General features: G+C 39.5%; 2 protein-coding genes across 6 annotated transcripts; one reads left to right on the top strand and one right to left on the bottom strand.

Annotated features, from left to right (window-relative positions):
* Positions 1–35,157: 35,157 nt before the first annotated feature.
* Positions 35,158–53,139, bottom strand: HACD1 (3-hydroxyacyl-CoA dehydratase 1). 2 transcript variants are annotated; one of them, XM_075048219.1, is made up of 7 exons: positions 52,882–53,139; positions 48,809–48,926; positions 47,551–47,569; positions 47,381–47,469; positions 44,502–44,623; positions 42,023–42,201; positions 35,158–40,536 (listed from the first exon to the last, which is right to left on the bottom strand). In XM_075048219.1, the coding sequence occupies exons 1-7, from the start codon at positions 53,007–53,009 to the stop codon at positions 40,454–40,456; spliced, it is 738 nt and encodes a 245-aa protein (XP_074904320.1). In that variant the 5' UTR covers positions 53,010–53,139; the 3' UTR covers positions 35,158–40,453. The 2 variants fall into 2 exon arrangements, with proteins under 2 accessions (XP_074904320.1, XP_074904330.1); XM_075048229.1 differs by having other exon boundaries at positions 47,381–47,463.
* A 9,996-nt stretch (positions 53,140–63,135) lies between these two features.
* Positions 63,136–103,347, top strand: STAM (signal transducing adaptor molecule). Of its 4 annotated transcripts, none has more exons than XM_075048206.1 (14): positions 63,136–63,154; positions 75,278–75,362; positions 82,909–82,984; positions 83,072–83,167; positions 83,721–83,867; positions 84,139–84,229; positions 87,269–87,461; positions 87,773–87,867; positions 89,145–89,233; positions 90,979–91,066; positions 93,701–93,755; positions 94,096–94,249; positions 96,820–96,995; positions 98,157–103,347. In XM_075048206.1, the coding sequence occupies exons 2-14, from the start codon at positions 75,295–75,297 to the stop codon at positions 98,404–98,406; spliced, it is 1,578 nt and encodes a 525-aa protein (XP_074904307.1). In that variant the 5' UTR covers positions 63,136–63,154; positions 75,278–75,294; the 3' UTR covers positions 98,407–103,347. The 4 variants fall into 4 exon arrangements, with proteins under 4 accessions (XP_074904307.1, XP_074904280.1, XP_074904298.1 ...); XM_075048179.1 differs by lacking the exon at positions 63,136–63,154 and adding an exon at positions 63,173–63,305; XM_075048197.1 differs by lacking the exon at positions 63,136–63,154 and adding an exon at positions 63,981–63,999.
* The last annotated feature ends 6,473 nt before the right edge of the window (positions 103,348–109,820 follow it).

Here is a 109,820-nt window from a genome sequence, read left to right as displayed (position 1 = left end):
CCGGCGAGGAGGTGGCGAGGAGGTGGCGGGGGAGGCCCGGACAGCCAGCCCTGCCCCGTGGCTGGTGCAGTGAGGTCGCTTTAATAGCTCTTTATCTTATTTATAAATAACATTCAGTGGGGTGTGTGCTTTGTTTTGTTTCTATAAAATGTATTTGCACTGGTTTTGGAACAGAAGCGCTTCTGTGGTAAGTTTGCATCTTTTTACCTAATTGTGCCCTCGGTGGTGTTTTCACAAGGCCAGGCATTGCTATGAGAAACCTAGTGAGGTGACAAGGTGCCATTAGTTAGGCCCCCTTTCTTAAGAGAGTGCGTAGTAGAGATGCTGTTACCTTACAGCAGTCTTTCGGTCATGAGCCAGCTGACACCTCGCTCTTGCAGATTCTTCCCTGTCCTTCTTGTTTTCTGTATCTGCAAGCGTTCCCGTAAACCTCGGAGCTGCCTTTCTTATGTTCTCAAACAATGGCTGGAAAGCCTCAGAATAAGAGCTCTGCTGCAGCTATATAAATAAAGTAACAAGGGACTTGATAGTGTGACTGGTAGATTTGACAATGAGAAGCAGCATGCCTATGGTCCAGCAGAGGAACAGTACAGCACCAGCTGTGATGGGGTGTGCCAGGAAATATCTAATTATTTTTTTTAGGGCATTTGTTAGCTCACTGGCAAGCAGTGCTGTGGGTGCTGGTGAGAGGGAGCTAGAAGCAGTTGCAGGCTGCTGTCACTGAGGGGTAGCAGGTATCGGACTGGCTCAGTGCACAGTCCCCCATGAGCACAGCTCAGTTGTCCTCTTGGCTTTGAAGTACTTAGTCATAATAGAGAAACAAAGCCAGCGTTAAGACTTCTGAAGTCCTGAAGAAGTTTCCTGGTTTGAGGTTGTCATGAGTCATAAATGTCTTGAACATGAAGGTGTTTCATCACCATTTCTAAAAAGAAATTGCTTCAGCTTCAGGCCTATCCTATAAATCCAGTTGACATTGTGTATGAACATGTAGGGGCCAACAGTCACATTTTTCAAGGTACATATATGTTCACTGGTTAGCAGATACTAGAAATTTCAATCCCACTGTTACCTCTGTAAAACCTGAAGGCTCCTTCTGATGTTAGTGGATATTATCAACTATTTCATAATGTCCATTAAATATTCTATGTAAAACAATAAATCTTTCATTTTAGAAAGTCTAGTGGTATTCTGTTTCAGCTCTGAATGAAAGATGACTAAGAATTACAGTCCAGGAAACTATGTGGTTTTTCCCTCGCTGCTATTTGCCTCTGCAATACAGTTTTCCCATGAGTCCTGAAGTATCACTGTCGGCTAATCCATGGGAAATTTAGTGATGTCAGTGGGGACATCGTATTTCAAGTTAGAGGTCTGCTGCCAACACCAGTCTATAATATCAGTAGAGATTTTTTCCCAGATCAGAAGGTTAATCTTTGTGTCATATTAAAGTTCTTGCAAAGAAAATGGGAGGATTATAAAGCATATCTGTTTAAATTAGATTTGGCACTTGGTGCCTGTTGTTTACCAACAACTTTACAAACACTTATTGATTGATTGTCACAATATCTCTAGGTGTTACTAGCCTTAATTTCCTGGCAGAGCAGCTTAGTAGAGAGTTTAAGTGACCTAACTAAAGGGTGAGATGAGAATCAATGGTAAATCAGGATTCAAATTTAGGAATGCTGGATTCAAAGATCAAGTTTCTCTTGCATCATGTTGCCATGTCAGAAGTGAAGGTGTCAGGTAACATAATGTAGAGGGTCAAAATGATAAATGCACAGGTACCAAAGATGCCACACAGGAAAAGACAAAGATTGAACAGTGTACACCGAGACTGTATCCCATCCTGTCCTCCTCCTGACAGCTGGAAGCTGCTGCATCTTGGCAGCATCCCCCAGCCTCTGATTCCCATTAGCTTCTGAAGTCAGTGGGAACTGATAATTGCTGGCTTGCACAGAAGGAAGAGATTGCTAATCAGCCAGGTGGTGTCATGATGACTTTGTTGCTGAGTTTCTACAACCCTACTTAGCTGCTAATTTGGAAAAGTAAAACGTAGCCTTGGGTATCATCCGTGAATGGCTGCTGCCCCCCAGGTCGACAGGATTGCATCTCAAAAGGAGTCGGGTAGTGGTGCCTGTAGGGCTGCTGGTCACATGCAGCTAGCTTAGCCTTCTTATTTCCAGCAGCTAAATCATATTAAGAAGCAATTAATGTTCATTATGTACTTTCCTAATGCTGCCTTCTCATCTAAGCAATGGCTGTCATAGGGATATTAGTTATTGCAAATAGGAGAGGAGATGACTGGTACAGTTAGGAAGAAGAGAAAGGTACTAAAGATATTTAGTGGAATGGGAGTCCCATGTTGTGGCAAAGCGTGAGAGTCCCCAGAGTGAGCTGTTGGTGCGAGACTACTATTTTGGTATTTTTAGTGTAGGCATCAATGTGAGTGCTTTTAGCAAAAAAAATCCAACAAACCCACAGAAAGGAAATACGTGTTTCAAACTGGGAGAAAGCCATTGGTTCATTGAGTTTCACAACTTTTTCATTTATTTCCACCCACAGTTTTGGGCAACGTGGTTTACATCATGATAAACAGCAAGAAGGGAGGTGCTGTCTGCCAGACTCCAGGACATCGAATTGTCCAGATCATTTCACAAAAGAAAAATGGCAAAAACCAGTGGATTCCTTTACCCCATTGAAAAAAAAAAAAAAGTCAAATCCACCCCCAGTAATCACCTTGTGTGGCTGTTGCTGCTAGGCTTTTTCAGTTTTGCCTTAATGTTTTTCACTGTTTTTTCAGGACAGGATTTTGTGTCCTATAACTTACAAATTAAGCTTTATTAAAATGATAATGTAATGACTAAATTCAGCCAGCAAACAGTCTGTTGGGGTCTACATAAAACTAGCTGAAGCATTAGGTATTTAAAAGCAGTTAAGTCAGGACATACGGAGAAGTCTTCAAGATGCTGAGCATCTCATAAGATGTCACACTTACAGTGGACTTGCCTCTTGTGCACAAACGATTTTTCACTGTTGTAAACTGGCTATGATTTTTATTTGTCAGAGTAATGTATTGTGTGTGCTTCACCAGATTCCTCTCTTTAGTTCAACCAAGTAACCAGCTTTTCCTCTTTAGCAATCATGATCCTGCCCCATGGCAGATAAACGTTCGTTGCCAAAAATGCATCTTGTAGCATAAGCAAACTTGAGGCTAGTAACTACTGAAAATCAGTGCTCTACTGCCAGCCACCATGCAAGGCTTCATCCAATTAAGGGCACCAGGGGAATTGAAATGCCCAGGATTGTAATGCAGTCCAGTGTTTATGCTCTTCCTAAAGAGGCTGATGGGGGGAAGAGGATCTGAATTCTAGTTAGATACAAAGGAGGATTTCCATGCAGAAACACCAAAAACTTGCAAGTTGTTAACCTGAAAGAAGAGATTATTTTTTTCCCCTGTTCTCTCTTCTTCCTAAATGCTCTCAGCATGAATTCTTAACATGATACTATAAGAAAGGCCATACTGGGTCAGACTAGAACAGTGTGTTCTTCAGGCAGTGCCCAGTAGCAGACTCCTAGGGAACTGTGCAGTGATCCATCCCTAGGATCCTTTCTCAGCTTCCAGCAATCAACGGCTCAGAGAATTTCTGAACCTGAGCTTATCTGTGTGTTTAGTCACCTCTCCGGGATTTTTGTTTCATAATTGTGTCTAATTGCTTTTTGAAACCATGTAAACTTTTGGCATCAACAGCAGCTTGTGTCAGTGATTTCCATCCAAGCTGAAATCCTTCCCAATTACAGTTAGCCCAGGAAGAATTTGCGAAGAAAAGTCTCTGTTGTTGTTTGGAAACTCTGATCTCTTATGCTAAAGGACATGAAGCGGTAGGTATTCTTTTGCAGAGAATTTTACTACACATTGGAAAAATCAGCGCTGCTGTTAATACAAATTCACAGCATCCATTGCTAGAATTCAGAGTGAGTTATTACAGATCATACTGTGACTGCAAATTAAAAATAATGCATGATACTCGACCAAATCCTAATGGACCAATGGCACAATGTCAAATACATCAGGAGCAAAGACTTTTAATACTATTATTAAAACCCCAAGCAAACAAACAAAGCAAGTAAATCAGCACTGACAAAAATTGTTCGAGCAATGTTTACTCGTCATAGATCAGCATGCAGACTGACGGTACAGCTCCCAGCGGTTCTTAAAATGCCTGCACGGCTGAAGGGGGAATATGCCTCCAGGGATGTCACATAATGGAAGGGTTCTCATCAGGCACTATGGTTGATGGTTGAGGTAATTACGTCAAGCTAAACATTTCTTTCCATCAGTGAGCGTGGCACACTGTGTCCAGCTGCTTATCTGTAGAAAAATCCGATTTGGGATCACATGTTTGTTGAAGCGTGCGTATAAAATACTCAGCAATAGAAATGAAGGGCCATAGTGGAGTTCAGAGTCATCCTTAATGATACGTGTGATGGGCTGCGGTGGTCAGTCAGCAGCATTTATGCTTATGGGAAATCAGAGCCATAATTTAGGAAAATAAATAAATGCATGATGTAAGCAAATAGCAGGGATTACTTGGAAGAGGGAGGAAAAAAAAGGGAGGGCTGTATGAGGGCCTAATCTTGGGATGGGAAGATTATCTATTGAGTTTGATCCAGGATGGTGGCCTGACAGCCCAGCTCCAAAATGGTTTCTTGGGATCACAGTGCACTGAAAAAAGCTAGAGCTCAGGGTTTTTTTGGAGTTCTTATGTTTCTTTTGAAATTCACATAAAGTACGGTAAATTAAAAAAAATAAGGAAACATCATATGCTGATGCTTGGGGATAGACTACTTTGTTGGTACCAAAAAATACAACAGAAGTGATGCAGAGCACCATAAACTCATAGATTTGAGGGGCTTGGAGGAAGGAAGACAGGACCTCTGTTTTTAAACCGAGAAAAAGCCATTTACCCCATTAAACAGAGTTAAAAATATGACTGCCCAGACTGTAGCCTAAACCTATTCTCAGGTAAGACTGATTCTCCTGGTTTCTTCTGCAGTAAGAACTGTTGAATACTCCATAGAAACGTTATCTGCTGCGAATCCCTCATTTTCCATGTTCCATCATCAGGTACTTCTTAAGCTGTTTGCAGCATTGCGGAGTTAATGCTGATAAGGCTGTGGCGCAGGTGAGGTAAGGGGGGTGCCAAATGGGTGCACGGGGTGTGCCGAGTGCCCCTGGGTGCAGCGGCTGTGCCCAAAGGGAGGGACCTGGGGGTCTGCGGTGGGGGCAGCCAGATGGGGCTTGTGACTGGGGGATGCCCTGCTGAGAAGAGGGGATCGCCTGGAGGAGAACCCGTTTCCCAAAGGTCATGGGGCAGTGTAGGAAATTAATCATGAGGGTGCTTGAAAGCCAGGGAGCCAGCTCAGCAAGGTCTTCTCGCTCAGCCACAGCTTTAAGCCCATGAATGTTTCTGTTAAACTGGGGCCAGTCTTGTGCCTCTGGCGAAGCACCTGCCAGAGTCCTCTGGAAGCTCAATGTGTCTCTGCAATGAAACATCAGTGTTCACGCAGGGCGGGAGGCATATCCGTGCAGTGACGGGGAAAAGCAAGACAGTCACTGAACCTTCAGCACACCCTGGGAAGAGAAATGATGTAGGAAAATAAGCCATGGGAAAAAAAATACCTCTTAGCATCAGGGTAGCCTTCCTGTTTCAGGATCCCTGGTGAAACCGAGGGAAAAAGAACTCTAGACAATTCTTTATTTCTGTTTGTCTAGTAACGTGTCGAGCCATTTATAAACTGTCATTGAAAACCTTTACCTCTAAAGAGAAACAGGTTCGGCCTACTTCAAGAGCCAGCAAGGTACACCGGCGTTTGGGAAGGCTTATTGTAAACTGGCGTTGTCTCAAATGCCTTTTCCTCCTCCACTCTGAAGTAATTTTCTGTCTGGATGAGACCAGCTGCAGAATGGAGTCCAAAATGGGCCAAAACACGGTGAGATTCATGCCGACATTTGAGAGAGCCACCTCAGCTGGCGCACGAGCATTGCTGTCCTGCCAGTGTGGGAAGGGCGGTGGGGGCAGCGGGACTGGGGTCGGCCCCGGCAGCCGTGGAGCAGCACAGCCCCTCTCTGGCATGGGGAGCAAGTGGGAAGCCTCGGACAGCCTGTGCCGTGGCCGGGGGGTGCGAAAAGTGGTGGGCAGAAGCCAAGGGAGGGAGCTAGGACTTTCTCCCTCTCCCAGCAGATCATCACTTGGTCTCAGCTCTCTGTCTCTCTGTCCTCTAAACATGTAGTGCTAGGTACAAGGCTCCATCCCTACAGTGAAATCCTTTGGTATATAAATATAATCTACCCTGTGATTCACGCATTAATTTAAAATAACAATTCTTTTAAATGTTGCCTTCTCCATTTCAGTAAATATGCTGATGTCCCGTGCCTCAGTGACAGGCCTTGCTGATTGTATTGCACTCCTGGCTCACTTTCATTAGGCTCTGCAAATATGCTGCCATTCTCACAAAATCTGTGTGCCGGGTGAGCCAGAATCTCTCTTATGGTCCTCAGATAGCCACTTATGTATTTGTCTCCCTCTCAATTACTGTACTTCCAGAGAAAGCACATTTTGGTTTATTATTATCCAGTGCTTTCAATGGCCTGGCAGGAGCAAATTAAGGTCTAGCAGAGGGGAAAACCAAATGTAGCCTAGGAAAAGTGAGTGCTGTCTGAACAGAAGGGATCAATAAATATTCTTATATTTAGCATTATTTTCAGAACAGGCGTTCAGTACCTAGCTCCCAGGTGAGACTTCTGCAGCACATGCTCATTTTCTTCTTACAGATTGATCAACCTTATTTTTAAGCTTGAGAGCTTAACACCGATAGTACTTACTTAGAGACCCACTGTGTAAGGAGCTGTTAGAAATGGCCCCAAAGTTAACAAGTCCAGCTAAGCAGACTGAGCTCATAAATGTATGGTTTACATACAGCATTTCTGAGTCTTCTTTATTCAAGAGTCTTGGCATCACCATCAGATCTGAAGGAATCTAAAAACGTATTAGTGTTTGGGAGGAGGACCCAAAGGGGAGAGCAGGAGCAAGCGGGGGAAGACAGAGGCCCCGGGGGGCGAGGGGGTGTGTGGGGAGGGGGCTCGGTGTGGGGGACAGCTTACTGGCATGCAAGGGTGCGTGGAGTCCTAAGGGCAGAGGGGGGGGAGGTTGAAGGCATTTTCAGTGAAGGGGAATGCTGATGCTTACCGTACCATTATCATATGCTGGAGATATGTGCATTTTAAATACCAACATTTAAAATCCTTCGTCTTTAATGTCGTGTTTGCATATTGCATGAGTATGCGTTTGACCAAATCGCTGAGCATGTGTAAAAGGCGATTCTAAAGCAAGGAATCATCACTTGAAACCTGCAGCTGGAGAAAATTTATTCAGGCTTTCCAGATGTACTGAGGCTCAGCTTGGCTGTGCTTAAGAGCAAACTGAGAATTTAACAAGGAAGCAATATGTGATTTTATTGATAACTGTTGGGTATGGTCATGAAAAACTGAATGAACCCTGCTGACAGCTGACCAGAGGGTAACGGACAGCAGCAAGGTGACAGAGCAGCACCTCTCTGAACTGCCCCAAACCATGCTGCCTGGATCTTCCTCGGGGATAGATGCTGCTTCAGCCTCTGCACCGCTTTTTCCTTCTTGTGTGACTCACTCTTCAGTAACGAGTATGGTGCAATAATTTGGGGGGGGGGGGGGGGGGGGAGGAAAAAAACCAACAAAACCCATCTTTTCAGCAGGGATGAAATTGAGACCACAAATTCAGTCCACATTGGAGGAGTTGGAACTAGCTCCCTTTCTCAACCTCGGTGAACAAGATTATCAGCACTCAATTGCATGTTTTCAGTTCTGTAGCACGTTAATGTCTAGCTAAGGATGAATAACGCGTAGTGGCAGGTATCTGGAAGAGCTGCTGTATGGGTTATTTGCATGTAGCGGACTGAGCCCTGTAAGACAGGAACCAATGGTCGTCATGGGGCCTGTTTTGTGTCTGACCCAGTGATGTACGTCAAGATCTGAAGCAAGATGATCTCTGGAAATTAAAAGGTGGTGAGTAATTCAAAATTGTGACATATTGATTTCTTTGTTCAGACACCGTATCGTTTGTAAAGCTGTAACACAGCACTATAACTCAATGTTTTGCTCTTTAATGACTGGTCAGTAGCCCAGTTATAAATACTGTTTTACCATTTACTGACATTTTGTATTTATTGAGCATATATTTTATCTAGACTTGTAAGGAGAGTGCAGGATGTTTTTAATAAACACAAAAATATTTCAGGCTAAACAAAAGCAAGAACGCATGACTACAGGAGTACACTCCCAATGCGTGATGAGAAGGTGCTGCCAGCTGTCCTGCAGGAAATTGGGGAAGGAGGCCGGAGCCAGGGAGCTGTGAGTGGAGCACGGAGAATTGCACTGGTAGGGCTCCAGTGCGAATCCGTGCCCTGGATGCCCACTGGCTGAGGTCCTGAGCCTCGTGTGAAAGAAGTGGCGGTGCTTTGAGCTGCCCAGTCCTTTCTCCCACAGAAGGCATCACCCTAACCACATCCCGCAGCAGCTGTTGGAGGGGACAGCAAGGAACAGAACTGTGTTTTACCCAGGCTCTGGGTGAAGAAGCACTGAATGAGCTGTGGGGTGGGCACATGGGGATCAGGTCACTCTTGTTTTTTTCTGGTTATAGTGAACAGGCATATTTTTTTTTCAGACTATAGCATCTGCACTCCCAGGTCAAGGTAATGTAACAAAAAAGTGACAGAACTCCCCCTTTGACTATACTGATCTATTCTGTAATCATAAGGTTAAGATTGTATTATTGGGAGCTTGTGTTAGATTCCTGATTCCATATTTAGTCGCTTCTCTTATATTTAAGTACAGAGAACATTTTGGAAAATTAAGTAAGTTATTAAATACAAACTTAGCTTCCTGTTCACATTTTGTTTTTAAATAGCCTATAGATACTTTGTTTTCCTAGGCAGGATGTGAAATGAATAAATGATGTACAAACAAGCTGGGTTTGCCATTTATAGGTACAAAAACCTTGTGAGGGCTTCAGGGTTTAAAAGGAAGCTGAAATTATATATTTTTCATGGAAAACATCAACCTCATTAGATCTATTTATTTAAAAGATCTTTAACAAAGACAGACACAAAAGTCTACTTTTATGGGATGCAGCTGGGACACCATGGCTGGGTTTCATATGATCAGATGCAGTCACATGAAATATATACATCCACATCTGAACCATTCACCCTGACTCCATTTATACTTAATGGAAAGATACTCACTTGTGGGGAGAAATTTCTCTCATCCAAAACTGAACATATTTAAGCTGAAATCTCTTACCATGCGTATAAAATGATACCAGAGAAACTGGTTCAGGTACAGGTGAGATAAAGCCCTCCTCCCTGACAATGAGAGGTATTTAGGGGAATTAAAAGCATTCCTGTCCTCATCTGAAAGCACAGATTGTTTCCTTTATTCAAATGTATTGTGCTATGAGGTGGCGGCAAGCTTTTAAATGAATATTTCTTACCTAGCCTGGTACACAAATTCTACTGAAGACACAGGGTTGAATCAAGTCACATTTTAACATGGACTAGGCTCGATAACTCTAGGTTTTAATTGCACTTGCATAGGAAAAATAATTTAGAGACTTGGTACAGTGCATGCACTCATGTCCTTATTGACATGAGTTATCCTATTGATGGACATCCTGCTACATTCACGCTGCCTACTTCAATTTCCCCTGAAATTGGAGCCAAAATTTGCCTTTATGTTCCCTTTCCTTTTCATGTAGAAAATGGCTGCCACACTCTTTCCCACATCACCCTCCACCTTATAGCAGGGTGGGATTTTCCAAGCACTTATCACTGAAATCAAAGTGAGTTTTGCTGTTAAATTCCCCAGAGAGCAGAATTAGTTGGTAGGAACTACCCAGAAAAATCCTGCCCCCACCAGAGTAACTCATCCATCATGTGTGAAGGGCTCTGGTACCCTGAATCTGGATGGCACCGGCGTGCAGAGCACCACCAGGCTTGTTGCTCACCGTGTTTCTATTAAGAAGGTCACACAGCGTGTGCTTGCTTTGGCAATTCAATTACCAAAAGCCCATTCTTCTCAAAGTTGTTATTAACCCAGTTATCAGAGACTTGGAAAGAATATTGGGTTAAATTTTTATTTACATTCATGAGAAAAAAAAAATATTTAATGAAAGGCTAGGTGCCGTAATGTTACAGAAAGCTGAAAGAGGAGCAAATCAGTGAACTTGTATTCTATCACGCTGAGCATGCTTCTTCAAGAAAACAAGCTGCCAGAGGTTTTGTAGTACTAAGCCATAAATGTGCAAGGTGATTATAGCAGATAAAGCCCCCGAACAGAGCTCACGGGCCTGGGCACAAAGAGTGCCGAGATCTGCAAAGCGTGGTGAGTACAGATGCAGCCCGGCCACGCAGGAGGCCTTCCCGGGCGGTGTTACAGCTGGAATGTCTTACTGAACAAAGAGGAACTAAACTCCTCAAAAAAAGGGTTGGCAACAGTATAAAAAAAACCCCTTAAGCTGCAAAAAAAATAATTAAAGACTTGCTCTGCAATTCCTGAGAAATTACAGTCAAATTAAAGCAGGGCAAGAAAGCTGTTTCTAAACCCCTTCTTAGAACCTGTTTCAAGAACTTTTCTTTCTTGCATTTGAGTCATTATACTGAGTTACAGAAGTGGAAGTGTTAAAAGAACTTCCATCATGCAAATCATTCAGAGCTATTTTAATTTCCTAAATTCCTCCTTAACAAGTAACTGTTACAGGGAAAGGGAACTAGTAATTAATGGAGATGGTGCTGTCTCAGGAAACATAGTGAGCTTGGCTGCACAAGAGCTTGTTTCATGATTCTCCAGCTATTACCTTTTCTCAAAACATATTTATTGAGGAGCCCTATTAATTTGAAATAATAGTTTTCATAGGATTTCTTCAATACACATGCTGTTCTTAATTTGAACAAAACAGACATTCTTTGAGTAGCTGTCCAATGCTTTAGTCTATGCTTTACGTAAATAAATTTTGTATTTTTACACGAGCTGGGATCAGTAATTTGCCCACGATATAGCAATGGGTTACACTGCCATGGAACAAAAAAGCAAACAGTTTGGTCATGAGTTTTAGCTTCATTGCAAGCCCTAAATTAAATTAGATTAGATTAGGGGTGATTGCCTTTCCCTGGCCAGGATTAAAATGTTAGCTGCTTTGGAGATCAGGAAAATATTCCCAGGACAAAATCTCAAGAAACTCAAGGATGCCTGTGATTTAATTATGCATCTTGTGATATTTAGTGTTTTTCCCACTGCTCACTCACCAGAGTCATGAGATTCTGAGAAGCTGAGCTTTTTCTTTAAAAACTAGATTATCAGTCCTTAAAATTGCTGAAGGGGGAAAAAAAAAAAAAAAGGAAGCTCCTCAGTGTTAAAGAAATCAGAGAGAAAAAAGATGAAATATTTTGGAAAAATTGATGTTGTCCTATGCAGGTTTTGAAAAGCTGTGTTTGATAATATCAGCCATTTCTTCTTTCTTTAGCAGTGGCGAGCAACTAATACTGACAAGAGACCGTATAGTTCCCGGGGATCATTTTTAAACAATTTCGCACTGCCTGGTCCTTAGAGGAAAGCCCCAAACAAATCAAGACCAGGCAGAAGAGCCCCAGGTCACCTGGAGCAGCGCCCTGAGCCTCCTCCATCCCCGCCACCGCAGAGCCGTGCCAGGCAGGAGGGATCTGGCACAGCTGGAGCTGGTGCCTCCTGGAAATGACTACTATTTGTAGTACTAACAAATAACTCGATGGCAACTACCCTCCGTCAAGAAGCGGTATTAATGTTTTTCTACAGATTTCACAGCCATGCTCGTATTCTGGGACCAGATGTTTACACCAGGCCGTCCTGACGGCGAGAGCAGACGTGGGGAAGGGGTCCCCCGGGGCTGACAGACATACACACCGCCCCGACGACGGACGAGTGCCGGGTCTGTGCCTCCAGAATGAAACCTGGGCAACAACTATGAGACCTTTAAGATCGTAACAACCACCGTGTGGGCGTAGGGTAGCCTCAATACCTCTCTCCAACCATGTCCAAGAGGAAAAGCATAAGAAGAAGGGGATACAGTCAGTAGGCTTTCCCTTAGTGTAACCCTTCAGAACTGTGAAATTTCTGAGTTACTGGTGTTCTCTGGAGTGTCTTGTTAAAAAACGTAAGGGGTTCCTCTTCCAGGAATTTGTCTAAACTCCTCTCAAACTCACTTGCCGCATGGAATTGAATTCCACACTTTGGTTGGGCATTGTGTGAAAAAAAAATAATACTCTGTAATTTCATTTGCATTAAATATCTGATAATTTCACCATGTGATCCTTACGGTGTGCAAATAGTGACTAATACTTTCTCATTTATCGTCCTCACACCAGTCACTGATTTAAATATCCTTGTCTTAATGCTTCTCAGCTGATTAGCTCTTTTCTATTTAATTTTTTTATATCTAGAAGCGATTCTCAAGAATTTTGAAAAAAAATTTAGAAACACAGCCTATGAAAAATCCCAATTTTTCCAGGATCTGTCTCTAGGACAATTTTGCATTGTCCTTGGTAATTAATTTGCCAATACTACATGCCACATTTCTAACAAGCTCTTTTTTGCACCAATTCAAAATACAATAACAGGGAGCTGACTGTCTTTCACCTGTGGCTGAATAAAAGCGTTGAAAAATAGCCCAAATCAGAACAACAAAATTAATGTTTTATAAAGGAAAAAATGTTATATGAGATTGTATCTTTTACCAGCAGTAGGAAAAAAAGCAAAGAAATACCATTTCAAGGTTTTGTAGAAGAGTCTCATTTGAAGGAACTATTTATAGGTGCTGCATATTATGTTAATTTGGCTTCCCATGACATACAAAGGCTTCCTTTGAGAGCTTTTATAGTAAAAGAAGGAAGAAAGCAAGGGGCTCTCACAAATAGAGTTATGATAAAAGCTGCTGTCATTATAGCAGATCATCAGAAAGAGAGAAGGAAATGGTGAGATGCCATTCATCACTTTGAGAAATGCTTACAAACAGCTCCTGGTTAGGTAGGACTAGCTACAATATTTATGAAGAGGGATATGTTATCAGAATAATGCAATTTTTCCTCTTTGCAGGCTGTTTACAAACTCATCCTGATTTCTGCCCCTGTATTTGTTATTTGCAAGAATTCATTCAAATACCTCACTCAAAACAGCAAGAAAGAATGCATTTCTATGTGAGAATAAATTTCATTTCCCTGAAATGTTGTTGGGGTTTTTTTTTGCATAAATGGAATGTGAAGTTTTCAGCTTGTAGACTGTATGCAAACAGGTCATTTTAAGTGGGTTGTTTTCATTGTATTGAGGTCATTGATCACACTACTTTTAATACTGCATGGCTGTATGCATGAAAAACAAGCTTTTTGACGTGGGAAAACAGACCGGAACAGATGAACTATTGACACTGAATTTAAATAACAGGTAGCAAACAGAAAGGATCTGTGCATCATAGAATTTCAGGTTATTTTTTTATTTTTGACAGTTTAAAGGGGACAGTGGTACCCTGGCCACCTTCACTGATTGTTTTACTCATAAAACCACAATTTGAGGGGGAAGAGGAGAAGAAAATCTTTACAAATGAATGTTTGCAAACAGCAAACACAATATGGACAGAGAATAAATGTCATGTCAGAAATTATGTGTTCATGGATGCTGCTTTGTGGCCAAGTTCTTTTCACTCGCATTGCAGACAGCTGTCAGAGTTAACCCTTTGCCCAGTGAAACAGTCCCCTCATAACGTAGAAATCCCCTAGAAATGTGGTGTCGGCGTAGATTTATTTAAAAATATCAACAAAACACTAGAAAAAAAAATCACCCGGAGCTTATTATGACTCCTTATTTGCGTCAAGATGTTCTTCCATTAGTCCGTACTAGCGGCGTTAACCAGATGCTCCAAATACCAGTTGCTTTGGAAGTGCTCGAAGAGCAGCTCACACCCCAGGTGTACGGCGCAGCAGCGTGAGCCACCGGAGAGCTGCTCTGGCTGGCGTTTGCGGGGAAGGGGAGGGAGGCAGGAGGTGGCGGGCCGGCTGCTCGCCCACCCGTGAAGTCCCTCCACCAGCTGCTGGGGTGGCCGGGGAGCACCACGGAGGGTTTGCCTGCTGTGAGCAGGCACGCAGCGCTGCCCCGGGCAGCGGCACGAACCACGGGGGGACCGACAAGGTTTTAAAAATTAATTGTCTGCACACCGGCTTCGTCAAGCATATCACGTTTTGTGTATTGCCCACGTAACGTGGACAGAGCTGAGGCTCGGAAGAGCTGCCCCCTGTGCAGGTGCTGCTGGCCACAGTGGCTCTGCCAGCTTGCACGGGGATTTGGCTGTGGTATGCGCTACCTGGTGTTGACTTAACGTCATCCCAGATGTTAGCTGAATGAACTCACGCCATCAGATCGCATTTTGGGCCAGGAAATCTCCTGCATTTAGACCAGATGTAAGGATGTATGTAAAGCCATCTCACCATGCCTTTTAATTGTTTCTCCTAGCACTAGTCTGCAGTCAGGCTGGAGACATGTAAAATCAGGGGCCTCATTGTTTTTCAGATCAGGGGTAGAAAGTAATAAGTAGCTGCCAATTCAACTATATGCCTTGAAACATCACCATTACACTCATCTCCTTTGAGCTGGCAGCTGATACCAAGACTGCAGAGTCAAAATTAATTCTTCTGGACATATGGTTAAGTCAGCATAATTTCTTATCACCCCCGTTCCTCAAAGGTAGAGGCAGGGAGCATCCTGATGTCCTGCATCCAGTTACTTCCATAACTCCCAAGGACAGAAATAATCTTCTACTTCATAAGTCATCATAAGGTGCCCAACCAGTGTCACCCACACTTGGACAAGAGGAGGAGACAGCAAAATAGCCACTGCTCCTCTGATGAAACATCCTTGTATACACAGACGCTGCTCCTCAGCTTTGTCCCATGCATACATGTTCGTAAGTAACTCTGCCAGATTCTTCCTGTGACAGTCTCCCTCTCCCACACTAACATCAGAGGAAAGATGGATTTTCTGTTTCATTAAGTTTAGGAGAGTTTCTACCCATCAATCTCCATCATGTGCCTTGGAAGCCAGCTCTTAATGCCTAATAAAACATTTCTATGTCTAGGTATGATTGCAGCTTTCATGTTATATGCAATGACTTTTCCTCATCAAGACTTTAATTTAACTCACATTACAGATTTGCATTATCTAATTCATAATAGAATACTATCTAAAGAATATCTCAGTATAATTTGAAATTAATATAAAAAGGCTGCAGGCTTTAATCCTGAGAGCCCAAGGAAGTGGCTCAGACACCAACTTCAGTAGGAATTTTGGAACTGGAGATCACAAGTCTTAATACATCCTCTCCCATTAAAACAACTTCTCAAGGTTTAAAAAGTTACTCAAGCCTGGATTACTTGCTGAAAAGTAACCCAGATTTAAAAAGGGACACTCTCCTCCTGCAAAAGGACCTGCCTTTAATTTTTATTCTAGCATTGTTCAGGGTGGGGAGTGGTGCTATTTAAACAAGCTTAATTCTGCTAGGATAATGAATTCATTGATAATCTTCTACACAACTATCTTTACCCCACTTTGTCACTGAGCCACTCTGAATTTTCAGTTGATGCAACCAGATAGAATTGAATTGGAAAAAGCTGACATTTCCAAACGTGTCCAAGTAGGAAATGATTCAGTGGTTCCAAGGAGCAGAGCCAACTGTGAAAGACCATTTGCAACATGATATACCTGGAAGCCTAAGCCACCCTTTTGTTTTATGAGCTTCTAATCTTCCTATTTTAACGTGTGGTGCTTTCCTTTTCCATAGGAAGATTTTGATCACATGCTGGTTTCTTTTGCATCTGATGGGAAGAATTTGCATTATAACTTTCTAGGGAACTCATCACAAGGGCAGCCAGTGGTGCCTGCCCCCTGCAAACCCCACTGGATCCCAGCCAGCCCAGGACAAGCTAGCAACGTATGGTGAGGCATACACCTAAAGAAGCTAGTCAGTGACTAAGCTGTCGTCATTTCGATGATTAGACTTTGACCTTGGATTCAAAATATTAATTTGCATTTGTCACAGGAGTAGTCATTGAGGTATGCGAGTCGTGGAGGCTCATTTTAAAACAGCCTATTTTGCAGCATATTGAGGTATTGTATGCCCTGGGAGAACAATCAAAGGCTTGTTTTACCTAATAAGGAAACTGCTGAGGCACATGAATAACCACACTGTTTTCCAATACATTTCACACTGATTAATTTTCCAGTTTTATGAAACAAGCTGCGGTTATCTTTGAGTCAGGTTCAGTGAACCAGTGCTTGACTTTAAATAGAAAACTACTGATGTCGCCAGGCAGATGTGCGCAGGCACTCCAAAGACCAGGGCTCCCATCAACACCGAATGACTGTATCCTCTTCAGTCTCCCTCTTGTCCACCTTGCTTGCTTCTGGCTACAGAAATACCGACTTCCCTTGTAACTAAATGATATTTTCATTTGATACTTAGGACATTTTCATTTAAGAATTTAGGTATCTGCCCTGCAGAGGTTCAAGTCTCATAAAAGAAAAAATGAAGTTCAATTTCACTTTTCTAATTCCTTTTCTATGCAGATTACAGGTTTCTCTGAATCGGGTGCTTTGTCGTATGGAAGTTGAAGATGTGTTTGGCAGGCTGGCTGAAGGAACACCTGAGCTGTTTGCTCCTCGGATGGTTTTGTGTTGTGACTCTGTCCATGAAGAGTGTTCCATAAACTACCAATATGAATATTAAATACTTAGTCTTCTCTCTGACATCTGCACATCACTGCTGGCTTCCCTATTGTCATTAAATAATCCCAATCTTCAGTCTGTCATCTAAAAATTGCTAGTGGCTTTTTCTTCTTTAAACTGCCACTGAACTGCCCAAAAAACCGTATCGCTCTCCTTTTGCAGCATACTGGTAATTTAGAGTGACACTGAGGTATTAATTAATGGCCTGTGACTGAAGTATAGAGCTCAGACCTTTTATTTCAATCATATACAAGCACTTCTGCTTTTGAACTGTACTTTACACTTAAATATTCAAATCTCCCTCTTTGATTCAGAGCTTTCCTTGCCAGCAGCCATGGCATCAGTCCTGGCTGTTGTGATGGGTTGACCCTGGCTAAACGCCAGGTGCCCACCAGAGCCGTTCTATCACTCCCCCATCCTCAGCTGGACAGGGGAGAGAAAAATATAACAAAAACTTGCGGGTCGAGATAAGGACAGGAGAGATCATTCACTAATTACCGTCACGGGCAAAACAGACTCAGCTTAGGGAAAATTAGCTCAATTTATTACAAATCAGCCAGAGTAAGGTAATGAGAAATAAAACGAAATCTCAGAACACCTTCCCACCACCCCTCCCTTCTTCCCGGGCACAACTTCACTCCCGGATTTCTCCACCAAACCCCCCCAGCGGCACAAGGGGGACAGGGATGGGGTTTACGGTCATCACACGTTATTTTCTGCCGCTTCACCTCCTCAGGGTGAGGGCTGATCACACTCTTCCCCCGCTCCAGCGTGGGGTCCCACCCACGGGGTCAGTCCTCCACGAACTTCTCCAACGTGGGCCATTCCCACGGGCTGCAGCTCTTCACGAACTGCTCCAGCATGGGTCCTTTCCACGGTGTGCAGTCCTTCAGGAGCACACTGCTCCAGCGCGGGTCCCCCACGGGGTCACAAGTCCTGCCAGAAAACCTGCTCCACGGGCTCCTCTCTCCGCAGATCCGCAGGTCCTGCCAGGAACCTGCTCCAGCGCGGGGTTCCCACGGGGTCACAGCCTCCTTCGGGAACCCACCTGCTCTGGCGTGGGGTCCTCCACGGGCTGCAGGTGGAGATCTGCTCCACCGTGGACCTCCCTGGGCTGCAGGGGGACAGCCTGCCTCACCAGGGTCTTCACCACGGGCTGCAGGGGAATCTCCGCTCCGGCGCCTGGAGCATCTCCTCCCCCTCCTTCTTCACTGACCTTGGTGTCCGCAGGCTTGTTTCTCTTACATGTTCTCACTCCTCTCTCCCGCGGCTGTTTCTCACTCTCCCAACTTTTTTTCCTTCTTAAAAATGTTATCACAGAGGCGTTACCACTATCACTGATTGGCTCGGCCTTGGCCGGCGGTGGGTCCGTCTCAGAGCCGGCTGGTATGGGCTCGCTCTCTCTCGAACACAGGGGAAGCTTCCAGCAGCTTCTTACAGAAGCCACCCCTGTAACCCCCCTCGCTACCAAAACCTTGCCACATAAAACCAATACAGCTGTTTGCACAAAGAGGTAGGAAAAGTGACATTTATGCTTACTAAGAATCATGTTTCTTTTTGACATAATGGAGCAGTCTGTAGGCTCTTGTAAAGCCTGTTCTTTTGCCCCCTGAAGTCCCTTTTCGTAATTACAGCATTAGCGACACTCAATCAGTACATGATCAGACTGACAAATTCAGGAAGGACCTTGGCACTCACATTCTACTTTATTTCTGATTTGATCTAAAATGCCATCTTTATTTTTCAGGAACTTTGCAGTGCTACAGTAACAATTTCTATAACGTCATCATATCATGTCTTACTGAGCTGGGACTAGTTAGTAGCTGGGTGAGAAAAATCACAAATAAATTCAGCAATGGCTACAGGTGATTCTGAAAATTGAGCTGGGAACATTTTTCCACCCAGCTCCTGTGTATAATCAGGATGTACATTAGTGAGGAATGTAAATGATAAATAAAGCAAAGGTCCTTTTGGACAACACAGATAGATAAGTGAATATCCCAAAGGCGTTACTAGAAAATAATAGAGACTATAATATATAATATAAATAATAGACTCAGTGTCATTGACTCCCATTGAGCAACACCTCTTTCCTTTGTCTGACTATTTCTAGTGTTGCTGTGCTTGGTTAGATGCATGTTAGTGGTGCTAGGCACCACATTCCTGAGAAAGTCATTCATGCTTCTAAGATGCACAGTCAAGTCTTGCTTACGTTAAGCCACTAGGAAGAGCATAAACATAAAGCTCATGTCACTTACCTTTTCATACTCAAATGCCGGCGAGCCCGCAGTCCCCAAGGGAGGACTGGCGCGCACGTTGCTGTTCGGAGGGGTGAGGACAGGCGCCTGTGACGTGGCTGCAGGACCCTCACCCAGGGACTTGCACAGTCCCTGCCATTGCTGTTCCCCACGACACGGCATATGAGCACCATAACTCTCTACCTAATACTTATGTATGCCTGCCAGGCCAGATAGCCACACACAGAGATCCTTTTCAAAGCAATAGTAAAGGGAGTTGAAGCCTCACACTGAGACCTGCTGGTCTGTGCGGGTAGAAAGGCTCCGGCATCATATTGACAGCACAGCCAGCAGCCAGGGCAGGATTCCACACGTAGGTTTAAATGTTCTTAGCATGAAAGGTGCCGTGTAAGTGTCAGTCATCGCGTTCGCTGTTGACAGAGGGTTAGGTGACTTATTTTATTACCAAGGCTATTCCTAGAAAAAGAAAATGTAAGTAAGTGCCTTAGAAAGGGAGAAGGGCTCCAAGCACAAGAAATCTTATAGTCTTTATAAGGGTGCATTAGGTATCTCAATTAAGTACCGATGAAACCCCGAGTGATTAATGATCAGAGGAAATAGCAACGGGTTTATGTTACTGGTTGTGCAGTATCACCCCCGGACCCAGCAGGGGGATCAGAGACCTGCGGTGCCAGAGACCAGAGGCGCAGGCACAGGCTGTCGACGTTTTCCGGAGTTGTGGGTCTGGGGTATTTTACACATTGTTAAATGCTGCGTGAGAAAGTCTTCAACATCCTAAATAGAGAACCCTGCAACAAATACTGCTTTGTTTCCCATGAGTCCTAATTCACCTGTTACCAAACTTTCCTGCCCAGAGGAATGATTTCCACTCGGCTGTATTGTTATGTATTGTTATATATTGTTAGAGAAGTTGAGAGAGGGCCTGTCTGCGCTAGTATTTTGCACTCAAGAGAGTATGTTTTTAAAGTCAGCCACCCTATCAACCCTATTTTTGTTTGCTTTGTGGAGTGGACTGAGGACGCACAAGGTAGATTGCTTTCAGATTAAATTAAACCAGGAGACGTGCTTCTGGACCGTACCTAATGTGCTCCAACCACTAACGGCATTAGTAACCTCTTCCATCCCCCTCCACCCCCCCGCCCCGAATAGTGTGGACATTGGATCCTCAGTGCCAACTGTTTCACTCCACAGATCTACTCCTATTGCATGGCCCTACTTGCCAGTGTGGGTGGGTATCCATTCAGACACTCCAGCCAGACTCACGCTGATTTATGCCTCTGCTGATCTGGTCAGCAATATGGGGTCTCTGCTGCTTCCGATTCAGTTGGAGCATGTCAGCTGACACATCTTCAGCCTTGCAGGTTGTAATCTTCAAAATCTGTAGGCTGAACTCACAGATTGTGTGTCAGGGTGTCCACACATTCCTCCTCATATACCCCCCCACAACCTCCAGCTCCTTCCTTCATGATTACCCATAACCTTTCCTTACCGCTTCTTTATACTGGATGCACTCAGCCCTATTCCTTCCTGAGTTATAATTTGAAGTCATGCAATGTAGCAAAGCACAAAGAAGTTAAAATCCATTGAGTTAGCAGACTTGAGAGAGGCATTATTACGCCAGAAAGCATTCTGGATATTGCTCAACAATTATTTCACCTATTTCAGTTACTCTGCATACTGCAGATGTGTTTCTATCTTCTCCTCTGCATTTTCATTTTCCCCAGAATGAACAGATTCAGGAGTAGATGGCTGCCTGAAATCTGAGGACTGGCCAAAAGCCCATATTCAAAAATTGCTCTATTTCAGACAGAAAAAAATCCATCAAGGTAATATATGGACTTGAAAACTCAGCTATAAGCACCTGTTCATCTCTTCATAGATGAAGTTCAGTTGAGTGCATCTTGCTTCTAAAATTGACACTACTAGGAATGTTGGCTCGGAGTAAAGGAAATGAGCAAACCCAGCAGCTGTGCCAAACTCAGTGCTATGAATGCTGAATGTATTGGAAGCAGAGGGAAGACTTCATATTCACCTCACGGCCACTGGCAAATTTGACTGTCATATTTCATTTTCCATTCAGACAGAGGAGGGACATATCAGAAAGAGTATTCATGTCTTAACCTGGGTCTGCACAGAGAGGGGCTATCAGTGATAGGAGGTCTTAATGAAGGGCTTTATATTTTTCATGAATGAGGACAAGGTTTTCAGGTGTGAGCAAATTGTGGTCACTACAATTAGAAGGGAGTTTTGCTGTCAGGTCAGATCTCCATGCTGCTGCCAACATCTTTGCTGCTGCTGCTGCCCCTCAAAATAGTTTCCAGTTAAGGACGTGCTAAAAAGACAATAATACGAAGACAAAAATAAGTAATTCACTAAACAGGAAACATTTTAGGAGTGTGCTCATTGAGTCAGAACAAAAATCCCTGACCCACAGTACTTTGACCCAACCTTCTTCTGAGATTTCCAGTGGTAGAAAACAAGGCAAGAACCCATCCTTGACTAAGCAAACTGTTTGTTAGGTGCTTTACAAGGCACTTAACACATTCTTATTTCCCTTGGCAAAACCCAGTTTTAAAAGACAACCAACTAAACAAGTAGGACAATACAGTTGTGAGGCTGTTTATCCAAGGAGAGAGAGGACTATTTGCCTGAAGCCTGTGACCCAAACTCAGGTCTGTTTGCAAAGTCTGTAAATTCAGGCATCACCAAAAGTTGTTGCCAACTCCACAGAACTGTGGTGCCCAGCTTTCACTGAACTCTCGGCTTGATGAAAACGTTTTAGTTCCTCATACTCAAAACCTAAACATTTTTTCCATGACAAAGTTTGCTTCTGAAGTGAGCAGCTAGAGACTCTCCAATGGAAATCGGTGCAGCTTCGTCAATGTCAAGGGAAGATCTAACCCTCTGCTTCAGTAGCCTGGAGGATGGGACATGAGAAGATTCCTGATTGAAAAATTGTGGCTTCACTAGAAGGCTGGTAAACAAAACCTGTTTGTTCAGGTTTTATTATAGAACTGCACAGCCACATGAAAGATGCAACGCATCTTTGCTTTGTGCATTGATCTATCAGTTGAGAAAGTGTTCAGATGTGGCCAGGAGGAAGAGCACGGTTGTGTTTTCTTTCAAAGTGCACTCTTGCTTTTGTTGTCCTGATTCATTATTCTTGGAGACACTCGGGGCCCAGAGCCTTTTCAAGTCACTTTTCTTATTTACTTTCATTTGCTGATCATCCCAGCTCCCCCACTCTCATTCACTCTCAGGTACCTCCTGCTGCTGCTATTGTTGTCAGCTATTGGAAAGAGAAAAAAAAAAAAAGCAAAGCACCCCTCCTCCCAGACGCATTACCCACCATATTTCACCTATAGAGGCTGCCTTTCACATCATTAAATTGCTTCATCTCCTGCTGTCAGTTACACCTGCAGAGCTTTTGGTAGGTCCCTGTCTCTCCTGCTCAACGTGGCACATCTTTCAAAACGGCTGTGATTCTTAACTGGGACAATAACCGTTTGTCTCTTTCATCTCTATTGTCTCAAGGCTTTCAATAACAACCTTTCCAATAGCTATTTATTGCTGCTAACAACACACTAGTCACTAGTCGGGTTCAGCCTGCAAATGCAGAAGAGCACATTTTGGGAGCAGCTATTAGGGTAGCAGTGCAATTTTTCTTGAGTTAATGTGAGTTGTGGGGCTTAACTCTGTCTTGCACACATGTATCCACCCCCCACTGGAATTTAAGAATCGTCAATCTCCAGAAGCACAGATCCTCTTCACAGGCACCTTACAGCTCAATTTTACTGCTTTTTTTTTTTTCTTCCAGCTAGTATTTTTACAAACAACTGAATATCACCTTCTGAGAAAGGTTTCATATTTTTCAACTATCATATTACTTCTTCTGTCAATAGCTGAAATAATTATCTCCACCTTTTCTAGTACAGAGGGCTATATTACTGTTCTTCAGTGTCCAGAATATTTCTTTAAAATGTTTCTGACTTACCTGATCAAGTGAGTGTTTTTCCTAGAGTGCAGGTGATTGTAGACTGTGTGTGCTATGCACATGAGGACAAGGGGCCATGACAGGGACTGAAACAGGCCAGCTTGGAGCAATCCCGTCAGAGTTAGCTGTCTGCAGGCAGGCTGAGAGTGGGCTACATGGATTCCTCTCCCTCCCTCGTGTACTATTTCTTCACATTGTCTTTATTTTTACCTTTTGTTGTAATAATGACTCACTGTGCTTAAAAGCTGCAACTCTGAATTCTCCAAAAGCTCCCAAACCAAAGAAGACTCCTGCATAGTCACATCAAGGAGTGAGAGAATAAACAAAAGTAGATTCAAAAATAGAAAGAACATTTTAGAAAAAGAAAGAAGTACTGAATAGTGTTTCATGGAGAGGCAGTTAAAACTGCCAGAAAGGTGACATTTTCCAGAAATGTATCAGCAAGGGGAAAAAGCTCAAGTGACCATTACCTTTTCTGGGAAGGCAATAGGAAAGAAAGATGGCCCTGAGGTGGCTATTTTTTAAAATATTGCTAGGAGACGGGCACTAGATTTTCATCTATTCAGATTTGCATACAGAAGTGTTGAAGTCTGAACCAGTGATCAGGCAGCACGAAACATACTAAAGGGGTGTATCACATCTAGGAGAAAGAAAGTACTCTTGAAAGGTATCAGCTTTAAAAAAGAAACCAATCACAGGGGAAAAACTTCTGAGCCACGTATAGCAGGTCTGTAACGAAACTCAAAATACACCATATACTGTTATTATAATCACTGTGTCAGGACAAATTGTAATGGGGACCAGATATCAAAATCAAGGGGAAAAAAAAAAAAAATCTAATCAACAGTCCTGATTTAACCTGCGAAAAAGCAGAGATTATTTACCATTAGCAAAACAGAACCAGATCTGATTGCACGAGTTAGAAGGAACAGAAGACGGTATTACAGTACAGAGGATAACTAAACCCTAAGTCACTGAAGGACAGAGGAAAATTAAGGAATTCCAGAATTTCTACAGGCCAGACTGAAAATCACAGTTGGAGTCAATGTGCACCTGCAGCAATCTAAAAGGTCATGCGAGGTGTGTGTGTTTTAAGCATCCAGACTGTGGCCAGAACTGTTATATTTGTAGGGAAAAACATTTTGTAAAAGCTTGCAGAGCAGGATTTAATGTACCTATAAAGGAACAACGACACATTCACAGTCTATACAGTGAAAAAGAATTTTTCAAAAGGGAATGATGTGAGCAGAACATCAACCTGAATACTGGAACCCCTGTTAAGTAAAGGTTTGTATCAGCTTGATTCTGGCTTTTGAGCTAATCTGAGATGTCAAAGAGAAAACCTCATACTGCTGAGCACAGACATAGTGGGCACAGAGAGAATGGCTGCCAGGGTGGGTGTTCAAGAGCTCCACGCAAAAAGGCAATAACATCTTGAAAATTCATTTTTATGGAATGGAATTCTGCATCTGTTCTAAGGTAGAAAACAGGTCAAATACCCAGGCTCATTAAAAAGCAAAAGGAAAGAGTCCATGAAGACAGAAAGCAAATGCACAGATAAAAAGAATGACAGACACAAAAAAGGTCTAGAAATGGCAAACAAAAAGTTTAAATCTGAGCAAGCAGACAAAGAACAGAAATAAAATAATAAAAAATATTGTTACCATTAAACATGTAAAGAAAAGAGTCTCGTGTTTTAGGCATAGTGTTCAATATAGCATGAAATTAACTTATTTATGCTAACTATATATATACCGCATCTGGATTATTATTCCCATTACTTAGAAATAGCACTGTGACAACTCAAGACACGTAATCTCATACTTATCTATTGGCCTCCACATACCAGCTATGCTAATGATAAATAATACACTACCACATGATTATGATCATTTCAGATGCTTTTCAAAATAGTGTAAACTACAGTCTACAGCCTTCCCGTAAAACAGTCCTGAAATTGCCAAAAGGACACTTGAAAAGACTGGTGGGTAAAGCCCTACCAGATCGCAGAGCAGTACTTGTGGGACTGGGACTGTGGCTTCTTGTTTAACAGACAGACAGTACCTCCTTACCCAACAACTGGTCTTAAAAGCAGGGCACTAAGAACCCTTAAAATACATTGAGAAAACAACAGATCAAACAGAAAATGCACATCACAAAAGCCTTTGTAGTCATGGGAAGATGAATTTATATACAGGTGTAACAGCGAGCAAGGTCTTGAGAAGCTCTTTCTTACCGCAGCATAGTGATTTCTGAATAACAAAAGACACACAGCTAGAAAAGGAAACCGGATTAGTTCCTTTCAGAGATACAGGAGGAACAAGAGGTATGCCCAGTTCACAGAGACTCAAGCAGAAGGGCTGAGAAGTCAGTCAATAGAACAGGCCAGGGAGGAAGGACTGAGCAGAGCTGCGCAGGGAACGAAGGGAGCATGTCAGGGACTAATGCCCGTGAGATGCTCTGAATACCCATCCAAGACTAACTCAAAGACTGAGTAGGTTTAAGTTACTAGCCACAATATTGACAGGCACATGTTGATTTTAAGCAGTTGTTCAGGTTGGTTATAAGCAGCCCGACAAGCGGGGGGACACAGTTCTCCCTTTCCCATGGATTTTTCAGCCTGGATGCTGATCCCCTTCCACACTGCATTTGTGTTGTGCATCTCATAGAATTTCCACTATTGACCTTTCTCTGTTCCCTGGGATAAATTGCTTGGAAGAACAGCCTTTCTATACCTTTTCCTTTCGTTAAGATGTTTAAGTAGGCTTATTAAGTATAGCATTTGGACAATACCCAGGCAACAGAGATGACCTCTTTTCTGTTAGCTAAACAGAAGTGCAGACAGAGTGCAATTATCTTTAGACTTGTAAGTGTTTCAGGGGAATGCTAAGAGGATTTCACAGTAGGAAATTGGGAGTTGCAGAAAAGGATGCTGCAGGTGAAGGCAAGTCAATTGTTTGCTCTAGTTTCTGAACCATGTGCCTATCTTACTCTCTCAAATTCTCCTGGTCCTTCTTCAACTTTTAGAAGTTAATGGTATTTACATTATGAGTGGTTAGGAATGACATGTACAGAACAGCCAGTCTTAGCTTCGATTCCTATGGATTTTTATCCACCCACCATTTCACCACAGACCCAGCTATTCCCTATTGCCTTTCTGCCTCAGCAGCTCCAATTTCTGCTCTCACATTCCTGAAATCCCTGCTTCCTTTCGCATCCCCTAGGTGCCAGCTAGAGGCAGCAGGGTGCAGTGGCTTGTCCAGGGCGCGCTGGTGCTGGCAGGGCAGCCAGCGTGTGCACCGCAGCGTGGGTCAGCCAGTGGCGAGTCAAACAGAGCAGCTACCTGCCCCGCTGCTGCTGCTGCCTTTCTTTTATGGTGACGCTCACTTGGGTCTTCCTTCTCTATTCAAGCACCAATTTTCTAAAAAACTTTGGGGAATACAATGTCTTTGAGACATTACTGCCTCTTTTTAATGTGGCTGAAATTCACAGCTGGGTTGAAAAGTCACCGGAAAGAGGGCAGAAACGAGCATGAACTGAAAGTACAGTCACATATGCATCACTCTTTAGGAAGCCTCTAAGAGATGCAGGACTTTTAACTTTCTCATAGACAAAACCTTCAAAAATATGGTATTGATTTCCTCCTTTAGATATCATCTGCAATGTTTTCCTCTATTTGCTCCAAGTGGGGCTTATAAGTCCTGCCAAGTGATCTGTTTTCAGTTTCTAAAGTCAAAGATATTATGCAGCAGGGATACCACCAGTCTTCTCCTGAAGGGGCAGCCTACGAACAGTGCAGATGCAGGAGGCCTTTATCAGTGTACCTGCAGGAATACTGTTTGCAGAGCCAGGCACAGTATGCTGTCTTTACAGCCAAAGAGGCTAGAGTGGGATTCACCTCAACTCATATCAGACATCTACAAAAGGTTAAATGAACTGAGCTCTGCAAGTGCCCATTTATCTCCCCTGACTCTAAAGGGAAACTTGGGTATCTACCCTGGCTGCAAACGTCTGCAGCATAAAAATCTAAAGTTAGGTGAAAGGAATCTCATCTTAGACTCCAGCCAGTAACTTCCCTTTCATTTTACTTCCAACTAGCAATATTTTCAAACGGAACAATACAGGTAAACTTCAAGCAATATGGCAAGACATTATTAAAGCACAATCTTGCTATAAAATACATGGGCACCAAATAAATCTGTCCTTTCAGTGACAAAGTTGTCAGTGTTATCTTGACAGGTCGCTATCATTCAGCTTGTGAATGCTGAAGTTCCAGTGGAGTAAGAGAACTGCACTTCATTAAAATCCATTTCTCAGTACCACTACTGCCAACACCATGAGCTGTCTCTGCAATTAAGAAAATGTAAAATGATCCCCTGCAGAGAAGAGTACAGTAGCAATGAAGGGAACAGAGTCAACTCCAACCCTAAGCCAGCAAATAATTTTCTTTTTACAGCTTCCCAGAAAGGACTTGGCAGGGGACACGAGCAGACAACGGAGCACAGTAAATTGGTGAAGACTTTATCATGAAACTACTTCTCTGTCACGCTGAAATGCATTTCACTGAACTGTACTCCACAAAAATAGATTTTATATTTATATATGGATGTATGTACATATATACGAATATGACTATATATGAATGCACGTATTTCCTTCAGAAATGAGTATTTTGTAAGTAGCTGGAAGCTTGCAGCTGTCACTGCTGTCAAGAGTGACCACTTCTGCCTCTTTGCCTCATAGAATGAGCATTACTAGCTAGTCACTGACACCACTTACCCTGGCAAACTCTGAAGTTCAGTTCCACGATGTGTTTTTCTGCTAGATTCTCATTATCACACATTCTGATCTGCCTGAGGCAGCTATTAAACCTTGTCAAATCACAGCTTACATCTTGACTGTGAATCATATCTTCTTTTAGCCCAAATTACCTCTGCATTTCAATATTCTGAAATAGATACTGTGCAATTAAAGCATTTTAAAAGCATTGACACTTACAGCAGTAACTCATTTTCTTGTTTTCTGTCACAAAAGCTATTTGTCTGCAGATACTGTATTATTATCATGGTTTTTAGTGCCCCCTTTAGTTTTACGTCCAATAAACAGCATCAATCCTTTGTGAAGACAATATAATGTTCTCAGTGTCAGAAGGGACTCACACATAACAGAGAGGAAAAATTGTCTTCGCCATAGCCTTAAACCAAGTAAGGCCTAGTAAAATGAAATGAGAGAGTGGCTGAATTTCTTTCAGCTTTCCAAAGAATGGTCTAGAAAGATGTAGTTTAGAAAACTTAAAGCAATATAGAAAAGAGAAATACATATGATGTGGTTTATAAACATAAAGGGCCATGTAACAGCTGGTGTAAACCAGCAGCTTAACTTTCATGGCACTACACTAATTCCCACCAAATGACCATCTGGTCCACTTCCAGTGTCAGAAAAATCTGGGAAACATGGAAACCTTCTCAGTTTACCTCAGATATGCAAGATCAGCATTTATACTTTGGAAGTAGCTTGGTTTTACTGTGTACTGTTGTTAAATCCCAGGTTCCTACTCTCTAAACAGTTCTTGCTGTCACTTCATCCTTTGTTTTCTCAGCCAATTTCTTGTCTGTCACAACATTAAGCCTCTTTCTAAGCTTTTGAGAACAAAATACAGTTCTTTTGGCCAGCCACACTTCCCAGAGGGCATAGTGGTAAAAAATGAGATGGGTGAACTGCTAGAACAGGGATTATTTTAACTCCATCTACACTCCCACACTGAAGCGATGAACCACTGCAAGAGTCGAGATTCACAGCAGTGGCTGGGTTTTCTTTGAAGATCCGGCCCCTGTATCAGAAGGGGGTTGGAGGCTACTCAGGTCTGAAGCCAAATCCTCTTGGCTCCTCTATCCTGCAGAAGAGATCACCTCAGCAGAGGTGGGTCTCAAATTGCTGGATTGCTAGCAAAACTCTGACTACTTCAGGGATTTCCAAAGGCTTCAGGGAAGTGGCTGTGCAGGTGTTTCAGATGGACCCTAGAGAATTTTCTAGCTTCAGAGCTGAGCCGAATCAGGGTTAACCTCCTGATGCACAGAACAAACCAAGTACTCCTTTGGAGGTATGCAGTACAAACGCAGGCACAGCTGCCCACAGGAGGAGGAGTTAGCTGGTTCCTGGTTCAAGTTCCTTCCACTGTTCTCCAAATTCGAAGTCAAAGGCACCAGGAGAGAAAATAGGTGCCATGACATGTCAGAAGATGTTTCCATCCCATTGCTTAAATTGGGAAGAAACAGACTAATTCAGGATAAAAGATTACATGGTGTAAGTGACAGAGTGGGGTAAATTTAATACAGTGGAATCTCATTGAATGCAACTGTATTTTTCTCAAGTCTGGGATGAATTAATCCTTTATCCCCTTCTCCTCCAGAAACATTACCTCCTTTTTCTGCAGGGCAGAAGACCCAGAAGATCTTTCCTCTAGATTTAGCGACCGTGTGTTAAGCAACTGAGGACTGTTCCTTTCTGTCCCTTGCTGCCTGTGGCCACTCCCTGCTTCCCCAGCTTGGCAGGCTTCACTCTGTATTGCTCCTTCCACAGCTTCTTTCAGCTGGTCTCTCTAAAGCCTGTCCCTGGCAGCCGGCTTGCTCTCCACCTACTGACCCCATTCTGCCGGGGCTGCAGTCCTGTACAGCAGCTGTCTCAGCGTGGAAGCCTCCGCCACCCACCCGCTCACAGCTGGGGGAGGTAACACAGCTTTTCATTCACCTTCTTCCACCCTGCTCTCTATACCCACAGCCTCAGTCTAAGGACTTGGAGACTGAGCTAGCCAGGAATTTCCTACCAAAAGAATGCATTTTTGACAGAAAATTGCATTTTCACAATATCAAACCTGAAAGGTTTAACCTAGAACTGGTTCAGAACAAAATCCCTCACTGTTTCCATCTTTGTTTTTCTACAGTTCTTGTTCTGAAAGAAATGCTGGTATTTCTAGCATTTGTCCAAATTAAAAAAGAAAAATATCACCATTTCCCATGGACTACATATTCAAATTTTGAACTATTCTTCTTAGAAAATCTCTTAGAAGGAGTCAAGTCTTCAAATCTGTCAAGTCAGCATAATGCCACTGAGGCACAGCAGTAGAGGATCTGGTCCCATGATCTGTATCTCCAAACCTACTGTGAACTGCAAACCTACCCAGCTGTGCCGCTTTAAACCTGATCTCTTAAAGGCTTTTCTAAATTGTTACATCCTTCCCATGCTCCATCTCAGAATGTGTTATTTGCAGATGAAACCTCTTAGTAAAGAGTATACCTAAGGAATAACAGCTATTTAGAGCTCAGTGTACTTACACAGTAATTATTTCTCAGTTTCCCACAGAAGGGGAGTTGCAATGGGAAACGACACTGGTTAGCCTGGGTAGTGCTCTGAGAGCATCTGCTACCATCATGAGACTAGTAACTCTCTTCCTGCGGTTTCTGAGAGAGAAATCCTGAAATAATAGCTTGACTGCAGCTGACTTTAAAGCATGCCTAATTATCTCACTCGATATGCACCTGTTACAGGTCTCAGAGTTTCTAGTAAATATTAAAGTAATTTATCCCCTTTCTCCAATTTGAGGTTTCCAGGTTTCATTGTAGATCTCACAGCTTTGAAACTACACATTCCTTGATCAAAAAAACCCCATGTTTACCATTACCAAAACAAAGGTAATATCCTGTCTCAGCCAGAGGAAATACGAGGTAATATTACTTGGGGTCTGAACATTTTTGAGTACAACAGTCACAGCTTCACAGGGAATTATGAAATAGACACTGAAGAAAGATCATCACCGGAGGGATGCTATGGGCCTATAATGGGAATATAAATGAATAACATAAAGGTTAAAGTCCCTTGAAAGGTAGAAATCTTAGTATTAGCACAAGGAACCTTGAAGGTTTAAGCATCACCTCTGAAGTGAAGCAGATGCAGTCATCTTAAAGCAAAAAGACCACCCCAACATGCCCTGGGAAAAAGAGCTTGTGACTGGCTTCTCAGCAAGCACTTATTAAAAAAACATCCCTGAGCAGATTCCCCTCAAACTGTTTCACAGTCAGGAAACTCTAAGACCACTGCTAGTGACCAACAGTTTTGCTATTCCTCAGAATTGTTGGTCTAACATTCCTCCCGCAATTGCCATGAAAGACTGCAGTAAGGAAGGATAGGTCCCATATTTTAAGCATGCTGGCCCACCTGCATAGCTTGTATTTCTCTTTCATACATACTTTATTTTGTGTAATGAGATTTCATAGTGCAGAATGAATTAGAAGATACAGGCTATGCTGGAAAAGACAACATCAGAAAGATGGGAGACAGGACTAAATTAGCTGCCAGAACTACTTACGGAGGGCACCCAAAACCCTGAATAGATTTACTTCTGCTGCTTGAAACATTCATGCTCTCAGGATGGAATCAGATCAGCACTATTTCTTCCAAGAAGTTCATGACATCTCAGAATTAAACTACATTAAAACACTGGAGGAAGGTGTTAATTCTTTTAACATGTAGAAAGCAGCATCTGCAAACTGTGCAATTGCAGGCACATAGTGTGCCCAGAGATGAAAAACAAGAGCAGATATATAAATGGTACCACTCATCAGGGAAGCATGTCTCATGTGTCTTCTCAATACCAAGGGCTAAATAGCAAACTGTTCCAGTCACAAGCACAGCAGCCATCCAGGAGTGACTGACTCAGAAACACACTGTCTCCTTTTCAGTTCCCTAAACATATATGCTACATACTACCCTCAGCTCATGGCTAAAGCCACCCACTCTTCATCTAACACAAAACGTTAGCTCCGTTGTTCTCTGCTGGCTTTCTGTCTTCTGCACCCTCTGCTCCCTAATACTTTACAGATCATAGGAAGGTGATTGAGTTATCTTCAACTTAGTGCTGTTTAACAGCTCAAGGATTGTAGCAGTCGCAGAAGTGAAACAAGAGAACTAACAAAAACTTGACATTATTTGCAAGAGATCTTGTGATTGTTCCCTCTCTGTCAGTAGCCTGCACAGATTGGAAGGAAGGAAGACAAAAAGGGAATCATGCTTAAATAACTGAATGCATTGAGAAAGACATCCTGAACTATAATGCTTACTTCAGACAGATGGTGAAATCACTGTATATTTCCCATACACATTTACAGCTAAGAGTTAAAGCTAATGATCAGGGAAGCGGACTATAAACCTGCCATAAACTCAAGGAACTCACATATATGCCAGCCACAAAAGCCCACCGACTTCATATTCAGTAGGTAATGGTATAATTAGTTTGTAAGTAATACACAGGCAGAAACAAACAAACAATCAAAACCCCAAAACCTGTTCACACATAACAGACATTATTCAGGAGGCTATCACATTCATACAAACTATTAGTCTTTAACATTTTATCTTCATCCTGCAGTTATGGGGACAATTAAGTTATTTCTAAAGAATCTTGCCTTTGCACCAATTTAGGAATATCACAATGCAATGTTCTTCCAACTGTAGACTACTGCTGACCTGGAAAAGAACAGGGGTCTGAGACAACTGAGAAAATCATCTAGACCATATACTCATTCCCACACAGCAAAAAATATTGTGGGAAAATAATAATCTAAAAAGTAGCTTAATTTTGGTTTCATGGCAAATAAAAAATATCATGGCAACACTGCCTAATATGGCTCTTAAGGTAAGACAATCTTTCTATTTAAGAGGGTTGAGAAATGGAGAAACCGTGCCTTCTTTTTTTCTGACCCAGGTTTCACCTGACAGTAACACATTTCTATCAGTAACTACTTATGTCTATTGATCTTTTTTTTTAAAAAAAGGTCTATATCAAGTATGAATGCAGTGACATTTGTAACATAATAGAAAACAGCAGACACTGCCTACGGATCAAACAAAGCTGAACAGGCAGACCCAAGATTTGAGCTACTCTTTCCATCTGAGAAAAGTTAGTTTGTGTTTCTGCTTTCTTCCTGTTAACCCTAAGATATTACCATCTTTTTAAAGATTCAGTACCAGCATTTAGTATCTGGGCATTGTTCTCTAGATTTCCAACTTCTTTTCAAGCACTGTATTGTAGTAAGCACAGATAACAAAATAAATAAATAAATCCTCATATGATTTAAATTATTATTTCTCCTTAAGAGTATGAAAATGTATTTATATCTCATGAACTCTTAAATAGATTTTCTATTTAGGAACCTCTAGACGAATTTTTTCCAGGGTCTTTTTTTCTTGAGTGACAGAACCTTTTGTTAAGAGTTTGCTGCATATGATGTGAAGATTGGAAATTTAAAACAGTCAATGCCCAGACAGAGATGATCACTGTAAAAGACTGCTGACAAGAATTCCAGATTGTTATTCTCAGCAACATCACCTCACTTTGAATGAAAACAGGAGTAATGTTAAATACTTGGCTTTCAGTTGGCTGCAAGTGTTGGCTGCAAGATACGCAACTGTCACCAGGTGAATTCCAGTTTTCATAGTCTTCCCAGACTTAATCTACACAATAAATTGTAATCTGCTGCCTTCAGTGCTCAAATTTGTTTCTTTCCTTCATGAGTTCAAGGTCTATTGTATTTTACAATGCAACTTCATACATGATAAATTAAGAGGCACAAACATTTGACTGCACATCCAGGATTCTCTTCAGAGCACAGGAGAGTGCTTGGAATGTGAAGCAGTACACTCATCTGAATCTTTTCTTGCTCGTCATTTGCAAGTTGTTCTACTGAATCTGGAACAGCTGCTTAAGGGCAGGCAAAGTGCCATTTTATGAACATGGTATCAGCACAGACCGCCCAGCGACTACGTATGGAAATCAAAGTTGCTCAGTGACAGCAGCATTCCGAGCTAGCAATGTCCAAGCAGCTGGGAAGGCTGATCTACCCTGCCTATTTTTAATGGGATGTGTCACTGGACCTAGATTAATTTCAGAAATAAAAGATACTTCTGCAGATATGTGAAGGGATTTTCTATGACTCTGCTGAATTCAGATTAGTATACTGCAATAGTAGCATAAGGCTGGAGATTTCCTGGTCTTTTGGTGCGTTCCACAGGAAGCAGTGCTGGGTGCAGTTGCACTGTAAAGCTGGGAGGCAGGCGAGCCACCATGCAACAGCTAATGCACAACAAGCACATGCTCTCTCCCAGACAGTGCTAAGAGAGGCTACAGTTTACTCTTTTCCTGGTAGATCCAGATTTACACACAACAGAATATGTGAATGTCTATGTCCCATCATACTCCTGTTGAGATCAGTGGATATTCTTCCATCAGCTTCTACAGAAATCTGACTGGTTTAACATTGGTAGAGGGCCAGGACAAGTAGATCCTGTCCTGTAAATTTAGATCAGAAGACCACTTCTGCAACTTTCAGATTAGATCTACGTCTCCATTATAATACATCTGACTAACAGGATTTAGCCTTTGTATGCAGTTAAGCTCCTTGGGGTTACAATCACTTGATTCCTAATTCAAAAGAAGTAGGTGTGAATGCTCACATATTGCTTTATCGCACTGTCATAGCAACAAAATCCTCATAGCTGCAATGTCATTGTTAAGTCATGTAGCAAAGGACAGCCAGAGGATGTTCACTGCCTCCACCCCCCTCAAAGGTTAATAGCACAAAAAAGTCCTGTTTCAAACACCGAAATATCCACTATTATAATACCTATTTCAGGACCACTGTAACGCAATTGTCTTCATACATGTTGACAGATGTTATACATTCTCTTTAATGCCCTGTATTTTTCCCTCTTGTTTGATAAACTAGTATTACTAGTCAAACCTGCTTCTTTTTTAATGGAATATATTTTAAGAAATATAAAAAGGAAGGCTGGCTAATAATAAATATATTACAGGGGACCTCAAGATTAATTTGCGAAGTAGTTCCAGATAAAAAAGTGCAGTATTTGTAAACACATACCAGTCTGGTGTAATATGCTGAACGTTTGTATGAACTGACTTCTACATGCCACAAAAAAAAAAAATCAAATAGAACATAGTTTAGAACATGTCTTTTAATTGATGATGAATTTCTACAGTACTACAGTATTAACAATCTCTAAAACAAATACCTGAATCTATAGCTCAATAAAACTTATAATCTTTGCAAATAAATAAAGTTATTAAAAGTATCATATCGTGTTATTTTCCTGTCTCTGTAAACTGCTAATGATAATGCATTTCAGAAAAAATAACAATAATGAGCAGCTGTGGTGCAGTTACATTATTAAGAATCTTTAAGTACAATTCTATACACGATATGCTTAGATAAGTATTTCTGTACTTACACTTTTACAAAGCCATCAACTGAAAGGACATAAAATACATTCAAGACTGAACAGAGAAGCAAGGGAGCTGTGAATAAAAAGACAACATGTTTCAGTTGATACAACATGACACAGAAAGTATTATACATTTTGGAACTCAAAAGCCACTACCAGTTGCCCGTCAGAACTTGACAGCAAGTTCCTATGAGAGGGCTAGAGTTACCCAACGTCCAGGTTCTCCCAGTTTGTCTTGGTACAGCCTTAAGTTCTCTTGTCAGACTTACTCACTTTTGTGACCCAAGAGTTCACAAGACAGGTCTTCTTAGTCTGGTAATTCATAAGGATGAATCACTTACTGACATCCATAAAGCCTTCAGTCCTACTGAAGGCAATCAAGACCCCTAGAACGGCATCAGTGGCACACAGTACCAGGCACTGAACCAAGAGTACCACTCGCTGTTAAGGTGTGCCGTCATGAAAGCAAGTTTAAGGAGCTATCCTTGGCAAATATTAACCTGCCATTTTAACAGCCCTGCAAAGCTTAGTAGGCACTAACAATACTGCAACTCACTTGAGCAAGAGAACACAGAGCTTTGCAGAAACATCAGGTGTTTGTTTCTTAAACAGTCATTGTAACAAACAGAATAAAACATTTTAATGGGCTACAGTTAATCATCCACAAAAAGCATATGTTCAGCATGAATTTAAATTGTAAACTGGTAATAAATAATACAGTATCTCTGAGCACATTTAAAATACACATAATGAAATAAAATTGAATTTTCAGAAAAGCTTTCAACCTTTTTGTTCAGACACATTTAATGAACCCTTCATAAACAACTGCAGCCAGTTTGCCTGCCTGAAAATTTTGATTTATGAAGTCCTCCTGCCTAGTGCAGAACACTTATTTGTATTAACTTTCCTTCCTTTTTTTTTTCCTAAGGCAGATTAAGTAAGAGCTGATTTCACAAAACCTGTTAATGTAGCAAACTACCTTAAATTATAATTTATTGTAATGGTTGTAATCTGTTTTCATTCTAGTTTAGTAATTATATAAATACCCAAATATCCACTAAATTAAGCTACTGTGAAGACTGTCAGCACAACAGCCAGAGCAGTAGCTAGACTTAGATTTAAAATACACTTATTTCTTTCTGGATAAGAAAACGTAGGTTCCTTCTGGTCACAGAAAAGGCCTCCACGCACCTCCCTGTTAAGTAGTCATTGCAATCCGTCCATTAACATGAGCCTGGCTACATGTTACTTTCAATGGGAATTAGAAGAAGCACACCGCATCATTTCTCCAAGGCTGTTTATTTTGAACTAAACTATTGAGAGCAGTGTGGCATAGCTATCTTGGCATACCACCATTTCAAGAAATACAGGCTTTTAGATAGTAATAAAATAGCTGAGTGGAGCAGAAAAGCCCTTTCTGTAACACACCCTTTGTGCACAGAGGTGCTCACAGCTGATCTCCTGAGTTCCCTGTGCAGAAGGTATGACAGCACATTGAGCCGCTTCTCCTCTCACATCCTCCACAGTGAGAGGTGAGAGAAATGATGCCTATCAACTACTGTTCACAATGGCAGAGCTGTGAAACTAGGTGATTCACCCAATCTGTCCCAAACAGCCTTTCCCGGTGGGAAGAGTGTGTGAGTGTTGGGGAGAACCTCAAGAAATCCAACTGCTTTCAGCCGGAGTTTATAAAAAGGACAGTGTGTTAATGTGACTACCAATAGTAGGAAATGTCACCTGATGAAAAGGAATCTCTTTCCAAATGCCTATTCCTATGTATTGTCATTAAAAAAGCTTCATATGGTCATACTCCATATTAATCCATTCCAGAAGGCATATATAGCACAAATAAGAAAATACCTTTATATGAACAATGTTAGAGACTACATCAAAACACTAAAGACGCTGATGTTTGAATACATTCCTAATCTTTCATAAACAGGAGGATTTCAATGCTTTAGAAAACTAGGAATATTGCAGAGAGGAAGACAAAAAAGACAGGTGTCAAAAAGAAGTTGGAAAGAGAGCACCATATGAAAATCATACTTAATCTTTTATGTCCATTTAACAAGCTAATTAAATGTTTCACGATGTTATATTGAAGTCTAAGTAAGCTACCTAGGATAAAATCCTGGCCCATCTGAAGTCAATGGTGAGAGGATTTTACCTGCAATTCTCACTATCTTTGAGAAGATATTAAAACAAAAGGTATACATTGAGGCTTCAGTGAAAGGCTTTAATACAAAAAAAGAATTGGAAGAAAAGAATGTGTTGCTTGTTTTTTTTAAAGTACATGCCATGTAAACTCATCTACATGGCAGTCTCTCTGGCCTGTGAAACATTGAATGCAATACTCTAAGTAAATTTTAGCTTTATTTTTATTCATTTATCAATTAGCAAGACTCTTCTGTAGCTGTGAATGACTTAAAATTTTATTGTTACTTTGTACACTGTTGCTTTATGAAAGTGCAAACCCAAGATTTTAGCAAACAGTGCTGTATTTTGTTCATGTCACATGTACAAAAGGATATAAAAATAACTCCTTGATTGACATATGATAATATCCTTAAGGGACAATGAAAACAAATATAATACAGTATTATAGTGCAGGTATTCCTTTTATTACAGGAATAGTATCTGTAGGATACACTCATCTGCTTGAGGATTTCAAAATCACATCCATAAAGTACCCAATGCATTTTCAATGAATTGATAGCTATGGTCTTCAGTGAGCTGCCCTGACAGTAAAAAAAGAGACACAGAACTTAATCTAATCTTAGTTACTCATATTTCATCACACTCTCCTGCTTGCTAACTGAAAAATATTTCTAAAAACTGCCATGATGTTCCTCATGGATCAAAAAGCAAGTGAAGTTTATAAAACAGTACTCTAAGAACTTTGGACAAATACAACTGCTAGTCTGAACATGTGTAACAACTATTTTGTGATTCAGTGTTGTAAATGTAGTTTATATTTTAAACTTTTAATAATTTTAGCTGCATATAAAACAGAGAAGTAAAAAGTTAAATTATAGCACCTTGCATGAAATTTCTTCTAAAAAATATGAAGATTATACCTTTTAAAATTGTAAGAAATACAACTATTCTATCTCAAGTTCACTATGCACCTGTCATTTAAAAGGAAACTAATTTACATGTAATGAAGACATGCATAATTATCACAAATTTAAGGCACAAAATGGAATTTGAAAGTTAGGGATGTAGGAAATCCTTGCTTTTTCATCAAATTACCAGAAAAAGGTGTATCTACCATTTTCAAAAAAGCTGTATTATCATAGAATCATTGAAGCTAAAAATGGAAACTGCCTATTCAAGTATGTCGTTCAAACTCTTGCCAGAGGAAGATTATTTTCCACTACTGCATTACATCTAACTTAAAACCTTCCAAGAAATTGTATGTGTTGATAAACACTACTGTGTCATTCCATAACCCAACTGATCTCATTGCTAAGATCTTTCTCCTGATATTCATTGGATATTTACCTTTTTACAAATTTATGTAACCTGTTCTAGTTACACCTTCATACTTAGAAAGCCTCTTTAAATGTATTTGTCACATAGCAAAAAATTATACATACTTAACGACTCAATCTTTCCGACTTCTTTCTCACTTCAACTAATTTTGTTACTGTTCTCTGACTTTTCAGAAGATTGACTCAATTTCTCACGCCAAGGTACCCAAAATATAAGACCATACTCCAAAAATTAACTCAGCAATCACAGGGAGTATTCTGACTTCCAGCTGCCTGATGCAGCTCTTCTGCACATACACTCTTCTCTTGACATTAGTGATGCCAGAAGCAACTTTGTTGCCTACATTATCAAGCTTCTTACTACATTATTACATTTCAATCTTCTCTCTCTCCCACTAAGTGTCCAAGTTTCCTCAAATGCATTACCTTTTCTCTGACTCTTTTAGGCTACATCTAATTCGTTGGACCTCTCCCACTCAGGTATCATATAGTGCAATGTCATCTGTAACTTTTATTAATATAATGTAGATCCCTCTTGCAGATTATTGAAGACATTAAATAGAATTAGGTCAACACAGTATAAACAATTAATGGGGAGGGAGTAATTAAAATTGCACAATGGGATGATTCAAAGCACAATTTGTATTTTAAGTTCAAATATATTCAAATATATATTATCCCACTTAGCTATTTATAGGAAGTTAAATGTCTCACCATAGCTACAGTTTTTAAATGCAATACTATTAATTTTTCTGCATACATAATTAAATGTAGAATAGGAAACATGCAGACAATCAGTCTTCCTCTGCAAATGAGTCCCATTCCAGCCACTGATCAGAGAAAGGTAGGCACATCAAGTCTACTCCTCAGCACAAATTTTTAACCAGCTGATATTGTATCTATTATTCTATATATCTTTAAAACTACAAATGAAAATACAGAGAGATCTAAATTTGCACTGACAATCAAGAATTCAGCTCCTTTCATAAGTCCTTCTGGAATTCTACTGTGTGATCCTGTAATTCAAAGAATGTTGAACAACATGCTAACAGTTCTTATAACTGGAAAGGTATTATTTAATATAAAGCTTAAATAACATTTAAGCCATCCAGTCTATAAAAAACATCATTAGTTAATTTATGCTCTATTTTCCAGAAGACTCACTTTTAGTACAACTTATCAACTCTCCTTCTGTTCTTGATGACGACTACAGGTCATAACAGAACTTTCAGAACAGAAAGCACAGTAGCCAACTACTCCAATTCTTAAAGCTATTTGTCAACCTACTGAAAATAAGAAAATAATTTGTCTGAAGAAATGAACAATTAAAAATCCAAGTCAAACCAAGGATGAAAAGGTAAGTCTGAAGATATATTAATTGTAAAAATAATACAGTCCATGCTATTTTATGCACAGTTGTTTATTCTTGTTCCATGTTTTAAAACTTGGACTCAGAAAAATCACAGGAAGTTTTGCTTTTTTACCCTCTTTTTCCAGTAAAAGCACCATAGTTACACGGCTTGATTCAATCGTCCTTTTCTACAATCACTTCTCCATGAAGCACCCTTCTTCTCTGCCGGAGCATGTGGAAGTAGAGTTGTGGAAATACTTGATCAAAGCATAAAAGAAAGCAAATTAGATGAAAAAATTAAACAGATCACATAACAGAAAAATACAATTTTGCAGAATGATGAACTGAGGAAAAATTATGGCACATAGCACCACAGTTGGTTAAGGTAAATAACAGCAAGTCATGAACATTGCAGTGAATTGCAAAGTAATTACCCAAAAGTCAGACAAGGCCCCTTGAATGTATACCCCCTGTTCAAGGAACTTCCCTCCAACACTTTCTTTGTATAAACAGGAATTAATCACTTTCTGGCAGTGCCTGAAGTCTTCAAATCTATGCTAAGGTCAGCATGTTTGAATTAAGACTTTGAGGAGGATACAAATTTACCCTACTTGTTCAAGTCTGAAGTGAGGAGCTCCCTCTCTCCTGGCACTCTGTAATCTATTATATTGCTGTCCTGCTGATACATTTGATCCTTATATTTAATGGATAGAAAATCAGATTTATTCCTGAAGCATTAAGTTATATAAACAATTGTAAAACTGTTAGTAAGTTATGATAGCTTAGGACATTTTTTACTCACAATGATCTCTCTCGTTGGCCTTCATGATTTCTTGTGACAAAAAAATTCACAGTGAATGTGCATACTGTGGAAATCCATGTTTAAGGTCAACTTCTTAAACAAATACCTTTTATGGATGCAGATCACAGACCCTTTTAACTTCAATTTTCCTGCTTCTCCATGCCTCTTCCTAATCTCTTGCCTTGTTTTTAGCCTCATTGTCCAGATTATCTAAAATACTCTATTTGCCTAGTTTGGTCTAGCTCCATTCATGGTGCTATATCTGAATCAGGTTGCTTTCTCCTTGTCTACACTGCTCAGGTACCAGTGGAAATAACACTCGAAGTGAAAGACAGGTAGTCTCTCTAATCTTAGCTCCTGTTAGCCAATTGTTCTGTGGCTTCTGGTATCCAGAAGTACAAGGATGATCTGATTAAACCAGGGACTGAAGTATGTTCAGAAAGGTTTGAGGGGTAGATTTCTATGAAAACGAAATCTCAGCGAATATTGCTTTACGTTTTTCCCAAGCATGCTCAAATAGTGACTTTCAGATGCAACACGTAAATGGGTATTAATAGCAATAAAAACAAGGCAAATCTCTGGCACAACTTGCAGGACAATTTTTAAGCCATTGCTTCAAAGCGGCAGAGGTACTAGAAATTCTCAGCGACACAGTTACAGGCATTTCTATGCGTAAGCAAAAAGTTTTTTTACTTTGTCCAAGTCTTAGATATGTTTTTAGCATTTTCACTTAAATTTTTTAAGACAGCTTATGTTCTGAGGCAGATAACAGGATGGAAAATCTCAGTCTAACCAACTAAAGCACAGCAAAGCTTGGAACAACAGAAAGTAGGCTTTTATAGTAGAAAGTGTTCAGCAAATTTAACTAGAGGCAGTGTTTCCAGCATTGCTGATAATTGATTATTATGTTGTTTGCATTACTACAGATAAGTAATACTTACATGGCACATAGGAGAACATGACAATAATAAGGAAGTAATAGTAGTCAAAGGAGACATTATATTTGTTGGGAAGTCTCAGTGAAAACATTCCTGTTTTCTTCACATAAGGTAAAGCAGCATATATGGTTAGCAGTTCACCTGCAACTCCAGCAGGATACAAAATGATAAAAAAGTTGTATCTGCATTAAAAAAAAAACCCTTGTGAGAAACACCCCATGAATTTAAAATTTCCTCTTGCTATTATTAGTGGCACAGCAATGTATTCCAGTAGTTCCTGCACCAAAATCGAGGACCACATCCTGACTTGGCACAGAATACCAGTTTCAGTGACTTTGGATAGCGTTGCTTAGGTTTACAGAGAATGCATTCCTCAGTCCTTTTATTTAAAAACAGTGAAGTATCAGAATGTTTGTATGACTTTCTAACACTAAAGAGTAATAAAATCTGCAAATTTGTAGTCTCCAATTATGACTTTTTTTTAAATTTACTGGTCTTGCTCCTGTTGTCACCAACAGGATTCAGACTAGGACTGGATCCCAAATTCAGATGATCCTACGTATCTTTGTAACAGTGCACGCACACTGGGTCAACTCTATGTATTATAATCTCTTTGAAGGTAATGAAAACATTGAGAAACATCAGAAGCCTGTTTTACCCACTGCCACGTGGGAAATCCAAATAACACTACATTTATCACTAATGGAAATAAAAAAATAAAAGAAAATGAGAGTGCCAGAAACTTATCAGATCCATTTTAAAATGGAAAGAAGATGCTCAAATAAAAGGTGAAGGCATTCAGTTTAAAGAAAATGTTGTTTGAATGCCGTAGGCCACATAGGTGGTGATAAAATGAAAAATGTCATCAATAGGGTTTGTGCTGCCCTTACGCATAGTGCCCCTTGGAGATGCAATTTTTCCTAAGGAACAGCTCTTGAGTTCATGCAGGGAACAGCAATGAGAGCTGTTGCACAGAGAGAAAGGGGCAATGTGCACTCCATGACAAAAAGAGATGAGATCCAAAACAGCAGCAACCAAACAAGAAGGGTTTCTTCCTAGGAACAAATGGGCTTAGAGGACTCACAGGTCAGAGAACAGGTTAGGGGAGGTACAAGAAGGAACCAATGCCATGACCTACACACAGTTTGTCTCTATGCAGTGAAAAAAGGACCCCAAAGTAAAAACTCTGAACTAAAATTTAGAACATACCTATTCCATTAACAACAGACAGACAAATCTTTTACAATTATAAGCTGAAGATGAGAAATTTCCAGCTCCCTTGGGGTACTGAATTTATGCCCAGTTGTGCTGTTTGATTATCCATAAATCTTGATGGGATATTTTTGACTCTATGTAAAGATAATACATCTTCAAATGTTTTGTTTATAGTATATTTCACCATATGTCTCTGCTGTGAGAATTTCAGTTTTCCCTATTGTCTATTATAAGGAAACAAAAATTCTGTTATTCAAGATACGCTGACTTGGTGGCAAAAAGTGTATCTGTCAATGCAGTACTTTCTGAATGCATTTCTCTTTCGGAAGCCTGCGTAAAAAATTATTAATGAAACCAGACCTGATTACTTTTAAGTTTGCTGTTTAGTGCTTAAACATAACCAAGCCTACCACCTTAGGTATTAGCAAAAATATAACGTATTATAAGAATGGACATAAACATCAGACATATCAAAAAAGTGCATTAGAAGCATCAGAGCTGCATTATCTATAAAACAAAAATAAAGGAAAATAAACACACTCTTTTAAATAAGTCATCTGCAGTGAATGTACGTTAGATATTTTCCTTCTAACAGTGTAAGTCTGTCTCTTACATTTATTTTTCAAATTATGGCTACAGAGACTATTACTCTTCCAGTTAAGTCTCCTGATAAACATACAGTCTCTGTAATATATGTGACCTAGTGGCCAACCTTAAGTATGCTTCAAAATCAAAGCAGTTTTGATATGGAACACACTTTTCATGTGCACTAAACTAAGTCAGTATTTAGCTTCACTACATGGATATAACCTTACAAAAGCTCTGATAAAGCAGAACTTCTCATAAAGTAATGATATGCATACAGATTGAGTGACAACAACTCCCACGTTTTCAAAGACCTGAAATCCACGAAGATGAGCACAGGTGCTTAATTTTGGACATTGTATTCAAAAGCATCTTAAGGAGTCACACTGTAAGTTAAAAGATGACTCCAAAGATAAAGGGAAAAAAAATTAAAGTAAATGAAAGCAGAGTTCAAACCGTGAGAGACAGAAAGCAAAGAACGAATCACACCCCAAAATCTCAGCTAAAATATTTTTAACATTTTAAACCAAGTAACAATGATCCCAAGTACAGAAAGCAACCGACTTGCACTCTGCTGACACATAACCAAAGCTCAAACATCTGCTCTCCTGTGTGTTAGCTCAGCATGCGTGAAACTAACATGCACAGAACCATGAGAAACTGAAGTGCAAGACATCTCCACCTGGCCCATTTAATGAAGTATGGCAAATGGTTGAGCAGGTTGAATGTGTAGAAGGAATATCGAGTAATCTCTGTCACAGTCCATACGACCAGAAAAAGAATAACGCTCTCCTCATTCTGGATCTGCAGAAGTATAAAGAACCAAAACTTTCTTCATCTTTAAGCTTCTTTTCTGTGCAAATTGCAATAGACTTCTGTTTAAGATATATGGAACAGAACTAATATCTTGTAAAGAAAGAAAATTTTGGCATAAAAGTGATATGCTGAAACCATTACCGCGTACAGTTCTTTATCATATGTATTTACTAACATAGACATTTTGCAAACTCAGCAATCTTTATCCATTATGCAAATATAAAAATATAAACCCCTGTAATTAAGCTTATTCCTCCTTTTTATTCTCTACCTGCATTTTCACTATGCTATCTAACTGTCTCCCTCCTTTTATTTGTGGTTGATTTACTTGTTTATTTTCTTACTTCTCAAAACAGCAAGGAGAAAACAACGCTACAGAAGATATGTTCCTTTCATAAACAGTTTTTACCCATTCTGCTTTCACTACTCTGTCTCAAAACAGCAAGGAGAAAACAACGCTACAGAAGATATGTTCCTTTCATAAACAGTTTTTACCCATTCTGCTTTCACTACTCTTGTCTCCTAGACTTTCTCCTACTTTTTATCTTGCTTCTTCCTCACCATATAATGCACATCTTCATGAAACTTTAGTCAAAAGGAATTGCTTAGTATAATCTACTAACTGGAACTTGGCTGCAGAAGATCAAATTTGGCAGGCTTCAGGGAGCTGTAAGATAGTTAAGGAGCTGGAACACAGATGGATCACTAAATTAAGAGTATTTGGTAGAGCAGGAGCTTTGGGTAAACTCACTCAATCCCATTTAAGTTTTAAGTTCTGAGTCATTAAACTGCCTCATCGGTAGGTAGCACATCTCTCTGCTGTTTCAAAACATCGGTTCTTTTTTACTCTAAGTGAACAAATAAACAAAAGTCCCCAAATACAAAGAAGGCACGTGGGGATCTATTACAAACACTACCTTCTGAGAAGAATTACACCCAAGTAATTTTCTTTTCTTTAAAAGGGGAGGAATTTTGTAATACACTTCCATGCCTGAAGGCTGAAAAGCTCCAGGGATGTCTGTGAAATAAAATAAAGTAACACAAGTTTTGTTAAAATTACAAAAAAAGGAAACAATTTTTTAAAATAAAATGCAACATGGTGATAAAGCTTAATACATCTCAAAGATGCTGAAAATCCACAGCTCTGTCAAAAGTCAAGAAGAATTATAAGTGCTCGTCATCTCATAAAATTGCACCCTCAATGTGTCAAAGAAGGTGCACTTTTAGTGAAAGGATCTCACCAACATCACAGAAGAAAAGGAGATATAAAAATACTGCCAAACTCACAAATAGCAACAACTGAATTGCAAAGACATCCAAACAAAAAAGCAAAGGTAAAGACAGAATTAGGCTGTTCTTCGCCTCATGCAATAAGAGACAAACATTGATAACCCAAACTTGGATTCATGTCACAGTGCTAAATCCAAGCAGAAGAGCTTTAAGTAAGTATGCAGAGAATTCCTATCTGTTGCCTTGCAAATCTCCAGTCAAGTAGAGATCTGGGTCTGGCTATTATCACTAACATGCCTTTCAGTACCTAAAGTGACCCTGAACATTCATGCCTGCTAAGCAATAACAGCGTGAAATACAATCAGACATACATTCAGATGTATTTTTTCTTGGACACAGCTTGACCTACTGTACTGAAGATAGAGGAAACAAAAGAAATGACCAGATATGCTAAAGATTTAATCCACTGCAGATAATAACAAAATGGCAACATGCAGTGCTATTTTCCAGCATTCATGTAAATATTCAAAATAAAAAACTTGTTAATCTTTGACACATTTTCCCTTAAGGAAAAAATTAAAACATTTAGCTTACAAGAAAAAAAAAAAGCTATGAAAAGCCTATTCCACGCTAAGAAAAGCGACAGTCAAGGAAAAGATGAAGCGTAGAACACGATTCCTCTGTGAACCGAAACAAAGGGATTTGACAACTGAGGCAGGTACTATGATACCCCATCAGCAGAAGGGCATATGCCATCTGCTGGTGAGACAGTTTAATGGCTCAGCTTTTTATGTTTAAAGAAATTCAGGAGCACAGACTCAAAATCCATCACTTAATTCTTACATGCCCTTCACAGAAAGCAGAGCTCAGAAACTGAACTGAATGTCCTGTCTACAAGCTGTAAGCAGTCTGCTTGTTTCATTCTTCTAACAAATCACTAGACAACCACCTACAGCCAGGCAAATAAACTATTGTCATTTATACAGGACCTTAAGTGTCACTGTGGCATGCTGGATGACTTGATATTATTTTTAATGAAAAAAATGCTGTATGCATGCCATCAAATGTCAATATTACCATAACATTAAAATCTTGAGAAGGTTCCTAAAATAAATTGCAGAATCACAACCATATTTATCTAGGTAAAATCAATTTAAGACATATTTTCATTTAGATTAATTCAGTAAGTGCTAATTTAAGTTTTTGAAAGGGAACTGGTAACACTGTGGTAGATTTGCCCATAAATAATAGCAGTAGTCATTGATCTCACTTAGGCAGACCACAGCTGGCACGATGCTGAAGACAGTGCTGATTCACAGCTAAGACCTAGACTCAGTCTCCTGGGTAGAAGCACATAAATTCCATCCCGTAACCCCAAATTCCAAGATCACACTCAAGTATGTAAGTATCCTCTGCAGGAATGTCATTAATTTTTAAATTGGCCTTCCTTTTGAAATGAGAACTGTATTAATAGCTTCTCCTTAAAAACAAAACACAACTTGCTCACGTACATACCTGTTTTATACTATGTGCAATGAACCACACCATGAAGATTCTTGAACTCACTTGGACCCCAGTCACAAGCACAGATGTGCGAACTATTCCTTAAAAAGAGAAACATGTTATCTCTGTTCCACAATTCATGTTTTAATTAGTTACAGGAGAAACTAAAACAAAGAACTCACCAACTGCACAGTGGACTACCTGTAAATAAAAATAAGTTGAAGGTTACTGATGTACAGTAAGGTACTATCTACACTATAAACATGGCCTTTTGATAATAATATAAACCTAGGCTTAATTCTGAAGGAGAACTGGTTTTTTGTCTCCAACAGTATTTAAAAGAAGTACACGTCAGAGCCCTGGCAAACAATGCTGTGATGGCTCAGTATCTGATCTGTGCCAACACATGAAAGAGATTTATTTTCCTAACTAATTGCATATATTACATGTTTAGATACTTACAAAGCATTTATTTTTGCAACTAGTAAGCTTCCCTTCCATTATCTTATTCAAAGAAAAATTTTACAGGACAGTGTGGAGAGAGTCATATAAGGGATGCTAAACGCATAACAAGTTTAAAATGTTCTGTATTCATTATGGATTAACAACTTTATTATAATTTTGCCAATGACAGCTATGAAGCTTCAGATTTATTGTATTTTCTGGTCAGTAATGTTTAGCAAATATAGTGCTTTTCATTATTTTGACAGATTTGAATAGAATTACTTATTGTGAAAGTTTAATAGCATAAAAGCCTATACACAGCTGGCCACATGATTTTAATAGTTGCTTGAACTGTTGTAGATGTTGTAGGCAGATTGAGAAAAAAGTTAAAATGTATATAGGCATTCTTTGTTGTGCCTGGGAAAGAACTGTAAGGGCTGAATACACTGAACAGTTTCATGCCATAGATGTACCCTAAACTGAGACCACTAGTGCATAGTTGGCAAAAGTCATATTATTTAAAGAATATTTTGCACAACTTGCACAGACCCTGTTGTAACAGATTATATGGGGCATGTGAATGCAGTCTGGAAATAAGCAGAAAGAGGAAAGGCACAGAAGGATAATGAGCCCAGTATAAGGAATAAGAGGGAAGCTATCATCTTCGGAGATGGAGACGAGGTATCTACTATGCTAGAGGGTTGATCTGCTGGCTGGAATGCCTTCAGAGATTTTGCCTTTTGAGTTAAAGACTCTCAACTCAAAGCAGTTCCCAGGCAGTATTTGATTTAAAGAAATTTTAGAATTAAGTTTGAAAAAATGTGCCTTTTTTTTTTTTTCAACTAATCACCTTGCCCCCTCAAAAAACCTTCATTAAATAATAAAGTTAAGAGGACTTTACTAATATAATATTTTTTGGTATTAAATTCAGGTTAATAATGTGTTTTGCCTATGATATGCAGTGTCCAGTAAAGCAAACTAATGTTTAAAATTTACCTCAAGCAAAGCAAATGTCTGGAAAAATTTAAGCGTCTTTTGAACGCTTCTGAATAAGCCTCTATGTGTTCCTTTCTGTATATAAAACCGCACCATGGCAATACCTAATACCAGCCACCTACAAAAGAAAGAGAATGGATACATTTCAAATTAGAATTCTAAAAATATCCATCCACCGTAAATAATTTAGTAGAATATTTTCTTCACAGAATATCTTTGCTTCTTCACATGTCAGTGTCCTTAGGAGATTATTAAAAATATCTTTAGACATCAATATTATATAATGTTATGTAAACATTACACTCTTTTATCTCTTTACTTGGAAAAGGATAATGACTTGTTTATCTTCTGAGCATTGACTTGAATTGAGGGGACCCCCCCCAACCACAGGTCCATCAGACTTTTCACTAGCAGTGACTACATATTTTTACTATTAAATCCTCATGCATCTTTACTGTGAATTACTGTTATTTGAGAACACATGATGAACTTGGCACTGAAGCCACCATTTCGGGTTGCAGGTTTATATAAATAAAGGACCGGAACCTACGCACATCATTTTTATATTTGTCATGGCCCCTCAACTCATAATTTTCAGAACTGACTAATGATCTGAATACTTCTGTTTGTAATTGTCCAACTGAAGTTACCATTACGATTCAGTTTTCAAAAGTGTTGAGAAGTGATCTTTGAAAATCAGATTCCAAAGTGCTGACAGATGGGCGCTCTATGCTCCTGACTTCCAGAGACAGGTATATTTAACTAGCACATTTGATGTTGTTGGCTAATTTTTTCATATTTTTTAAGGAAACTGAACAATGATACCAACTGATAAACCTTCCAATGTAAAAGAAAGTAACAGTATCTTTTAATCAAACTGGGATTTTATATAAAACTTAAATTGGGATCTCAAATGGAAATTGAGACTAAAAAAAATAAACTTCTAAACTGTGCGTTGATCCCCACCACCCGGCCCAGACCCAGTACAATAACTCAAGGCATGCGCAATTCCTTCCACATAATTAATCCATGTTTATATAACTAAGATTTTCGCAATAGTGTACTATATGTTCCATCCTTAATGCAGAGCTATACCACATTCTTACAAATATCATGCTATCGAGATGTCTTGAAACTTCAGGTTTCAGTCCACAAAGACTAAGAAAGTATAAAAATTCTTTAATATAGGCTTATAGGCGTAATCAGAGCTATGGATGGCTATTTTGAGACTTAAAAATAAAAATACAAAAATTACAGTAACTTTAGCTTAATTTCTTGCCTGATGATATTGGGAACAATTACTCAGGCCTTTCATTTTACATAAAGCCATAGCAAGCATGCTGTACAGCGACATGAGCTCTGGCTAAGGAAGGGCCCAAGTGACAAAACAGAGGGGTCTGAGAAATACTCGGAGGCAGATTCAGAGAGCATATAAAAATTTGGAGAAATATTTATATAAATTTGGAGAAATATTTATATAAATTTGGAGAAATATTTAACACATCTCCTCTTCTTACACTCTTCCCTAAGCATAAGGTATTGGCTAACATTGGAAACAGGGTATCAGGAAATACTGATCTTTGGTCAGACCCGTTCTGCTGTAATGCCATGAGAGTCGCATGGATCATGACAACCCTCTGCTCACCTCGGATGGCATGTACTTCAGTATCAGTCCCTTAACAACTCTTACACAGGGTGGCTACTGCTACGCAGTCACTTGGCGTGGCCCATTCCAGCACTTCATGACAGCATTTCAAACTCACATAGTCAGGCTTCCCCACATGGGAGGAATGATTCCCCTCCTTGATCGCTTCTACCTTAAGCCCATGAATCCGATCTGCCAGAGCTCCAAAATTTGCCCCCATGAGTGTTACTTAGATTTTATAATGGATTTTAAGTCTGAGTGCATTAATTTCAGGTTGTCTCCCACCACTGTGGAAACGAGGAATTACTGGAATATCACTGGTAGTCCTTCACAGCAAAGCTGTCCTGTTTTATAGTGAAGTGTTTGACAAGAGGAAGGTGACAGTGAGATTACATCCAGCTGGCAGCACGAATGGTGACAGCAACAGGTCTGTCCAAGCCCTAGCCTGAGAAGTCATGATACATCTAATCTAACAAGGCATTTTCTGCACCTCATTCTGTAACAAAAAGGTTGCAGAGAGAAGTGATCTTGGACTACACTCAGAAGCAAAGACTGCAAATATGTTTTTCTTAAATAAATTTTTATTTGGACATCAATTTCTGTAGGTCGATTTATTTAGTTGTCAGTGGCTTTGATTTTGGATCTCAAGAAAGCCCTTGTACTGAATATTGCAAATCACCAGGAAATTGAAAACACTTTCCGTAATAAAGGTAGCATTTCCAGTTGGAACCTTCAGTAAGATTGGGTACTGACCTGCCATTTTAGTCCCTTAAACCTTTGTTAGAAAGAAAGATAAGCCGCAATTTTTATTAGAATGGTTGTTAACATGCAATTATGTATTAGTTTGTTAAAACTCCAGAAACACTTTGCTATATTGCACCGTCTGGACAAATACACTGTTCTTGTTACTTATTTGTCCTGGGTAGTACCCCTGTTAAGTATTGTTCTATTTCAAATGTTTATTTTTTTCTTAAATTGTATCCATAGAAGATTATAAGAATTTGTTCCTATCTCTTATTTCTCTGTTTCCACACAAAATATGCAGTTTTGCACATCTTAATCCCTTTTGGTATTAATGGAAGATGGGAGAGAAGGAAGTTGGAGATACTGAATCAGCACCTAAGGTCAAAACTAACATGGTTCGATAATCTTCTACGGACATATAAAAGTTAGTGGCAAGAGTCAGCGTTCATTAGCAAATTCACACATGGAGCACAAGGCTGGGAATTCTATGAGGTAACATTAACCTGCTAGCCAGAAAAAAATTACAACGAGTAAGAGCACTTTTCAAAAGGTGCTGCTGCAATATACGAACAGACTTGATTATGTGTTCAAGATCCACAGATGCTAGTGAGAAGAAAGCCGTTAGGATCGTATTCCTGGCTTTCCGCATCAGTGCTTGAACTCTTGCTTCAGCTACAGCGTATCAGTTTTGCTCTACGGGATTCAAATGGCAGAGTTCACCCACTGGTAACCAAGGTAAAATTCTTCTCATAATGAACGTCAGCCTAGAAGTTATAAAATTGTTCGTTCTCAGGGTTTTTTTTAAGCACGTGGAAATTAATAGATATCCCCCCCCCCCCCCAAGAGTTAGTGAACAGGACGAGTTTTCGAGAAGTGAAAATATGTGCTTCAAGCACTAACAACATAAGCCAGAGTGCTCTTATGATCTGTTATTCAAAATAAATACCCGCTTTCCTCAAAGCAAAGCGTCGCAGTACGGAGCACTAGCTCCGTCGAGCCCCTTGGGTTACTACAGCTCTCCCCACCCCCTGCTCATCACTAAATGCCCGCTGGCTTCGGAAATGTCTACCTCGCAGGGAGCCGGGGCGAGCTCTGCTCGCTTAGATCCAGGGCTCACGGACCTGAACGAGCCACCCCACACGGTAACGCGGGGCGTGAGCTCTCAGCGACAGCCGCAGGCGGGAGCCGCCGCCCGGGACGGGACGGCCCGGCCGAAGCCCCTCGGCGCCCGAGGCCGCCGCCCCGGCACGGCCGGCGGCACCTAGGGGCGCTTTCGCCTCCCCGCGGCCGGCCGGCAGCCCCCTCCCGGCGAGGCGCGGGGGCCGGCCCGGAGGCGGGCGGCGGCGGAGGGGCGGCGGCGGCGGCTGTGCCGAGGGACGCGGCCCGCGCGGCACCCCCGCCCGGCATTCCTCTGCCGGCTATACTTAACCTCTGCGGCGGGCTCGGGGTGACGCGCCGGCGGCTGGCAGCGCTGCACCGTATTAGGCAATGCCCGGCAGGCAAGGGCTAGCCCCGCTCCCGGCGGCTCCCCGGCTCTCGCCCCCAGCTCTCGCCCCCGGCTGCGCCGGCCTGCCGGGTCCCCGGGACCCCGCCTCGGCCGCGCTGCCCCCCGCTGCCGCCGCTCCGCCCCGCGCCCCGCTGAGGCGCCGCGCTGCCGGCCCACGGCACGCCCGCGCCCGCTTACCCCGCGGTCATGGCGACGTTGTAGAAGATGAGCCAGGCCGTGGCCAGGGCGCCCAGCCTCCTCTTCCTGCCGTTCTCCTTCTCCTCCACCGCGCCGTTGCCGCCCCCGTCCTCCTCGCTGGACGCCATGGTTCCCCCCGGCCAGGGAGCGAGAGGCGCACACCCGCGGGGAGGAGGGGCTCCCTCCGCGGCGGGGCTGAGGCCGCGCTGACAGCCGGACCTCGCGCTGTCTCTCACCCCATCTGTCTTCCTCGAGGGCCGCTGCCCGCCGCCAGCTGCTCACATGGCGCTGCGCGCTCCTCCCACCTCGCAGGGGCTCGCCGGACCCTCCGGGGGCGGGCAGGGCCGCGGCCCCCGGGCGGGGCGGGGCGGGCGAGGCCTGGCGGCGGCCCTCAGGGGGGTCCCCGGGCGGGCAGGGCCCCAGCCCTCGCCGGCGGCCCCCGGGCGTCACGCCGCCGTCCCCTCCCGCGCGAGGAAGCCCCCGGTGGGTCGGCACGGCGCCTCCAGCCCCGCTGGCGACCCTCAGGCGAAAGCCCGAGCGTAGCCGGCCCCAAACACCACCGTTCTGGAAAACACAGAAATGGACGTCCGGGGTTGAACAGCTGGGAGTCTGGTCAGAGACCCGGGGGTGGGAACATGCCCAGACCCCCGCCTCAGAGGCCCGACAGCCACCTGCCGGGGTGACCTCGGGAGAGAACACCCGCCAGCCCGGCAGGCCTCCATGAACACCACCCTCAATACACGGGGAAGACTAAGGCCCGCACCTGAGAAGCGGGGAAACTTCTTCCTAGGGCCTGCGGAGAGCCCAGCTGGCAGACAGAAGGACGACGTTTGAATATGCGTGTTGTCGTGTAAGTCTGCTCCCTGCGCACACGCGGGGGGAAGCAAAGCCAGCGCGGGGAGTGTTGCTGGGACTAGCTCTGGAAGGGGAGGCAGCCTCAGCCTGAGCTATATTGGTGTGACGTGGCCCTTCAAAGGTGCAGGCTGCACCCGCCATCCTGACACCCGGCTCAGTCTATGCTAGCCTGCGGATGCTGTTCACTACTTTGGGCAGTGTCCGTGTAGCCTCAAGCTCCTCGTTTGCACAGCTAAACATGGTGACCATGGCCATTCGGCCCAAACACCTCCAACACAGGCATATACAGACAGAAGAATTCCAAAAGTGGGTCAGGATGTGTCTTTGAAAGGCTACTTTTTCAGTCCAAAAAGATTTCAAGAGTCCAAGTCTACCTCCTTTAGGATGGGGTAGGTCATCTCCATGTTGAAAACACCTAGATGGTCTCAGTTCACAGGCCTTCAGGTAAAAGGTAAGTAGACGTGCCACGCAAGAACTCGGTCTCTCTCCCTCTCCTCGCCAAAGCACACAAGCAGGTGTTCAGCTTTCAGCCTCAAAATACACACCTACTGGCAACGGCAAATGTATAACATACGCATGCAAAATGAGTAGTTGGCAAAACGGCACCATGTGTATGCTCGTAAGATTCTAGTAACTAATGATATTATATATACACAGATGCTTTTCATGTTCAAGTAGTCATAAATATAACCCACTTTGGGAATCAAATAGTTAAAATATCTAGACAAGAGAATTTACACACAGGATTGAATGACCTAATTCAGAAGTTTTTGCCAACCTTGGGCTTCAGAGGAAAGTGCAAGAAACTATGCAGTGGACAAATATGGGATAATCTGAACCTAAATTTCATCTCAGTGTAACAGTTATAAGGTGGTTTAAATTCTGTAGCTTTCCGAAATATTTTCTGTGTTTACTATTTTAATTTTGGGTATTCCTGCTATCTTTCTTACACCTTTTTTTCTGCTCAAATTTCACTTCTCTCTTCAAACCTTTCTAGCTTCTTGGCTTTGTCAATGCAGTGTTGAAATAGGTATCACAAATTAAGCACATAGTATGTGTAAAGTGTTTTTTGGTCTCATTTGAATTTGCCAACTTATGACTTCATTAACTGATGAAGACTTTCTAATTTTAATTTATGATACATGGAGGAAGGCATGACCTGATCCCAATTCATAATATTGGTGGTGATTTTTAATCTACCTGTCCTTTGCCATTTCTGTCTTGAGATTTTTCCAGAGCAGATTTAATGGAACAAATCCTGTTTGCTTTCTGAAGTAAACATTTTCCATTTTTAAATCCCTCCTTGGATGTTTTCCATGCTTTTTGCACAGATTTTTTTTGAAATTTGATATACAATCTTTGATATATTCTCATTAGAATTCTGTATTACTTCCCACTATTTATTTGCTCAAACTTACTGATTTTGGATGCACATATTAGCTGTAATGATGACCAGGTTTGTCTTCAGTTGATTTAGTCAATTAAGAACTTATTAGTGAGGGTAAGTAGCTGTTGTGGTTTAACCCCAGCCAGCAACTAAGCACCACGCAGCTGCTCACTTACTTCCCCCCCACCCAGTGGGATGGGGGAGAGAATCAGAAGAAAAAAGGTAAAACTTGTGGGTTGAGATAAGAACAGTTTAATAGGACAGAAAGGAAGAAAATAATAATGATAATAATAACAATAATAAAATGACAATAATAATAATAAAAGGATTGGAATATACAAAACAAGTGATGCACAATGCAATTGCTCACCACTCACCAACCAATGCCCAGTCAGTTCCTGAGCAGCAATCCCCCGGCCCCCCCCCCCCCCCCCCCCCCCCCCCAGTTTATATGCTGGGCATGACATCCCATGGTATGGAATACCCCTTTGGCCAGTTTGGGTCAGGTGCCCTGGCTGTGTCCCCTCCCAACTTCTTGTGCCCCTCCAGCCTTCTCGCTGGCTGGGCATGAGAAGCTGAAAAATCCTTGACTTAGTCTAAACACTACTTAGCAACAACTGAAAACATCAGTGTGTTATAAACGTTCTTCTCATTCTGAACTCAAACCATAACACTATACCAGCTACTAAGAAGAAAATTAACTCTATCCTAGCCCAAACCAGGACAGTAGCTCAATGTTTTTTGCTCTAATACTGTGGGGTTTATTTATGAGCATACAATTCCTCTGGCTATCACACTGCCCATTCACTCAATTGAAGAGAAATTTCTGAATATCCTTGTAATACTTTTTGGATTTGAATAAACTAAACATTTTGTGTCATTTGCAAGTTTTGCCATTCCACACTTGTCTGTATTTCCTGACCATTTATGAATGTATTAAGCACAAAACTTATTACAGAACTTTCATAAACACCCCACTGATTTCTTTTTGCCATACTAAAGAAAACTTGCTCTTTGTTTCTCTTTCCCATGTTTTGATCCATGGAGATATTTTGTTCCTTAATCTGTAACTACTTCATACCCTTGATAGTTCCTGTGTGACAATTTTTCAGCAGCATTTTCAAAATGTGTTTGTTTTGTTAATTTTTTTAATCTGTTTTTGTAATTACATGTTCCAGGAATTGCAATAAATTAGTTGAAATGTAATTTCCTTTTCATAAGTTTTCTATTGTTATTCTTTTAATCATGATTTCTGTCAATTTACCATGTGTATATTTACTAGTTGGTATTTGCTGAATCGCTATAAGATCCTTTACTTAAATTTGATAAAATGTCAGCTATTTTCAAAGCATTAAGTACAGTATCTGTGCTTAATTAGAAATACTGTACTTTTAGAGTGGCAAAATTATTTCATCTAATATTTCAACTTTGGCTAGCACCTTTTGACCCCCCAAATCCCAAAATTATTCATAAGAGATTTTTTCTACATACAGAAGTGTAGTCAATGGAACTGAATTATACATTTTACATTATTAATTAATTATACATTAATTGCATTATCTAAATCAGCTTTTTAAATCAGTTATGACTGGCTTATCAATTTAGCTCAACTTTGCTGTTGTTCAAGTACAGTCTGAAATCAACCTTCCCAATAAATTTTAAGATAGTCAGATCAAGGTCTTTTGTATTGTAGGTGAGCACATCATTATGTTTCATATTCATTCTCAAGCTTCACAGGCGGTTCTCCTTTATTCACTCTAGTTCCAAACCATCACCAGTGGTATACTGTTACTACAAAAATGAGTGGTTTTCCTGGCCTTCTTCATGATTGATATCATCTATGTGTATTTATTTTCTAGGTTCCTATGGCACAAGTAGATATTCAGTACCTTATAAACCTGAATGGGTTTTATTTCCTATTTCCAGAAATACAAGGTGAGGCTTTTACAAGAATTATTTTTCTCATGCAGTGCTCTATAATGATTTTTTTTGTTACAAAATTAAGCTATCCAATGTGGGAACATTTCTATGATATGAAAAGTTGTAGTGCTCTGAAAATAATATAATGACTTATCAGCTCCACTATCACAGGGGAAGGTCATCTACTATGAAATGCTGCAAGAATTACTTATTATGAGCCTTGCAGAATCATGAGATCAGCTTTATACTTCAGAATAGTTAAATGCCAGATGATAAGTTAAAATCCTAAGGAAGGAGAATCTGTTAAAAAAATTAAGAACCTAAATTGTGCTTGTCCTTCTGCCCTGTCTTCACTTAATGCTCCCAACACACTTTGCAAGAGCAAAGTGTTTAGACAACAGACTTATATAAAGTACTTGCACACTATTTTAGGTTTATGGCATGTAGTAATCAGTGATGTATTCAAGGATAAATGGAAGTAAACAGAATTTAGCTATGTCTAAATTGAACAACACAGTGTCTATGCACTTTTTGTGCTTTCATCTGGGCGTGTATATCTATTATTATATTTACTACTCTAGGAATAGGACAGAAGATGCTTTCAAAAGACATGGTGTAGAATGGATTGCGTAAGTCTTGTGGAAAGAATTAGAAGATGTCTATTTGGCACATCTGAAGCAGTTGGAGTTTTGCACTGCTACTGCAAAATAAATGATTCATATTAAGCCTCTGACTGTACAGTTCAGTATTCAGCGAAGGAAAACAGGTGTCATGAACACAGGCTGAAGCGGAAGTTTATATTTCTGTTATAAAAATATGAAAATTCTGTTGTGAATATTTAGAAGTCTTTGTATGAAAACTTGATTCTATATTTCTGAAAAGCACTGGTATATATATTTTGTGTTCTGAAAAGGACCAGTTTGAGATGACCTTGTGTATTGTTCCATTTAATCCTCTGCAGAAGCAAAACTATAACCCAAACTGCAGTGTTGAAGGACACAGACACATCTTAAAGGGAGATGACTACCCTGCTTATCTGAGTTTAGTTTACCCAAACTCAGTGTACTTTTTGCTATAACAGACTAGTTGGACTCTGTACAATAATTATTTTCTTTATGGGATATTGTGGACTGTACCACTGTTTAACTATCCTGACATTTTGTTGCATTGCTAGGCTAGGATAGATTTATGTATAGACCAGTCCCACAGACTGTTAATCTGTGCAGTTGGCACCTTTGCACACTACGCAGACTGGCTGTGTCAGGAAGCCAAATCCACTCTAATGTTCTAATTATATAGATATACATATAAAATGCTCAGTAAAAAATCAGTACCTTTAACTTCAATGGTACTGTTCACATGAGCAAAGTAAAGTACATGTTGAAAATTAACGGCTAGCATAAGTAAGATATTCTTAAATTCCCTCCCCTATACCATGGGATAATATAAATGTAATATTTTTCTTAAATAAAGAAGCTTTGCTACCTTGCCAACAGATATCGGGCAGATTTTTCACAGGGTTTCACAAAACACACTTCAATAATATTAAAAATACCTTCTGATTTTCAGTATATTTCAATGGTAGCTTGCTTGCCTAAGCACTGCAATCTCTATAGAGGAGACTGCTTCCATTATTAGTTTCAGAGCACACACAATCTTTGCTTGTTACTTAGTTTTATTTCAAGGACTTGAGTTAAAAAGGGCTCTTTATCAAGGGATTAGTGTTCCAATCTAACTCCTGTTATGGTCAGTGGAAGTATTTCTATTTTCCTTCTTAGGAGAGTGGTGGAGAACGAAAAGATTAATTTTAACCTCATCACTGGTTGAAAACTGGTCTGAGTTATCAGCAAGAAAAAGTGACCATATTGGGTGTAGTCAGTTTGGCCACACTGAGAACAGGTGTTCGTGCCAAAAAAAGCACTAGAACAAGTGGTTCCCTGCGGCAGTGTCAGGAAGCTGGCACAGAGTGATGCTCCTGCCAGCATCCCTGGGGAAGCCCAGGCACCCAGAGGTCCCAGCAGCCAGCAGCTTCCAGATTATCTGCTTCTTACAGGTACATCACAATACATCACTAGAAGCTTACTAAAGCAAATAGTATAAACACATTTTTGTGTTTCACTTTGGTGAACTTGTTATCCAAAACCATTTAACAAAACTGCAGTGTAAACATATGAAATACTACTTTATGTGAATTAGTTTGCAAGTACTGCTTTGAATACAGAAAGATTGAGGAGGATATAAGCCCTTGTTTCTGGCATCTCTATGTGCATATATTAACTAGAATGTGGCACATTATAATTTTTAATGTGGTCAGGGCAAAATGAATTGTTCTATAAAGTTCATTATTTGAATACTTGCCTAGTTCTAATATTACATAGATTTAAGGGAACTCCAGGTATATGCTTCACATAATCCTACTTGCATACTTCATAATATTAAGGCCAAAAAGACAATGAAATAATTTTAGCATGACTCCTTGTGTAACAGAGGACACCAGACTTACTGTATTGGTATGTTTCATATATTCTCTTTACATAAGGAAATAGATAAGAATAACATAAGTAAGCCATGCAACTTGGACACTTGCAAAATATTAGGACATGTACAATAAGATTATAGATGGGAAGTAAATCGCTGTAGTCCAGTACTTAGAACATTTACATGTGGCCTGTGAGTGGGATAAATTTTGTCTTAGTCATATCATTGTATTGTTATGCATTACAGCGTCTTTGTATGCCATCCAAAACATCTTGTACTTGCCCTGTCAAAGACAAAAGCTGTGATTAAATGGACTGCTGGCACTTTCTCTATTCTGAACCTTCCTCTTTTCCTTTGAGTTTCTTTTCTGCCCAGCTTCCAGTTCTGAAAGCAACGTACACAGTCAACTACAATGAAAATGTAGTTAAAATAGAGGTCAGTGTGACCAATCCCTTAGACAACTTTTGATCTTCACATCTGTCTCCTTCCTAAAAGTGTGCTGGCCTGACTTTTTCCTGAAGTTATACACCTTATCTTTACAGTGCAGCAGCTAGCAAACTAATATAATACTCCTCCAGTAAACTGGAACTGCAGTGGAGTTCTCCTGCATGGCCATAGTGTTCTTGTCTTCCTCTCAGAAACATGCTTATCTAATGCAGATGTGTGTCAGTTGAGTGATTGTAAAAAATATTAGAACTTCCCTAGCAGATTGTCATTTATGAGTTGCTCTTCCTAAGTACCCTTTCTTACCAGAAGACTATAGGGAAATGAATCATTGTAGATCATCAGAATCCAGAACTAACCTTGGTATGGATAAACCCTCATCATAATTTTAAAAATAAATAAAAAAATTATATAAACAAACAACAAAATTAAGCAGTTACTTAAGCAAATTTAGAAGTATGTTTAGAAGTATCTGAAAAACAAACAGTACTATATAAAAAATGAAGTGTGCAAAGAAAAAAGTGTCTGTACTAATCATCTGAGATTGTTTACTTTGGACAAAAGTAGCGCATATTGTTAAAAAACACCCTACTTAAAACTTGCTATAAGGCTGTCTGGAGGCAAGTCCTAAGTCAGAGAACTGTTGGGTAGATAAGCTCCTCTACAAAATCAATAGAGTCAGACTGTTGCCGAGGCCATCTTCAGAACAAGGTCTGAAATAGAACAGATGAATAATCCCCTGGACATGCCTGTTTTTCTTGACCCAGTCTGGTGAAGTACAGTCCCCAGATGTGCCTTCCCACCTCTTCACTTGCCTGGGATCTAATTGCAAGGTGAGTCAGATGAGTGACATGATCCAGCAGGAAACTTTCTGCAGTGATGTAGTTTTCTCTGAATCAGCTGACTGTGCAGCCACAAATGAATTGGATCAAGTTCCAAATCTAATATGAGAAATGTGGTGGTAGCACACAGTTGTGGGCACAGGGAGTGCAGAGTATCATCAGCTGTAGTTACCCTGAAATTAGACGCGATTTGAGACTGTACCTTTGAACTAGATTCCTTACTTTTAGATAGCTAACTTAGGCAGCACAAGTCCCGTTTGAAATGCAGTAGGAAATAAGACAAACGTTTTGAACTACATCCAACAAAGGAACCTTAACACACCATTTTTAATAGCATACTCATTATACTACTCACACATAAGGTGGAAAAGCTGGTTTCCGTAGCCATCTGTGTCTGAAAGGGCAAACCCCACTTCAAGGAAGAGTGCTCTAACCACCCCCCATTGCTGTGCCATGGAAGAATGCTAGAGCCATGGGATGAGGACAAGAGGGAGATACAATATAATACAGAGTATTCCAAGGACTTGTGTACTTCACACCATGTTCAACAAATAAATTTTACAGAAACGAAACATGAGCCATGACTACAGCGCTTTAAGATGCTCCCTGAGTATCTTTGACTCACTCCCATCAAGACAAGTAGACTACCTTTTTCAAAATGTTGAGTAGGGTGTTGCCTGGGAAGTAAAGTTGGGTTGGAATCCTTTCAGGCTGAAGACAGTCTAAAATCCCAGTTCCCCACATCTCTTATGTTTGCTCTTACTGCAGGACTACTGCATAAAAGCTCTGCCTGTTTTGAAAGGATTCTACAATTCGTTTCAAAACCCATCAGAGGGAAGGGATGAAAAAGGAGGGGATAAAACAGTCTCTGAGAACATCTACCGTATGTCTTTTTTTGAACATAATGGGGGATGATGAATGGTGAGGAGGTAAAGCATCCTCTGAGAATACCTAGCAGATGTCATTGAACTGAGGCAGAATCCAAAGAAAACATGCAATTCCTTAAAAGTAGACAGTTCTAAGTAGTAGATCAATGCTGACCTGCATCAGCTGCTGAAAACAGTTGTTGTGGATAGGGAAAGAAGCAGAACTCAAGATCCTGGAAAAAAATTTAGTGAAATAAGGAAATACCTAGCGACTGTAAATCCCTGTGGGAAGAGGCTATGTGTGCAGTTTTCATTTGATGTGTCAGAACTCTGCCTAATGCATGCAATCACATTCATTATTGAGCATGATTAGTGCTATTGATTGCATCTAGTGTTTCTGCACTGCAAACAGCGGTAGTATCTTTTTTATTTTTTGTTAGCACTCTTGTGAAGTGCCTGTGTTGCTCTTTTAGATGTCTGCGACTCTTCCTTCATGTGTGTGCATGTGCCCTTTTTTGCTTAATTTGTGATCCAACCAGTTCGGAGTAATTAAACACTACTAGAAGTCCTTAAGGATAATGACTTGAGTTTTATGTGACAGCAGGAACAGGCAGAACGTGTCATATCCTATGAGTCAAATCGTTATCATGGCATACATCCCACTGAAGCCAGCAAGGTACTTGTACAAAGTGAAGCAGCAAGATACAACTGTGCAAAGGTCATGGTACATTCAGGCTCCTGTGAACAACTGACAGCTACGGATCTCAACAGGATCTAAGCGTGGAGAAGTGGTCAGCCTCCCGTGCCATGCTGTGAAAGACACCATCCTAAGCACCATCCTGCACCTTCGCTGTCGGGCCACCTTCTTCAGAAGCATGACGGCATTAACAATAAAAAGGCTGAGTCGGCCGAATGTATAGGGAAGCTCTGAAAATTTTCTATAGGGAGCGAGCGTGTCTGGGCACAAAACTGACTCACCTCCTAACTCGGGAGGCACGAAAGAGCTCAGCAGAACTAAATAAAATAAACTCCCGCTTTGAGCCGCCCTACCGGCCCTAAGCTGCCTGGCCGGGGGCGGCGGGGCAGGCAGGGGCTGGCCCGCAGGGCAGCAGGGGCAGCGCCGGTCCCTCCGGCAGCCGGGCGGCAAGCGAGGCCAGGCCAGGCCAGGGCAGGGCAGGGCAGGCGGGGCGGCCGCCCACCCACCTGCCGAGCCCGGCCGGGGCCGGGCACAGCTCAGGCCGCGGGCGCCTGCGGAAAGGGCCTGCGGGGCCTTCCCGCCCGCCGGGCCCCGGGCCCCGCTCCCCGGGCGCTGCACCGCCGCCGCGGGTCGGGGCGGGTCGGGGCGGGCCGGGTCGGATGCTGGAGCCGGGAGGGGGCCGCGGGTCCGCCGGCCGTCAGGCGGCGGCGGGGCCGGCCCCGTTTCCCAGCATGCTGCGCGCGGGGGGCTGGCTCCCCGGCCCTGGGAGGAGGCGGCGGCGGAGGTACCCCGGGCGGGAGGAGGAGGAGGAGCAGGAGCCGCCGCCGCCGCAGGCTTCTCGCTCCGCTGCCGCGCTGCCGGGAGGGGTGGCCGCGCCGCGCCCCCGCGCCCCGCGATGCCGCTCTTCGCCACCAACCCCTTCGACCAGGATGTGGGTGAGTGGCTCCCGCGGCGCCCCGGCCCGGCCCGGCCCGGCCCTCCGCCCCGGCCTCCCCCTGAGGTAACCCCGCGGCCGGCCCTCCCTCCGACCCTGCTCCCCCCATCCCTCCACCCCCAGCCCCCTCAGCCCTCTGCTGCTGGGCTCGCTGGCGCCCGCCCGGCCTCGCGTGTGGCGGGGAGCCGGGGGCAGCAGCGGCGGCGGCGGCGGCCCGGGTGGGCCGGCGGTCGCGGCGCGGAGCGGCCTGGCCGGGGCGCCCCTCGGCAGCGGTGGCTGCGGCCTGTTCGGTGACAGCGCGGGGGCGGAGGGGGCTGCTGCGCGCCCTGCCTGGCTTCCTGGGGCTGCGAGCGAGGGGGGCGAGCACCGGGGTGCTTGTGGGAGGCGAGCGGGCCTGCTTAGCAGAAGTAACGTTGCAGCATAGCAAAACAAGTAGCGAGAAATGCTTGTGCTGGAGCGTTGCTGAAAGGACGCTTCGCAGACGGGCACGAGAAAATTGTCAAAGCGTTTTGTATTCAGTGCTTTAAAGTGAATTCCTGTGGGAGCTTTCTTTTTCGCTTTCAAGTGAAACTTGGCATGCTGCGATCAGGTTTCATCCTTACCTTGCTTGTTCCAAGGCCAAGCTAGATGGAGAGGAAATGTCTGGCTTTTACTCGACAAAAACTGTGCTTAATGTTGATGTGCCCAAGCCGAAGGTAAAATAACACATAGGCAGTTGAAAATTCGTTTTGCACGTCTCATTTGTGATTGCGTAATACGGTTTGTTTCCTACCTGCTGCTGACGTCCGTTTTACTTTGAGTGATAAAAGATTTGTCTGGGGAACAGCATACTATGAAGGGGCTTTTTCTCATATTTGAATAAGTATCCTCCACACCCACCCTAGATTATCTTCTTACAGCAGTATAACACTGTATATGTTTCTTGGAACTAATGTCTCTAGTAGCCTTATACTTGGGATACCTTTCAACTACAAATACATTGTTTCTTTCTTAATGTTTGTCCCACTGAAGGAGACAGGGCTCCAGTTCTTCCAGCTCTTGGAAAAAGATCAACTCAAAACTGTTTGAAAAGTATGTAGCTTTTGGGGGGCAGGGAAGGGTTAGTGCATAAACAAAGGACTGCAACACAAATTCTGTATATGTGTTGTCAGGAATTCTTAGTCTGTTGTATCTTAATATAAAGCATAGCTCACTTTTCTTCCCATTTTGAACAGTTAAAAACGCTTTTGCACTGAAGACTGCCCTTCAATTTATAATTTTCTCAGTGGCAAAGTTGGTAATGACTTATTTTGAAAAGTAATAAATAATTTTTCCTAATTGTTTCACTGTCGTCTAGTGTAATTGGCAGTTGAAAATGAGGAAGAGATTATTGCACTGCTTGCCAATTTTCCATGGACCATTAGAGGTTTGAAACATTGGTGATATTATCTGTGAGAATGACTTGAACTAATAAGATTAAAAAGTGATAGCTGAGGTTCTGGCAAATGTTCACTTGTCTACTTCCTAAAGCCGCTGTCTAGCAGTGAAGATCTGACTGCTTGAGTGGGTTTCTCTAGAGCTAAGTCTGATAGATGTGCTTGTCAGCACTGTAAGTTTCATAATGCAGGGTAGTAGCACCCAACTGTTGCTTCGGTGGGTTATTTGCTGTTTTCTAGGTGCAGAGGATGCCTTACCTACTGTGCTTGCCTAGTAGATATTTTTCAAAAGCATTGTTCTGCATACTGTATGAGCACAGGGAAATAACAACTCAGTCCCAAATTGTTCTTGGAAGAGCAGGTAGTGGACAATGGGCTAGTTTTCACCAGTAAATACAGCCTCTTTCCGTTAGCCCCTTTCATGGTGTCCTGGGGGAGACTGAAGGAGCAGCAGACTGTTCAGTTGGTGGCAGCCTACCTTCAGGAGCCTTCTGCCTTTCTCCATCACTTAGCTGGATTTGTGCCAGGGAGATGGGAATGATGAAGTCTCCTGGAAAGTGTCCCTGGGCCCTTCTTCCCCGAGGCCCCTTGGGAATGTGCTATTATCTGGATGAACTTCTTGGCAAGCTTCGTAAGATAACATCAGCTGTAAAGTAAGCTCTCTTGTTGTCGGGAAGATTCCAAAAGTTGTCAAGCAGTAGTGTTATTTTTCATTTTTTTTTCCTCAGAATGAAAGTCCAGTGCTCTGCCTTTGTTCTTGCCCAGCAAGAAAGTTTTCTTTTGCAAATCAGATTCCTGAAGCAGGAAAGCAGTCAAAAGCTAGTCTTAATTCATATGAATTTGGACATTGGTGTAGTTGTTAGTATTGCTGTGATAGCTGTGCATTCTTATCCACTAGACAGCTAGTCAGTACTGTGTAATAGTTGGAAATGGTTTTGGAACCATTTAGGATCATGGATTGCAAAGAACACATCTGGAACTAAATTGTTTTCCATTGTTTTGAGGAGCGTAAGTATCTAAGTTCAGAAGGAAAAATTTCCCAGTTTGTCTGGCCAGTCATCAGCATTTGGCTAGTCCTGTTAGCATGCTCTGGCTGTGGAGCCTGTTCATCTGTAATAGCTTGCCATTTAGTGTCAACTTTGTACAGAGATTTTGAGGGTTGCACTTCTTCTTTAGGTGTGGTTGGCAAAATAATGTTGTTTAAGACTACTGTTAAACTAATAATATTAATGAATGCTTTAAGCTGCCCAGAGATTTGAGGAAGTAAGCCATTGTCATCCTCGAAGAGTCCAAATCTCTGGATGAAGCCCAGATGCTTTTTGTTTCCTGAACCCTCTTTTTACCATATTTAGGAATATTTCAACAGGAAGGGATGCTAATCATTGGTGACACAAGTTGGTGTGGATTTTCACAATCAGGTCTGGGAACCTTTGACAGTGTGTCCAAGTAAGGAACATCAATATTGGAATTTAACAAAAGAAAAAAACCTTCAAAAGACTGGACTGCTGAGGTTATAATTAAGAGACTAATCTTCTATTTAAGGCGTTAGATTAATGGTGTTCTTATTAGTTTGATGGTAAGTCTGTTTGTGCCATATTTCACAGCCCTAATCATAAAATTACTCCCAGAGAAATGCGGTTTTATCTGTAAGTTTGATGCAGGCAAAATAATGGTGAAATGTGCTTTAAGAACCAGAAGACTGTCTGCTAATCTGTCATGACAGGCTAATTAGTAATGTAGCAGTGGTTAGGCAAGGTTTGATGAAGAACTTAACTGCTGAAGCAGTTCTGAAGTGTCATTTAGATGTTATCTCACAAATAAAATCTGTAACTTCGGACTTAATATAGTGCATACTTTATTCTAAGTTGATGTCAAGCATTGTGAACTTAATCTATGTTGTAAGAAGAGAACTGGAAGAGCTTTTTACTCCCTGCTCTAAGCTTAATATTTCTGAAGTTTTATAAGCTGCAATAAATACAGGTTCTGGTATGATCTGTCATAAAATCACACATGATATTAAGAGGAGGTGTTTAAAAAACATGAGGTTTTTTTGCATTATTTTTCTCCCTTGTGCCTTTGTCCCTTACTGTGCATTTCTTGCATATGCTTTGAATGTTAGACTAGTTCTCAGCGTAGCTAGTGTAATTGTTTAAGGTACCACAGGAGTGGGAAGAAAGAAAAGATGCAGGCTTACTATTTACAGTAATAGGAAATTAAGCAGGTAGTTTAGTAATGTAGTAGAACTGTCAACCTGATGCAACTTGCAATGATTTTTGCCATGTTTTATTAAATAGAGCAGTTATTGATCATTTTATGCTTACCACTCTTTAGATATTTAATAATACACATGAATTACATATGATTGTAGGTAAGTAGGAATGTTAAGGTACCACAGCTTATAGTTTGATGTATTAGAATGTAAGAAATGCTTTGACCATGATTCCCATGGTGCATTTTCTTGTAATAAAATACTCTTGCTATTTAAACTCATTACTCTCTAGGTTTATCCCCTTGGTTAGTCAACATCCTCAAAACCATCCAATTACATATCTGTCTGAGCTGGGCTTTTCTCTGTTTAGGCCAGGTTTGCCAAAAGGAGGGAAAATTGTTGCAGAGGAGATTCTTGACCCTAGGTAATTATGGAGGCTGCAGAGTGTGAGTTACTTCTGGCTGCAAGGGAAGACGAATTACAAGGATTGGTTCAGCTTGTCATGAGGCTGGCACTTTTTTGCCCAAGCTGGCCTACTGCTTTCTCAGCGTTGTTTTAGGGAGAAGGATATTAACTGTGAGCTAACAGGGAGGCTCAGTGAAAAATGTGTGGGAAAGGAGCTATAGCCACCCCCCTTTCCAGTTATTTATAAATGTTTAGGAAAAACAAGAACTTCTCACTAAAGATACCTTTGGTGTATGTTCTCAGTGAAAAATGGCAACACTGACAGGATAAAAATGCGTGGAATACCCCTTCTGTATAATAGCCAGCAAACAAAATCTTTTTCAGTACAGAAAAGATTCATTCTGAAAATGAATCACCAGACTCAGTTGGGCTATTTGAAGCCAACATAGTGTGTTCCGTAGGCAAAGGAGTTTTTGTAGACTGTACTTTCCCAGTTAATTCTTTTTCTTTCCTCCTAGGGAAGAGCTGTCATTTTAAGTGCTTCCCCTCATTTCAGATGTGACAGTGTGCATTACAATATCAAAATTCAGGGGGATCAAAGTATATCTCCAACACGTAAAATCTGTTCCTCTAACTGATAACTTGTCATATCAAATATACGTTGTTATTTTTAAGTCTCTTGCTGATCTTCATTCTGAAATGCTGCTTCTACTGTGGCTTGGTTAGTAGGGCTCTGCAAATAGATCCTGACACCATTTATTATTATAACATGCCTGTGATACACCTTGTTTATGGAGTAATCATCATCGTTCTCATGTATCTTGAATGTGCTCACCTTCCTCCTCTGTTGTAATATTTCTGGGTGAAAGGTAGTTTGAGTTCCATGGATTTGTTAGAGTTTGCCATAAGATGTCTAAACATCTAAATTATTTTTGCCCAGCTTGTCTTACTGTTTTCAGCATTGTCTTACCAGATCTTGAATCCTTTTATCTTCATACTGCTCCTTATTGAGTTGAGTGATGTCTATCTTGGCTAGGCTGCCTCATGCACGGTGGGATCCTACGTAGTCTTCTGAAAGACTTCTGAAAGAATGAGTTGAGGTGGCCTCATGTCAGCTCAGTCACTGCTGCTTGCTTTTGCCTTGGATCAGCTAGCAGTGCTTTCATGGGACACCTTCTACAAGTGTTCCCATAAGGACTTTTTAGGAATACTGTAAATGAGGATACAGTTAAACTGAAGAAATTGGTTAATGGCTTTACTGAAGTTAATGGTTGAACAGGGAATTCTAGTTTCTTTCTATGGTGCCATTGCCTGTTAGAGGCTATTTTCAATCTTGTCTAAATGGAATCTCGTTGGACATAGTTTTCTGTGCTGTTCTGATCATGCTAGTGAAATGCAGAGTGGTTAATATTAAAGCAGTATTTGTTGTAGAATGGGCCAACAAATGCATTTGTTTGTTTTATTTGAAAGACAAAAAGAACAAAATTAATTACTTTTAACTTTGGTGTTGTAGAATGGTATGTAATCAGAATTTCTTGGCAAGTGACTGCAAAAAGAAAGAAAAATTTGCAATCAGTTTCAGTCTTTCAGGACTATTTAAACTATATTTAAGAGATGAAGTAGTTACATTTATGTTTTTATAATGCTTTGGAATTTTAGTATTTGCATTTCTATACAGAGTGGGAAAGTTATTTATTTAGCCTTGAGAAGAAAACAAGACTTTCAGCAGGAGAGGGGGAGTAAAGGCTGAGAGGAGTTTTGAATTTTTTGTTAATTCTGTGGTGCTTACATTGATATCATGGATTTTTGAGGATTTTTTATTATGCTAGAAACTGGTTGTAATTTTAGTCTGTGAGTGAAGACTTTCTTTAGCCATTCTTTTGAAGTCTTTCTTGTAGCCATTCTTTTCTTTGTAACTTCAGTATTTCATTTGAGAGATGTGCATCTGGGGAAATGGAATTATGTTCATTAATGTAGTAAGAGAAAATACCAACTAGAATGGTTATAAACCTTAGTTTGCTAGGATATTCTGATAGTTTTTACTTGTATTTGTTTTACCTGCTTCAAATTATGTACATTTTAAATGTTGGGTTTGGGGGTGTTTTGATCTGTTTTGTTATTTCTTGAAATTCTAGCTAGTTTTAACATCTTTGAGACTTTGTAGCAGAAAAATAGCTGAGTCCTAAGATTGGATTTTTTTTTTAAATAAAAAAATAAAAATCTAAAGCTTAGGAAGCTCAAACCTGCCAAAACTTCCCTCTAAAAATGTTGTTAGCAATGGGTAGTCTTTAAGTTTGTTACCTTAAGAAATGTACCATGGTATTCCCTGCAGAATCCCAGCATTGATGAGAACATTTACTTTTGCAAAATTCTAGTAAGTTGGTAAAATGCTATTGTTAAGTTGCAGAACTAAGGCAGAGAAATCAAGTCACTAGCATATATTTGCATGGAAAATCTGCAGCAATATTTATATTTCTCTTACCAGCACCTAAACAGTCAACCACTAAGTTTGGCAGTGGCTTTTTTCAGCATTATTCTTCTGTCTAATAGTACTTTATAAATCTGATGATAAATTTCTTTTAGGAAAATTATGAATAATTAGGAAATTATTATTTTTTCTTCTGAGAAAAGTTTGCATCTTCTGTCCTAAAATGATCAACTGCAGTTGTATTTTGTATGTAATAGGGAACTTCAAATAGAATCACAGTGCAAATATTTTTGCTTTGGATATAATTTTTAAATAATGCACAAAACCAGAGAAGAAAACAATTTTATTGATGCTCCAATCTTTTTCAGGTTTGTGTAAATTGGAGGGAAATGGGACCTCAACAAAATTAACAAACTTTACAACTCAAGGAGAGGATGGTTTATTTAGGTATCCCAAAAAAGCCCATGCAAAAGCCGGTGCACTTTCACCACAACCAAAGTATAGGTAAGGTAACTCATGTATTTAGAACTTTCTGGCCTGGCTTCTGATCAAAAGGTGTAATATTGTTTCCTGGGTTTTTGGTACAGTATTTCAGTGAGACTAGACAGCGTGTATACTGAGGAATGGTGTTTTCTTTAGAAGGCAGATGATGTTCAGGTTTGTATAAATTTTATTCAGAGGCTTAGTTGAAAAAAAAAAAAAAAGAGATGTTTGGAAGTATGAATTCAGCATCTAGATATTTCATTTGAAGGAGGTCATGTTCTAGAACTTATTGAGAAATTTTGAAGATACAGACACAGATGAGACTTCTATCAGGATATGCATTTTGCTTCAGAGTACTTTCTGAATTATTTGTTTTGTATGTGGTTTATGATTACGTTTGTGTGGTTGAAGCACCATTTCTGACTTGGGAGTTACAAAGCTGTAAATGGTTGGTTGCTGAAAGGTGTGTTGCGAGGAAGTACAACTAATGCTTACCTTATTTTTTTTTATGTTTTTCTAGGCATCTGCTTTTTTAGCTATAATAAGATAGTAGAGACTGGATGTTGGGCAAGATGGAATTGGTCTGGCTTGGTATGATTAGTGTTATGAGTACAGAAGCAGTATAAAGGGAGAAGCCTAGTGATCCCACACTCTGTGCCTTGCAAAGTGGGTGAAAAATGTGATATATTGGTTTTGTGTGTCTTGCTTTTGTTTTAGTAATTAAATAAATTGTTGAAGTTACTTATAAAGGTATTCTCGATTTGTGCAGAATCGTTGTTATTATTGTTGTCTAAAGAAGCCATAGTCCTAAGTATTCTTTTCGACTGAAACTATGGTGCTTACCACTTTGCATGTCTGTCTTTGTGGAATTAATGGTAAGAAAATAATTTTAAATAACTCCTAGAAAATGAAAGGTGAAAGTTGAAAACCTGTAATGGAAAAAAAAAAAGGAAAATAAAACAAGTGGTCCTAAAATTTAAAAACCACTAATTACAATCTGAGGCAATGCAAGATGTTATAGTCTTGCACTGGTTAAAGTTCCTACGTTAACTTGTATGCCTTGCTTGCACTAGGAAAACAATACCTTGAATTTGAGCAATAGAGCTTTATGGGAGAGCGCTGTTTCAGAAAACTAGAGACAAAGTTCAATCATGTATACATCTGTGTCACATAGTCCTGTTTTCCTTTGTGTTTGACACAGCATTAATAAGTTTTAAAGAACACAGATTTCATGAAGGAGCTAGCACTGTCTTTAAAAGTTATTTTAGTGAAGTCCAAAATGTTATCTGATCCTGGCTTGGCATTCACTAAGTTGAATAAGATTTTGTAGCAATGATGAGGTGGCGGGATAGGGTCTGAAGTAAACATTAATATTGCTGTGGCAGAATTATTTTTGATCAGGGATGGAAGATGAAGAACATTTCTAGTTTAAGTTATCTCTATATCCTGTGCTAACCTATCCAAAGACTTTAAATACAAATGTCTGCTTTTCCCTCCCTATTGGAGTCCATGTTGGTACTAAGATAGAGGCTGATAGTGACATGTCAGCTGTACCTGAAGGCTGGTTAGGTGCCAGCTATTGGTCAGGGTAAGCAAATACTGAATGTATATTAAGGTTTTTTTGGCCGTGAATGTGTGCCTCACATTAGAAGAGGGAGGATTCATGGATTTTAAGTGATAGTAGTGCAAGTAATTTAACTTAAGTAGCTTTAAGTCGTAATTTTGTCTATAAAACACTGATGCAACACAGGAATTTTGTCAAAGCATCTTTGTTGCTCCTGTTCCCAGAGTGGTGAAAGGTGATAGTCACTTGCTAATGCTCTGACAGAGTTAGCAGCCTTTTTTGTGGATAGTGTCAGATGGTGTACTGCTAACATTCACAGTATGCCGTTAACTTTTAACTGCCATTGTTTAAGACGGAATTTAACTAAAAGTCTAGAGGCAAAATGTTTTTTCTCATGTCTTACAATTAATTTAATTACCCAAGGGAATTAATGGATGCTTGTTACTATAGAAGACAGAAAGTACACAATGAAACTGGGTTTCAGACTGAAATTTAGTAAGAAACTATCTAGTGTTTGTTGGTGGAGAAAATATCTTGACTAACAAGGGGGGGAAGGTGTTGCAAGCAAATGGCAGTTTTTATACAGGACTAAATTCAACTTCCAAGAAGGAGTGTAGCTGTGATAGAAAACTTATAATTGTACTTGTGGAAAAATTTGCAAAATATTCTTACTGAGAATTAAAATGAAGGTTGTAATTGGTGTGGTTGATATGGATCAGGGATTTCATCAGTCACCATCTTATTTTTAGTTTTAGCCAGACTATTTAAATTAGCATAAAAGACCATTCATTATTTTTAAACCTTAAGCATGCACTATTTTACTTTTTAGTTTGTAAAAGACATAACCGATTGCCATGCCATTTCTCTCTGATGACATTGTGAGGAAAGAAGGATGAATTGTTGCCCAAAGTGCAGACAACTGTTATGTAAAATAATGAAAAAGGTCGAAGTTTGTTCCATTGGATTTCTCAGCTCTGACTGCTGAAGGATGTGCTAACTGAAATACAGCATTAGGCATGAGCGAGCAGCGTGGGTTTGTGAGGCTGCATGTGAGCTCTGAGCCTGGTGGGAACTTAAGGCTCTGGAGAGCACTGTGCAGACACACTTTGACTGGAGCTGGTCCAGCTCCAGCAGAACTGGCAATGAACAGAAACAGTGGAGTCCTGGAACTAACCTGCCTCCATGTGGTCTGTTTTGTGTGTCTCTGGACTGTGCTTATCAGCTGTTTTCAGTTTTGGGAATGTTGTGTAGGCACACCTTCAGCTCAGGTGCAACTCCACTTACGCTCCATGTTTCAAAAAAGCAGTTACGATGCCTCAGACTTGAGGCAGGCTTTGGTAGCAGTATAGGTGCTGTGCTCATGGCCTTTGATTACAGAAGGTTGTCTTGGCCTGTGATGGCTCTGTGCAAGGTATTCAGTTTAGGTGTCTTACCATGTGTGGCACAAGTATTCTGCCTGCAGATGACTGAGAGCTGGCTATATTAAATGGATAAGTAACAAGCAGGAAAAGCATAACGCATGGTTCTGCTATGGAGTTTTACTTGCCTTTTTTTTCCCCCTATCTCATTTGCTTGTATTTTTCAAGTATCCTCAACTAAAACCCCAAAATTCTGGGGTAATGAAACAATGTTCATTGATATAAGCAAAGTACAGTCACATTGCTCCGTTGTCATGTTTTGGCATTTTTAACTGTCATGCTGAGTGGATTCTGCCATTATGGTGTTCCTCTCAATTTTTGCTTCACAGTTGACATGTTTCCTTTATGAGCAAGATTTAAAAATCAAGAATTTCTCTGATTGTTAGCTAAACTAGTCCTAAGCATGATTTGGAACAATAGTAGATGAAAGAAAAATAAAGTGGTTGGTTGATCAGCTGGTATATCTTAGTGCTAGATGCTAGCATGGTGTCTACCCAGAATTTTTCATATTTTTGTTGATTGTGACTGCTTTTTGTAATCAAATAAGTTTTCTGCTTCAGTTTAGAGAGAAGAGGCGATGCTCCTTTACTTTACCTGAGAGAACATATGGAATTGTAACTAACTTCCATTTAGGATTTCCCTATACTGCGTTCCTGTTTTCCTTGCATCAGGCAGTACAACTGATGTGTTATCACTCTAGTTCTATATGGCAGTGTTTGATTTTTTTTTTTTTTTTTTCCTCAGAAATACTTTGAGAGCACATAACCATAGAGCTTTGCTTTTCTGCATTTTGGTTCTGAATTAAGAAACTAATTAACTGTAACCTGACTTCAATTTGTAGGACAGAGAAACTCAATTCATAAAGACAAGCCATCAACTTTGGGATGAATAATTCATTGTAATATATGGAGATTAAATGTTTTGCTTTTGCTCTTCTTTGCAGTCCTGCAAATGATAATATGGATAATGAATCTTTCCTGGCATATAAGTTTTTATAGAAAATCTTTGCTTCCTTTCATAAAACTAAGTAGTCTGAGACATTCTCCGAGGGATAGTATCCATTGCTGAGGTGTATTTTGTGTTTTGTAGATTAAGAGGTGAATATTAGATGAAGCAGGGATAGGAAACAAAGTTTGTGTACTATTCTGTGCCCATTCCCCTTCTGTTTGGTGAATAATGGAACTGCTTGTGCATTCCCTTGTGCTCTCCAGCCCTGATCTGATCTATCAGTGTTTAGATAATCTCCCATTCAGCTGCAGTGTAAGGCTCAGTTTCCATTAACACTTTTATTTATTGTTATCCTTTGTGTACCTAAGCTTTTCTGGGGGAGAAATAGGGAGGGAGTCTCTATTTTTTTTTTTTTTTTTTTCTGAAGTGGAATCAATTTCTTCTCCACCTGCATTCTCTATTTCTTCACTCTTCAGCAGGGACTCTTGTCCTAATTCAAAAGATTTGGAAGAAAGAGTCCCAATGGCTTCTATCAGATTAGCTTTGGTTTAGCAGTCTCTATAGCTGAAAAGAGATGGTGGAATATATCATCCAAAGCAGAGGTGAGAATGGGGAGATAAAAGTTTAGTGATTATTAATGAATTGTTGAATTCTCCTTGCTGAGTTGTAATACACAGAAAGGAAGTGCAAGACACAGCAGTTTAGTGCCTGAGGAAGTGGTAAATGTGGTTGTATCTGACTGCAAACAGTGAACTAATGCTTTGGGTATTCATATCGTATTAACTTCACAGTTCGAAGTGGAAAAAAAAATCTGCTGGTAGCTGTCATATTCTGGGTATATCTTTATTACATGGGAAAACAACCCCAAAATATGTATTTGCTTATGAGTTTAAATTCATGGCCGCAAATAACATTCAAAAATTAAAAAGAATTAGGTATCACAGTTTTAATATATGAATTTATTAAATATAGGGATTTGTCATACATTTAGCAATATACGAAGAGGTAATACTGCAACATTTTTGTTGACAATTTTGTTAAATTCTTTTATCTTTTTTTTTTTTTTAATTTGTATTTTGATTTACTTACACTTTATTCATCAGAGAAAGCAACCAGTGAGATGAACACTGCAGAGGACTGGGGCCTGATCTTAGACATCTGTGATAAAGTTGGACAGTCACGCACAGGGTAAGTAACTTCAGAAATTTCCTCCCCAAACTTTGTTAATTTTTGTTATTGCAGTCTTAGATAAGAGGAATGAAATTTTGGTATCTTGTATAGACTTTTGCAATAGCTCCATTTAACTTAAGTTTATTACAAGTAAAAGAAAAGTGTGTGGATTTTCTGCTCAAATATTTTGCAGTTCTTCCTTTGGAGATACTAGCCGACCTGTTAAAATTAGGACTTGTGTACAGCAGCTTTTCACCAATGTAACAGAATAAATAAACTGGTACGTTTTAGCAGTGTCACCGTAAACCCAGAAGACTTCATGAAGTATTTTTCTTACAGTATCATAATCTAGGTTGGAAGTGACTTCTAGAGGTCATTTAGTCCAACTCCCCAGCCTGAAACAGGTCTAATTAGATCAGGTTGCTCAGGACCGTGTCAAGTCTTGAATGTCTCCAAGGTCAGAGTTTCCACAACCTCTATGGGCAGCATGTTTCAGTATTTAACTACCCTCACAGTAAATAAGTAAGTAAATAAATAAATAAATAATCCTGCAATCTGATTACAATTTGCCCTGTTCCAACTTGTCTGTTACGTCTTGTCCTGTGCCTGTGCAGCTCTAAGAAAGAGTCTGGCTGCGTCTTCTATATATTCTCTGATTAATCAGTTGTAGAAAGCAGTAAGGTCCCCTTTTAGTCTGCTCTTCTCAAAACTGAAAGCCGCTCTCCATCTCTCCTTGTATGTGTCTCTCCTCTGACCATCCTGGGAGCCCTCCATTGGACTTGCTGCAGTGCATCAATATCCTTTTTGCACAGGGGAACCCCAAACTGGGCAAAGTACTCCAGATGCAATCTTACAAGACAGAATGGAGGGGAAGGATCACTTACTTCTCTGGCCCTGTTGGCTGTGCTGACCACTTGTTTGACCCAGAATGCGGTTGGTTGTCTTTGCTGCCAGGCTGCAACTGCTGAGACCTGTCACCCAGTAGGACCTGCAGATCCTTTCCTGTGGAGCTGCTTTTTGGGTTGTCAGCTCCTGGCCTTTGCTAGTGCAGACCATCTGAAATGCAATACCTTGCCCTTACTCTTGCTGAACTTGACTAAGTTGCAGTCTGCCCATTTCTCCAGCCGGTCCAGGTCCCTCTGAATAGTAGCCCTGCCCTCCAGTGTATTGATTGCTCCCTGCCAATTTGCTGTTGTCAGTAAATTTGCTGAGAGTCCACTGCCTCCCATCATTCAGGTTATTAGTGATGACATTTAGCAGTGTTAGTCCCAGCAGAGATCCCTGAGGGACCCCACTAGTTGCTGCCCACTAGCTGGAATTTGTACCACTGGTGACAACTCTTTCAGCTTAGGAGGCCAGCCCATTTTCCACCCACCTTATCATCCTTTTATCTAGCCCATATTTCACCAGTTGAGTGATAAGGTGCTTCAACTGTATGTCGAAACTTTGCTAAAACCAAGGAATAAAGCATCTGCTGCCTTTCCCTCGTCTTCACCTCGAGACCACCAGTGTCTTTGTCACAGAAAGCAATGAGGTTCTGTTTCTTCCCCTTGTTTTGAGAAGCTATTCCCTGATATCAGGTCTTTGATAAATGTACATTTTGAAAATGTGATATTAAATTAAACACATCTTAATATGGGCTGCTAATGCTTCCATTATTGAGTCTTTACTGAGCTCTCTCATAGAATTTATGCATGGACTCATTTTTTGGACATGAAAAGTTAAAGTATAATTTGAGTGAGCAAATAAAAAATAGTTTAAAGACATTATTTTGGTGTATCTATAGTGTTTATATTCAGTGTAGTATTAGGCTTTGGAAATGTTTTAAATACATCTTCTCCAAGCATTCCCTGTAACAATTCAGGTAAGGAATAGCCTCAAAAAGAGTTTTGCCATTGCTGCTGTTTAGTGGAAGTCTTCTCTGAGAACAACTTGGATTGCCTTGTAAAACTGCAGGAAACAGTATAAGATGCCAGACAGCAAATTTCCACCTGGGACTTTTGTTCCAAAGGACAGGTTTGCAAATAAGCTTATTCTTTGGGATTAGAGATGGTCTCTAGAGGAGTACTTATAAATAGCATGGCATGTTGTTACGACTCAGACTGGACAGACCAGGGACTCATGTTTAATTCGAAATTCCCTCGGGCTAAATTAAGGTGAAAAGACACCAAACAATCAGTTAAAGATTTTGTTCATGACAGAAGCAAACTGAACTGGGGAGGTGTGGTAGTAGGTGGCAGGGTTTCTCACAACAGGAATTGGTATAAGACTACTTCTGTAAACTGTGTAACCATATACATCGATTCAGGGAATAAGGAGATTCCCTCCCGTTGAGTCACGAGGTTCAGAGCAGACCCCCTTGCTTTCCAGACTCTTCCTCAGAGAAGGGCCCAGGGGTGGCTGGATCCACTCTTAGTCCCAGACTTGGTCAATGGTTTTGTGTCTTAAAAGGATGAGGTGTAGGGATTGTGGAAAAGGAAAAGGAAAGAGAGAAGAAGACAGAGAGAGAGAAAAGAAGAGAGAAAGATTTCACCGGTCCTGGGTCCAGTGCTGGTTCAGTCAGCTGAGGGGTCCAGTCCCGGTGGGCTTGCACACCCGGGGCTTCAGTTTGTGTCCTTTTATCGTCCTTGCTCCTCCTTCGGGCAGGCACCTGAACTCTTCAGGTTAATGAGCAGTTTGTGAGCCTTTGGGCTTGGGGGTCGTTTGTGGAGTAACTTTTCCTTCCCTGCAGACATGGTCATTGTTTGATCTTTGTATCAGAACAGCTTATCAGAACAGGGAGCTGCACACCCTCCAGCACCCCCTCACCCTCCTGTTGCTGATGTCTGAGCTGATGGGCTTTTTACCTTGGTTCCTTGCTGTGCAGGGTTTGTCTTTAAGCAGAACTTGCCCCACCACAATGTTTGAGACATTAACTCTTTCGGTCTCTCACACATATTGAGACTTTTGTACTGTTGTGTATAACTGTAGTTAAAATAACAGCTGGCAGGTTGTTAATAATTTTTCATATTAGTCTGTATGTGTAGAACTGCTTCTTGTGCATGTTGATGCTGAGCCTGTATCAATAACTATATTATTAAGGCTTCAGTATTCTATTTAATCACTGAAAGCATTTCCACAGGCAAGATTTAGTCTCACAGCAACCTAGCCTGAACAGTGCTCAAATGTATGTAGCTGCAAGACAGCTGCTTGGCATCTTCTGGTAATGTGCAGCTAAATTTCTCTGGGACAGCTAGAATTTCTGTTATGATTTATGGTTTTTGTTTGTTTGCTTTTGTTTTTTTGTGTTTGTGGTTTTGGGTGGGTTTTTTTGTTTTTGTTTTTTTTAATAAAACGGTGGTTTTATCCTGGCTGTGACTTTAATCTTTGTATATTTACCCTGCTTGTAATAGGCTGCCAGCTGACTCACTGCTTAAATTCAGATTCTGTTAAAACTTGCTGATAGTGGGTTTTCTTTGTTTTGATGGATTATGTCATGCCATAGCAAGGTAAAGCAAGACAAAGTTCCCTATTAAGAGGTTTAAATCAGATATGCTACATTGTTTGAAATTCTCATGCAGTTTAAGTTTCTGTGGCAAGGATGCTAGTCTTCTTAACTGGGATCTGCTTTAATCTTTTAACCAATTCTGGTCCAATACAAGCTGTCTGTTACTATTCTTGGCAGAAATTTAGATTATAAAATCTCTGATTTATGGGTTTTCTTTGTACCAGTCTGTAAGCTCCATTGCATGCCTGCAGCTTTTTAGATGTAGATCATCTTACACCTGAAGCCACAGTAGACTAGAAGGACTGTTCTTCATTAAACGGCAGGTTTTTGTCCCACGGTGTTACATGGCACGTTGTCTCAATTAAGTCTGCCAACAAATTGTTTGTATTCAGACTAATTGTTGGAAACCTTTTATGCTACAAAGGTGCTACATTTTCTCTTAAGATAAATTAGCTACGATTCAGGAACAGAATTGCTACTGTTAATTTTTACATTGCAATACCATGGTTACAGAGAATCACCAATAGCTAAAAATTTTACCTTTCTTCCCTTAATCCAACCAACTAAAACAGGTTTTAGCAAGTTAGAATTCCACTGAATCTCTCTCTTTGACTAGTCTCTCTTTTTTTTGTGTGAATTTCAAGATCTAATTTATTAGAGTTGATGCCAGAATTTTCATAGAAAACACTGGAAAGACAGTAAATTCAGTAATATTTTTAGTAACATGCCTGTTTACAATAGCATATATAAAGTATTGCCATATGTAAGGAGGAATTGACTTGATACTTCCTGCATGTTTTGCATACCAGGTTCTTAAGATGATCTAAAATTTGTCTATGAGACAATCAACACATTTTTTTAATCTCTGAATTTGTTTTAGGAACTTGTATGGCTCAGCAGTTGCATCTTACATTGTTTGCACCCCTTTTTTTGGGGAATATTGGTAGTTCAGTGAGCAAGTTGCCTTTTCAACATGGAAACATGAATAAAACAAAGATTTTACCATTAGAGGCAATCTTTTTTGCTGTTTTTATACAGCATTATTGAAAACTTGTTTATTTTAGAAACTTTTATCATATTTGACTGGCATTTTAAATCATCTGACTACAGGAAAGGTATAGATTTTTGCATAGTGTTGGTTTTCTGCAATGAAAATGCTTACACAACTGAATCTGTAGTTTATCAGCTCTGAGTAAAATAATGTTATAAAATTTGAATGATGTATTAAGCAGACTAAAAGGGAAAGTTAAAGGCCACATATGGTATATTTTAGCATGAAGCACCCCCCCCCTTTCCTCAGTCAGTTCAGTGCTAAACAGTTCCTAAGTCTAATTCTGTTTGCATTTGGCTTTGAGATGGTTGTACCTTTTGTATTAACTTAATGAGACATATCAGTCTTTACATCTGAAACTATCACAACTTCAGTTTTTGTCCAGAAAAGTTACTTAATAAAAATGACAGCTGAAAAAAAGTTAAGTCAGTGACTGGGAGAATGCACCAATGGTTGAGAAAATAGAAATGTTTATTGCAGCACTCCCTATTGGGGGTGGCTATTGAAAAATTGTCATTGAGAAATGGTTTGTCTACATTGCTGCTTGCCTAACTTTGTCCTGATTTCTTATGGATTAATCACTGCCTCAGTGAGTCAGTATTCTGGTAAGCTGATTCTTCTTTGGTTGTTTGTGTGCCTGTTCATACAAGAGAGAACAGTAAAATTGCTTACTTGATAGTCTTCCAAACTACCTTATATATTTTTTTTTTTCCCCTCAAGTTACCCAATCTCAATAGCATTTTACATAGTCATCGCAGTGTATGTCTAACAGGCTGACCAGGAAGCTCTTTGACTAGCTTATTTTTAAAGGAGCAAGGAGGAAAATTGAGTCACCTGTGTAGTCTTGACAAGCCCCACAGTCAGCTACCTTAGACTGTACATCTGTACATGAATAATAAATTCCTGAAAATATATGAAATGTTTTATGCAAGTAGTATTTTAGATTCCAATTGCTGTTAATTTTGTCTTTGTTAAATAAAATACGATACTTTTTTTTTTTTACTCTCTAAAACTGCAATTTATTGTGAATGTTTTCTGGATATATTAGTATATAATACCATAGGTTCAATTGTATCTTGCCCTATTTTCCCCCTACTGATTTGTTATTCCCACTTACTGTGCTGCCTCTGAAATTTTGATTGTAGAATCATTGGAGCAGAACTGCGGCCCAATATTTGTATAGCACAGTCTGGAGAGATGCCTAATAAATAGAGAGAATTCTGTTCTCATGGGGTGTGTGCCTTCCCTCTGATTTCTGCATAGTTCTTCTCATAATTTACAAACTAAATTGTATGATGAATTAATTTGAAGTAAAAATAAGGATTACAGTTCTGTCTAGAATAAGGATTCTTGGTCTTTGTGACTAAACACTGGTAATCCTGGATTTATTTTTTGGTGTAGATGTAATCCAAAGATTTTTTTAAACATTTGAGCTTGTTGAAATATTAACACGCAAATATTGATTGTTTCTGTTAAATATATGAGCAAGTAGATTTTTTTTAATTTTTTTTAAGGCATTTTTATGAATTACTGAGGAGTTTCTTGTGGGGTTTGTTTTTTGTTGGTTTTTTTAACCTTTTCAAAATTGTTCTTGACACATGTGGAAGTTCATTTGGCTTGAGGCTTTCTTGTTACTTTACTACTTTTTAATAAGACTTTGGATTCCTCAATAAAAAAAATTTAGGCTAATGGTCCTGTTCCTGAACTGCTAAGCTCTTGATCCTGCACCCTGCCTTTATAAATACTGGCTTAACAATTAATGGACATGCACTTTTTTGTGCTTGTGTTCATATCACATTGATAGTACTACTCATAAATTAATAGCTAAAAAAAAGCAGTTATTTCTGAAAATTTTAGCATGTATTCTTTCTCAATTAAAGTGAACATATGAGAAGTCTTGGATAATTAAAAGGTAAAAGGCAGTGCTTGCCTTATAGCCTTCATTTGTAATAATTGGTTATATGAAGGTATACACTGAGTGATATGTAGTCTTGCTGTGTGACAGCATTTTCTATAATTAGTACTACTAAACATGAGGTGGACATTTCTGTAAAATGTAGACACTGCCAAATATAGTATAGCCAAGCAGTGGTGTAACTTATACCTAAGTTTCATGTTAGTTCTTGGATATCAGTTCAATAGAAAAATAATTTTGCTTCCAAAAAAAAAAAAAGTTACTCTAAATACTCCAGAAATGCATAAAATCTCTTAGTTTAAATTGACCTTCTCTTTTCTTCTTTCCCTACTTGCCCTCTTTCAGGGTTATCTTTTCAGGGCTATTCAACAGATAATGCTTGTATGCCCATAATTCCTGTCCCAGCCTCGCTCAGCCTTCCACCATGTTTAAAAACAGAACAAAATAACAGAAAGTCACACAGATTTTAATATGCAAAACTGTGTCTGAAACTCCTGTTCAAATTCTTCCTTAAATTTCCTTTTCATATTATTTCTATCTATCACAGCATAAGTAAAACTTGAATTCTGTATTTAATTGTTTTGAAACTTCGATATAGAATGTCTAAAAATTTTTTAGCACTTGTTGGTTCATTGCGTATCTTCTTTATAAATGTTATTCAGTAGATTAAAAGAGACTCTGAGGAACGTAGTGGTGGTAATGTAAAAAAAAAGTAGCAAAAGGGTGTTGGTAATCAGTATGTAAGCAAATGTTACATACGTATGTGAAATACAGAGGAGTAGGTGCATGGACTACAGAGAATTACAGTTCTCTATTTGTAAGGGATTTTGTGCATTTCTGGAGTATTTACAGTAATCTCTAACTACAAAGGTAATGTAACTTACTGGGAGGTTTTGATAACTAAGCAAGCTAGCAATCCTACAGATAGAAGTGGCTACAACTGTTAATGGTGTTAATTTTTTTTTTTGATGTTGCACTTATAAGATACTAAATAATTTACTGAATGTGTTTAGGAGAGCTTGCTGTCTGTTAGCATTGTCATGCATTGTCATGTGTGCAATAGGAAATGTTCATTCCATCACATTTTTTAAAATCTATCTTGTGTTTTTAGGCCTAAGGACTGTCTCCGTTCTATTATGAAGAGAGTGAACCATAAAGATCCCCATGTTGCTATGCAAGCATTAACAGTAGGTTCTTCTTAATGTAGTGCTTTTCCTTCCTGAAAAGTTATATTGCAAAAAATCTTCTCTGAGTTTTAATCTTTCTTTCTTTAGCTTCTAGGAGCATGTGTTTCAAACTGTGGTAAAATCTTTCATTTAGAAGTCTGTTCAAGAGATTTTGCCAGTGAAGTAAGCAATGTGTTGAATAAGGTAATGTATTGCATTGATTTATACAATTCATAGAAAAGTGAAATCAGACAGAGAATTGAGGTAATCTGAAAGTGGAATGGAATCTGCTTTTGAAAGACTGGAAATCTGGTGGCAGGGGGAAGGATACAAGATTATTGGGAAGACTGTGGCTGTGAGAAAGAACTTCCTGAATGCCACTTCACACTAGAGTTACTTATGTATTCTGTTTGGGGGACGTGGGGTGTCGTTTGCTAATTTACAAATGTACAAATTCATTTTCATGTTAAATTACAGCAATGAAACACTAAATACAGAGGTAGGCAAATGGAGATAATACAGGGCTTTTATATAACCTTGTTTTACTTTATTTTGGGTCTAGTACCTATTGTACTAGTACAAATGAAATGCTGGTGTACTATTCTCCCTTTCTAATAAAAATATCCCTCACTCATACACTTGACTTAAAAATAAAGTGTCTGTACAGTTTATATCGACAGTAACATGAAATTATTTTAAATTAAGGAATTAAGAACAGATTCCTACATTATTTAACTAGTTTTGACTGTTCTTGCAGGGTCATCCAAAAGTTTGTGAAAAGCTGAAAGCCCTTATGGTGGAATGGACTGATGAATTCAAGAATGACCCACAGCTTAGTTTAATATCTGCTATGATAAAAAATCTTAAGGAGCAAGGAGTTACTTTTCCAGCTATTGGTTCACAGGTATATTAAATTTTGTGGTTGTTCTTAAAGGGTAAAACAAATTCTTGTTATCCTCAGTTCTGTATTTTACAGTTGTAGTTTTGAATTCTATAATATATTTGGCAAACAAAGTGAAATCTCTCTTGTCTTAATAAAACATTCCTTTGAGGGGTGAAATGTTCTGCTTTACTTTAGATTTTTATATTGCAGATGAATACAAATCAAAATGGTGAGCTTAATGAATTGTCAGTTTCTTGTTGATTTAATTTTTACATCTTTCACTTTTGGCTAGGCTGCTGAACAGGCAAAAGCAAGTCCCGCTCTAGTTGCCAAAGATCCTGGTACAGCAGCCAACAAAAAGGAAGAGGAGGATTTAGCTAAAGGTGAGTGCATTTACTTGCTGACCTGATGAATATATTGGTAAATATCAAATAAAGCAGGAACAAATGCTTTTCTTCCTTCCTCTATGTGAATAGTATATTTATGGACTGTGGTTATGATTACTATTCCTTTCTTTTTGTACCATTCCTGAAGGGTTAGAAATTAAAACTATTCTCTGGGTAAAAAATGTGAAAAATTGCTGCTTTTTACTTTTTTTTCCCTTGCCAAATGGAAACAACACAGTAAAAAATCTGCAAAATCTTATGTTAAGGACATGCTCCACTATGGAAATGTTTGATACAAGTACTGCAGTTGGATTTTCCCTCTTCCTGGGGCAAGTGAAGCACATTCATTTGCAATTTAAACATTTGATGGAGGGAGGAAATAAGGATTGTAGTATAAGTTGTACATAAAGTATTTTGAGTATACTACTTTAAGCTTTTATTCTTTTGAATACTGTTTCCATAGTATACTTTAGGTCTTTGATTGCTGTAAGCCTGAGTGGCTGTTAAATATCTCACTGCAGTCCCAGTGAACAAAACTAGGACGGTTTCTTCTGATTTACTGTTATACTAAAGCATATTTAAAGGTCATTTAATGATCCTATACCAGACATGTGAAGAGTTATTCTTAGAGTGGTTTGATTTTTATGGTCTAGACACTGTTTTTTGAGGTGAAACTTCAGCAATGTAAAGGCATCAAATGTTAGCCCTTGTATGTAGTATGGCTTTGGGCTTAAAGTTGTAACTGACTATTCACTATAAAAGTGAAGTTCTTGCACTAGTAGTTGGTGGATGTTTGCAGTTTCTCATCTTTGATACAAATTTTTTTGTTTATCCATTATCTATTATAACATTGATTTATTTAAATCGCCATTAGCCCATCTGTATATGTTACTAATGGTTTCTTCAACAGTTGACCCAACAAACTCTACTTCTAAAGGGATCTGTGTCTCAAAGGTTCATATTCTGCATGGGTTCTCTAAAGTTCTCTTGTTTTTTGTGTCCAGCTCTGTCCCTTCTTAAACATGATCATTCTTTTCACAAACTTGGAGGAGTTTAATATGAGTGAAATCTTTCTGCTGACTCAAGTTTAATTGAAAATGACCAAGAAATGTAAAATTATTCAAGGAATGATAGGGGGATGTATTGGGTTTGTGTGGCAAGGTTTGGTAGCAGCTGGGGGGTGGGGGCGGTGGGGGGGGGGGGAAGAGATTACAAGGGTGGCTTCAGTGAGAAGCTGCTGGAAGCTTCCCCTGTGTCTGACAGAGCCAGTGCCAGCCGGCTCTAAGACGGACCTGCTGCCGGCCAAGGCCAAGCCAATCAGCGATAGTGGTAGTGACTCTGTGATAACATATTTAAGAAGGAAAAAAAGTTGCAGGGTACACAGAAACGGCAGCCGGAGAGAGGAGTGAGAACATGTGAGAGAACCAACCCTGCAGACCCCAAAGTCAGTGAAGAAGGAGGGGGAGGAGATGCTCCAGGTGCTGGAGCAGAGATTCCCCTGCAGCCCGTGGTGAAGACCCTGGTGAGGCAGGCTGTCCCCCTGCAGCCCAGGGAGGTCCACGGTGGAGCAGATCTCCACCTGCAGCCCATGGAGGACCCCACGCTGGAGCAGGTGGGTTCCCGAAGGAGGCTGTGACCCCATGGGAAGCCTGCACTAGAGCAGGCTCCTGGCAGGACCTGTGGATCTGTGGAGAGAGGAGCCCACACTGGAGCAGGTTTTCTGGCAGGACTTGTGACCCAGTGGCAGACCCACGCTGGAGCAGTGTGCTCCTGAAGGACTGCACCCTGTGGAAGGGACCCATGCTGGAGCAGTTCATGTAGAACTGCAGCCCGTGGGAAGGATCCACGTTGGAGAAGTTCATGGAGGACTGTCTCCTGTGGGAAGGAGCCCACACTGGAGCAGGGAAAGAGTGTGATGAGTCCTGCCCCTGAGGATGATGAAGCGGCAGAGATAGCATGTGATGAACTGACCGTAAAGTCCATTCCCCGTCCCCCTGCACCGCTGGGGGGTAGGTGGAGAATTCAGGAGTGAAGTTGTGCCTGAGAAGAAGGGAGGGGTGGAGGGAAGGTGTTCTGAGATTTGGTTTTATTTCTCATTACCCTACTCTGGTTGATTGGTAATAAATTGAGTTAATTTTCCCCAAGTTGAGTCTGTTTTGCCCATGACGGTAATTGGTGAGTGATCTCTCCTGTCCTTATCTTGACCCACAAGCCCTTTGTTATATTTTCTCTCCCCTGTCCAGCTGAGGAGGGGGAGTGATAGAATGTCTTTGCTGGGCACCTGGCGTCCAGCCAAGGTCAACCCACCACAGGGGAGAAAAGGAATGGACAAAATTTTGCTTGTCTAAGCAAAAATATTTCTCTTAATTATGAATTAAGGAGGCACTTTTTTACTGTGAGGGTGACTGAGCACTGGCACGGGTTGCCCAGGGAGGTTGTGGAGTCTCCATCCTTGGAGATATTCAAAACTGTCTAGACATAGTCCTGGGCAGCCAGCTCTAGGTGACCCCGCTTGTGTAGGGGATCAGACAAGATGACCTCCAGAGGGGTCTTCCAACCTCCACCAATCTGTGCGATTCTCTGATTCTGTGAATCCAGGCTAAAGACTCCTGATCTAACAGAGAAACAGTGTAAACCTGAACAGCTGTATCTTTTTAATGTTTCAAGCGATCTGGAAAAGTTCAACATCATGTATATGCTAGTAAGAACGTAAATACTTTACATCAGTTCAAGGTAATAACAATACTATAATAATAAAAAAATGCATTACTTCACTGAGTTATCCTGTTTGTGCTTAAGTGCTATTTATTCATCCTGTCTGTGTTGAAAGCCTCAGTAAATCTATGGGCAGAATTGTGCTCTCTAGTTGTAAAACATCTTTTTGGTCTTTTTACCATTATTTCTAAGTGAAAGGCAGAAGTTGATTATGATGCAACAGGAATGGAATTATACTAGAAGTTTTCACAGAGTTAAATTTTCATATCATTTAATCCATTTTTACAGAGAATTTTCATGTGAATAACTCTTCTTTTGTAGCTATTGAACTGTCACTAAAAGAACAAAGGCAACAGCAAACAACACTTTCCAGTTTGTATCCAAGCACCTCAAGCCTTTTAACAAATCACAAACATGAGGGCCGAAAGGTTCGTGCAATCTATGATTTTGAGGCTGCTGAAGACAACGAATTAACTTTTAAAGCTGGAGAACTTATAACTATCCTTGATGACAGGTAACTTATATAGAATGCCTACTAGAAGTGTATTAGACTGTAAAAATCAATCGGGAATAATCATATATTCTATGTAGAAGCATACATTGGAATACAATAGCAATAAAATATATTTACATATTAAATACTTCATTTAGTTATCTCCTAAAATTTTTACATACAAATGTAGTTGCATGAAGATTCTTGTACAACTATTTCTGTGTATATAAAAATTGTATTTATGTACAAGTAATATAAATGCCTTGTATGGTGTAATTCTTAGGAAAACTCCATGTGAGTATGGGATTTTAAATTATTTTTTTTATCTTTAGTGATCCAAATTGGTGGAAAGGTGAAACTCATCAGGGTATAGGATTGTTTCCATCTAATTTTGTAACAGCTGATCTTTCTGCTGAGCCAGAAATGAGTAAGTAACATTACATTTATGTATGTATGTTAAGCTTTACCATGGCCCAAGAGATATTTCTGTCGTGATTTACTTTCCCTATTTCCTTTCCCTTGTGATAGAGTTCAGTTGCAAGTTAATGTGATGCTTGAAGTAAACTGAGCAGCCCTTGCTGTGCTCTCACAAACAACGGTCATATCTTTGTGTCAGACCAAGGTTGCCCAAGCTGGCATCTGCTGAAAAATATGATGCTGTATGCTGCTGGCTTTGTCAGTAGCTTCTTTAAGACTCATTCAACAACTCCATTGACACCTAGATAAATGCAGCAGCAGGTTTTTTCCAAATTGCCTTTTTGCCTGGTTGCAATGGTACATATCTAATCAAGGAAAAACTGAAGACCCCATGGCAGATAGGAGTCAGAGACAGATTACCACTGTTCAAACAATTCAAGAAACCTACATACTGTAGGTATGTATGTGTGTATAATGGAAGGAGCTTTTTTTTTCTGCATACTGGTTATCTTGTATCTATTTATATCAGTCTAACCTACTCTAAATATTTAATAAAAATATTAAATATTAGACAAGGTTCTAAGATTCTAGAACTGATTTCTGTAAACCTGATGGGTTTGCAAGATCAATCTCCCATGATCTCAATATGAGTGTGCTGAAGGTATCAGAAGGTCAGCAGAATTACATGCCGTAGGAGTCATCTGTTCTATGTTAAGACTAACTGATAAGAGTAGTGTGATAAGAGTAGTATTTGGCAGGTTTTTTGTTGTGGCCTCCACTACAGAAGAGTGAGAAGCTTTTGCGGGTACTATTTAATGGAGAAGGGATAGCAAAATTTGAGAACTTTTGATTCTATACTTTGCTCTGGACAAAAGAAGGCTCTGGTTTGTCATAGATGATTTTACCAGTTTTCTCTGAAATCTGACTCATTAGCCCTATTTCTTCCAATCAGCCTCTCTTACCCTGTTTTCTTGATGACTTATGAATAAGTATGTTAAGTGCAGGGAGACTACGATAAAGATATTTACTGCTAAAATGTGTTTCTATTGACCTTGTGTGAACTACTGTCCTTTTTTATGCAATTTACAGATTTGTTTAAGAAAATTGTTTAAGTCTATGGAGATGTTTTTGGCCTTCACATGTCAACAAAATATTAATTTTTAAAATTTTCACAGTAGATGTTTCAAATGCAAAGAACTTAGGCAACATGCTAGCTGTATAACCATTTATGTCATTGTTTTGTTCGTTTTTATTTTATCAAATAAAATTTGCCTGTTTATCTTACAGTGAAAGTTGAGAAGAAAACAGTGCAGTTCAGTGATGAAGTTCAAGTAGAGACAATAGAACCTGAGCCTGAACCAGTTTATATTGATGAAGTAAGCATGATAAAAGTGTTGATTTTCAACTGCTGGTACCTTTAAATATGTGATGTTTAACCCTTTCATCCTGTACTTAAAAAATAACTTGAAATATCAAGAGAACATAATCAAAAGAGAATGGGAAGGGAAAGTTGATTTAATTAAAATAAAAAAAAAAAAATCTGCAGTATTCTAATTTGTTCATGTATTTTGAAGTTATTAGGAATTTCTGAAACTGAATTTGGAAACTGCATTCCGTTTAGGGCCCTACTCCAGGATTGTACAGCTGTTCACCTCCAAACTAGAAGCTTGGTGTGGAGTGATGCATTTGCTTTCAAGTTTTGCTTTAAGTACTTCAGGATACCTCAGAGATACTCATCTTGAATGCTGTCTTAGATTTATTTCCAGTATAACCACCACTGTCTTCCCCCAGTCTGAAAGATCTCTTTCCTTCTCTGAAAACTGTAAGCTTTTTGTTGCTCTGTAAGTAATATTTAGTAAGATTTGCACAATCTCACTGCAGTGATTCTGCAAGGTTCCCAGGAACTCTCAGCCCAGGATGTTTTTCCCCTGCCTCTTTTTCTCCCCCCCCCCCCCTTCCAGAGGGCTTAGAATTTTTCTCTTGAGAATTTTTCCCTTTCTCTCTCATGACCTTCTAGTTCTTTCTCAACTAGGGTTCTGTCACTGTTTTTTGAAATGAAAAATCAGTTACTGCCTTCCTAAAGTCTTGTTTAACTCCTGCCTCAAATACTCTTCCTCCCAAGAGATATTAATTTGTAATCTGCTGAAATAGCTTATTTCAGGCCTGCCTTGAGGTGCCTTCCAGCTTTTGTCTTCTGTGATTCCACGTTGCATTATGTTTTAGTGTCTTGTTTTGTTTTTAAAATTACCATAGTATAATTTTTAAGGAAGTAGTTCATTTGGCTTCTTCCTGTCTGTCCTGGGTTTAAGGAGAAAAAAAACATGGGTTTAGTTTCCACTTTGATACAACCTATGTAACTCTGGCCTGTTAAAGGCTATTTATTTGATAGCACTCAGCTAAAATGTGGTTTTTAATCATTTACATGTAAAGTTTGGTTAAGCAATATAGTTCACTCCAAGACATACTTTTCAAAGAGTTTATGTCTGTTAATTTTCTACCCTTTGCTATTTTTATAAATAGGTTGCACTTAAACTGGTTAATCAAGGATGACCTATTCTGAAGTCAACCATGCAACCCCTCCAAACATCATCTTAAAATAACCCTTTCATGTATATTAGTAATGACATTGCTCATGTGCTAATAGGCCTCATACACTTACAAAATGCAGGGTCGTTTTTCAGTGAATTTAGTTTTTAAATACTGTCACTGCACCACCACAAGTACCTATTTCTTTTTAAAGTACTCTCTCGATGTTTTCTGTCAAAACATTTGCACTAATCCCACTAGGTGGTAGTATTGCATATGTAATAACTAGAATGGAAAAATAGAAACTACTTAAAAAATGATGTTTAGAAGGACTTTTAGGGATAAAGGGGTATTCTGCATGTTCCACTTGTTACTACTAATAATTTTTATCATTTGGCTTTTCTTTGTTCAAGCATCTTTGTTCCTGTAAAGTAGCATGTGTGATTTGTATTTTCTTAAAAGTTAGTCTACATGGTTTCCAAGTCCCAAGAGATCCAAATGGCTGTTGTAAATAGCTGCTTTAATTTACTAGGCCAGAAGTGTTAATGCTTCCCCCTACATCACATATGCCCTAATTATACAAATTGTGTTCTAGGATAAAATGGACCAACTCTTGCAGATGTTACAAAGTGCAGATCCATCTGATGACCAGCCAGACCTCCCAGAATTGCTTCATCTTGAGGGTAAGAAAATCTCATGGATTTTTTTTGTTGTTGTTTTCCTCTTTAGTAATTACCTGTATCAAACCAAATTGAAACTAAGCTGAAACTACTTCAGCTTCATGTGCACATCACAAGCATGCCTGAGGAAAGTGCCTGAGCCGTAATTATCTTCTCACTTCCCGTTTCCCACATCTAAGAGACCAAACTGCAAAATTTTAACTTAAAACAAGCCCACTCCTCTGTCAAGTAAACTATATTCCATATTCTTTTCCTTTTCAAGACCCAGGAATATTTAATTAAATCTTATTCATCAGGGTTTTTTTTTCCTTCATAGAGTAGCACAGCATGAGTTGCAAAAGGAGTGTAAGGAAGATTCCATGAGAGGAAGCAGAAATACTACTGAGGCTTAGAGTAGACCTGTGGGTGTCCCACATGCTTTCACTTGTATGCGAATTTCTATAGGACTTTAATATTAATGAATACCTTATAGAGCACTACAAATTAGACTAGTCCTTTACACTCAAATTAATCAGACTACCTCTTCAAAGAGGCATTATAGGCCATTCTACCTAGGTTGACAGATGCAGCAAAATTTTTGGAAGGGAACTTTGGAGAAGGAAGTAAAGAAACTTACCCATTATGAGATAGAACATTGGCTTAAACTGATGATTCAGATAGGACTAGACTTTAAGAAAATGGCAGATTTCAGATCTATCTAGAAGTTAATTAGGAAAAAGTGCATAAGCTTGTAAGTTTTTTGATATCTCCCATCTTTCCACACCAGTTTGGTTCATCATACCTGTAAAGGAATCCTGTTTTAGGAACTGCACATCGGTGTCATGTCTGCATGTATTCTAGTTCCACTAAAGCTAAAGAGGGGTAAAAAGAAACATGAATGGTTTTGTTCTTTCAAGTACCAAATATAGTTATAGAGGCTGTTGTCTAAGAAGCGGATTGCCTATATCGGGTCCAGGACAGAAGCAAAGAAATTAAAGGTATACTTGTCAATGAACCTCCAGATATGGCTTGCATTAGGATGTCCTTTCAAAATGCATTGTGAGATCATTAGAACAATGCTGAATTCTATATTAAACCGTGAGACTGCTCCTAGAATCTGAAAGCTGCAGTGTAGTCAAATGATCGCTCCCCAGCTACCTACAAGAGCACTTGCTAAACATATGGCTGCGTGTATTTCTACAGTGCCATATTCAAGACCGTACTTCCTTTACGCTCAGGTAGGCTTTGGGTGGCTGTTTTTTTTGGCATAGGTTCTAGGAATTTTGTTATAGATGTGTGTTGGATCTTGGGTTCCTACCAGTGGTGGAAGGTGCTGATCAACATTTGACAAAAAACCACTTCATTTTCTTCTGCCATCCAGATGTCCAGTCACAAATGTCTTTAAATTGGAGAGCTCATCCCAACAGTAGCAGGAGCCCAGGATTTGCAGTTGGCAGCAGTGCAGTCGTCATGTTAGCGTACAGACATCTAGACAGTCCTTGTCATGCCTTTTACGACACTTTGTGTTATACATAAAAATAGGCAGAACTTACATCAGGTTTTACATCTTTTCCCAGCATTTCTGCCAATATGTTACTGATCCCAGGTTCAAAGAAGCAGATGGGTGCCTTTCATGCAACTCCTCTTTCACCTGCAGTTGCCTTCAAGGAACAACACATCAGTGATGCCCTTTAACCCATCATGGCCCAGAGGCTTTCAGGACCTTCTGCATCTCAAATTTGGGAAAACTAGGAGTGAAGACAGTGTTCCAGAACTGCTTATAATGCATTTAGGTCATCTTTGATGGCTTAATCTTTTTGTCTCATCTCTTGGTTTGAATGTTCAGTCGTTCTTGGGATTAAACACATCTCTTGATTAGTAAATAGTTGATTGCTTGGATAAGTGGGCACTTTTTGCATTCTGGAGTAGGGTTGGATTGTAGTATCCCTTTTCAGCTTCCTTGTCTGTTTATTTTACGTTTGACAAACTCCATCTTTCTGTTAGTTAACTGTGGCTTGCTTGGCAGTTACGTGAACCCCATGCCATTGTGCTGAAAGTTGGCGGGGGGTGCATTTTTGTTTATTTTATTGCTTTTCCATTCTTTTTCTGAGAAGTTTCTGTGTTGGTTTTTGCATGTTTAGTGGTTTGAATAGTGAGATAGCAATGTGCTGTTAGTGTCTTTGATGTGGAGATGATTCGAATTATTGCAACCTGTTTTCCCCTTCATTGTTTTCCTAAATAGTCTTTTTGTAGTAATGTTAGTTGAGCACGTGATCTAGGTTGCAGTGGCAAATTTTCGTCCTTGAAGAAGGTATCACCTTTCAGATTTACCTGAACTTTTTTATGCAAAATAGCTTCAGCTTTACACTCCCTGGATGTTAAATGTGTTTTGTTTTGCTGAATTTTTATTTTCTTTTTAAAATGTACTTTTAAAATTGTACCACTACTGAAAACTTCAGCTGGATCTCATCTTAAATTGTTTATGACGCTACCTCTGTTACTATAACTTTTTTGGCATAGATTATAGTAATGATTTAAAAAAAAAAATGAACTAGCATCTACACATTTCAGTCTGATAATTTTTTTTAAAGCTGCTTTCTGACTTGCAGTATGGAAATCTTTATTACTCTGATATATTTTAATGTCTTTCTATTCTAGCAATGTGCCACCAGATGGGACCTCTCATAGATGAAAAGTTGGAAGACATAGACAGGTAAAATAAGTCAAATATTTTTGACTCAAATTAAGGTTCATCCTTAGAAATAGCAGTGTTGTTACTTAATGATATTTTAATAATTTCTGTGAATACTGGCAAAGAAAATAAGTGTATTTATTAGTAGCTTCTCATCTGGGAGAAGGTCTCAAGGTTTTTTTCCCTAGTCACATAACATTTTATAGTATTGTACCATTTGACATTCTGGCAGTCATCAGGCATCACTTCACAAGCAGTAAGAATATGTTGCTTATCACACGTCATGAAAGTTTCCCTGTATTTTCTGTTCTGTACTGAAGTTATCTAACTTGTAGAATAAGCTGTAAAATATGTTTTCTAGGAAACATTCAGAACTTTCAGAGCTCAATGTTAAAGCAATGGAGGCTCTTTCTTTGTATAACAAATTGATGAATGAAGACCCAATGTATTCCATGTATGCAAAACTACAAAACCAACAGTATTATATGCAGTCATCTGGTGTTTCTGGCTCTCAGGTATGTATGTGACGTTTAATAGCCATTGACGTTATCAAGTACATACTGAGCTATGGTTGATTTCTTATAAATTATTAGTGATTGTCCTGGTTTCAGCTGGGATAGAATTAACTGTCTTCCTAGTAGCTGGTACAGTGCTATGTTTTGAGTTCAGTATGTGAAGAATGCTGATAACACTGATGTTTTCAGTTGTTGCTCAGTAGTGTTTAGACTATAGTCAAGGATTTTTCAGCTTCTCATGCCCAGCCAGGGCACCTGACCCAAATTGGCCAACGGTGTATTCCATACCATGTGACGTCCCATCCAGTTTAGGAACTGGGAAGGGGGGGGCAGGGATTTCGCGGCTCGGGGACTGGCTGGGTGTCGGTCGGCGGGTGGTGAGCAATTGCCCTGCGCATCATTTGTACATTTCAATCCTTTTATTACTACTGCTGTCATTTTATTAGTGTTATCATTATCATTATTAGTTTCTTCTTTTCTGTTCTATTAAACCGTTCTTATCTCAACCCAGGAGTTTTACTCCTTTTCCTGATTTTCTCCCCCATCCCACTGGGTGGGTGGGGGGGGGAGTGAGTGAGCGGCTGCGTGGTGCTTAGTTGCTGGCTGGGGTTAAACCACGACAGTGATAAGCAGTTTTTCACATGAGCTAATTTTTTTATAAAGCTTGCTCAAATATTTTTTTTTACAGTATACTTCATTACTAAAATAAATATATACTGATATATAAAGTGTGGTGGAGCATGTTGATTGCAATTAATAGTTTATTTCCTATTCTGCCTTTCTGTTCCCACCTGAGTTGGAAACCTCTTTTTATGATCTTTTTTACCTTAATGCTAGGTTAAAATTATCTTGCTCCCTCAGAGATAATCTCAAATGAAAGAGCAGTGTTTTCTCTCAACACAGTACGTAAAAATAAATATTGTTTGTTTTCAGCTGCAAGCTTTGGATATTCTCCTTTTGGAGGTTCTAACGCTTCTAGTTCTTTTCTGTTCAGGTCTTTTTGATCAAGGAAAAAACCTATCCTGTGCTTTGAGTTGCACATAAAATTAAAAATTAAAGCTGCCAGGGCTTTCCGTAGTGGGTCAAAAAAAGTAAAGAACCAAAGGAGTACAACTCCTGTTTAAGATTATGCCCTCCCCACCCTAAAATCAAGTTTCCATTTTTTGAAATATCAGTGGTGAGCATTTAGCATTTAAATTACTGAAGTTAAAAATTATAATTCTTTCATAGCACCATTTCCATGTAATTGACTTATCTCTGAGTAGGTCTTTTGGCTTGTTCATATACTATGGTATTTTTAAAAGGTCTTTTAAACATTTAAATGTTTAATTCCATAGTCTAATGCACACTTGCTTTATTCTTTTCCTGTTTATAGGAATATGTAACATTTCAAACTGTTTTTTCAATAATTCACTTGCTTTTTGAGTGAGTAAAAAAAAAATTCAAGCAAACTTATTAATACCTACACAGTATTATATAAACATTGAAGCAGATTTAGTTCTTTTAGTTTTCTACAAGTATGTACTTTCTTTCAGTGTCTGTTAAAGAGGAGGATGTATGTTTTTGCAGTGCCATTAAAAGGAACGTTGTCTACCGTTCATATGTGATAAGCAATCATGTTGTGACCCTATCAAATAATTTTAATGTTTTATAAATGGGCAAGTTTCTGGAGATTCTTAAAGGGAGAAACTGGATTTTGGGGTGAAGATGAGCCAGTATAAACTTCTGAAAAGTTAGGAGGTCTTGTGCCTTTTCTGCCTTCTAAAATTCTTTTTGCGATATTATTGATAAGCCTTCTATAAATATGTCATCTGAGATTCATGGATCTTAAGATAGAAGAACTGTATATCATAAACTTAAATGAACTCAGCTGTGCATGAGACTTGGTAATTTCTTCTAGTAATTTGTATTAAGCCAAATAATTAATGATTGAAGAAAAGCATGGGGTTTAGAAATTTAGTCTTGATTTAGAATATAGTTGACACATCTAGACCAAGCTTTTCCTTTACTTAGTTGTAAAACATTACCTTATTTTCAACTGAAAATTCCTTAAAACCTCTTCTTCCCTTCTGCCCCGCTCAAACAATTTTACAATGGCAGTCTCAACAGTTACATGAAATGATAGGTTAACTAATGACGTGAAAATAATACACTATTGTCTTTCTGTTTTAACAATTCTACTTAGTGAAAGTTATCTGGGCATCAAAACTGCTTTGGCATTGGACTGCTATTTGTTACATGATTTAAATCCTTCAGCATTTTAATTCAAAAGTAGAAGCTCTTAATTAGCATGAGTGATAATCATTAAAATAAAATTTGGAATACAAGTTTTCCAGTAAACTATTTGACCTTTTTGGTACTGGAGCCTGAGGTTAGAAATGTAAATAGTGTCCTTTGAAGATCTGGCAATTTTTTTGTATTACAACTCTTAATGGAAGACAGTCAGTTGCTTTCTACTAAAACATCTGTAATAAAAGGTTTGAGAGGCTGTCTTTAAGTTCTAAAGTCAGATATTAAATACAAAATTTTCTTGTATTTTATTTTTAATATTCCTTTATTGAACTTCCTAGGTTTATCCGGGACAACCTCAAAGCAATGCATATTTGGTGGCAGGGAGTGCACAGATGGGCCATATTCAAGGCTATAATCTTCCTCCTGAACAACTCTCTTCTCTCAGCCAAGGCACAGTTACTCCATCTGCCAGCTCAGTACTGCCCGGTCAGCCTGCACAGACATCTTACACAACGTAATTTTAAATATTTTCCTATTCAAGTTTAAATCAATTTAAACATAAAGGACTACAGATAATATTTAAAGGATGGGTTTTTTTCTTACAGAAGAATAATTTTAAACACAACTGAAAGATACTTGAGTGCAATTATTTCCAGCGTGCTTTTTATTGGTGTCATGTATTTGGTAAAAATTCCTGACAAACTTCAAACTTTTCTGTTGTTTTTATAATTTTCTCTGGCTTTTACTTTTATGTATAAGAAATATATAATTTTTATATATATATATATATTTCTTTTATATAAAAGAAAAATTAGAGAAAATTATATAGACATGACTGACAATTCTGTGGTTTTTTTTTTAAAATATAATCTTCATTGTTAAATGTATATTAAAAGTTAGCTGCTGCTCTGGCAGGCTTTGTGTAATTTCTGAGATAGTGTATATTGTATTGTTCTTTCTTCAGATATCTTACTGTGGAAGCATGGGGAGAATTCCACTCATTTTGGGAAAGAAGTGAATGGGCTATGAATATTTACTAGAGCTTTTACAGCTTCCCCATATAAAGGAGCTATAAGTGGCTTTCTGTTTTGGGTAGATGCCCAAAGATGCTAAGCTTTCACTAAACTACCTATATTGTGAAAGTTTTGAATTGACCTTAGGAAAAGATTAGTTTGGCTTGGTTTTTTTTTCCCCACTCTCTGTATACAGTAATCTTATTTTATAAAGTTGGAAAGACATGCATCTTGAATTATCAAAGTATTTGTTAGTCTCTGTCCCCCAAAGGTACTTATTTGGGGTGGTAAGACCTATATTCATAAAGTGAGTTTCTGCATACTTCACCTGACTAGTTTTGCTATTTAAAACAGGCAGGTTTTGTTTTTTTCGTGAGCAGAATGGAAGATAAATGGGATTCCATCTTACACATTAAAATAAAACAAAGTATAGATTCACAGTCTAGTTTTAAATCTGTGGGAGGTGTGTTAGGTGTGTTTAAATCTGAGAAGTGTGTTTGAGTTTTGATTGGAATATTCATTGGCTACAGTTTTAGATATGCAAGGTGTCCAGAGTTAGGAGATTTTTTTGTATATGTATAGAACAGCTGAAGAAGCAATAAAGTGTTGCTGTTCTGTTGGTAAATTGTTCGTTAATTCAAATTTAATTTTTTTTTTTCCAGTGCAATGGTTGGCTCTGTTGCTGGAAATACTTACTCTAACCAGGCTTCAGTGTATAGTCCACCACCTGCTACTGTTGATGTTGCTGCTTATCAGAATGCTGGAACTAATATGTCCCAGGTGCCAAACTATAACTTAGCATCTACACCTCTGCCACAAACAGCCGGCAGTCAACAAGCACCTCCACAACAACCACAGCCTCCACCACCTCAACAGCCACAGCATAGTTACTCACAGAAGGCTCTGCTATAGGATCCAGGACTTCTGATTCCTAATCTTCTTTAACCTCTGCTAAAGGCAGTTGGCAATTCTATGAGTTTCTTCCTTTAATCTCTTAAACTTTGTTTATCCTCAGCTTAATAAGAATCTATCTTGGTGAACAAGTTCAATTTGCACTGACTTTTTAGGAATTTTTTTTTTTTTTTAATTTTGCAGAGGAACGGATATATTTAGGACATTTAATTCCTTTTAAAATGCCTAAAAATTGGTACAAGGTTATTTATGTCTGGTAAAATTGGCTAGTCTGTGAAAACTCAACACTTGCAAACTGTTGTGGCATATATGTTATGTACATATAGTGTGTGATTGCAGTAGTAGCCATTTCGTATAGCTATGGTGATCATGTGAATATATTTAACACAATGTTTAAAAATAATTTACTTTACTATTTTATTTTAGTCATGAACTGACAGCCATGTTTCATAGTTTTGTCTAGTTTTATGACAGATGTGATGTCTTTTTCCAATGCAGGAAAAGCAGTAATTCTGCATATCATGGTTACACTTACAAGCTAAGGTCTATATATGAATTTACAAACTTATCTGAGTCTAGGTTTCATTACTTCTTGAATTGAACACAAGTGTATCATGACTATTAGATGGCTTATCTACCAAAGTAAACTAGTTAACTAGTAAGTGATGCGGGGGGATAACAGCAAATTATGATTCTGCTTCAGATATAATTAATAACTTAAAACTACTACTGAGAGGCTGCTAAACATATCATGGGACCATGCAACAGATCAGGACCTTGCATTTTATCATGAGAAGCATGTAATTTATTTTTTCCAAGTTGTTTTTTACAATGAGAACTAGAGCTGTATTATTCTATGTGTGTTGGTAGAGATTACACCAAAGACAGAGGGATTAAGTTGGAAGAGAAACGATGGAGTTTTAAACTGGAACACACAACATAAATAACACTACTTTATTCAACTCTTCTTAATTAGAACATGGAGAATTATGGACATTTAAATCACTTTGCTGAACAAACCTTCAGGGCTTTATTTTATCTCTTGTGGCCTTGCTTAGCAATTTGTTCTGTTTACTGTTCTTACACAAACACTTCTGCCTTAAACATCTGTTTCAATTTCCAGTTGTACAATTTGAGTTTATTAGCCCTTCTGTAGTATGAATAGTTTATGAGGCATCTTATTTTCATTCACTTTCAGGTTACTTTGAATTCTCTTCTGCAGCAACGTGCATTAGCTTCTTTTAAACCCTTGCATTTCTCAGTAACTTAGCCAGGTGGCTCTTTAAGGCATGATATTTTCTTTCTGTAGCTGAGGTGCTGCAAAAAGAATGCAGTAATGGAAGGTAGTATTTTAGATACGCTTGATCATTTTCTTGTACAAAGACTGTTGTTACTTTGCATTTGTATTCAATCTTTTAATGCATCCTGGTTTCCTCTTATCTTTTCCAGTGACTCTGATTCCTCTTAGAGCAATACTAGATGGCTTCAACATCAGATCTGTGTTTTCAGTCTTGTTAGTGTGCATGTCAGAAATTGTTTGCTTTTGCGTGCTATATTTTAGTGTGATGCTTCTGGAATTAAATGTTGCAATTGTACATTGTACTATAAGCTGACCTCAGTTATCCCATACGCTCCTGCATCTGTTCACAGTTACCTAACATGCCTTTGTTTCAGTATTTTAATAGGCACTGGTATTTTGCCTGTTAATGCTTTCAGATGACTACTTTGCCTAACTTCTAACTGGGGTGGTTACAAAACACGCCCATAGCTGATGTGTTCTAGTTGGGGATGTTCTAGCCAGCTGGCTGTTTTGATACTAGTATTTTCACATATTTTTTTTCTCTAGAATTCTTAAGCACCCTCACAAACTGTCATTACTTCAGTACTTGGTGTCATCACAAAAGTGTGGAATTTGAAAGGAAATACTAAAAAAAAAAAAATAAATCAATTCAAGATATTGTGTCATAGATCATTTTTAATAGGTTGAAGAGGTGATTTTCTTTAGAAAGGGCGTGTAGTATCATTTATATAGTGTTCTCTGTATGCTTTAGGTACCTTATTCCAAAATCAGAGAAACAATGTGTGTAGAAGTGTATAATTTCTATACAAAACTGAAAATAACTTTTTACTCCGTAGTTCTCGGGCCCTGAATCAAGGAGAAGCTTGGAGCATCAAAATAATCCAGCTGACATTGACTATTTGTATTCTTCAGTTTTCACATGTTGTGTCACATGTTCCCTAATAAGGGCCTATGGAACCTCTGTACAGCAAGAATGCTTTTTATTACTAATTTGTCTTTGTTTTTAAATTTTTTTAAGTCGTCTTTCCTTAACACACAGAAATGCTTGTTCCTGCTTTCCCCTTTGAACATTAAAAACTTACGTGTATCTTACATTTTTCTATTTTCCAACTTAATTATTTTTGGCATTTATCAATCTTTAAAAAAATTAAAATCAACTTTCATTTGTGTTCATCGTGATCAAAAAACACTTTCTAAAATGCAATGCCACTATAAATTCAGTATAATAAAAGTTGTGAAAAAAAGATGGACACTTTTTTTTCCTTCATGCCTTTTATTAGAGACACTGCTCTAAGGTATCTCCTGTAACAAATTGTGAATTTTAGTTGACTTAGAATCAGTTTTCATTGTCCGCAGTTGGTGCAGTAGATCATTAGATTTTCAGCTTCAGAGCCTTAGTGTTTCTGTTGCATCCTATGTTTTCCATTTCAGGTTAAATTGAATTTAGAGCTGTATTACTTGATATTGATTTTTCTCATTTATCAGAAAAGATTATTTTGTCTTCTTGCTTGGTTGTGTCCCATGTGCTAGATACTCTAAAGCGATGCCTCCTCCTACCTTGCTAGATGCTGTCATTGCACTAATGTCTTCACTCATCCTCTTGTATCCTCTCTAACTGATAATTTAGCAATTATATTTCAATTCCTGTCCTCTCTGCTGGTTTGGTATCATGAACCTGGAGATGCCATTGCTGGTGCTTCTTTGCTGTGATTTATTCTGAGATTCCTCATTTGTGCATTGCACTGACCAAGTTCACGTATGTTCTGTCTTACTATGGTATTGAACACTGAAATATGGGTGAGAGGGGGAAAGTACATGTACAGCTACTGTATGGAAAAGCTTTTTAGCAAATCAATGAAGTGTCAGAAAGTTAATCTCTTTGAAAGTTAAGAATCCCTGGAAATATGTTATTCATATGCCAGTAGAAGACCTAATTTTTGAATGTCTTGTTTCTTTGTATGTAAATTGTCAATGAAAGGCTAAAATGTTTTCATAATATTTTATATAACCCTTTGTTATTCAACCCTTTCATTAAGGAATACAAAAAATGTTAATTAACTTCAGAAAGGGTATTTTAGTGGCTTGGTTGTCATGAACTGGAGCAAACTCTGGAAAGTGCCTTCTGTGCATTTTACTTCTATAAACAAAGCTTGTTTACCCCTGTGTATCATCTCAATTTATGTGGGCATAACAAAGATGCCAAGATTTACTGTAAAGCATCCCAGGAAAAAACACTGAGGCAGCATGTCAAAATTTGCTACACCAATGTCATGGCAGTGTGTTCCAGAGTGTGCGGTTGCAGGAACAGTTGCAACATATTTACCCACCTCTGTTTAGTAACTGGTACGCATGTATTTAACGTCACTGGCCAAAGTACATATAGACAGCAGTAAGACAACAGTAGAAAGGAACAAAATACAAGAATTACTGCATGCTTCTTAACAGGTGTGGAGCAGCATATTGCCCTCATGGTACAGTTATTATTCATTAATTTTAAAGAGGAGGGGACTGAAATGAATTTGAGTAACCAAAACTTCAGAGAATTCTGCCAGCTTGCAAATGCTTAGATGTAACAAAGGAGATAAATTTGCTTTTAATAGCTTATACATATTTTGCTGATCAAATCTAGGCTGCTGTTATAGTTCTCTGATTTCTTCTAGATGGCAGGAACATCAGATTTAGACTGGAGAACTGCTTAATACCTCATTCTCCAATTTTTTTAGTATTTTCTCTAATATATCTTACTTTATTTTTCACTCAAATTTCAAAGATATCTGTGCAGTCTTTACAAGTAAAGGTCTTACCTTATTCCTTGTCTGCTGGATTTCACAGACAGAATGAAAAAGAACATCTCTAATTACAGCAGGTACAATGGCACTTTGAATTACACAACTGCAGCTTCCTTTGGAGAAGATGCATGTATCTGTTTTGAAGAACAAGGGAGCATAATTTTTCCAATTAAAAACTGAGAAGAGATTTTTTTTTAAAGAAAAAGGTAAAGTAAAGGTTACAAAAACCTCCTTTGCTAACAGCAGGCAGAATCATTTTTTACTGTGTTATTCAATGTTAGTAAAGCTGACCAATTCTACACTACAGCTAGCCCTTTTTCATTTTCAGCTGCAATGAAGAGGATTAACCTTCACGTGTATACTATCCAACACCATAGTAAAACATGGCAAGGCCTTGACATTTGAACTTTTTGCTTCAATATGTAAAAAACACTATGTACGTTTTTGAAGCCTTGTTTCTTAAATTAGGATGTTTGTGTTTAAAAACATTCCATTTGCTACTATGTAAAATTGCAGATCTGAAGTTCACTTTTCATGCTGCTACCTTAGCAGAAAGGTGGTAGGAGTTTCTGTTCTTCTATCCTGCATGTGCTTCTGGAAATCCAAATACTTTTTGTCTTTGTCATGAATAAGAAAAGCCTGCTGCAGTCTGCTTTGGTTTTAATAAAGCATACACAGTAGCAAAGTGTATTTTTGGTTTTGTTTGTTTTGATGCTCCCTTTGATGTTGGCATATGTATATATTTAGATATACTGCACTGTTGTACAAGAATTGTTTTAGTAAATAACACTATTTGTAAAAACTGTTAATTGTTTTTGGTATGAATGCAAAATATTAAAGTTGGAGTATTTAGTTCATTATGTTGCAAAGTCAATTTGTAAATTTCATGAAAGAATAATCAGAAAAGGGCTTAATTTGCTGGAAGGACTTGGAGATGCAATAGGCAAGGTCTGTTAGAAGTAGTGAGCTCAACAGATTTCAGGTGGGGTGGAGGTGGGGTTTTGATTGGTCTGGGGGGGTGGTGGTTTTTTTTGTGTGATGCTTACACATGGATTATATTATTTTTACTTTAAAAGTTTTTAATCTGTCATTAACTTTCTTCAGCTAAAATCCAAGTAATACATTGTACATCTTATTTCAAGTACACTGCACGTCCTCTTTCTTTTCGTAAGAAATACAGCATGAATATTTTAAAGGGGTAGTAAAGAACAGATGAAAACAACTCTATCCGTACATTCTACTGTATATATTTGCTTACAGATCAATAAGCAAATACTACTGACAGATAATTTACACAGTTATTTGGCAGTTAATTCCATTTCGGATGACAGTAACACAAAGTAGCGCAGAACTTGGTTCTTTGATCTATGTGAAATGAGTTGAAGATCAGGCTGAAGCCTGGTTTGTGAATCTACATTACTGCTTAAAATACCGTCATAGCTGAAACTTGATAGTCAAGACAGATGTGCTGTGTTCATAAAACAATGTTAAACTTTATATGTTTCTTGCTTAAACCCATGTAAGCATCTGAGATCACCATGGGACTTTGGGAGCAGTCGGCAGTGTATTATCAGTTTGGCCTGTTCTTGGAGTATCTTCCTAAAAATGTGAGCTAAACACCTTAGGATAAGTGATTATGTGGACTGTAGGTTAATTCAGTATGGTAATTTCTGTGTTTCAAGAGAATATTGAGTCAGCTGACAGAATTAAAAGTCCTACAGATTGTGTAGAAATGAAAACTGTAATGTCTCCGATTTGAAACAGGGAGGGGGAATTAATACTGAGTTTGCTTTACTGCCCCTCTCTTTTGGACAGAAAACATGTTTATGTTGAGATGCCTACGATGAAAATATAGTTTGAGAGTTTGTTCCGTAGCATTTAAAGCTTATTGTAAAATCTGCTGCCATGCATCTGGGCAACAGGTAAAATAAGCATCAGTCTGTGTTTAAGAGGATGAAACCAGCTTCACTTAAACTTTCGATGAACTTGTTCATATGTAATCTCTCTTCCTAGCAGTCACTTCATACTGCATTATGAAGCTGGGGACCTTAGTGCATTGTCTTACTACTGTACCTGTTTCTCAAAATCTTACGCTACTCTGTTGCAGGATAAAGAATTTTATCTTTCACAATATTTGTAAATTTAAATGATCTGGATTATTTTAAGTCAAGGCTGTTTTGGTTGATACGGATCGTTATTGGCGTTTTAAGCGAGAAATGAGAAGTAATCCATTGTGAGAGAACTTGTGGAGAAACTTCCACTGATTAAGGCTGATTTGCACATTTTAAAATTCACATCAGTGTTGGGAGTATACATGGGTAACATGCAATAATACAGAAAATCATATGGGGAGAAAAAAAGGCAAATAGGTATTTCCAGTTGTAGATTGAGAGCATCTTTAGAGTACAATGTCTTGAGCTGATATAAAATACAAGGAACGTAGTGATTGTAGCACCTCATGTTTTGCTTTGACTTTGCTTAACCCCGTTAAGCATGAGTTTTGAGTTCTTATGCATGCACCTTTGATTTCTAAGATCAATGTAGGTTGGTGTTTATGCCCCATGTTCCCAAGAGTGGTCACATCTGCTGCCTTAGCAGTTGTACTATGGACCCTCCTCACAGACGTGCCGAACCCAACAGGAACGCGTTGTGTGGTTGGTAAAGCCTGTCACCAGCGTGACACTGTTCACTAGTGGAAACTTGTCTGACTGGTCAGTGTCTCTGTTTACCATTTTTGGCTATAGGAAGCACATGTATCAAGAAATGGAACCCTTCAATGTATCCATGCCTGGGCCACTTAATTTTATACGCTATATTTTTTAGCAGTTTTCTAAGTTTGATTTACTAATAAGCAAACAAGTCTGCCCTGACTGCTACTGAAATGACACTGGAATGTATTTCTAGCCAGTTGTGGTGGCTTGCCACTATTGACTCATGCATCCTCAGGTATTTGTGGATTATGCAGACGTGTTTACTTTCGCAAACTATGTGTCAGACTGTCCCAATTTGCTAGGCTTCACAAAGGAGTGTGAACATTTGGATCCCTTGGTTTTAATGCCTTTTAGACTTGTGAAAATTTCCCCAAATTAGTCTTTTTCTTCATTCCTCTGGTGACATGCTCTTGTAGGTGATGCTGAAGGATTGTGGCAGAGTTCATTTAGGAAAACCCTGCAGCAAAAAAACATGTGGCCTAAGGAATATAGGTAATATGATGATTTACATAAAAATATGGTGGTTTACATAAGAACAAATGGAAGTCTCAGCTCAGCCGAGGACAGAGAAGGCATGGTTCTCTGGAACTGTGTAAGAACACAGGATCAGTACCAACCACCTCACTGAAACGTGCTATTGAAAAATTCACATAGGTGTTTTTCAGAGAAACCATAGGGGTTGTCTAAAAGACTTGTTAGGGGTGTGTTTGTTCAGAGGGCTCTTTTTCCTCCTGGTGCGGTGAGGAAAAACAAATAGTAAAGAATTTTTTTCTTTAACAGAGTCCACAAGCTCACTTCGTAACACATTTCTTGCAGCTTCTGTGGAATTGTGATTTATATTATCTGATTGTGTGGATAATGACACTCAAGTAGGATTCAGCATTAGTAATTTTTAAAAGTCCTCCTGCTCACTTAACTGTAAAGTAGATAATTTTAATTTCCTAATTTATCTTAGTAAGCTCGTTCTCTCTCAAACCAGACATGCTTTCTACTCTTGAGCACTTCTTATCTTCCGGATAATCAAGGCTTCCTGTAAATGTTAGCTGTTCCTTCCAAGGTTTCAGAGTCCCACTGATCACTTCAGGGGGTAGTTATTTGCCTTGCTCGCTCAAACCAGTCCCTAAATTTTGCCTCTTCCAAGAACTAGACTCCCTTGAATTTGTCTATCCACGAGGTTCAAATTGACACCAGATTTGTTGCTCAGATTCCTTTATTCAGGACAGATAGTAGGTAGCAAGCAATTGATTGCATATCTGTAAACAGCACTGAGCTGAGCAGCATTCAGTCAGATCCTGTAGTTCAGCAGCAGCGATGCAAAGTATCCTAATCCCAGTATATATCTATATCTATATATCTCCTGTGTGTGTGTATATATATATTCAATCAGTTCCATATACTATATGTGTTTCCTAATGGTTATCTCCTTCTTTCATATGCTTTCTATACTCGATCCTTATAGTAAGCATACCCACAAATAGTAGTGGTTAGTAAATCATAAATTTAATAAATTTTATATATACATATATATATCTATATTTGGACATTTCCACTTTGCAGATTGTCCTTCCACAATAATACAGGTGTATTGTGGAGCCTTTAAGTTGTTTTCTGAAATGCAGACAGTCCTGCTCTTTAATCTCTGAAGTACTCTCCCACTTCACTGGTTCAGTCACACAACTGCTATAGTTGGGCTTTGTATTTTTCAAGTCTCTCTAATGTCACTTTGGCCAGCAGTGTATTCTTCACATAGCACCTTGCCATTAACTTTGGATCACCATTTTCTGATTTGCTTTATTTTTTATTCATCAGTCGTGAAGTTTCACAAGGGAACTGGTCAGCTTTCAACCCAGGCAAAGAACACCTCTTTTCTTGGGAACTGAACTTTAGTTTCAAATGGTTTAATGATACAAGCTGATAGTTGCATCCTATTTGCTGTTTTTATCCATTACAGGATTCAGAAAGGCAATTACTTTAGTATATGTGGCAAGTCCATCATAAACTTTTATCAGTGGTTCACCAGACATTGTGTCTTGCTTTCAAGAATTTGATTATGCTTATACAATCCCAGAGACAATTGCAGCTTTCATTCCAACTGGACCATGCACTTAACAGCTTTTGCAGTCTTGTTTGTCTCTGCTAGAGACTTTGTACATTCTTTGAGCTCTAGTTTGTCACTAAGGACTTCATATGATGGATGGAGGTGGGGCGGGGAATGTAGGCGAAAGTTGGTAATAGTGTAAGAGCAGTCTACTCCAACCCTGCATTTATCAAAGTTTGTGTCTAGATTTTTTTGGGTGTAATTTGTATCTTCCAAAGTGAAAGCATGTCCTTCAAGAGCATAGGTTGTTTCTGCAACTTCCTGAAAAAAAATTTCTAAATCTGTGACAAATAGGGATGTACTTCCAGAACACCATGGATTGCTTTGACAATAAAGAAATTTCTTTATTCTATAGTGAATTAATGTAAGCACACACATTCCAAGTAGTTAGAAATTATAATTTTTTTAAGCGTTACTGAATGGCTGCAATTTTTACCACATGGGTAGGTGAAGACTCTCAGCTTTTCCAAGAATAAGTCAGTCAGTGCTGCTGGGACTATTCTCTTTGACATGTCCTGGCCTTGTCTTTGAAAATAAACCGCTAGAAAAGTATTCTGTTATGGAACAGTTCTAAAGAAAACAACCAAAATCTCACAATCAGCTCTTTTCTTTCTCATATTTTACTCAGGAGGAGGCTATTCTAATTATTTTAATTGTACCATTTAGGTAGAGCAAATAGAATAGATTTAAGTGTTTAAAAGTAAATGCTTTCCTTTGGAAGTCGTTGTTTTTCAAGTGTCGTACTGTGCTGAACACAATATTCTGACGGAAATGTCTGTCTGCCTAATTAGCTGACCCTATTAAGAAGTGGAATTTGTAATAGACCTTGTAAGAGTTTCCACTTAAGCATAACCCAGTATGTTTCTGTATTTTTGTCATGGTATTTGTGTTATTAATCTGTCCCATCCTTATATTTTTCTATTATTATTGTGGGTAATTTTAATGATTTTTTTTTTTAAAATAGAGTTTACATAAAGGCAACTCCTAGCTAGAAGAGAATCACATTCATAAAATAGGGAGTCTGCAATGGGTCCAAGTGCAGCACATTTGTAATCATGTTAGGAGTGTCCATCCTGGTCTTGAAAATACTCTATTTAACAAGCTTCTTTCACCAACCTGTTTTTTTTCTTTTTTTAATTTATTTTAGTATTAGGTGGAAAAAGCGAGTCTTTTCCCTCTCCCATTTGTATTGGCTCTTTTTCAAATAAATCAGTAACTCTTGCACACAAAAACATGGTGATCTTGACATTTTTCTTCTATTTTCTATCTTACCTCCTACTCCTTCCTATGTTTGCATTTTCCTTTCATTTTTGTCCTAACAAACCTCAATTTTACTGGTCTCAATTCCCAGCGAGTCTTTCAGGCTGCAGCCAGTTGCATGATGCACAGCTCTCCACAGTATTTGGAAATAATAGTTCACTATTGAAGATTTGGTGCAAAATCCTCCTCTGGTCTGCCAGGAATCTTGTTGCCATCATTGCAGTTTGTGGTCACTTGATTTGTTTCTGGCTGTTTTCTTTATGAAGTTTAATTTTTAAAATGCTTCAGAATACTAATGGGTACTTTGCAGTTCCCCCTCCTCCAAGTTCAGAGAGAATTGTCCTGCTTGAATAGTTTGAGCATGTGCTGAATCAGTGTGTCTTGACAGTGATAACATCCCCATTATCTATTGGAACTTTGTATAATAATGTCAATTTAGCCTCTTACAGAGTTTTGTCTTCCCTATATAATGCCGGTGCTTACGATATTCAGTTTAGGATCTTGGAACTCATCCTTCCTTTTTCTCTGGAAGGCATTTGAGTCTGAGATTTAACCAAATAAGTAGCAGCTCTGATCAGAACTACTTTCAGCTCATATTTTTGACAAAAAGCAGGATAAGCACCACACATTCCCTGGATGTGTTCCAACAAATCCATATCCAAATAACCATGCTCATGGGGACTTCCCTATCCTGGGCTAATGGTGTGCAAAGGGATGACACCAGAGACATGACTCCACAACAGTATTTTGAAAGAGTCCTCCAGACTAAATGCAGCACTGCACACTTGCTCATCCTCAATGAGGGACTGGAAGGTCTCAGATGCTGGCTGGTGGATGCATGCAGGGTTAATTTTCTGTATCCTTACTAACAGCAAAACTGTTATTATTACAGTTGCAATAGAGTTTCACATATAGGCAGCAGTCAGGAAAAATAGTGTTGGCCTCCTTCATATGCAATTTTATTGTTTGAATATTCTACGGACGTATTAAGGAATATGACCTCCTGGTTCATTACCGCCAGACTGGTTTTTATCAGCAGCCCTACTGCATGTTCCACAACAGTAAATCCTGTAGGCTTAAGATTCTTTCTTATCAACAAAGTCTGCAAAAAATCTCTCTTTCATGATTTCCTCCTGAGCCCTGGGATCCTACAGGACAGTTGTAGAATCTTCTACATATTCATGGCATATTTAAACCCACCTTGTACACTGAGTTTACTGGAATATCCAGGTCACCTGGCTTTTCTATTTCCATTG

Source organism: Buteo buteo, chromosome 2 (assembly GCF_964188355.1).
Source record: "Buteo buteo chromosome 2, bButBut1.hap1.1, whole genome shotgun sequence".
Classification (NCBI taxonomy): domain Eukaryota; kingdom Metazoa; phylum Chordata; class Aves; order Accipitriformes; family Accipitridae; genus Buteo; species Buteo buteo.
This window is presented reverse-complemented; position numbering and strand designations above follow the sequence as displayed.

Excerpts from the sequence above, each read along its gene's own strand:
- HACD1 (XM_075048219.1), bottom strand. The coding sequence starts at position 53,009 with ATGGCGTCCAGCGAGGAGGACGGGGGCGGCAACGGCGCGGTGGAGGAG. Across the intron at positions 48,927-52,881 it reads AACGTCGCCATGACCGCGGG|GTGGCTGGTATTAGGTATTG; the intron begins GTAAGCGGGCGC and ends TTTCTTTTGTAG. Across the intron at positions 44,624-47,380 it reads TTGCACATAGTATAAAACAG|ATCCAGAATGAGGAGAGCGT; the intron begins GTATGTACGTGA and ends ATACTTCTGCAG.
- STAM (XM_075048179.1), top strand. The coding sequence starts at position 63,266 with ATGCCGCTCTTCGCCACCAACCCCTTCGACCAGGATGTGG. Across the intron at positions 93,756-94,095 it reads AAGTTGGAAGACATAGACAG|GAAACATTCAGAACTTTCAG; the intron begins GTAAAATAAGTC and ends TATGTTTTCTAG. Across the intron at positions 96,996-98,156 it reads GCACAGACATCTTACACAAC|TGCAATGGTTGGCTCTGTTG; the intron begins GTAATTTTAAAT and ends TTTTTTTTCCAG.